General features: G+C 42.1%; 2 protein-coding genes and 1 non-coding gene across 3 annotated transcripts; all 3 read right to left on the bottom strand.

Annotated features, from left to right (window-relative positions):
- Positions 1-25,382: 25,382 nt before the first annotated feature.
- On the bottom strand, positions 25,383-25,880 carry LOC118904291 (60S ribosomal protein L12-like). The gene has a single exon (XM_036870188.1). It carries the CDS (start codon positions 25,878-25,880, stop codon positions 25,383-25,385), a length of 498 nt encoding a protein of 165 aa, XP_036726083.1.
- Positions 25,881-31,490: 5,610 nt separating this feature from the next.
- SHQ1 (SHQ1, H/ACA ribonucleoprotein assembly factor) lies at positions 31,491-121,685 on the bottom strand. Its single transcript, XM_036870720.1, is given in 13 exon segments — positions 31,491-32,213; positions 32,215-32,718; positions 68,827-68,947; positions 86,088-86,211; positions 88,604-88,657; positions 90,715-90,869; positions 101,235-101,362; positions 107,780-107,892; positions 114,127-114,287; positions 115,290-115,412; positions 117,090-117,154; positions 120,913-121,246; positions 121,584-121,685. Coding segments are annotated over 12 exon segments (1,731 nt in total). The 5' UTR covers positions 121,056-121,246; positions 121,584-121,685; the 3' UTR covers positions 31,491-32,173.
- On the bottom strand, positions 34,262-34,368 carry LOC118904625. The gene has a single exon (XR_005022073.1). It is a non-coding gene; the product is annotated as a U6 spliceosomal RNA (small nuclear RNA).
- Positions 121,686-121,896: the final 211 nt, after the last annotated feature.

Below are 121,896 nucleotides of genomic sequence, written 5' to 3' on the forward strand. Positions count from 1 at the left end.
CCCAGTGGCGAATGAATATTTCTTTTCCCTATATTTACCACCCCTGAGCATTCCTTGTTCAATTCTTTCAACAATTTTTTTTATTGAGCTCCCACTGTTTTCCAGCACTGTTGGAGATGTCTAGAACACAATCTCATTTCAGTCTGGCAGATTTATCTCTCAACCTTACTGTCAGAGAAATAGGACTGTCTGATAAGTGCAACAGGGCGGGAGACAGGGCTTCAGCCTCTGAGACTATGAAGGGCCCATTCTTTCTGCCCCTTGGCCAGGAATGTGCCAGTCCTAATGCCCCCTCCTTACTGCTCTTGGGTCCTCTGTGCCTTGGTCTGCTCTTCTGGTCCAAGCCTTCTCCATAATGCGTGGCAAGAGCTTATAACCCAGACATGAAGAGGGTTTCAATGCAAATACCTACTCTAGTGGATTATAACCTGGATCTCTGATTGAGAAGGATTCTGAGGCTATATTTAAGCTCAGTTGAAAGAGTGCTATGATTGATTAGTGATGTCTGCCACTGACATAGGAATGGCACATAGTGGCATGTGTACTTATAGATTCTGTTATTTACTCAAATTCCAGGCTTTGGCTGGCCTTAGGGCGGAACCTTGTGGATTCATGCACCATTTTCCTGTACTTCTGATTTCTTTTGCTCCTTTCTTCTTCCTTATACTCTCCCAGTTCACTTTTTCCTTCTTTTTTCTTTCTGCACTTCACACACATTTCTCATCTCTGTAAATCTTGTTTCCTACAGACCACACCCCCATTGTGTTAAGCTTGTGTTAAGTGTTGCACTCTCTCTTGTCCCTTGATCTTTCTTTCTCTGCCTCTCCGCTCCTACAGATCATTCACTCAGTTTCTCCTCTCTGTTACCAGAAGCTGTCAAAGGCAAATGGTGATTCACTCTTGCTGGACTGACCACAGGAGAGGGCTGTTTCCCTCAGGAAGCCCCATTGTTCAGCCAGGAGAGGCCTGACCTCTGATAGAGTCACCAGGAATCCACCCCCACAGGAAACAAAGCACATCATTTATGATGCCTTGTTCACATTACAGCATCCGCTGATTGCTTCACAAGCTCCTGGAGACTGGTAAAATGTCACTTGGAGAACAACTCCACACTGGCCGGGGGCCTGTGGATAGCACTGAAATAGCCTCAAGGGGTCAACAGTCTTTGGGTTTAGTATTACATTTCCCATAAACAGCCTCCCCTGACTGAGCTCTGACAATAGATCCGACATCGTGCAAAGGGTTTGCATGCATTATCTCAAGGAATCTTCCTGCTCATCTGGAAGCTGGTATCATCATTGCTCCATTCTATAGATAAGAAAACTGAGGCTCAGGGAGTCTAACTAACTTGCCCAAAAATCACTCTGCTAGGGAGCTGAGGAGCCTCCAACTGGTCTGTGCAGCTCCACATCATACGTTAGTCAATATAATACATTGCTCCTTGTGAGGGGGCCCAGGCGTCCCACCTACCCATCCTGTTCCACCAAAGAACAACGAAGACAGAATTGCCATTTTGGAGTTAAACCATATAGTCAGCCCACAGTGGATCCAATCAGCAAACTGCAAGGTGGTTTTAAAGAGATAGTCTGGCTCCCAGGTTTCTAAGAATGAAGACATTAGCATATTTAAAGAAAATAATTGTCCCTCTATAGGAGGCTGGGCTACTACCACTAGACACTGTCAAAAAGGGGACTTAAAGGATGCCCATCAAGCACCACCCAGGAGAGAGGTGGGTACACCAAGTCCGCTCTGTTAGGCTATGCATTCATTAAACTATCGTGTACAGAGCACCTGCTATGTGCCAGCCACTGTGCTGGGCACTGTCTCCGCACTCACGGAATCTACATCCTAGTCAGAGGGTGATGTACATGAACTAATGAAGTCTGAGCATTGGGGCCCTCACCTGCCTGGGCCCCTTCCAAGAGCCCTAACAGTGTGTTCATGTGGTCACACGTTTTTGTAAAATTTGTCGGTGTACGATCCTTCAGGGGCCATCAGTTAAGGCCACTGTCTCCACTTTTTTTTCCTCTCTGTATTTACAATAAGTATTCACTTCTGTGCTGACTTAATTTGGTTCCCCTGGACGCAGCCCCTGGGACAAGGATGGGAATACGGTTGGTTTATTTGGGAGGTGTATTGGCAGGCCTGTGGGGAAATGAGACCTGGAAGGGCACTCAGCCGACAAAGGCTGCATTATCAAGCCAGCTCCCACTGTGGGTATCTGGAGCTTAATCCCATGGAGGCCTTCGGGGAACAGAATGTTTTAAAATAGGAGATTTCTTATTATTTAGCTAAGGCAAGGCCAACAGATCAGGAGGTGATGGCCATTGAAAAGATAGCTTGTTACTCATAGTTCCCAAGAGGAGGGGGCACAGCACATGGGGAGCCACAGGGAGAAGCACAAGCGTTGGTCAGGAGGCGGAGGGACGGGGCACCATGAAGAGCCTTTATTGTGGTTTCTGCAGGAAGGAACAGGTGAGGCAGGGTAAGTATGCTTACCATTGGCTAACGTGACTAATTTCTGTGGGCTCTGGGCACAGGGCTGTTCCTAGTTGGCTGGTACCTGGCCCTGGAATGGTTAGGGAAAGGGGATGGTGACTTGGAGTGTGAGAGCCTGATAGACAAAGAAGGTGCTTGGATTGGTTGGTTTGCATTTGAAAGATACACAGCGCATTTTTTACTATCTCTAAGAATCTGCTAAACCTGGGAGGGAGTATTCCCCCAGGATCAGCAAGGCCCCAGAGGTCAAAACAACAGCAATACAGAAAATAAAGACATAGTTAATGCCCAGGGTAGATCACATACCTCAGAGCAGTCCCACCCTGGGGTGAGGGAGTCACTGGCTGAGGGCTGCTGGTGGGAATTATTTCCCCAGCACTCTTGGTGGCCAAGGGCACTTGGAGAAAGCTGGGGGTCCTGACACTGAGTGCCAGAGCCTGTGGGACATGGGCAGGGCACCAAGAGCTCTGCTCCCTGCACCAAATTCTACATTCACGGTTGTATATTCTTTTTTTTTTTTTTTTTTTTTTTTTTATTATCAAGAAGGCTTCCAACATTGTATGAGCTTCAGACTCTACAAAACTGGGTCTGCCCCTATGGAGAGACAATCAATACCTGATCGTTAGGGGCTGAATTGCGGCCCAACTCAAATTCGTATACTGAAGTCCTAACCCCCAACACCTCAGAATGTGACTATATTTGGAGAGAGGGCCTTTAAAGAGGTGACCAAGTTAAAATGAGGTCATTAGGGTGGGTTGTAATCCAGTACGGCTGGTGTTCTTATAAGAAGAGGAGATTAGGGCAGAGACACCCTGAGAGTGAAGACAGAGGGAGAAGACAGCCATCTGCAAGCCAAGCAGAGGCCTCAGAACACACCAACCTTGCTGACACCTTGACCTTGGACTTTTAGCCTCCAGAACTGTGAGGAAATAAATTTCTGTTGTTTAAGCCACCCAGCGCGTGGTACTTTGTTAGGGCAGCCCTAGCAAACCAATACACTGAGGAAGTTCCGACAGGCTGGTACCCTTCCACGTTGGTGTCCAAGAACGTCCCTGGCTGGGCCCAGCCTCCCTGTGCAGCTGTGGGATCATCTAATTTCCCATAGAGCAGGCCCCTGGCTGAGCGGGGGCTACGGCACTCCAGACGGTTCCTATTCCTTCTAGAAAGGGCAGTCATCCTCGGCTCCAACTGACTGTTCCCAGATCTTCTGGTTTCCCAAGAGGAGCCAGAAATCTGCATTCTATATGAAAACTCCCTATTTTTAAGAGTTGGTAATAAATTCAAACGTTCTTAAAGAAACACTCTTCAGGCCAAACAAAACAACGCTGCAAACAGGATTAGACTTGCGTTCATCATTTGCAGCCTCCAGCTGTATTTCTTCCCTACAGGGAGCTACCAGGTTCCCATCCGCCGGACATTTCTATTTCTTGTTGCCAGTGAATCACTTGGTGTTGACTTGGGAGCCAGATCAACCTGGGTTAAAAATCCCAGCTCCACTGCTTACTCCTGCAGGAGCTTGCACAGCTCACTTCTCCTCTCAAGCCTCGGTTTCCTCCTCTGGAAAGTGGGCATCACAAGGATTGATGAGCTGTGAAGGTCAGAGGATGGCCTTAAAGGGCCGAGGGTGCAGCAGGCAACCAGGAAATAACAGCACTTTACACAACCCTCATCCGTTGCTTTCCTGGCTGATGTCTGCCTCCCAGGAATGTTGCAGCAGGCAGTGTCTGAGCCCGTGTGGGACCTGTGATAGCTGACTCACAAGGTAAATATCTCCTGGTCGTGACCTTGTCAGGCTGCTGTCCTCTCCTGGGGGTGGCCTGACCTTGAGACATTCTCCTTTCCAATGTCTGCACGTTGGAATGAAGCACTGTTGGTTTGGCCTTAGAGGGTCCACAACGCTGAGGGTTAAAAGCTGGAGCTTTTTCCCTGAGCAAAATCACTCTTTAAAACACACACCCGGACACTCACTTCCCAGGCCCCGGATCACGATATCAGTGGGCTCCAGAAGGAGGTCGGCTCCAAAGCCATCCCTGGTTCTGCCATTGGATTCACTGCATCACACATGTTCGTTTTTAATTCCCATCCAGCCGTGTAAAGACAGGAAGGCACTGCCAAATATTGATCCCGGGAAATGAGACATTAATAAAGCTAATTCTGTCCACCCGGGCCCTGTTCCCACAGGCGGGCTAGAAAGGCAGGCAGAGCCAACATCTTCCTTTTTTTGTATTTTTCATCAATTAAAACCGACACTCGGCCCCGTGGATCAATCTGAGAACACAGGCAACAGTGCAGCTGCGATAGGCCAGGTTTCCTATGGATCTGGGGAATATTTTTGTGAGTGTTTTGTTTGTAGAAGGGAGATGGCATAGCCAGCACGTGGAAACAAGTGTCTCGATCCTAGCTTGATTATTTCCTTGCCGTGTGAGGACTTTGAGCAAGCTACTAACCTTTCTGAGCCTCAGTTTTCTTATCTGTGAAATGGGTAAACAGTAATACCTACCTCATGGAGAAGGTAAGAGGAATAAACAAGAGACTGTGAAATGCTTAGCCCAGAGCTGCCCTTAGCTGCTAAAACAATCATGTGCAGCTCTTTATGTGAACATGTATTTTCCAGACTATATGATTTTTATGGCACGTTCTCTGGTTTATCTCACAGAGTTCAGCAGATGTTTAAAAATTGAAAAAAAAAATTTTTGTTGTACCAACACATGCTATGACATGGACGAGCCTTGAAAACATTAAGCTAAGTGAAAGAAGCCAGTCACAAGAAAACATATTATATGATACTACACAAATGAAATGTCCAGGATAGGCAAATCCATAGAGACAGAAAGTAGACCAGTGATTTCCTAGGGATGGGGGGTTTAGGGGGAAACAGAGAATGACTGGTAATGGGTATGGTGTTTCTTTTCAGGGTAATGAAATGTTCTAAAATTGATTATGGTGATGGTTTCACAGCTCTATGAATACGCTAAAAACCATTGAATTGTACACATTAAATGGATGGATTGTATGTAATGTGAATTATTTTTCAATCAAGCTGTTAAAAATTATTTGTTAAATGAATGTATGATTTAATAATTGGATGATTCCATGTATGAATGAATTTTGTTTCCTTGGCTGTTTAATCATTCCAAAGCACTTCGACATTTATCTGTAATTCAACACACTTATCGGACATTTATTAAGTGCCAGATATGGTGCTAGGGGCTGGGGGTTCAAAGACAGAGGAGACATGGGATCCATCTTCTCAAAGACACACACTAGAGAAAGGGAAACAGATTGTAAATGCAGCTGCAAAAGATAACACTGACACATCACTTACAATGAGCCAGGCACTTATATTCTAATTATAAATATAAGTACAAATATGTGTTTTTTCATTTAATCTTCATAGCAACCCTTGAGGAAGGTACCAGCATTATTTGTAGTCTTTAGATGGGAACACAGATGCACAGAGAGGGTCAGTAACTTGCTTAAGGTCACTCAGCTAGTAAATGGTCAGCTGGGACTTGCAGCCCAGAAAGCCTGGCTCTATGCCCATGGCCTCGACTCCTGTGCTCCACTGCCCATGCAGGGTGACACTGTTCCAATGGTGAGGGTCCTAACCATGCCAGTGATGTGACAGCCAAGGGCACTGTCACATCCCCCCCCCTTGGGCTTGGGTTATCAGCCCTGCAAAATCTGTCTTTACACTTTCCCCCCGCACCCTCCTCTCTCTGCCTGGCCAGCATCTGGCCCTGACACACTCTGGAGACCGCAGGAAAGGATGCCCAGCCCTGTCTCTGGCAACAAGTACTGCCCCGTCACCTGTCTGTTTCTCTTCCTTTCCTGTGGCAGAGCAGAAGCACCACACTGCTTGTTATGGACTGAATGGTGTCCCCCCCGCAAATCCATCTGTTGATGTCCTAACCTCCAGTGTGACTGCATTGGGAGATAGGGACCTTATGGAGGTGATTCAGGTTCAATGAGGTCATAAGGATGGGGTCCTGATCTAATAGGACTGGTGTCCTTACAAGAGGAGGAAGAGACGCCACGGGAGTTGTGCACAGAGAAAAGGCCATGTGAGGACACAGCAAGAAGATGGCCGTCTACAAGCCAGGAAGAGAGGCCTCGCCAGAACAATGCTGCTGGCACCTTGATCATGCACTTCTGGCCTCCAGAACTGTGAGAAATAAATGTCTGTTGTTTAAGTCACCGAATCTGTGGCATTTGTTATGACAGTCCAAGCCGATTAATATACTTCTCTGCACCTGCTCCTCTCAGAGAGGAAGCGGCCTGGCCCTGGCTGGGAGGGGAGCGTGACATGGGACGGGATGTTCTGAAGTGCTGGCCCTTCTTGGAAGTCTCACCTGGCTATGGACACTGGGTTGAGTCTCATCAAACCACTGTTGTGCTGCAATCAGCTCATACCCTCCCGAGAGCTGACTCTAACATTTTTAGGAATTTTCCAAGCTGGTTATTAAAACACAGCCATAATTAAAAATTAAATTATATAAATTTCTATTAAATAAATTATATTAAAAATAAAGGTCATAAATACTCAAACCACCTCTTCCTAAGTATTTTACTATGTTTTACTATTATGTGTACTTCTGAGGTTATTTATATCTCCTGTATCTGTAAAGTGGGTATACCACATAAGGGCATACAACCACACAGCTCTTCTGAAACCCAGTTTCACTGACATCACATGAGTAGCTGAACGCAGGTCAAAGTAGGAGTCTTTACACCACAGACATTGGCCAACACTACACATCAGAGCTCAATCTATTGTTTTGTTGATTGTCTAGACTTAAGAGAATAGTGGTGAAAATGTCAACAATTAAGTGCATCCTATATACAGCTGTTACACTGTGAATAGAGCAAAAATCAAGGAACTAGTCTTCCAGTATTCAAACACTGTTATCCAATTCAGCAAAGAAGTCACTCATGCCATTGATGAATGCGTAACGTCCTGACATATGTCTTTGTTGTTTCACTTTCATCTTCCTCTTTAATATAAACAAAAATATCAACCAGTATTCACGTCAGAACCACATTCATTTGTCAGTTGTAACTGCTGGTTGGATACTGACAGGAGAGTTGGGCAAAAATGAACAAAAGCATTTTGTGAAAATTATTTGGCTATGTGGAATGTATAATATTCTATGTTTTATTATTTTAAATTATATCTTATACATCACTAATATCAGTAAACTTTATAATAAGCACATGGTATATATGCAAATACATATATACATGTGTATATATACATAGTACATATATATACATGTATACACATACATGTACTTCTTTTTGGAGAAGGATTTATTAAGCATTAAACATTCACCAACACGCTGCTGCATCAAATCCTCCCCACGTGAGGAGGTTGTGGTCCAGAGAGCAGAGCACCTGCTCCAAGTAACACACCCAGGTCTCCCGACCGCCCCACCCCTGCCCTGTTCTGCTGTTTCCACCGCATCACAGCACCACCTCCCGCCCTGTGGGGTTACAGAAGGACAACCCAGCAAGACAGGAAAAGTCCCTGGGGTTCCATCACTTATATTTGTTCCTGAAATCCTCTCTGTGCCATACCAATAGCTAAGCCATAAATCCTAAGAGGTGCATAACTTCATTACTCTTATTATGCTTAATTAAAATAACACTGAGCCTGGGCTAGTGATTAACTCTCTCTCCACCTCCCTCAGCCTCACATTAGGGAAATTTGCTTCTGAACCCACTGAACAAACACAGGCCAGGATTGTGTTTTTCCTCTGGGTATTTTAGTTATTTTTCACGATTATTTTCTTACCCCTTGAGGGTCTAATTCCTCGAGATGGACCTTACTTGGGAAAGTGGAAAGGAATGAAGGGCAGACAGACCTTGGTTGAAAAGTGGTTCTGAGACACCATTAAGGAGATGAAAAGGCTGGCCACATACTGGGGGGAAAAGTCATATTATATAATGTAAATGTGTAAATGTGTTCACAATGTATAAATGTACAAATGCATAAAAATAGTATATATAAAGCGTCGTTTAACCTCAGTAATAACACGACAAACAATCCAATTAAAAATAGGCAAACGATCTGAAGAAATACTTCACCAAAGAGGATACATTACTGGCCAATAAGCACATGAAAAATGATCAACGTTATTAGTCGTTTGGGAAACGAAAATGTAAGCCACGAGGAAGCAGTGCTGGACAGTCAATTCAATGCTGAAAGTTAAAAAGACTGACCACACTAAAGGGCGGTGAGGATGTCGGCCCGCTGGAACTCTCACATGCTGCTGGTGGGAACGCAAAGCGCTGCAAACACTCTGGAAAAGAGTTTAGCCATTTCTTCTAAAGTTAAACAGAGAGTGACGATACAATGCAACAAGTCCACTCCTAGGCACCTACCCAGGAGAAATGATAATAGATGTCCACACAAAGCTTGTACATGAATGTTCACAGTGGCTTTATCTCTAATAGACACAAACCAGAAACAATCCAAATGTCCACCAACAGGGAAACGGATAAAGAAATTATGGTCTACCCATATAATAGAACAGCCCCAGTACTGAAAAAGGAATGAACGGTTGTACACAGAGCAACATGGATGAATCTCCAATAATTATGCTGAGCCAAAGAGCCAGGCATAAATGAGTATTCGCTATACGATGCCACTGTATAACACGTTCTAGAAAAGGCAAAAGTATAAGGGCAGAAAACAAATTAGGGGTTACCAGGGGCTGAAGGATATTGACTGCAAAAGTAGCACAAGGGAATTGCTGGGGGTGATAGGGAGGTTCTGCATCTCGCTTGGGTGATAGTCACATGGGTGTATCCATTTCTCAACTGCACATTGAACGTGGATGCTCTGTATTATATGAAATTTATACCTCAACAAAATTCATTTTTAAAGTAGCTTTAGAAGTGTAACCTTGGGCAAGCTATTCTACTTTTCTGGGCCTTAGTTTCCTCATCTGTAAAATGATGATAATAACAGTTGTTATGTCATGAAAATTAAAGGAGAGAATATTGTAAACACTGAGAATATGGATGTGTACAATAAGCTTGGTTTGCTTGCCTTGTCGATTTTCATTAAACTATAAAAGGCCATGTAACACGTATTCATTCATTCATTCATTCATGCAACAAGTATTTATTAAGCACCTCCTACATTCCAGACCTTGCTCAAAGCAAATGAAACACACCAAAGATTCTTTCCTTCTTGAGATTTTAAATTCTGTTTGGGGAAGACAAATAATAAATAATAAAGATAATACAAAGAAATTATATATGTTATATACAATATTATATAGGTATGTTAGAAGATGACAAGCGCTATGGGGGGAAAAAAAAGAAAAAATAGAATAAGGCGACAGATAAGAGCATTCAGGGCTCACACAGATTGCAATTTGAAGTAAAATAGCCACGAGAGGTTTTAGTGACTAGATGATGTTTCAGCAAAAACTTGAAGGATGCATACTGATGAGAAAAAGGAAAGAACAGAGGCAGGAAGGAAGGGAGGGAGGAATCATTATTTCCCAATTCAATAAACTATCAGTTGCCTAAAGCTGAGTATTAATTCTACCAAGTGGTGGTGGAGGGAATCGCACTCTTTCTACCACATCAGTTGGAATGATTTTGCTGGAGTATAAACACTGAGGAAATGACAACTAAAGTGAGGAATGTTTACAAGTCACAGGAAGGCACACCGGCATGATGAATTCGAAACACCTAGACTGAAAAGTCATCACAGCCACCTATCAGCCACATGACTTCTGGCAGGTCACTCAACCTCTCGGAGCCTCAAGTTTCCTACCTGAGGGACGGTGATAAGGGTCCCCAAAAGCGCTGTGAGGGTTAAAGGAGATAACGGAGGAAGGTTCTAGCATAATTCCAGGTGCCCTTCTTGGCTGAGACCCACTTGGATGGGCGTGGCTGCCCCAGGGAGCAGGGCCCCCTCACTCTGCCCGCCACGGAACGACAATGACTAGTCTGCTCTCTGCAGCCCCAACACTGCTTCCCTGACTCGCCAATTAGCACGTGCAATTTCAACACTTCTCCAACGAGAAGATGTTAAAGTCACATTCAATAATTTATGGAAATGGATGCTGGTATTTCCCCCTCCCTTTTTTTTTTTTTTTAAAGAGTACTTTAAAGAGATCGCCCAATTTCTCACACTTGACACAGTCGATGAGCAATCTGCCCGATGGCTGAGTGGTGCCACCTTTGTCAGAGCTGGGCCTCCTGGGGAGACCCAGGAGAAAAGAGAGCTTTCTCAAACATTTTACTTGTAAGTGGAGTTCATTAGTTTAGATTCCTTTGCAATAAATTATTAGCCACTGCTTTCAATCTTAACAAAAATGGACGCTGCCATGATTAGAGTCTCCTATGTTTGTAGAAAGACCCTATAATAAACCTACACTTGATGATAACAACAGCAGATTGGTCCTCAACCAGATCGGTTATTTGTCCCCAGAGGGAAAGCCCCCCATCTGACAATCAAAATAGAAGCCTGGTTTTCTTGTGCTCAGAACATTAACACTGATCCACAGGCAAATCCAATCGTGGCACGTGTTGGCTTAAAACCCTCCATGCTTTCTCATCATGCTTAGGAGAAAGTTCTGTCAAAAAATAATGTTCAGAAAATAAAAACCCAACTCTTTTCTCCCCAGTTTCATTGAGATATAACTGACATATAACATCGTATGAATTTAAGGTGTACAACATAATGATTTGATATTTGTATATATTATGAAATGATCGCCGCAGTAAATCTAGTTAACATCTGTCACCTCACATAGCTACAACTTTTTTTTCTTGTGATGAGACTCTTTAAGACATACTCTCAGCAACCTTCAAATATACAACAGTACTGTCAACTGCAGTCACCATGCTGTACATTACATCCCCAGAACTTATTTTATAACTGGAAGCTTGTACCTTTTGACCCCCTATATCCATTTCGCCCACTCCCTACACCATCTGTGGCAACCACCAATCTATTTGCTGTATATTTTTGAGTTCCGGTTTTTTAGGTTCCACATATAAATGAGATCACATGGTGTTTGTCTTTGTCTGTCTGACTCATTTTACTTAGCATAATGCCCTAAAGGTTCATCCATGCTCTCACAAATGGCAGTATTTCCTTCTCCTTTATGACTGAACAATATTGCATTTATATGTACACCACATTTTCCTTATCCGTTCATCTGTCATTACACACTTAGGTTGTTTCCATGTCTTGGCTGCTGTGAATAATGCTTCAGTGAACATGGTGGTACAGATATCTCTTTGAGATACTGTTTTCTGAAAACCCAACTCTTATTGATATAGGATAAAAATGTGTCAGATGTTTATTTAACTCATTAATGAGAGAACCAGTGATATGGTAGAGCTGGTTCAAAAAGCATTTGATGACAGGGGTTTAAACAGTCCCTCAGGAAAGATGTATGGAAGTCAATTTTTATTTACTTGTTCCTTTTTTTTTTTTTGGCCACACTGCGTGACTTGCGGGATCTTAGTCCCCTGACCAGGGATCGAACCCGGGTCCACAGCAGTGAAAGTGTGGAGTTCTAACCACTAGACCACCAGGGAATTCCCTACTTGTTCATTTTTTTAAGTTAGAAACAAAACTGACTAAAGTCCTTCAGGGTAATAAAGCGAGAACCTTTGGGGTGGTCTTCTCTACCAGACAGAAAGCACTGACTTCTCTGCAGAAGGGCAGCTCTCTACAGATATACATGTAACTTCAGAGAAATCAGGCCCAAACGGTAAAGAGTAGAATCAAACAAAGGTACAAGCTCATAGAGAATTAAGTCATCCTTGGGTGGGCCGAGTAAATAATGCTCTGGTCTGACATCAAAAGAATCTATGGGCTTCCTTTTTGCCCTCTTTCTAAGTTTTGGATCCTTTTTCTCACAAGTTCTAAGTTTTCAACATGGCGGACAACACCAGCTCCTCCCCCGGCCCAGCCCACCCGTAATGCTGCCCTCCTGAGACAGCTTCCCCACCCTGGGCCGCCACGGCTGCTTCCTTGGTCTGGAAGCACAAACCTCCTTACTCCTCCCCTTTCCTACTCCTATGCTCAAGTCTTCAGCTGAAGTCTGTCCTCAAGGGAACTTTCCTAACCCCCCCGGACTAGGTCACACCCCCATGAACACCTAAGTCAGCCTTCGGTCGGCTTCCCTCTGGCACTTCTTACAACTCTGCTCAATGACCTCATGGTGCGGTTAGTTGTCCAAAGTCTGGCTCCCTGACTGGACTTTAACCCCCCTGAGAGCAGGGGTGGGTCTGTTTCACTCATCACCGGATACCTGGGGCCAAGCACACAGCCTGAAACGGGAGGATGGGGGAGGGCAGCATCTCTCCTTAGAACCCAGAGTCTCCACACCCGGGGGTCTTGTTGTGCCCAGATCTGGAGGAAATCCCAGCTGAGCCCTTCGTGTTCCAGGAAGCTCCCGTGAGGCCGGCTAACTGGTCATGGGGACACAGAGGCTGCACCCCCCTTGGCTGCAGCCGCCTTCACCCCTCACCCCCATTTTGCTTGGCTCTTGGAAAGTTTTCAAACAGATTTCAATTAGTTGTCAACACTCAAGGTTTAGAGTCCAGAATTTCCAGTTCCTCTTGGAAAATCGTTAGGCCCAAGAGGCCACACTTGGCAGGAGCTGAAGAGCAGCGATTTCCCATGGTCTCTTTGCTGACCGAGCTGGATTACCAGCTGCATCGACCATGGTGTAGGCACCCAGCCCATGTCACATGCATCTCCCTAGTACGAGGCATTTGAGTTTTCAAGCCTTGTGCTGAAGTCTCTATGAACCAATGAGGTCATCAGAAAGAGACACATTACTCTGGCTCCCATAAGTATATCCTGCCCAGCCCACTGCTGAGATTCTGTGATGTCCCCTCCCTCTACTTTCAGAACTCACCAGAAGGGAATCCCCACACATTCAGAAAAACTAAATCATCTGAGAAATTTAAATTAAAAAGTTGCTGAGAATCTTCCATCGTATTTCTCAGTTCCCCTTCCACAGAGAACCTCTCAAGAATGTCCCCTTAGCTTTAGCGGAAGAAAACGCTTTTCTCTTTTATTGATCTGCTCTGCCTTGTTTTATTAGCAGATGAGAACTCTGAAACCCACTCATGTTTCTTTTTGAGCTTTGGCTACCAGGAAACTCAAAGTTAAATTCTGAGCTTGCTTCCAGCTACATTCTTTAGTTTCTGGTTTTCTGGCAACTTGGACACTTTGCTTACTCTGCCCTACACCCTCACTTCCCTTTTGGAGAATTATTCCTCCTGCCCAGACCCCCATCCTTACTCAGAAGCAACCAGGATGTCAAGCGTGACCCCACCCCACTCTGGCCATAGCTGATGGGTCCAGGAATGGACTCCTGGCTCAAGCCAGCCCCTAAGTCCTTAGCTGAGGCATGCTGGAACTGAGAGATGCATTGCTCTTGAGACGCTGGATTGTAGAAGTCAAGTTCATATGACAAAGGAGCTGTTGGCTCCATGTGGATTGGGGTGTAGAGAGCGCAGAGAAAACCCAACATGGGGGTGGAGAACTCATCCTCCAGTGTTCAAGCCCAGATCTGTTTTTGCCCATAGCTTCTCTGAGACATTCCCACAGTCTTTTAAGAAATCTTCCCTTTTGTTAAAGCTACCTAGAGTTGGATTCCTAAACGTTTTAAAATGGTAAAGGAGGGGACTTCCCTGGCGGTCCAGCGGTTAAGACTTCGCCTTCCAATGCAGGGGGTGCGGGTTTGATCCCTGCTTGGGGAGCTAAGATCCCACATGCCTCATGGCCAAAAAACCAAAAAACATAAAACAGAAGTGGTATTGTAACAAATTCAATACAGACTTAAAAAAAAAAAGAAGAATGCAAAATAATAAAAAGAAAAGATTTAAAATGGTAACGGAGACTATGCCATTTGTCTGCTTCAAGCACCCAAAGTCCTTAAAATAAAAGTCGAACACTTTACCCAATAAGGCCCTGCACGATCTGGCCCCATCCAACCTCTACAAACCGCTCTCCTTCCTTCATTTTGCTCCAGCCACAACAGCTTTCTTGCTATTCCTCCAATTCTCCGAGCTCCCACCTACCTCGGGGCCTTTGCACGTGCTGCTCCCTCTGTATGGAAAGTTCTCCTCCCAGAGCTTCACGTGGCTGGTTCTTTCTTGTCACGTCACCTTGTCAGAGAGGCCTTTCCTGATCACCCAACATGTATTTGCCCTCCACCCCACTCCGCCCTTTCACTCCATCCTGTTTACTTTCTTCATGTCTCTGTCACTCTGAAATCATCTCATTTATTTGGTTGTTTACTTGGGCTTGGTACAAGTAACACTCAAATGCAAGCTCCACGAGGTCACTGCTGTTAAGACCAGCAACGAGCATGCTGGCTGGTACGCGGTAAGTGATCGGTACATAGTCATTGGATGAATACGTGTTCCTTGGAGCCCAAAGAGCCCTCCTTAATACAACAGACAACAACCCTCTCTCCTTACCCCTTTCCTTATGTGGTTCTTGAGTTCCTCAGTCATTTTACTGGTCTTTGTGTATCTCCACTGGTGGATTCCTCAGAGCCTTTCTGGAGTGGACAGAAAAAAATAAGAGAATTTACTTATTTGACAAATACTATGTGCCAGGTATGTTTCTAAGCACTTTACCAATATTAACTCATTTAACCCTCCTAACAACTATATGAGGATTGTAGCATTATTATCACCCCATGTTACAGATGAACAGACTGAGGCAACAGGGGTGGAGTCACTTTCCCAAGGAAAGCAGCCTATTGGGGGTAGAGCGGCGATTCATGCCCAAGGAGTCAGGCTTTGAGCCCACGTCTGTGACCTTTCGGCCACTCCCCTCCCAGGTGAAGGGGAGGAAGTGTCCTCACTCCTGGTAGGCGGTCATGAGTCCTTGGGACCCTTTCTCACTCTTATGTTTGGGCTCTTGAGCAAGACCCAGGAAAGCATGTACTCATCCCAGCACAAAGCCAGGGTGAAACACGTCTGATGAGAACTATGACAGATTGCAGCACGACACTGCAGGATGATTGAGGGCTTCGTCTAATCACACCAATTGGTATAAATTACTATGTTGGCCGCCCCGAGCGGCATCTGTGGGATTTACACCTCATTAGATCAGCAGTGCCAAATGAAGCAACAGGGTTGGGCCATCCCCTCCTCGGGAGCTGTGTCTGTGCTGGGCAGAAATCGTCAAGGGGAGCTGGAAAGTAGGATCATAACCCTCCAGGGAACGACGGCAACCGAGCTGGAGGAAACAGAAACTAAAGCAGTCACAATTTTGCGTCTGGGCGTTTCTGATTTGAATCAACTCTTTACACTTCTGCTAAACTCCTGCTTCAGCTCTGCTGCAGTTGGCAATTTAGCCTGAGAACAAGCAAAATTGCAGCCCCAGGTGGTCCGGGGAGAGTGCTGGAAAGCGCAGTGGGTTCTGAGGTTTGGGGATTCAGCCGAAGCAAGGAATCAGCTTTGTTGGGGGAGATGCCAAGGGTCAATTGAGCCTCCTCCAAGTTTCCACTGGCCACCACCCCCATTAAACAAACAATGTCAGAGAAAGTGGCACACACAGCTTCAAGATCACCCCAGCACTTCGCAAGCCCCACTCCAGAGCTTCGTGCCGTCACTCCAGGCGGCCACCTCCTGTTCCTGCCAGCCCTTCCGGAGGTCCAGAGGATAAAAACAGGAAGGCAGGAAGCCAGGAAACCTGGATTTCCTTATTGGCTTCCGAAGGTGGGGGGGGCGGGAAGGGAAAGAGGCAGAAAACGAAGAAAGTGTCCATCAGAGCCAGGAACAGAGCCCAGACTTGATTATAAAGTCGGGAGGCTTTATGTCATGCTGATGCTTTAGCGGCCATGGGCTTTTTCTCCAGACAATGTCACAGATGGGTGTCTATGTTCACACTGCAGTTGATGAATGGGCTTGGGGGGCATAGATAATCACTTGGGTCGATTAGATCCAGCAGAATACAAGTCTTGGACCCGGTGTCGGGTTCACGTAAAGGGCGCCCGGGTAGACGCTGGCTCCACCCCGCCCAGATGTCCTCTGCACACACGTGCACCCAGGGCAGCTCGTCAGGCGGGAGGGCTGTCCGCCGCCCCAGGAGCACGACCTGCGTGTGGGGAAAGCGGAGCAGCCCCCGGAAGCAGCCCTGCGTGATGGCCGATGAGGCACCGGGATGACTTCAGGGCAATGTTCTCTGCTGTTCCCCAGAGCTCCCCGGCGAGCCGGGGCTCTGGTTGTCCACAGTGATAACCACCTTGATACTTACCTGGATAATTCTGCCTCCCCCTTCCCTGCCTTACTTCCCTCCTCCCTGCTAGCGCTTCCTGGGATCCCCTCCCAGACAAAAGACTTGCACTGCAATATTGGTCTCCGGGTCTGCTTCCAGGAAAACCCAAACTAAGACAGTGTCTTTGTACAACTTATTAAGTGGCACCTGTCTGGGTAGATGTGGTCTCAGGGGCATAGGACTTGACAGGCAACCCTCTCTGGCCTGACGAAGCCCAACACCAGGGTACCGACCGGCAGGTGACATGCGGGCTAGACTTCAGCCCCCACCTGATTCCTCTGCTGGGCATCTTTGCCCGACACAGAGGCACCGCGGCATCCACCTCTTCTCTCTTCTCAGTTTCAGGGAAGGAACGATTTACTGGAAGGGACGCTCATCTTTTTTGAGGCATACCAGAAATTCCACCAACATACTTGAGAGCCAAGGAATTCCGGGCAGCAGCAGAGTATGAAAGAAACAGTGTGGGGTTTGAGTGTGACAGCTCTGAGTTCGAATCCCGCCGCTGCCACATCCTAGCTGTGTCACTTTGGGTTCAACATTTTAATACTCCGTAGCTTCCACTGCCTCAGTTGAGAAAGGACACATATTGCTTGAGGCATAAAGTTAGGAAGTAAGTCATGGGTGCAGTGCCTGGCAGTACTGGTCCCTCCTCATTCCTCCTGCGCCCCTCTCCCCAAATAGCCAGCGGGGCTCACCGAGTGGTCAGGGCCAGACTGGAACGCATGCGCATGCGTCTCCGAGGGCCCCTGATACTCAGAACCGGGTCAACCCCATGCTAGTGTTGAATGCTCCCGCTGTTAGTGCCAGGCTATAAAATGTTAATGAAAGGAGGCCACCGATCAGATCAGGTGATGGTGACAAAGCTCCCGTCCCATCTGTTCTTCCCCTCCCTCCTCTTCAGGCTAGCATGAAAACAACTCCACTACTCCTCTGCTGAGTGAAGTAATGCACACACACACCCCCCTCAGGAGACCCCACGCCAGGAGAGGGTACCCACCATCTCTCTGTATTTCTTGACTTTTGTGCTGTGAGTGTAAGGGCCATGGTTGTCACTGGATTTCTTAGCAGGTCCTCCTGGGTTTGGCACCGTCTAAGGTTTTCCTCACCTGGAGGTGCTGACTGACCATGAGTCCTGGGCCTCCTTACCTAAGCACAAACCTTGCCAAGCTTATTGTTTCACTCAAGGGAAAGAGCCAGGAGGACCTGCAGAAATAAGATTCTGGAAGCCTGGAGACCCTGACAGCACCTCCTCCAGGCTCCCCATCGACCCACCCCCAGCCAAGCAAGCCTGTTTTATCCATTAGGACACATGCATACACACACGCGCGTGGACACACACACACACACATACACACAGAGGCGCACACGCACACGCCACCTTCCAGGTCTCACAAACATGTCAGAGAAGAGGAAAAAATAAAAGGCATTGGCTTGAAACATTTAAAGAAAAATATGCAAAATCAGAATGAATAAATGTCTAATTCAATGTTTACAAACATTAGGTCCATTTTGTTCACCGTCAAGTTTAGTTTTCATAAAGACTGTATTACATACGAAGACAATCTGTGAGTTGGTTACCTTGCTTTGCAAGAACTCTTGATTATGCATGATGATAACTTAGAAAGCAGAGCCAATAGCAAATTAAATGAGTGGCTATTCATAGCCAAGTAAGTTCAAAAGCAAACCTCTAAAACTTCTTTAAAATATAGATAATATATAAAAATAAATATATCTACATATATACATATGATAGGAGTACATTATAATATATATGTGGTATATATAATATAGGTATTATATATAATATATATGTATAATATATATTATATATAATATGGGTATTATGTATAATATGTATGTATAATATATATTATATATAATATATATATATAATATATATTATATATAATATATATATATATACTTATGATGTGATTGCGATGTAATGTTTGATACAACATATAATGTACGGTGTGTGGTTCTAAAAGAGAAACCAGAGCCAATAAACATCTTTAAATAGCCTGCTATGAGGCAAAAGTCACAATTGTTACTTATTCTTGGGGAACTCTTTACTAGAGTATACCTCCCTCCTGAGGAAGCCCCTATTTTTTTCCCCTGGAGACCCTCAGTCACTGGTCATGAAAGATGCACACAAATAATTCCTGCCTTATTATTTCAACATAGGAAAATGGCCATTTTGCCCCTTAGAATTAACCAGCAACTATATATGCCTTCCTCTGCCTCTTGTCCTACAGATTTGCTGCCACACTTGTTACCTCCAGAGATTTCTAGAAGCTGGTTGCGTTCACAGGCAACTGAACCTCTTCTTTAAATCTCTGAAATCTTACTGCCTTTCCCCCACCCCTGCTCCACCCCAGGAGCCAGCGGGGTGCACCAGGCCTCCCAGGGCGGCCACCGCAAATGTGCAAGTATTCAGGCCCCCCGTCTTCTGTCCCTGATTCTCAGAGGCTGTGCCCTGTGAAACCTCTGAGACTAGAAAGCTGCGTACCCCCGACCCCCGCCCGGCCTCTGCCAACCTCTTCGGAGCAAAGGTGTGAGAAGGCTGTTAGCCACAGGTCATTAGCGGAGCCTGAGCTGACGTGGCACCGGGGCAATCCCCTCACAGTGGGCCTCCCTCAGCCTTTCGTTTTCATGCCGCTTCAAGGAGCAAATTGATTTCAAATACACACTTTAGAGCCTCTTGTTCGCCCCATCATCTCTCCAATTAAGGCAAAAGGCTCAGGGGCTCGTCTTCACTCCGAGGAAACCACGGGGAAGCCCTGGGCAGCTCTGGGTGCGGAGAGGTGCCAGCAGCGCTGACTGGAGACAGATGGGTGCTGGGCTTGTCGATGAATAATTCACACCCTGAGAGCCCTGCTGATACTTGGCGTTGAAGAAGGATTCTTTCTGAGCCCGGCCGCTGTGCAGATGGGTGAGGTCTTGCAGGCAGAGGCCCGGACAAGCCTGGGAGAAGGAAGAAAGAGGCGCGGCTGGAGCTGCATCCACTGACTGCTTCAGGACACGCATCAGGCATCTCCGGCAACTAACTCCCAAGCTGCTCTCCCAGGCAGGGCGGCCAGGGCTGAGTTCTTAACAACACTGCAGGCCACTAGATCTGGCTCCTGGAGGGCTGTTGAGTGAGCTGAGGGTGGATCTTCCCCCTCCTCCATGCAAAGCTTTGCTCCTGGATCCCCCTCGGCCCCCTGGTCCCAACCAGCCCTTGGGAAGCCACTGTTAGTCACATGTGACAGAACTGCAGACTCACAGAAAGAGAGAACTCAATTCAACAAACACGTATGGAGTGCCCGTGATGTGCCAGGCACCGTTCTGCTGCAGGAGATATGGCATAAACAAAATGACCAAAAACCAACTTCTCAGGGAGCTTAAATTCCACTGCATGGACTCTCTGGAAACCAGTATGATCCAGTCTCCTCTGGTGGAAGAAAAAGTAAAAGGGATTGAGTTCCAACTGTGGCCCTAACGATGTGCCGGGAACTTTATGTTTCTCATTTGATTCTCTCCCTCAAGATGAAATTATCACCCCTACTCTAGAGATGAAGAAATCGAGGCCCAAGGAAGTTTGGTAAGATGCTCAAGGTCATAGAGCTAATGGGCAGTAAATCCTGACCTGTCTTCAAAGCACGTGATGGGTGTCCTTCATGAAAGCTCCCCATTTCTCTAGCCCATATTATTAGTCTTCTTTTAAAGTAAAACCAAGCTTAGTTGCTAACGCCAATATTTAATATCTTTGTGCGCTTGGGCAAGAGACTTGGTTTTGTCATCTGTAAAATGGGACTAATGGCACCCATATCCCTGAGTTGTAGTAAGGATTAGAGGAGATCAGGCCAGTAAAGCCCTTTGTCCAGAGCCTGGCACTGGGTAAGTGTTCAATAAGTGTGAGCTGTCACTAATATTAGTAGTAGTATTTTCATATTTGATATGAACAATCTCATATAGGGAGAAAGTTATAAATTACACCTAGCAAATCACCCCTAATAAAAGAATAAAAACTAAGTCAGAGAGACTTTTATACTAAAAGTAAAAGCATACTGTCAGGCCTATAGAAGAACATGTGCTGGGGCACATTATGAATACAGCAGGTGTTCAATACACTGCGACCTTTTGACTCTGACTGTCACAGCTTTAGGACATAACTAAGAGAAATTCGAAATTGTTAGATGTGCATCTGACCACTCCATCCTAAAGACAGATCTGTGCTGGCCGTGATGACTGCAATGAACACTGCCCAGAATGGCTGTGAAGGGGCAGTGCCAGGCACGGTGCCTACCTGGGTGGCTCCTCTCACAATTCAGTAAGTGTCAGGGGCTCCATGCTTAGTACAGATATACCTCATTTTATTGTGATTTGCTTTACTGCCATGGGTCCACCCCTGTGGTGGGACCAGAGTGTAGTGTCAGCCCTTCAGACAGTCAGGGACAGAGCACCATTATTATAGAGTGGGACAGGAATGGTTTCCCTGGGAGGATGACAGACAGACCAAAAGACATGTCTACTATCGCCCAGGAGCTCAGGTGATTATGGGAAGATGCTTCGTATGACAAGCTTTTAAAAATGTTCAGAAAAGAAGATGGGAGAAGGACTCCAGAAAGGATTACAAAAGGGCCACAGCTTTTGGAAAGACGATCCTGAAGCAGAACTCCACCATTCCTAATCTCAGGAATGATCAGGTAGTTCTAAGTCACTCCCCATCCTAGGAAAACAAGTATGACCCTGGCTGGCCCCTGTGACAACTACCAATGGGTTTTTTTGTTTTGTTTTTTTTGAAAGCAGCCTCCATCCCCTTCCCCTTAATTGCCCTCCCAGACTGGCACACAGAAGCCTCACCCCTCTCACCCCAGTCTCCTTCAGACCCTCCCCCTAGGAGGGCCTGGAAAACCCCAGAAGCCCCGGGCCAGGCACCCAAAATGCTACTGTATAAGTACCCATAACCCAATTCTCCTAAACCAGGGGTCAGCAAACTTTTTCTGAAAAGGGCCAAATGGTAAAATAGTCTAGGCTTTGCGGGCCAAGAAGCAAATTCAAGGCTATTACACAGGGAAACATACAATGAGATGTAACATATGACAAGAGAAAAAAATTTCTACAAGTTCTTTTCAGTTATTAAAAAACATATATATATATTTTAAATTCTCAGTTTATGGGTCATACAGAAATAGGTGATGGGATGCATTTGGCCAGAGCGAGGTCTGGTTTGTGGACTCCTGCCCTAAACCGTCCAAGGGGGAAGGAGCCATAAGTGAGCAGAACTTATACTGAAGGGAAGAGGGTGCTCTAGGATCAAAATCACAGCCACAGAGGGGGAAGGAGGAAGAAAGGAAGGTTAACTGTAGGGGCAGAGAGTGAAAGAGAGAGTCAGGGAGGTTTGGAGGGGAAAGGTGACTCTGTTTGGGGGCGGGCAGAGACTATGATAAAAGAGTGATAGAGAACAAGAGAGTAAGAAACAGAGAGAGGAAGGGGGACGAATTTACAATATTTGCTGCGCCTTACAATGAAATTCACCAGGGACTATAATCAATTGCTTTCACTTATTGTGTGTACGGGGTTTTCTTTCTTTCTCTCTCTCTCCCTCCTTCCCCCGCCCCCCCGCCCCCAAGTCTGGGCCCACAGAGGCATGTAATTTCTATGGGTTGCTTTTCCAATCCGCTGGGGTGGCTAACTCGCCCCCCTCTCTGTCCCAGCCATCCGAGCAATCTGGTTCCCTCACCCATCACATCCCTCCACCTGGGACACGCTCTTCCCACCCCACCCTTCGTCTCCTTAACCCACTCCCGCGTATCCTTTCTTCCGCAGTGTTCCTTGACTCCCACTGAGTCCTCGGGTCCCGCTGCGCGGTGTCCTCCCCCGGGAAAGCCTGAGCGCCTCTCCGCTTCGTCGCTTTGAAATGGGCCCACCCCTGTTGAAAACCAGGCAACGGAGAAGAAAACACTTTGAAAACGGTAAAGCTCATATTGGCGTTTGGTTCCAAAGAGAGCCTACTTCTGATCGCCCCCTCTGTGCCTTCCGCTCCAGGTGGTACTTCCACGGGCCCCTCGAGCCAGGTCTCCACACACAGAGAAATAACGTTACTGGGAGGGGAATGAAATACGCTTGTGATTTAAGGATCTGCTTCAGGCCAAACAATGTAGTCGGCTTTGGGGGTGGGAGCGGGCGCTCTGACTTCTCTATTGCAGCCTCCCGGTGTTCCAGGTGATTATTTTTACATATCAGGAAATTCTGAGCGCGCCCACCCCCAATTAAAGACGCAGATGTCTGCCCTCCCCGGCAGCTCCCAGCCTGCTACCTTCTCGAGCTCGGCTCAGAGCTCCATCTGAACCTGCCTCCTATAATTCTTAACTAAAACAGCCCCCTTCGTCGACTGTAATTAAGCATATACTCAGCCGCGGCGAGCTTGGCATCTGCACCTGCCGCTGGGATCCCCTTTCTCCGGGCACCTGCGCTCCACCGCCCTCCTGCCCCGCCCCCGCCCTCACGCACGCGCAGTCGCGCAGCCCCGCCCGCACACCCCTCGCCCGCCTCCCGACGGCGCCGGAGGAACAGATGGAGCGATCATCCTCTTCATTCTGCCAGAAGGGCCCCGTTGCTCTGGGGGGAGTTCTGCGGTTGTAAGACACATAATTAGACACTTCAGTGGACAATGCGGCGGATTAGAGGGGGTGGGGCTCGCGTCACGGAGGACAGGCGTCCTCATTGATGTGCGGCCCTCACACCCGCGCCCAGCCCGGAGGGAGCAGGGGCCAAGCGAGCGCATCCCGGGTGGCGGACCGCCCGCCTGCTGCCGCGCTTTGAATTCCCGGCTCTCTTCAGCGACGTCTGACTTTTCCTTTTAAAACACCGTGCCAGGATGAGTTATGCGCAAAGGATGACAGGCATGTTGACGGCTCACCCACCTGTCAAGTCCCCAAGCTCCGCGGGTCAGTGGGTCCCGCAGCCTGCGCGGTAGACAGTGACGATCTCCACCGACAGCCCTCGTCCCCCAGGTGTGAAGGAGTCAAGAAAAGCCCTCTGGAGTGGACACACGCTGGGACACAGCCTCTCCTCCCACGAGGAGCCGGGTGACCTCGAGTGACTCAGGCCACCTCACCAGGCTCCGAGGACAGCATCTAAGGTTGTAAAGAGCCCGGGCTGCAGAGAGGTGAAGATCCGATTTGGAATCCAAGGCTTGACCCTTGCTGTCTGGGTGACATCGGGCAATCTACTCAGCCTGGAACCCTGGTCTCCTCTTCTGTAAAGCAATGGGGATAGTCTCTGCCCCTCAGGCACTGTGGGACTCAGTACGTTTGAGCTGAGCTCCTTTGTGAAATTAGAGGTTCACTTGGAAAACCAGAGTATGTCAAGGGGGTCCTGTGGGAAGCAGAAGCCAAGAGGGAATTACAAGTGCATCCTCTGTTAAGGATAAAGAGGAGAGGAAACAGGAGTAGGAGAGGACCTCAAGCAGAAAGAGGACTGATATATGTTAAAGAAAGGAGGCAAGGAAGATCTGGTGGAGAGCCCCACAGCGTCCTCAGCCTGAGAAAGTCTCAGAGCTGTGAAGGGGAGTCCCACGCTGGGTAGCAATGGCCCAGCACTAGCACCTGGGAACAGCCTGGGGAACATGTGGCCCCCGCATGAGCGCTGCGCTGGATCAGGAAGTGAAGCTGTGGCGGCCTGTAGCTGTCGGCTCGACACACTCCCCAGCAGGTTTTCCCTGGGCTGCGAGCTGAGCTGACACTCCTCTGCCTGTCCTGCTCCAGGGCTGGCCACCTGACTGAGAAAAAGCCAGCCAGCACATTTCATTGGCCAACCGTGAATGATTGAGCGTGTCCCTAAACTGATCCAATCAGAGTGAACCTGAAGACACGTGCTGCAGATGCTGGAACACAAATACTCTCTTTTTTGGATGGATGTTAAGAAGAAAGTAGGTAGCTGCAGGGGCTGCTGGCAGCCGCCTTGGGATGTGAGAGGTGTCCAAACTGGGATGAAGTCAACATTGAGGATGGTAGAGCAGACAAACCACAAGAAACAGGGCTTTGGTCACAAAGTCAGCAGCTGGGTTAAGCCTCTCCTGAAATCTACGCTATCACCGGACTTTCATCATGAACTAATAAACCCTCTTTACAATTTGAAGCAGCTGTCTCAGGTTTCCTGTTACTTCAAGAAAGACCTCTGATTTGACCAGCAATAAGGGAAACTGATGCTCTCTGATCTCAAAGAGTAAGCACAGGCATACAGTCAAGCCTAATGGAACTGGAATTGGTGAAAGGGTAGTGTAGGGATCCAAGGCTGCTCTTGGGTCCTCTTAACAGCTTCAAGTGTCTGCATCCTTCTCCACCCAGCCACTCTGTTTTCCATGACCAGCTGGTGTCTTCAACCCTCTCTGCTGTATCTTTTCTCCACTGCATAGATCCTTCTAAACTCTTATTTCTTTGCCTTCCTTTCTGAGTTTGCAAGACCAACTCCAGATCCCCTTCAATGCATCTCTCACCCTCAACATCTGCTGCCAAGGGCCTGATGCCCTCTGCATTTCCCAGTGCAGATTTCTGAGAGCATGAATTTTTTTTTTTTTTTGTCAAATACAATTTATTATTTTTCTTCGCAGTTCTTAACCAGCTGGGCATTCCACCACACCACTGTTGATTTCATCTATGATGTCATGAGGGTGACGGTCATCAACATTGCAGCCCAGAGACTGGGCAGTCCCCAGGATCTTTTTAATGGTTCCAGAGAGTTCTCTAGCTAAAGACCGATGCAGCATCTGTCGGGCAATGCTGACAATCTCATCAAAAGTGATGTTTCCACTGTGCTTAATGTTTTTCTGCTTCTTTCTGTCTCTTGGTGGTTCCTTGATGGCTTTGATGATCAGGGCAGAAGCAGAAGGTACCACCTCAGTCTGGGCCTGTCTGTTCTGAATGGTCAGTTTCACTGTAATCCTCAGAGCCTTCCAATCACCAGTTGCCTTGGTGATGTCATCACCAGTGTTTTTTGGAGATAGACCCAGGGGGCCAATCTTGGGGGCCAGGGCAGATGTCGCACTGACTTCCCTACCAGTGCACCTCAGGTACACGACTTTGATCTCGTTGGGGTGGAACTTAGGTGTCATGGTGGCGGCGGCTGGTGTCAGATGAACCCGGATTTGGGAGGACCGAAGAAAGTCGCACCTTGACCTCCTCCGAGCCGAAAGTCGAAATCGAACAGGAATCTTATTATTCCACTCTTTGCCTGTTTAGACATCCCCAGAGATTCTGATTCCACTGTCTTCAGAGAAGACTGGCTATCAGTATTTCTCTAAAGTTTCTCAGATGATCCAAGGGTGTTGCCAAAATCGAGAATCCCTGGTTTTAATAAAGCATTCTGGACTAGCAGATCCCACCTTGGGTCAAGTTCAAGCCCGATCCAGTCAGCTAAGAACAGAGCTACCTGGTCTCAACATACCCAGAGCTGCCCCCATCGGAGACAGGCCCTGTGGAGACAGGCCCCCCATGTGGAGACAGGTCCTGCTTGACATGCTTAGGACAAGACAAACCTAGCACAGAGCTTGGTACCATGCAGTGGCTCCACAGTGACGGATGTTATGAAAATCCTGTCTCTTCTCTAATTCAAGGGTATTCTTTCTATAAAATACACCAGGCTGCAGTAATGCAACTGAGGAAAAGTTGCCAAGGAAATACCTAGAGAATCTAGGTGCCCATGCTTGGCAAATACACTACACAGCAGGAAAATTCTGATTAATACAATTTACATTTGAGAGTAGTCTCTTCTATTTCAATAAGACTACATCAATGCGGCTTGGAAAAGCCTTATTTTTGGAGGTTATTCAATGACTTATGAAAATATTCATGACCTCTTGTTAAGAGAGAAAAATGGATTTACAATTTATGTAGTGCATGATTCTAATTTGTTTTTAATGTGGGTATATATCTGTATACAAATACACAGAAAAAAGACTGGAACTACAGATGCCAAACAGTTAACTGTGATTCTCAGGTGAGAGTTTTTCTTGTAGGTAAGTGTGTTGGATTTAGAGGACTATTATTCTGAAAGGTCCTTTTACATTTCTGATGATAACACGTTTGTATGGAAGCATGGTTTCAGTAGAATACGGCCTGTATACATCTATGAACAAAATTAAACACTGGCAGCCTTGTACTCCTCCCTACCCCCCACCCTCGTTTTCTTGTTTCTAATTTTAATTTTACAGAAGTCTGAATACCGAACTCTGGAACCCACTGCCCTAGGGGATAGCCTGGTAGGAATCTCTCTTCCCTGCTCCAATCCCTTCGGCTTTCCTTGGATTCCAGGCTCTTCCAGCAGGACCTGGCCCTGATTCAGTGGGAGTTCAGAGGAGGGAAATTATTTCCAGCCAGGGAGAATGAAGGGTGACCTCCTGGAGGAGGTGGCATTTGCACGGGGCAATCTGGGCAAACTCCCAGGGAGAAGAGAAAGCAGTGCACGAGCAAACAGGTGGAGGTGGGAAAACGCAGCATGTACGGAAACAAAGACAGTAAATACGGAACTCTGTGCTGTAGGTGAGGCTCCACGGGAGGCCCTGGGTTGCAGCAGGGCTCCTGTTTTCCGGGGGTCTCTGGACTGGTGGTCAAACTGCTGGAGCTTCAGGCTAGATGGACTATAGGCAGGGTTCTCCAGTCGCTCAGCTCCTCCTTCCCCTGAACGCTCACTCCAGCAAGGGGTGGGGAATGTCCCCCTGGAAAGAGCTTAAGAGACAATGGCCTACCACTTGGAATACCTAAAATACCAGAGGCAGAGCCTTCAGCACGTGGTCCCAGCTAGGACGGAGGCTCGCGTGGCCAAATCACTGCTTCCAGCATTTTCTGGGGGGAAGGGAAAGTGGATCCACGTAGCAAGATTCTTCTGGGAGGTACATCCTTTCGGTCTGTTTTTTTTCCAAGTGCTAAGGCATCTGCTCCCACATTCATCCTTTTCCTCCAGCTTATCTTTTCATGACTTTGGAGAGCAGTCTTCCTTATCTAGGAAACAAATGGCCTCTGCAGAGAGTTCAAAACAGCCGAGTCATTTATCTGTTTGACATGTGTTTCCCTGTTTGTTTTCTCCAGCCTTGAGACAAGAGTTGTGTCAACTGAGGATGGCTGAGCCCCAGTCACTGGAGAGGCGTGAATCAATTTCCAGCTGCATTTATCACTTGCTGCCTTAAATCAAGTCTAATCGATGCTTCCTTCATTTGGTATGGATTGAAACTATATATAACACACTTAGAAAATGGGCGGGAAACGGAGCAGCCGATCACGAACAAAAACTCCATCGGGGATCTAGATGGAACGATGTTAAGGAAAGATTTGCAATCTTTGATTTGCTTTCGTGGAGACGCCTGACCAAACAGTCACAGAGATTTGTGTTTTTGACTTCACTTTAACTTCACTCTATCAGACATGCAATGACATTACATGACAGATCATTTTATACAAGAGGATGTCTGCATCTTCCAAGATTTTATAATTAATATATTCTGAAGAGTTGGTATATTTTTAATACAGCGGCAACTCTAAAGCTGCCTAGAGTTTCCTTCCTATATTGTCTTTCATTCATTTCCATTTCTTTTAGACGTATCTTTTGTCACCATTGACTATATGGGTCAATTTCTAGTTACAAGATAGAAAATAAAAATCTTCTTATAACAAAATAGATATCCAGGAGTTCCCTCTGATTTAGAAGAATTTTATAAAGTCTTATGGCTGAGAAAACTTGATCCTTTCTCTCCTAGGCCCAATTCTTGGTAATAGAATTTGATCCATGCAACTCAAATGGATTTTTCACTAGCAGGTGTGAAAACCACCCCCCAGCTGTTCAACCAATTTAGAATGTGGTAGGAGTAGCCCTGTGTCATTTGTAAATTAATCCCGTGCCAGTGAAAGATGATATCAGTGTAGTCCCTGGCACCTAAAACCGATCATGCCCACAGCGAGGCCCTGTGTCGTTCTTCAAGGATAATGGAAGAGACAGAACATAGAAAACAGGTCAATGATAATGCCCTCCCAGAAGATGAGGCAGTGCTGTGATTCACTGATGTAATTAATATTTCTGTCTAATCTGCTGAACTGTGTAGACTTTTACCACGAGCACGCCTCGGAAGCGATTGACAGGGCTCTCATTTTCCAAGGGCTGGCTCCCCCAGCAACCTGTTGTCAGGTAGCTGAAAAGAGCCCCGTGCAGCTCTGGGAAGTGTGACAATAATAATAAACTCTTATGCTGGTTTAATACTTTGCAGTTGATAAAGTGTTTTGAACATGCAGTCTCATCATCCTGTAAGATAAGCAAAAAAAAGTCGGTGTATTCCCATTTCCAAGAGGAAGGGAGAGGTTCAGAGGTTGGCATACCTCCGAACTATGGCTCTGGGTCTCAATGCCTTGTCTCCTCAGCCCCAAGGCCCTGGTTCTTGCCACTGAGCTGCAGCCAGGCAGCTGCTGAGGTCTCCTCCCTGTGCTTTCCCTAACTTTTTATTTTTTCTTCCATCACCCAGGGTTCTTGGGAAATGCATATGGTTATAGGAAATCCCTCGAGTTGCCTGGCAGGTCATCTAGTTAAAAAAAATATTAAAGGCAGCACTTTTGGATGTGTTTTGGGTTACAGACAAGGTATAGTGTTCTTAACTCATCTTAAACAAAGACAGGGTAATGCGATATTACAAAGCTTTAACCCTCTGCGAACAAAGAAAGGGTAAAAGTAACGCGGCAGACACAGAATCTAAAATTAAGGCGCTCACTCACATTGTTTTTAAAACTCATGAGAGTCGTTCAGCGAGTTCCCCTGCTTTGAGGATGTCTGGGAAGGATCATGTTTGCCCATCCTTTGAGGAAGAGAAGAACAGATTTTTCTACCCAAGACAATTCTCACCGAAGTAGATCCTGTTTAGCTTTCTAAGTAAGGACAGAAGGTGATGGAAGGAGAAATTTCCACGGCTTTAAACTTTTAGACAAGAGTGGATTTGCTCAACTCGACGTCAGTAGAAGTAAATGAGGGGAATAACAGATAATGCATTTTCAAACTGGCCTCAGGTCATGTGCTACTGAGGAGAAATGCATTTTCAATGGTCACAGGGATTTTGAAGGTCTCTGGGGAGCCTGAGAAAAGTCTTGAACACATTCTAAAAAAGCTGTTACGGTGTTCAGGAGTTAACATGTGTGTCAAATAGCACAGTCACCCTAACTATCCTGTTAATACAAACTGGAATTTATAGTGGAAATACAAATACTTGCAACCTATACAGACCCAGAGTAAAAGGGATCATACCCTTTCCTGAAATAAAAATGCTACTGAGATTAATACATATCAGATTTCATTTCATTTCCTCCCTAAAGCAAATTGGTTTATTTCATTTGTTCATTCATTCAGCAAATATTTATGGAGCTCTGAGAATACGGGCACTGATGATTCAGTGGTAACAAGACACGACACAGACATCACTCCCTAGGAGCTTACACTCAAGTGGGAAAATTCACATTTAAATTATTAATGGAGGCTTACGTTTCCAATCAAGATGGAGTAATAGGGACCAGATCAATTTTCCCTCCTGACATAACCAAACAAGAAAAACAGAAATAATACATGAAACCATGGTTTTCAAGACACTGGACATCAAGCAATGAAAGACAGTGATCCCGAGGGATGGAAAACAAACCCCAGGAGCAGTACGAGGGCCTCGCCTACTGCCCTGGAAGAATGTCTAGGCTGCACAGGGAGGGGCGACACAGGCAGAACCCAATGGACTCCGGAGTTCAGGAGACAGAGCTGGGGGCTTGGGGAGTCCAAGGCAGCCTGAGTCTGCAAGACAGAGTACGGGAGAGGGGAGAGCTGCAGAGAACCCCAGATACCTGGAGAGGGTCGAGGACTCAGAGGACAGCCTATATATGAGACCAGGCAAGAAGCGCATGAAAGGATTAGAGGGACCAGTGCTCAGCACTCACACAGGTGTCTACTTCCATCAGCCGGACTGGAACACTCATAATCCCTGGGGCGTGGGAAAATCGTTCCTTAGGACGGGGAAATAGTTTGTCCTAGACGGAGCACTGTTCCAGACCTGCCTAACAAATTACAAAAGCAAGACCCACAAGGATCAAACTATTTCCAAGTAACTTAACTGCATCCCAAAACAAAGCTAAATAATATTTATAAGAAGACATATCCAGTACCCAACGAGGTAAAATTCACAATGTTTATCCAATCAGAGATTATCAGGCATGCAAGGATGACTCCTCTGGGGATTTGTATCTAGAATTTATAAAGAACCCTCCACACTCAAAAATAAGAAAAGCAACCCAGCTTAAAAAAATTGGCAAGAGATCTGAACAGACACCTCACCAAAGATATGTGGATGACAAATACGCATGTGAAAAGACGCTCAACATAACAAGTCTTAAAAACGCAAAATAAAACCAGGAGATACCACTTCACACCTATTAAAATGGTAAAAATGTTAAAAATGGACCACACCAAGTGATGACAAGAATGAGGAAGAAGCGGAGCTCTCACAGGCTGCTGGTGGGCGTGCTAAACGGTACAGCCACTTTGGAAAACAGTTTGGCGGTTTCTTCAACTGTTAAACATACACCTACCATACGGCTCTGTCATTCCACTCTTAGATATTTACCTAAGAGAAATAAGAGCATATGTCCATACAAAAACTTGCACACAAATGTTCATAACAGCTTTATTTGGAACAGCTGAAAGCTGGAAACAACCCAAATGTCCATTTAATGAAATACTACTCAGATATGGGAAAAAAAACACCCCAAAACCTCGATACATGCTACATCAACGTATCTCAAAATAATTATACTGAATGAAATAAGCCTGACAAAGAAGAGTACATGTTATACGATTCAATTTATATTAAATTCTAGGAAATGCAAACTAACGTACAGTGACGGAGAAGACGGAGGCTTGCCTGGGGAATGGGGGTAGGTGGCGTGCAGAGGCGGGGGTGGGAGAGCGGTGACGAAGGGGCAGCAGGACACTTGGAGATGGTGGGTAAGTACAGCATCTCAACTGCAGTACTGGTTTTATTCGGTGTATGTATCTGTCAACACTTATCACACTATCTGCTTAAGATGTTTGCGGCTTACTGTATGTCCTGCGTATCTCTGTAAAGCTATTCAAAATATTTTAGGGCTCTACCTTCTAGAGATTCTGGCAGAACTATTATTCTCATCTCCAAATATTAATTACACTTTGCTTTAAGAAAAACTTTAGAACTTTATTTTTAAAGGTGCAACAAGAAAACCGACTGGTGTCAACATTAGCTCACTGACAAACAATGTTGTATACACTAAGGAAAAGTACAAAGTGAAAATGAAGAATTCTCATTCGGTCAACAAAACCAGATCTGATGTAATTCTCAATAACGAATGAGACCGCTCAGAGTCAATTCTTGGGTGTCTGCCGGCTGTCTCTCTTCAGCACGCTGTCCAGCAGCAGAGCCCTTGGGCTCAGAAATCTGAACCGAAGTCTCCAGTTGTTCTCCAAGCTCCTGGATTAGAGGCTCAGATGCCCCAGGAGCCCGGGGAGAGGCGAGCGGCTGTCCCTGACCATCATCAGATCCTGGGAGGACCACGCTTCTGCACATCCCACCGTGGTCGGGAAGCAGGGCCGTGCTGCTTTCCTCAACAAAGGGACCGAGCCAGGAAGGCCCTGCCTCCGATTCACCACCTCTGGGCTCCTCGTGTTCCGAGGCTGAGTCCTCGGTCTCAGATGACGTGCTGCTCTCTGATTCCTCCGAATCGCTTGTCTCAGAGCTGGAGGAACGCGTCTGCTGCCCGGAAGTGCATCGGGCTCCTGCTTTCGATGCAGCTTCTTCCTCCTGGACCAAGAGTGCCGCTGCTTCCAGTTCCTGCAGTTCCAACCCCAGCTGGGCCTTGCTCGGGGATGCTTTCTTTAAGGCTTCCGCAAGAGCTGCCAACTTTCTGGACCTTGAAGACCATTTTAAGAAGAAATGTTAGGACTGTTCGTTAACTGGTCTGGGGATAACAGGGTCCACAGCTTATAGAGATAACAAAATAAAGTTGGATCCATACTTCATATGGCACACAGGATGAATCCCCAAACAGATCAATGATACGAATGGAAAAAAGGAACCAAGTATTACAAGGAAACGCAGGAGATTTCCCTCATGAGCCTAGAATGAGGAAGGCCTTTCTAACTAGGACTCAAAATCCAGAAGCCACAAAAGAAAGGCAAAGATTGATAAATTCAACTAATAAAAATCAACAAGTTCTGTAGGGCAAAAAGAAAAAAAAAATTACAAGAAAAGTCAAAAGGCTAATGCAAAATTGAGAAAAATATTTGCAATTCATATCACAAAACAAGGCCTAGTTCCCCTAACAGAGTTCTTAAAAATGCCCATAATAATCCATCAGGAAAATGGGCAAAAGACACAAGCAGACAATTCTCATACAAAGAAATACAAATGGCTCTTAAATATATGAAAAGATGTTCAACAACTTCAGTCAAATAAGAGAAATACAAATTAAAGTCACGCTGAGATATATTTTTCATTTATCAGATTGGCAAAAATCCAAACATTTGGTAACACTGCCAGCAAGGCTGTGGAGGAAAGGCGCTTTCATACACTGCTGGTGAGAGAGTTAACAGCTACAGTCCTGATGAAGGAGAACCCGGCAATACCTTTCAAAACTGAAAACGTACATACCCTTGACCCAAGCAAACCCGCATCTGGAAATTAAACACGTAGGCTACACGACACAGGCCCAAGGTACTATTTACTGTGGCATTGTTTCTAATATTCCAAAATAAGAAACACCCAAATGTCCATCAACGTGGCATATGGCTATGGCATATCCACACGAGGCAAAAGTCTACAGCTATGTAACGGATGAGGCTCTCCAGAGGCTAACCCAGATATATTGTTTAACAACAAAAGGCCTGCCATATGTATATGCTGCCTTCTATGTTAAACACACACAACAAAGAAAAGAAATAAAAACATATTTTATTTGCTTGTACACTTATCCATGAACTCTGGAGAGCTACAGAAAACACTAATATTTATGTGGAGGGGGGCACTGCAGGAGCTGGAAAGATGGAAGATGATGGTGAGAGGGAGACTTGTCACCGCATATTGGTTTTTATTTTTTATTTTTAAAATTTTCATTAGAGTATAGTTGATTTACAATGCTGTGTTAGTTTCTGCTGTACAGCACAGTGAATCAGTTATACATATATCCACTCTTTTTTAGATTCCTTTCCCATATAGGTCGTTAGAGAGTACTGAGTAGAGTTCCCTGTGCTATACAGTAGGTCCTTATTAGTTATCTGTTTTATATATGGTAGTGTGTATATGTCAATCCCAATCTCCCAATTTATCCCTCCCCCCGCTTCCCCCTTGTTAACCGTAACTTTGTTTTCTACATCTGTGACTCTATTTCTGTTTTGTAAATAAGTTCATTTGTACCCTTTTTTTAGATTCCACATATAAGCAATATCACACAATATAAAAATATGGAACACTTCACAAATTTGCGTGTCATCCTTGCACAGGGGCCATGCTAACCTTCTCTGTATTGTTCCAATTTTAGTATCTGTGCTGCTGAACCAAGCACTATTGTTCATCTTTAAACCTATGTGAATGGAATACCTATTCAAATTTTTTAACTAAAAAAGAAAAAAAAAAGCAGTATCAGAGAGCGACATGGAGTGCTTTTTATTTTTAGCAGAAAACCATATCATGCTATTTCAGAGGATATTTTTGCCACATTTATAACATTATATTATACTGAACAGATAAACTTTTTCATTAACTTGGATTCATTTTAGTAGTTCTGTTTCTGAAGCAACGTGTAAAGCATACTGCAGTTCTCCAAAAACGGTATCTTTGCTGTTCCATAGAGGAAAATCTGGTGTGACAAGTGAAAAAAAGTGGCAATGAGTGACATGTCTTCTGGGTTTCCCTAGCTCCAAAGATTAAATTAGTGGCTTGACACAAACTGGATGAGGTGAGTTCACAGGATAAGTTCATTCGTCAAAGCGAAGTCCATCCCATAATACTGGGGAAATGAGGCTTCATTTCAATAGAGCTAAAGTGATAGACGGGGACTTGGGGACTTTCATCTACGTGCCTGGATGTACCTGAGACCCCTTTGTCTCAAAATACTTAACGCAACAATGAGCTTCCGCGCCCCGCCCCCGGCCCTCCACAAGTGTAACCAGGACCCGAAGCTTCCACTGCAGTCAGTGTCCAAGGGAGGGTAGGACAAGGACAATGGCCGTCATGGATGCACAACTTTCTCTTAAATGAGGAAAACCCTATGTCTTGGTGCTGGAATTGCCAGAGCTTAGAAAAGGAAAGATGGTCCGGGGTAGAGAGGAAAACCTGGATGAGATCCACTAGAGTTGGTGAATGATTCCCAAAGGGCTATAACTCTGAGTGAACTCTGGTGGGTTTGAGACATCTTTAAAAACACAGTTATGAAGTAAGATGATTGCAATATAATCTACATCCATGTCCAAGACAGCTGTGGATGATGTCCACCATATATCTTGAAACCTTGGCTACCAGTGGCCACGGATCTGGTCAGAGCCAGTGGACCAGTTTAAAACCTCCTTCCTGTGAGGCCCTGCCAGCCTAAGGACTAGTTCCCTGCCATCTTTCTCACTGAAAAAGGTCCTCTCTGCGTAATGACACACAGCTTTAAGAGCTAAAGAGCCATGAACTTGGGAAAGAAGACAATGCCTCGCATTAAATTATCACATGCAAAATAAAAATCTGAAATAAAAGCCTTTACACTTCAGTAACCACACACCTCACATGTTTAAGAGCCATGATAAACACTTTCGACACTATATGAAGGACGACGCTCCGCAAACGTCTCACTGCACTTGCTCCTAACGACAACCCTATGAATCAGCTTCATTTCTATCCCCACGTGACAGATGGTGAAACAGAAGCTTGGAGAGGTTAAGAGACCAGCTGAAGTTCACCCCGCTGATGAGGGGCAGTCAGGACGGGAAGCCCAGGCCTCTGAGCTTCCGCACTCTCTCTTCTCCACCACAGGGCCTCCCAGGAATTCCCAGGCTCTGAAAAGCTTCCCTTCTTAAGCCCACATTCTTGATTCCTTCCCAACGTGATACCACTCAACACCTCAAAGGAGCAAGTTCTGACTTGCCTAAGGCCCAGAATTCTCCAGAGAAACTATGACTGGTTCCTTTAGCTCAGCAATCTTAAATGGAGTATACATCTAAGCTTTACCTACAGAGGTCATAGAATCCCAGGGGAAAAAATGTGAATTATTTTTGCGGATATTCGTGAATACAGTAGATATATCTACTCAAGTTAAAATTACTTGTATTTTTGTTATTGTCTACTATAAAAATATTACATCTATCACTTATAACTGCATAAATTTGGAATTTCAAAGCTCCCTACCTGTCATCTTGGCTCTTTTCAGAAAGCATCCCTCACAATGCTGGGACTAAAAAGTGTCAACTCTAACAGGCAGGAAAGTGGCAAGGATGAGGCACAGGACCCAAACAGAAATTCGTGCCTCTTACCAGCTGAGATGACTTTTTATTCTTCAGAGAAAAGTTTGTTTCTCACTTTTAGCACTATATTATGTTTAAAATGACCCATTTATATAATGTGTGTAAAAAATGGATTATATGTTTCTTTTTTTATTCCTTGCCACCCTGATTCATCTTTCTTCTTTTTTTTTTAAAATAAATTTATTTATTTATTTTATTTTTGGCTGCGTTGGGTCTTTGCTGCTGCACGCAGGCTTTCTCTAGTTGAGTGGAGCGGGGTCTACTCTTTGTTGCGGTGCGCGGGCTTCTCATTGCGGTGGCTTCTCTTGTTGCAGAGCACGGGCTCTAGGCACCCGGGTTTCAGTAGTTGTGGCGCACGGGCTTAGTTACTCCGCGGCATGTGGGATCTTCCCAGACCAGGGCTCGAACCCGTATCCCCTGCATTGGCAGGTGGATTCTTAACCACTGCGCCACCAGGGAAGCCCCTATATTTCTTATTATCCCACTTTTACTACCTCAAGCTGTCTAGTTTCCCAAATTGATATTAAACTTCTGATAGAAACTCTACAGAAGAAGCATTTTGACCTCTCTTCTTAAAGAATGCTGGGATAAAAAACTAATTAAAATGTTCAAAATATCATTGGTGTAGAATATGACCCAACAGCCTGAGTAATGAAAGTTGGGTTTGTTTCTATTCAATTATTTTACACAGATAACTTAGCAGTCACTGTTCACAGAAAAGGAAATTATTCCTCTGGAGAAAAAAATTAAGCCATGAAAGAGTAGCCTCTTTGTTCTTTCAAACACTGGCACAATTGGAGTTGGTTCTAACTCTGCCACTCCTTGTAAATTCTAGAATCTAACTCTGTAATGGCCTTTCCATTTCAGAAAACACCTCATTTAACGCAGTTAGTGGTTTTTCACTGTCACACTCAAAACAGACCAGGCTAGGTCATGTCAAAAAGCCTTGTCAAATGACATTATTAGTTAACCAGAACGCTTACAAAAACCAGGTACATGTGGATATACTCAATGAACACATACGCTGAGTTACTAGTTGTACTTATAGTATATATTTTGTATCTAAGTGAAGAACTCCTACCTGTTAAGATGTATTAATTACAGAGTGAAGAGATTCAGCATTTAAAAGACACATGATAGATCGTACTAATGTCATATTTTAATAGAATTATACTCAACACAGGTTTTTCTTAGAAAATTTTTGGAAATGTAATCCTGCCATGTAGCTTTAAAAAAAAAAAAAAACTCTTCCATTCTGTTTATAGATGTGAAATAATATCCTATCTGGAGGAATTTTTTTTAAATTAAAGACTGCCTTCTGACAAGTTACAGTAAATCCAACTGCCATGAAAGAGTAATAGTAACAGCTGAGGGTATATGCCTTTACTGTGGCTAAGCTGATATAAAATTTCCTCAATTATTTTATATTTGGTGACTGAATTTAGGGGGAAAAAAATAAAGGGAACTGTAGCCTTATGAAACAGCCAAAACAAAGTGCAAAAGGAGCCCTGAAATGCAGGAAAAAGAAAACTAGGTATAAATAGAAAGCATACATCCTGTTTCTTGCTGTAGAGTTTTGTCTCAAACTATCAATCAACTTTTCACCACTTCCTGCAATAGCAGGCCTACTATAAATCTTGTAGTAACTGACTAGGTTTCATTTCCTCTGCCAAAACCTGCTAACCTGCCAGGCATGACATACTGACACTAGAGCCAGCAACTGATAATGTAGGACAGGACTCCAGTGAGGCCACTCCAGACACATTTCATACTGGCTGATGGAATACGCTGACTTGGCCTTTTAATTTCAAAGCACAGACACACACACACACAAACACACACTCGGGTTCTTTCTGGGAACAAACAGTATATCAACTTTCTTTTCAAAAGGCAATGATGATAATGACATATGATCATAATTCTTCTCTATTGAAAAGAACCAGTTCCAAACTTCAAACTCCCCTGCCCAAAATACATTTATGCAACCTGATCTAAATACAAGGTAATGCATTAGCTTTAGGTAGAAGTTGCTAGTGAAACTCTACTCTGAAAAGTGCCTTGAAAGACAAACAGCAATTGATGCACAGATGAACACAGAACTGCCTGCCCTTACTCTCTAAGAGTAAAAAACATTTCCATCTCAGTCATTAACAGAAACAACTGATCTCTTTGAACAAGAAATTACCGATTCTGTATGTCATCTGACATACAGAAAATACTGCAAGATAAGAGTCATTCATGGAAGCAACCTAAGTGTCCATCGACAGATGAATGGATAAAGAAATTGTGGCACATGTATACAATGGAATATTACTCAGCCATATAAAGAAACGAAATTGAGTTATTTGTAGTGAGGTGGATAGACCTAGAGTCTGTCATAAAGAGTGAAGTAAGTCAGAAAGAAAATAACGTATGCTAACACATATATATGGAATCTAAAAAAAAAAAAAAAAAAAATGGTTCTGAACCTCAGGGCAGGACAGGAATAAAGACGCAGACGTAGAGAATGGACTTGAGGACACAGGGAGGGGGAATGGTAAGCTGGGACGAAGTGTGAGAGTAGCATTGACATATATACACTACCAAATGTAAAATAGATAGCTAGTGGGAAGCAGCTGTATAGCACAGGGAGATCAGCTCAGTGCTTTGTGAGCACCTAGAGGGATGGGATAGGGAGGGTGGGAGGGAGATGCAAGAGGGAGGAGATATGGGGATATATGTATATGTATAGCTGATTCACTTTGTTATAAAGCAGAAACTAACACACCATTGTAAAGCAATTATACTCCAATAAAGATGTTAAAAAAAAAAAGAGTCATTTATGCCATATTGAGTTTGGGCCAATGAAATAAGTTTTCATCCTATTTTCAACTTGACTTAATACCATTCTTCGGGGCTGGATTATGAAAAACAACACCTAGTCCATGGATCATTAGAATAATTTTCCGGAAACTCCCTGTATTAGTTTCCAGTGACTGTCATAACAAACTACCACAAACTCGGTGGCTTCAAACAGCAGAAATTTATCCTCTTACAGCTCTAGAGGCTAGAAGTCCAAAATCAAGGTATCAGCAGGGCTGCTTCCTTCTGAGGGCTCAGAGGGGAGAATCTGTTCCATGCCTTTCTCTTAGCTTCAGGTGTTGCCAGGAATCCTTGACTTATAGACACATCACTCTTAAACTCTGCTTCTGTCACCACCTGCCATTCTCTCTGTGTGTCTGTCTGTCTGTTTCTTCGCATGGTTGTCTTCCCTCTGGATGTGTCTCTGTGTCTCTTCTCCTCGTAAGAATACCAGTCATACTGGATTAAGGGTCCATCCTACACCAATATGACCCCATCTTAACAATAATTTATATCTACGACAACCCTATTTCCAGATGAAGTCACATTCTAGGGTTCTGAGAAGGATATGAATTGGAGCGGCACTATCCAACCCAGTGCAGCCTGTCTTCTAGCCCCCCCAATTCACGGCTGTCCCACATGCAATATACATTCACCCATCTCAACATCCCCAAGGTCTCAATCCATGCCAACATCAATTCTAGGTCCAAAATCTCATCTAAATCTCATCTCAGTCAGGTTTAGGTGAGACTCCGGGTATGCTCCATCCTGGGGTAAATTCCTCTCTGTCCACAGACCTGTGAAACTAAAAAACAAGTTATCTGTTGCAAAATACAATGGTTGGACAGGCGTAGAAAAGACATTCTCATTGCAGAAGGGAGAAAATGGAAAGGATATAGGGGTTACCATTGCAAAGCAAGTTCACAACGCACAGGTCAAATTCCATTAGTTTTTTTTTTTTTTTTAATATCTTTATTGGAGTATAATTACTTTACATTGTTGTGTTAGTTGCCGCTGTACAACAAAGTGAATCAACTATACGTATACATATATCCCCATATCTCCTCCCTCTTGCGTCTCCCTCTCACCCTCCCTAACCCACCCCTCTAGGTGGTCACAAAGCACCGAGCTGATCTCCCTGTGCTATGCGGCTGCTTCCCACCAGCTATCTATTTTACATTTGGTAGTGTACATATGTCCATGCCACTCTCTCATTTCGTCCCAGCTTCCCCTTCCCCCTCCCTGTGTCCTCGAGTCCATTTGCTTTGCACAAGAGCAGACTTCTAACCCCGATCCAGGCCCCTGTCAAGACCAGCTGGTCAGCGGCTCAGCACACACACCACCCCCTGCTGGGCACAACCACCTCTCGCATGTAGGGAATGGACGTAAAAGTCTGCTCAGGCTTGGACTTTCAAGAACTGCCCTAGGAAGCCTTGGATTCGAAAGCCAGACTGGACATCAGTGCTGACAAGCGTTCATCTACAGAAAATCAAAATTGGGGAAGGCCAATTTTCTTAATGCTTGCTTATGTTCTCTCAAAAACTACTTCAGTTCAACTACAGTGAAAAGCATTTGTCTATCGGAACATCCTTAAGTGACAGTCCCTAGCCTATCCAAGGAGAATTTTAAAATAGTTTTAATAAAGGTAATTGATATCGATGACACAGATTAGTTTCTCTCCTTAGTAAAGCCTTGCTACTTAAAGTGGCGTCCCTGGACCAGCAGCAGTATCGTGCCAGCACTTGTGAGAACTGCAAAAGCCCAGGGCCCGTCCCAGACCCCTGACTCAGAATCTGCAATTTCAACAAGCTCCCAGGGGACCTGGATGCTCAGTGAAGTCTGAGAAGCACTGCTTCAGACAGCCGTGACCGCGTCGGAGCGACGATTATGAGCACCTTACGCTTTACAGCTCTCAGCATCGCTGACTCAATCTGACCAAACAGCTGGCAGGCTGGGACTGGCATGAGGCTCTCCCCCGCTCCTGGGTCAGCTCTGAAGCTTCAGCCTGCAGCCACTCAGCAACCTTGGCTCCAGCTCAAAGGTGCGAGGAGCCCTTCTCTAATGGCCCTTTGGCTCAAGAGTTCTCTCCGTGGCCTTTCTTCTAGGCCCGCTTGATCCTGAGGCTCGTTCTCAGAAACATCTCATCTCCCAGCACCGATTCTACAAAGCTGGGATCAGCTGCTTTCTTGCACAAAATCTTCAACCTCTGCAGAGATCTCTCCCAAGGCCAGGCTCCAGAAGTCTGCTCCTCCCCAACTCCCTCTCCAGCCCCGTCAGACCCCACCCCGTGCCTGCCCTAGCCCCGCCCTGCCCTCCACCCATTGCTTCCTTACCTCGAGTATGGGCCTCTCCTACAAGTAACCTCTACCTCCAGGTCTCACTGAAACAACGCGGCAGACGCATTTCTCATTCATTCATTCATTCAATATCTACTGAAAGTACTATGTGCCCAAGCACTGAGCAAAACAGATAAGGACCCTCATGCTCATGGAGCTTATACTCTTGTTTAGGAAAAGATAGACAACGAACAGAAACTAAGTAAATACAGAGTGTGCTAGATGGTATAACTGCTATGGAAAAAACAGAGCTGAAAAGTGGCCCAGGAGTGCTAAGGACAGAGGGGATTCAATTTTTTACGTGTTTAGAGAAGACCTCACTGAAAGGTGACATAAGGGACCAAATACATTGAATAGCCTAAAGTGTGAGACCTGGCTTTATTCTTGCTTTTTACTTAGTCCATTTCTTCCTGGCTTGAACCTCCAGCCCACTGAACTTGGTACAATACTCACATCCAACCCCTACTCCCAGCCTGAAAGCCATGTCGATGTCAATTCCCACGTAGCTGTCTCTAATCTCCAGATCGTGTATCCATGCCTAGAAAACTGCTTCTCCTACCTTCCACTCACCTGAGCCTGACACCCAATCTGTGCTGTCCCACGTTCAAGGAAAATGACAACGGGCTATCTTATTTCTAAAAAGGAAGACCCAGAGGTTTAGTAAAAGCGGAGAAAAATTCTGGCCAAGCCAGAATTTTATAGTACTTCATACTATAAATATAAGCTAGATAAAATTACGTAAGGGCTCAAGAACGTATCTTTCTACAGCTAACTTTTCTCTGCTAAGAAGCTGTGAAAGATGCCACAGGAAGGCCTCCTGCTCAGCCACCAGGGACACAAGGGCACAGATTACAGCAGATCCACGCCCCTGGTACGGGTGGAGGATGGGGCAGTAAAGGCACAATTAATTCTGCTTTAAGGACTGAGCAAGCCACTCTGTTGAAGTCTGCACAAACGCAGGTTGGAGGGAACCTGATAGATAACTGAGCCCAGGGTTGTCTGGCAGAGCTTTACATAATGAGGGAAAGGTTTTAGATCTGTACTATCTAACATGGTAGCCACGAGCCACACGTGGCAACTGAGCACTTGAAATGTCCAGCGTGACCGAGGAATTGAATCCTAAATCTTATTTTATTTTAATTAACCTACACTAAAATAGCCTCACATGGCTATGAATACAAAATTCGACTACCAAGATCGAATCGAAAGCCCTAACTTTCTGTGACAAAGATGAGGCCTAGACAAAGCTAAGAGCACAGGGCTACCACAGCCTGGAGCACTGATATTCCACACAGGCACCAGACTGGAGGGTTCTGAACCGCTTTCATATGCGTGAGCCCGTGTGATCCTTTCCTCAGTCACGCGGGCTAAGCAGGTACGCGTGACTCTCTACACTTCACCAGTGCTCACAGGCCAACATGTGCCTGATGCCAGAGGGTAAATCTGGGGGATGGCCAGGGCTTCTAACACGCGACCTGCTGTGTGCTAGCTCCCACCGAAGCAGTGACACCATCTGGGTACTCAGAGGGCTTATTACCTACGTGAAACAAGATGCTGGAAGACCACACTAGACAGGAGAATCACTGAAGAATCTTTCCTGTGTTGGGGGATCCAATCCTTGGCAAAACATTTATGCAAATTAAGCCTTCTAGGATACTTGTATCAGGATGGGAACTAAAATTTATTCTCTATTTTAAGGTAGTGACCATGACTCTCAAAAATTAGTTTGTTGGACATCACTTACAAATTCTATGTTCACTTTAGCATCAAGACATACAGGCGAAAACTCTGCTATTATTAGAACTGAAGAGTTGCCAAGATGTCCAATCAGACCCAAATTACTATCTACGAAAATTACTGATTACTAAAAATAAGAATGAGAAAGTGGCTCCAAAATACCATTTGACTAAATACAGGAATACACAGTACAACTGAAACCCCCCAGTTCGATGGCTGTGAGTACCAAACCTGCTGGCTGAACAGCGTTTCGTGTTCCTACAAGAACTGGATGCAAAAGCCTAATTATGGTTAGATTCAAACGACGTGATCAAAAAGCTTCCCACGTGGGGCGAGAGACGTAAGGGCTTTTCTCCTTTCGTTCCTTGTGGGGGCATCCGGGTAAGTTTTTTCGTGGAGCCACCTCACTCCAAAGGGATGAATCCAGCCCCACCAGGAACACTTGACAAAAAAGGAGGCACGGCTGTCGGCGGGGAGCGCGGGGCTGGGCTTTGATCGCAGCTGCGGCTCCCACCTGCTTAAAAAGGCAGCCATGGCGATGCGGCACTTCCTCCCCTTGCTCACAAACACAAGAAATCGGCAGAGATAAGCTGACACAGAAAACATTACACAAATCGCTGACCCTGCTGCAGGCGGAGAAGAGCTGCCTCTGCTCGGCTTTGATTTTCTGGAGCCAAGCCCGGGGGGAGAGGCGGGTGGACTTTCTTCTTTTCCGGGGCTCCCATGGCAAGGTGCGTGCAGACGGAGCCCAGAGGAACACCACGTGCAGAAGAAAGGGAAAGAAAGAAATAAACAGAACAAGAACCCGGGCTAAACTGAGCCGTGGCGGAGAGCTGCCATCCGCAGCCAGGAGGAAAGATCACATCCCTAGTGAAAAGCAACTAGGGTTTTTCAGGATTTGTGAAATCGCACAGGGCCGGGAGCTCTGGCTGTGCTCTCGGTCGTGCTGCTGTTCCTGCTAAATGAAGCCAATAAGTATGTGCCTTAGGTCTTCCTGATGCATTTTCTACCCCTATTGTTTAGTGCGTGTCTGAAGAAGAGAACAAGAGCGTACCTCCCCGTGTCCGGGAATGGGGCTGGAAACAGAGCAAAGAACAACCAGCAGTTTTCTCCTTGACACACACGCAGACCATTCTCGACTTCGTAAGTGGCCTATTTGCTGCTTAAGGGTCATCCACAGTTTGCCTTTTTAAAAACAGGGCTTAAAATGAGCCACCCGGTTGACTGCTGTGCACCTCATCCGTCTGTGTTCAGCTTCGGAAGCTGAGCCCACTGTAACGTGGTCACTGCTGCCACCCACGTGCCACACTGATTGAGGGCCCGAGATCTGCAGGCCGTTTTTCTAGGCCGAGCAGCGCAGCAGTGCCCAAGCAAAGCCTGGATCCTGCTCTCATGGAGCCTGCAGTTTGAAAGGAAGAAAGGACAGGGTCCTCTGAGCCAGTCTCAGAGCCCGTATCCATGAGGCCAAGGTCACAAACTCTGCTGCCCTCACCAGTCAGGCAGATGGAGTCGCATGGAAGGGGCGGGGGTCTGTGCAGAATGGAGCACCCTTGTCCCGTACAGGGGAGACAGCTGGCCTCAGCTCCGGCCAGTTGTCACCAAGTGGGGACATGGGCTCAGCAACTGCCAGAACTTCTCCGTTAGTTCCAGAGCAGCTGTAAATCCAGACTTTGACATAAAATCTTCCAATTTTTGGGCTTCCCTGGTGGCGCAGTGGTTGGGAGTCTGCCTGCCAGTGCAGGGGACGCGGGTTCGAGCCCTGGTCTGGGAAGATCCCACATGCCGCGGAGCGACTCGGCCCGTGAGCCACAATTACTGAGCCTGCGCGTCTGGAGCCTGTGCCCCGCAACAAGAGAGGCCGCGACAGTGAGAGGCCCGCGCACCGCGATGAAGAGTGGCCCCCGCCCTGCGATGAAGAGTGGCCCCCGCTTGCCGCAACTGGAGAAAGCCCTCGCACAGAAAACGAAGACCCAACAAAGCCATACATACATACATACATACATACATACATACATAAAAAGAATGTAAGCAGACAAGAATAGCATTAAAAATAATAATAATAAAAAAAAAAAATTAAAAAAAAAAAATCTTCCAATTTTTAAGTGCTGACAACCAATTCAAAGTTTTAGAAAACTGAGAACCAATAGTGACCCAAGGGCCACCAGCTTGCAACTCTTACGTGCTGCAGACTTAGCTGCATCTCTGCAGTGCTCTAACATATTCTATACACCCCAGCACATTCCCGCTCCACCAGTGCAACCAGTTTACCACTACTCTCACTCCCAGCACAACTGTTTTAACTTCGGGGATTTGCCTCAAGTTGTGTCCCGCCCTTGCACACCTCCCTCCTTTCTCTCTGTGCCTGGTCAGACCCTACCCATCTTTAGTTCCCAGGTCAAGCCCCGTGCCCCACTCAGCCCTGCAGACCATGCCAAGTTCCCTCTTCTCTTAATCAATACCTTTTATTTTATTTTATTTATTTAATTTATTTTTGGCTGCATTGGGTCTTAGTTGTGGCACGTGGGCTCTCTAGTTGTGGCGTGCAGGCTTAGTTGCCCCGTGGCATGTGGAATCTTAGTTCCCTGACTAGGGATCGAACCCATGTCCCCTGCACTGGAAGGCGGATTCTCAACCACTGGAGCACCAGGGAAGTCCCTGAATCAATATCTTTCTTACGGTTGTATCACCGGTGTATCACTGGCAATGAGGCGGATTCTCTCCGTAATCCACTAATTCTGCCATTTGCATATGTTTTCTCCCCAGCAAGACTAAAGGCTCATGAATAGAAACCACACTGGAACTTCGTCAACAGAGACAGAGCATGCAGTGTTAACAGAGAGGGTGGGTTAATGTTCTGGAAGACGACAGGGGACTGACTGACCACAGCAAGGTGGTTAGGAGCTCAGGTTCTGACAAGCAGGCCTGGGTTTCTTCATCTCTTTGAGCCTCAGTTTCCATACCTGTAACCTGGGGCCATAATAAAATGGGGACATAACCCAAATCATATAAAACCTATGAGATTAAGAGACATGATGAATATAAAGCACTTAGCACAATGCCTGGTATGCAGTAAGCTATTATTATTATCTTGGACCAATTGCCTGATTCAGCCAATGGCATTGTTAAGCAAGCAATGCATCAATGGAGGAACTTTGTTGTTTGCAAACCATTAATTGACTACTTAGTCTGTGCTAACATGCTCTAAGCATACTGCATGTGTCAGCTCATCTAATTTGCCTAATTCTACCAATTTTGTGGATAGCTGAGGCACAGAAAGTTTAAATGACTTGTCCAAGGCCATTCAGATCTGAAGCCAGCCAACTGGCCCAACTGGCTCCCAAACCTTAACCATGATAATCGATGGCCCCTCTACATTTCTAATGGCAAGGGACAACTTTCCGACCTCAACCTTTTCAAATCAAAAACAGGATTTGGCTTTGTGGACCATGGCTTAAGATGACAGAATAATCAGGGCTTCATTTGGACCAGACTATATCTCAGAAGTCCCAAGAAGAAGCAGGAGTTTGCTTCTCTGTCAATTTGACCAAGGGCTGTCTGTTCAATAAAATGAAAATGATGAAGAAAAGAGAAAAAGGCCCAGGAAGTACCATAAAATTACAGCTATCATTATGGAAGGCAAAAACTGTGACACAGATTAATACTAACAGAAAAGGCATTTTGCAGATCACAGAAAACACTGGAGAGGGAATAAGAACAATGTTTCTAGCCTCCAACATCCACACAGAAGACAAGAAAGAGGCAAATGTATCTTGCTTATCTTTCAGACGGTGAAGAAGGAAAGTGATGAAACTGCAGACAGTGAACTCAAAACCCATGAACTGTGCGCATTAGGAGATGAAGTGGTGTCCCCAGGAGCTGGCATGGGTTCACAGAAATGGATGCCATCCCTTGGACTGGCCTCAGTCTGGGAGCCCTGGGCAAAGATTGTGCCTGGGTTTTAGGAAGGCATATGACAGTCTCCTGTGGCTTCTTTATGGGTGAAATACAGAACATGGGGTGTATGGGTATAAAGCTGACTGGACTCACATTTGACCTTGCAGGTAAGATTAATTTCAACCTGAAGGAAGGGACCTAGTGGAAGAGTAAAAAGTTTTGAAGCCAGACTTCTTCATTCAACGTGTATTCACTGTCTTAGGTGAAAACATAAAACATTCATTCTAATTCCTTAAGGGCAGAAGCCTTACTAATTCCTCTTCAGTTCCCGGGTCCCTCATCTTGTGCTTCGCATACAGAAGAAGCTCCAAAAATGATTACTTATTGGATTTCAGGAGTCAAGTTTACAAAGAGTGTTACAAAAGTAAAAAGATTAGGAAAAGAGAGGAAATAGCTGGGATGATAGATTCTAGTTCCAAAAAGGTTAAAGCAGGTGCATGGGACAAAACCAAATTCAACAGGGTAAAAACCAGGGAACAGATACAAAGTTCTCAATAGCTGATACATGAGAAATTATAATTGTAAATAATTAAACAACGTCTGAGATAAATTATAATTAATTCAACAACGTCTGAGACAAAAATCTTAAGGGTTTTGGTTAATGGTAAACTAGGAATAAGGAGTGTGTTGAGGTTTCCAACTATAAGTAGATGAGCTCCCAGACCACGTTAATACAGGAATGGTGATAAAAAAAGAGAGCGACAGTTCCTTTCTAACTTCTGGCCAAACCTGGAGGATTATATTTAACCTGGAGGATACTTTAAAAGGGTACTGACCCCAAAAAGGAGAGGGGAGGCACTGACAAAGTACAATTTGCCTTTTAAAAAGAGATCAGGAAGGGGGATGTCCCTGGTGGTCCAGTGGGTAAGACTCCGCACTCCCAATGCAGGGGGCCTGGGTTCAATCCCTGGTCGGGGAACTAGATTCCGCATACATGCCGCAACTAAGAGTTCGCATGCCGCAACTAAGACCCAGTGCAGCCAAAATAAATAAATAATCAATAACTAAGTAAATATTAAAAAAAGAGAGAGAGAGAGACCAGGAAGGGCAAAGAATTAGAAATTTGGGACTTGTAAGAATCATTTAAAGGCAGAAGAGGCTGATCGAGAAGACTTAGAAGGAATGCAATAGCAATCCCCTAGACAGATTAAAAACAGGTATTTGAAGAGAGAAAGGAATTATTCCATATGGGTCCAGAATTAAAACTAATGAGAAAAAAGTAGATTTCAGTCCAATTCAAAGGAGAACTTTCAAACAATCTAAGGTGCTTCAGAGTAGAACCAGTCCCCTCCTCCATCAGTCAGTCTCCAGACATGCCAAGTGCCTCATGCCAAGGACTAGAAATCACATAGTGTCGACAGTGCACAGGGAACCGACCCACAAAATAAAGGCTGGCAAAGGAGGAGATTTTGCCAGACATCTCAACTCTATGACTGACTGGATTACAATGATCATCACCAAGACAAGTGACGCCAGCGTTAGCTTCAAGCCTTATAATGGAGAGATGACTTTGTTGGTGTCATTAGAGAAAGCTTCAGGCAAAATGTAACATGTCTGGTAGAGAAAATGGAATGTACAAAGGCAATGAAGGGCTGACGCTCTTGGCAAATTTAGGAAATGCTGAGTGTATCTGGAAGGAGAGAGGGAGGGTGCCCAATCAGCAGGAGTGAGGGAAGAAGCAGAAAAGATGAGGAAGAGGACCCACAGGGTCTTGAACCCAGCTCAGGCATTCATGTAGGCTCTTATCCTTGGCAAGGGGCAATTGTGGAGAACTGCTGAGCAGGACAGCCATGACCAAAATGGCATTTCAGGATGACAGGATTGGTATCGTTGTTGGAAAAAAACAAGATAGGGAGTGAGACTCTGGGGGCAAGGAAAACACAGGGGACACTCTGGCAGGAAATGAGAAAATATAGGCCTGAATTAAAGGAAAGGCAGTGACACCAAAAAGAGGAATTTAAGTGAAAGAAGATATATAGGACAAATTAAAAAGACCTGCTGGATTGATCAAGTGTGGAGTGGGGTGTCAGAGACAGACACACTTGAATCAGGGAACCCAGACAGGACAACATACCTAATAATAAGACCAGAAACCCCCAAAACATCTAAACTGGTTCCCAAATTACTGATCCATCACAGCTTTATATCAAATGTTCAGTATACAAAAAAATATAAGATTTTGTAGTTATCTTTGAATCTGAAACCAGTCATCGAAAGTTTATTGAAACAATGTTCACAAAAATTAACTCCTCCAAGGACAGAAAGAAAATATGCCAGGCAAATATTAAGCAAAAGAAAGCTGGGATCTCCATATTAGTATCAGACAAAATAGATTGTAAGGCAAAAAGGCATTATCAGTGATAAAAGAAGACTACTACATAATAAACACTGCAGTTCTCCAGGGAGCTATAACTGGGAGACAAAATGTTAGTTATTGTAAACTAATAGCACCAAATAACATGCCTCAAATCATAAAGTAAAAACTGACCACAGGTCGACAGGAAGAAATTGACAAGTTCACTAATATAATAAGAGACTTTCACACACCTTTCAATCCAGAAATTGATAGATTAAACAGACAAAATAAATCACTAAGGATATAAAAACTTAAACAGCCCAACTGACAAGTTTCAACAACAGACAGACATACAAATTAGCAGCTAACAATCAGAGCATAAACCTTACTTTCAAGCTTCAAAGTTTAAGAAAATGATCATGCTAGGCATAAAATTAATCTCAACAAATTAAATTCTCCGACAGAAATGCAATGAAGTTAGAAATCAGTAACAAAGACATTACATAAAAACCCCATACACTTGGAGAAACACACTTCTAAATATTTCATGAGTAAAATCAGAAAATTTTGGAATGGAATAATAATGAAAATTCAGTATATTTCACAACCTTGAAGATGCATACAAAGCAGGTATTTGGAGGAAAGGTTATAGACTTAAAGGAACAAAGGTCCAGAGTTAATCAGTTAAGCATCTACATAAGAAGTCAGAAAAAACAGCATAACAAATTTCCCAAAACAGAAGGAATAAAATGACATAGATAAAAGCAAAAAGTAATGAAATAGAAGACAAAAAGAGAGGATTCAAGAGAGTAAAATATTGGTTCTTTGATAAACTAATCAAATATACTCTCTTGCAAGATTGATCAAAAAAAGAAGAAACAAAAACAAGAAAGCACAAATACACAGGAACGTAAAGTAAGAAAATTATAGATGCTGTAGAGAAGAAAACAGATAAGAGGAAATAAGAACAACTTTAGAAAGTTTTGAAAATTTAGATGAAAGGGACAAACTTCTAAAAAAATATAATCTATTAAAACTGACTCAAGGAGAAACAGAGAACTAGAATACTTGTATAGCAATTGGAAAATCTGAATGAATAGTTAAAAAATTTCAAAAAGAAAAAAGTCAAGATGGCTTCTGGGGTGAACTTTACTGAAAATTCACGGATGAGATTGTTTCCATCTTACATAAGCTATTTCAGAGAACAGAAAAGGCAACAACCCCCAATACACTTTATCAGGCTGGCATAACCTTGATAACAAATGTAGATAAAGATAGTACGAGAATGGAAAATCACAGGCCAACTTCCTTCCCTTCCCTTCCCTCTCCCTTCCCTCCCTGTCTTTCTCTCTTGGTCTTCTGTTTCTCTCTCTTGCACATGCAATACACACACACACACACACACACAGAGTTAGCAAACCAAATTGAGCATCATTATTTAAATAATGCATCATAATGAAGATAGGTTTATCCCACGAGTGCAAGGGCTAATTTAAGTTAGAAATTTTATAAATGCCATTAATTACACTAAAAAGTTAAAGGAGAAAACACTTAAGGTCATCTCAAAAGATGAGGAAAATATGCAATAAAATTTGATGACCATTTGGGATTGAAACTCTTGGCAAACTACAAATAACGTGAACCTTTCTTAACTTGATACACGCTATCTACAAAAGCCTGCAGCAAACATCACATTTAATGGTGAATTGTTGAAAGCTTTTTCTAAAAAATAAAGAGTAAGATAGGGAAGTACGTTACCACCATATCTATTCAGTATTTTACTAGAGGATCTAGTCAGTACAATATGATGAAGAAGAATAACAAAAAAGAAAAAAGAAAGGAAAGATATGAAGATTGGAAAAGAAGAATCCTAACTGTTATTATTTGCACTGCTATTATTGCCTATATTGAAAACTGGGGAGAACCTGTACATAAGTTAATAATAGAGTTTAGCAAGGTAGCTGTATACAGAAATCAATATAAAAAAGTGAATCACATTTCTATATACTTTAAACAAGGAGTCTGAAAATAAAAAATTGTTTAAATACCATTTACAATAGCAACTCAAAAAATAAAGCAATAAATCTAGCAAAAGACGTATAAAGTTTTTATGGAGCATATTATAAAATTTTATTAAAAGACATTAAAGAAAACTTAGAGAGTCACACCATGTTATCGCAAAGAGACTAAATGTTTTAGTCTCCCCAAAAACTGATTAATAGATTCAAAGCAATTCCAATCAAAGCGTTATTCATGGAACTTGACAAGCTGATTCTAAGATACAAAGCTGCAGTAATTAAGAAAGTATGGTATTGGCACATGATAGACAAGTAAATCGGTGAAACTGAAGAGACAACCTAGAAACAGATCCATGTGTATATGTAAACGATGTATGACAGAGTGAGCACTGCAGAATGCATGGGGAAAGGATGGACTATTTAATAAATGAAGCCGGGATAAGGTTATCCATATGGGAAAAAAATGAAAATGGATCCCCTATCTCATAAAATACACAGAAATCAGTTCCAGGTGGACTAAAGACTTAGATGCTAAACCCAAAAGAATAAAAATTTTAGAAGACACTATATGAGAATATCTTTATGACAAGCAAATCAAAAAACTTTCTTAAACAAGAAACAAAAAGCATACCCATAAAGGAACATATCGATAAATTCTACAACATTAAAATTAAAAACTTCTGTTTATATAGACACTACAAGGAGACTGGAAGATAAACTACAAACTGGGGAGAAATGTTTGCAACATATTTAATCAATAAAGGACTAGTATCTAGAATACCAGGGAAACCTAAAAATCAAAAAGAAAAAGAGAGCCCTAATAAAAAGTAGGCAACACAACAGACAGACATTCACAGAAGAAGGGACATGAATGGCTCACAAATACATGAAAGGATACTTAGCTTCATTAGTTACCAAGAACATGAAAATGAAAATTACAAAAGAAACTCTTTCACACCCATGGAGAGTGCCAAATTTTAAAATCTGAACAATACAAGTGTTGGCGTGAAGGCTGAGCCAGTGAAATTCTCATTGGTGGGAGTATAAGTTGAAATAAATTGGTACAGCCACTTTGGAAAACACTTTGGCATTACCAAGTAAAGTCTAACTGGCCTCCAACCATCCCCTAAATCCCAGCAATTCCATTCCTGGGTATAGGGCTTACTCAAAAAGTTGCACAAGTGCACCATGAAGCATGAACAAAGATGTTCAGAGCAGGATTTTCCTAATAACCCAAAATGGGAACCATTCATCAACAATCCAGTCTACATTACAATACATAAACAAACTACAGTCGATTCAGATAGCAGGAAAATAAACTACACCTCTGTGCATCACCATGGTTAAATCCTCCCCAAAAGAAAAAGCATTATGTGAAAAATGCAAGTAACAGAAGAACACATACAGTGTGATTCCATTTACATACAGTTCAGAAGCAAGTAAAACTAAAACTAAACTTGGGATAAATACACAGATGGCAAAACCACAAGGAAAACCAAGGTAATGATTAATACAAAATTCAGGATGGTGGTTACCAGAGGGAGGAGGGAAATATGATTGGGACTGGTCTCATGCGGTACCTCTAGGAAACTGGTAATGCTCTATTTCTTAAGATTGGTGGTAAGTACATGCATGTTCACTTTATTATTCTTTAAACTGTACACATATTTTATATTATTTTAGTATTTTATATTTCATAAGAAAATATTTTAAGAAAATAACCAAACTCTATACACATACAAAAAAAGGCAAATAAGAGGTAACCTTCAGTAGATAACTGAACCCAACAGTTCTATTTAAAAAAAAAAAGGGACTTTCCTGGTGGCGCAGTGGTTAAGAATCCGCCTGCCAATGTAGGGGACACAGGTTTGAGCCCTGGTCTGGGAAGATGCCACATGCCACGGAGCAACTAAGCCCGTGCACCACAACTACTGAGCCTGCGCTCTAGAGCCCGTGAGCCACAACTACTGAGCCCGCGTGCTACAACTACTGAAACCCGCGCGCCGAGAGCCCGTGCTCCGCAACAAGAGAAGCCACCGCAATGAGAAGCCCGCTCACCGCAACAAAGGGTAGCCCCCGCTCGCCGCAACTAGAGAAAGCCTGTGTGCAGCAACAAAGACCCAATGCAGCCAAAACTTAATTAATTTTAAAAAAATGCACAGAGGCAAAGAAAGAAAACTAGCCATTACCCAGAATTATGAACTATAGTGCAGATCACCACAAAAGAGGCTAAGTTCTGTGAACAGAAGAATTTCTCTAACAAAAGCCAACTGCCTGAGAATTATTCTTCCCAAATGAGGTCTCATCACTTGTTCAGCTGCGCAAGCCACAGACTCAGGCACTGTCCTCCCTGATGGCTTCTCCCTCTCTCCCTAAATCCATTTTAGTCCCTAAATCCTACTTCCCTGGTCAGGTTACACTCATCCCTCACAAGGAGCTTTCTAGCTGGTGTAACATGCAATTCACACTACTACCCCAGTGATCTTCTCCCATCGTGTGCCTAAGATCCTTCTCCAGCTTCCCACTGTTCTCAAGATCAAGATTAAAAATTCTTAACATTATGCAGAAGCTACTGTACAGTCTGGGCATTGCCTGAATCACCAGCCGCACCTTGATCCATCCACACGCACATATACCTTTTATGTTTCAGACACCCTGGCTGAACATCCGATGTTCTTTCAATTTCTTGAACACATACAAAATTCCCTCCTGCCACACGACCTCTGCAAGTAGTGGGCCTACTACATTCTGTGAAATCCATCACCTCTCTTAAGTTAACTCCTGCTTGTACTTTGGTACTCAAAGCAAGTATTTCCCCAAGGAAAGCTTCCCCGGTCATTACCTGCCCCCTCCTCGTATCCCCCCCACCAGACCAGGCTGGCTATAATGTGCTTTCACAGGAGCATGAATCTTTTTTCTTGGAGCACTTTCCAAGGTTTTGCTTTTACTTTTTGTGTATGCGATTATTTGACTAACATCTCTCTTCCCTTAGACCATAAATTCCATGGGGCGTGGGAGCATGTCTGGTTTTTGCTTACCACTGGAGGCTCAGAACCTTAGCACGGAATGCTGCCCATAGTAAGAACTCATAAATATCTGTTGAATGAACAGATGGTTGGGAGAACAGATACTCTAGCCTAAAGCAGTCACAACTTACAAACCACCATCACCGCCACTTGGTAACAAGACCCCCAAAGATGTGAAACAGAGTAGGTGTGTGGCTTCACCTCTCACTCCCAAGCCTCAAGGCGAGAGCCCATCTTCGACTGGCAGGTGACCTTTGAAAAAGTATGATCAATGGAAACATGATGGAAGATCTGTGTAAGCTTGTGTTTAAAAACAAAAACAAAAATGTTTTCCCATAAACCTGGAGCAAGACTGGATCTTTCTGATAAAAAGGTAACATAAACCTAGTACGTACCTCCTGAACATTCTCGATTTGAAATTTCCATCTGAAATCATGGGTTACGATAACGCTTCTGAAGCATAAGTATGTATAGTACAGATGTGTTCAGAATAAAACCTTCACAACTTCTTGAGTTTTGAAAGCTTGTATTTTATTAATCCAGTATTTAGTCAAGTGGAGACCCTTTCCCAATAGTTCTATTCATTCAGATGGCTTTAGCTTACCCAGCTGAAGTGAAATCCTTTAACTGTTTTATCTGTTAAAACAGGTATACAGGACGTGTGCTGACAACTGTAATTTTAAACATCAAGTTAGAAATGAAGTGAATTTCTTTCAGTAAGAACTAAACCCTTATTTTCTTGAAGCTTTAGGATATTCTAAGGATAGAAAATCTAAACTGGCTGGCGAGCTTACTTGGAACGGCCAAGGTTACTTAATACTAGATGTGAGATGGTGTTTTATTCTTTGCTCAAAGTGTCTTTGAGTTCTAAGAAGGTATCAAAAATGAGATCGCCGAAGAACAACTTTGGGTGTGTATGCGGCTTGAGGTTACAGGGCAAGAAAGAGCCTGAAGAAAACAAGATCATCAGAACAGACATCACTTTTCACATTTCACTGTCATTTAAGGCACACCACATAATTATAAATCTGTGATGTAAAGTGGTATTTCATCCATCACAAGGCTAACAGCAGTTCACCTACACAAAGGACAAGTATGCCATGATATCAGAGTATATTCTGCCACTTGATGTATTGTAAAACTGAGAACACATACACAGGAGACGTCTAATGGTCTGGTGTCTTTTTTCTGCTCTACAATTTTATATTGAATAAATAATAAAATGGTGCACCCAGCAAAGAGAGAAACTCCACATTTGAAGATAATGTCAAATTACTACTTGACTTAAATGCTAAGTTCATATTTGGGAAAGCTCAAGCAAGTACTGATAGATTATCTATTTACTATGTCTATTTCATTTCATTCAGGACATAAGGGCTTTCTTTTTTCATTCGTTTACTGATTTAGTGGGCCTTAAGTGCAGATCACCACACTTTTTACTTCATTCAGTTCTGTAATATTCTCTTACACGTAACGAAAAAAAAAAACAAGCACTGATATCACCCTTGTAATTTCCTAAAATGCCCATCAGGGAAAAAATAAAATACATGTTCACTGTAAACACACCCAAAAAGTAAGTATAAAATAGAAAAGCCACCCGTAAATCCACAAGCCAGAGATAACTTTTATCAACATTAATGTGCTTCCTTCTAGGGTTTTTGTTCTGTGAATACATATTTCTTTTTTTTTTTTTTTAAAGTAACATCACTTTAGAATGAACAGCCATGTTGGCCAGCCTTTTATTTTTTATTTTATTTTTTAAAATTATTTATTTATTTATTTTATTCATTTATTTTTGGCTGCATTGGGCCTTCGTTGCTGCGCACCGGCTTCTCTACTTGTGGCGAGCGAGGGCTACTCTTCATTGCGGTGCGCAGGCTTCTCATTGTGGTGGCTTCTCTTGTTGCGGAACACAGGCTCTAGGCAGGCGGCCTTCAGTAGTTGTGGCGCACGGGCTGAGTTGCTCCGCAGCATGTGGGATCTTCCCAGACCAGGGCTCGAACCCATGTCCCCTGAATTGGCAGGTGGATTCTTAACCACTGTGCCACCAGGGAAGCCCAATACATATTTCTTAATGTGATTAAGCCATCTCAGCATATACAGCTCTATACATGTGGTGTTTGCCATTTAACTTTCCAGTTATGATTTTTCATGATAGTGTAGTATCTTTAACCTCCCCAGACAGTGGGTTCCTTGATGTGGAAATTCTGACCTTGATCTAACCTCCAGCACTGAGTACAACGCCGGTCATAGTAGATATTCAATAAATTTTGGATTCAATCAGACTCTGAATTCATTTAAACAAATGAACCACAAAGAAAAGAAATATTTATAATTATAAATAATTGAGTTTAATAATTAAATAATTATCATTAATACATTATTAATAATTAATAAGCAATTACACCTATAAATATTTCAGATAAACAAGGTGTGATCTAAGACACTATTACATATAGGTATCTCCCTTTTGGAACGAGAATTAAATTGAATGGCTATCCATGACACATCCTTCAGTTACACAGTAGATCGCCTGTCTGTCTCCTGCTCGGGTGTGTAATTTGGAGATGACCTGGGGAATGTCCTGGAATGGAAGGCCAGAGTACCTTCCTCCTCCTCAACTGGCTCATGTTCTCTGTCTCGGGACTTGGGGACGGCATGTAGCTGCTGGTCCCCTGATGGTCAATTCTTGCGCCTGACTCCTCAGGGAGGTTGCAGGGCAGTCCCCACACCAACCTCTGGGCCAGTATTGCTCAACAGTAAGCAGGGGACATGCAAGTGACCTAAACATCCATCCACCCAACCATCCGAACCTCCACACACAGCTCTCTCTCCTACACCTCCAGCCCATTTTGACTTTCTCAAACCTGAGTAGATAAGCACCCGCAAAAAGTTCTGTTTCCTTTGACATCCATCTGGACACATAACATCTGTGTAGGTAAGTGCATGTATCCTTATCTTGTGATTAGGACAAGAAGAACAGGACATACACTGAAGGTTCCAGAGACAGGGGTTTAGTATCGTGTAAAGAGAGGATAAAACTGCTACTTTTCATTGAAGTTTTTTACTGAATTAGAAAGAAAATTTTCAGTTCCATGAGCATTTACTTATAAGTGACCGGCATTCTGCTAGGTGCCAGGGTACCAAGTTGAATAAGTCCTTTGCCCTTTAGGACATTCACAGTCCAGATTTCTTTGGCTCTTTTTCTTTGGATCAGTAATTAACCATGAAATCACAAAATCACTCCTCATGGAATCATAACATCTTGAGACTGAACCTCTATTATACCCCACTCCCAAACCTATATGAGCATCCATTTCAAATTTCATTCTTTTTTTCTCATAAGGATAGTCGGCTTTTTGTTCTTTCACGTTTTAAGTTAACACATAAGAAACCCAAAAGCAAAAGACAAGGTGTCTGGGCACAAGAAATACATGCTATCATCATGACAAAGGCTCTGCATTCCCGAGTTAGGCTTCTTTCTCTCCACTCATCAAACAGAACATAAAACTGAAGCAGGAAGGGACCATTTTACATCTGGCACAAATCTCAAGCTCTGGAAGTTGAGTTTCTATGTCTTCAACTAAGTTGGCAGAGGCTGACTGGAGTCCCTGAACCCCAACTCCAGTCTCTTAGGCGAGACAACCCCTCCCAGGCCATAATTCAGGCTTTGAGAATAAATGTACTAAGTGCTTCCCTTTGGAAATAAAGATGGTTATTCCTCTAAACTTTGGATCAAGTAGCCCATCATTAAAAAAGTTTGGGACCCACAAAACATGACTTTTGCCACTGATCCATACATTAAATATTAGTGAAGCTTAAGATTCTTCTTAATCAATAAACACAGATTATAGTCTTCCTGCACTCTAGAAAGACTGTTTTACGCACTCCATGGCCTTAAGTGAAGCTCACTTTAGAGGCCACTATAATAGAAGATTTGGAGAATAAACGTCTAAATCAAAATCACAATTTTACAATATTAGAAAACTATCCAGAAAAAAAAAAAAAAGGAAAGAAAACTATCCAGGAAAAAGAGGTAAGACAAACATATAATAAAAATAGAAAACAGTGCCTCATGAAAATACTAATTTATCATTTTAACAAAAGCAGAAGCTTCTATGAGGGAAAAACAACATAATAAGTATCTAAGAGTTGACATTTTCTTTAGTTTAAACCTTCCAAAAGGCCACACTAAGTAAAAACATCTAAAAATGGATCAGAAATTTGCTGAAATCGGGCTTCCCTGGTGACGCTGTGGTTAAGAATCCACCTGCCAATGCAGGGGACACGGGTTCGAGCCCTGGTCCGGGAAGATCCCACATGCCACGGAGCAACTAAGCCCGTGCGCCACAAGTACTGAGCCTGCGCTCTAGAGCCCGCGAGCCACAACTACTGAGCCCGTGTGCCACAACTACTGAAGCCTGCGCGCCGAAAGCCCATGCTCCGCAACAAGAGAAGCCACTGCAATGAGAAGCCCGCGCACTGCAACGAAGAGTAGCCCCCGCTCGCCGCAACTAGAGAAAGCCCGCACGCAGCAATGAAGACCCAATGCAGCCAAAAATAAATAAATAAAAATTTTTAAAAATTGCTGAAATCTATACACTCAAAATACACTCTGTCAAATTCCTCCAATGCTCTGTTAATATCTATATTTTGAAAGATAAAAACTATCCTTGGAAAGCTATTTAAACTGAGAAAGCAAATAATCAATGATAAAATTATCTACAATTAACATCATACATCACTTACAATCTACGAATATACCTCAAGGAGGCCCTTTTCCCACCCATGGCACAACAGTACTCTCTAAAGCTCTACTTATAATTTTCCCAGCTTCTATTTATTCAGGAAAAGTAGTCAGAGCAGGAAATGGGACCAGTCAAATGATCACAATCAATCTCATCACCTTCATAACATGCTGTGAATGTAATTAATCTTCTATTTGTTTAGGGGACTTCACACCCCTTACATTAAGGCAGCAACTCCCGGCTGGCTTCAGTTGAGATAATTATGTTATAACAAGGATTGGGTTTCAGTCATATTTGGCAGAAGAAAAAGGAAATTGTACTTGAAGTTGTCAGTTTTTTTTAAAAAGCTTTCTTGTGACTCCATTCAGAGGACGCTCTTGACAAAGCTCTCCTTAAACAGAGCACTTTCTAAGTAAGATAACCACACATATGCCACATTAATCAATGTAAGCCTCTTCTCTGAGTGAGACGTGAAGAGCATCCGGGCGCAAGGAAAATTCTATCTGAAGCAGAGAAGACGGGTTCACAAAGCCTGGCTACATCAATTCCCACCTGAACTCACTTGATCGTGCCAGTCTCCTCCACCGAGAATCCTCCCAAGACCTGTGACGTGCAGAAGTACCTTAGAACAGGGAGGTGAAGGAAAATACCAATTTGCTCACATAGTAGCTAATCACACTCTGTGAAAAGCCAGGGCTCCAGCAAGCCAAAACCAAGGATTTAAGAAGCCTGGAGCCAAGTATCTGGAAACAAAACGAGTGAGGACAGAGACAAAAACCAAACACAGCCACCCAGCCGTAGTCCTTGAATGGCCTGACACATACAAGCCTCCCTGTACAGATAAATGCCCTCGCTTCCCAGTCTGGGAGCTGCCCAGTCACCCCTGCAAGTCTGTATCTTTTTTATAAGAACTTGTATTCACACTTTCTCCTCTAATGTCTACCACCTTTAGGAAATTAATACGAAAATATAAAGCCTTGCTCACTTTATTTGTACAAACCTTCTCTATTTTTATTAATATAACAACATCACAATGACCACAGTACAGGTAGAAGTAAAAATGATAAATGAATTATGCTTCCAAATTTCTAAACATTCTCCCATCTGCCAAACCTATTTTTTTCAAGGTCTAGATTAGAATGTTTGTATGCAGTAAGCCCCTCAGGCATCTTAATATATCTCAATAATATTTCATTGCCTTTCAATAGCATTTAAGCTCTTGGAAAAACAAAATGTGCAAGAAATGGAGCTTTACTGATTTGAGTTCCAGTTCTTGGTAAAAAACGAAACAAAGTGTGGTATCCTAAAATAGGAAAAGGACATTAGGTAAAAACTAGGAAAAGCTAAATGAATCTATGGATTTGAGCTAATAATAATGTATCAATAACGTTTCATTAATTGTAACAAATTACCATACCAATGTAAGAAGTTAATAATAGGGGAAACTAAATGTGGCATATCTGGGAACTCTCTGTACCACCTTCACAATTTTTCTGTAAATCTACAACTATTCTAAAATTTAAAAGGTCACCTTAAAAATAAAAACAAGGATAGATATTACACATTAAAAACAAACAAACAAACAACAAGTAAAACAACAACAAAAAGCTCCACAAAACCTGAACATTCAGATAAAGAATTCTTTGGCTAGTTTTCTCAATGTGTACAGTTACGTGGAGCATTCATATCTTTACAAAGGTTTATTTTGTCCTGAAATCTTTAGGAACATTCGTAATCTCATGATTTATTGGCATTCTCGTTAGAGAAGTCTAATGAAGAGCAGCAGTCCCCAGTGGGCATTGCTGAACTACCGGTGATAAGGTGAAGAACCATTAAGTAAATCCTTTCTATATGAAGCCGCACTGAAGGGCTACGGTGAATGGATATCGGCATGTATTAATCTTTTCTTATGGAGATAAACCCCACTCCCGTCCAGGACGAATTTGTGGATTTAATTAAAAATAAACAGTAAAACTGAGGAGCAACCTGACAGGCCCGAATAAGCACCTTACCAAGAATGATTTCAATTCAAGGGAGGTTTAACTTGCTTGAAATTCTGCACAATTGTTTCTTGAAATTTCTACATGCTAATCATTAGCAGCTAATGTAACCCTTAATGTTGTACCATTTGTCAGAGAAGTAACTTCCCCTGTAGAAGTGAAACCACCTAGAGTGCCTGATGATCATCTGGTATGCCTGAATTGAACAGTCCTCTGAAATCAGCCTCAGCACTATATTTTATTATTAGTATCAGTGACACAGGCAGTGGTAGGTGTCAGGGCTCGCCCTTAGCTATGGCTCAGAATGGTGTCATGGAATTCCAGCAGCATCCTCTTAAGGGGTCCACATGCCCCACAGGCACCCTGCTCTGAGAAAGGCCACTCACTGGTGACAAAGTGGGCCCTGGGACCATGTGTGTACCACTTTAGGGGGCACCCCCACTCCACGCCCTCTGTGACCAAGGCAACTAGACCAGGAAAAAACACGGACCCATGCTGGGCCAACCACATTCTCCCTCCCTTGGAATCATAAACAAGGGACTCTAGTCCATCTCTACTGAAACTAGGCACATGGAAACTCAGCGCTGTAGAAGAGCCATTCTCCTCCGCGTGCATCAAAGGGAGAAGAGCAGCAGGGACTTGCAGAAATAAGCAACTCGAGGGACCACATGTCACCAGAAAGTAAGCCAACTCCACACTTCATGCCTTGAGCTCATGGGGCCCAGCTGTACTCAGCACCTGGGTCTCAGAAGATAACCTGTAGCCTCCTAATAAAGTCCCCATTTTTACTATAAAAGTCCGATTGGGTTTCTCATATGTAACCAAGTGATTTTTTTTTTTTAATTTATTTTTGGCTGCGTCGGGTCTTTGTTGCTGCGCGTGGGCTTTCTCTAGTTGCAGCGAGAGGGAGCTACTCTTCGTTGTGGTGCACGGGTTTCTTATTGTGGTGGCTTCTCTTGCCGCGGAGCACGGGCTCTAGGTGCGCGGGCTTCAGTAGTTGTGGCACGTGGGTTCAGTAGTTGTGGCTCACGGGCTCCAGAGCACAGGCTCAGTAGCTGTGGCGCACGGGCTTAGTTGCTCCGCGGCATGTGGGATCCTCCTGGACCAGGGCTCAAATCCATGTCCCCTGCATTGGCAGGCGGACTCTTAACCACTGTGCCACCAGGGAAGCCCACCAAGTGATTTCTAAGTCAAAAATACCACGACAGTCTCCAGCACACCGAAGGGAGAAATAAGCGTTTCAGATCTGGCCCTGTTACTAAAACATCATGACCTCAGGCTAACTGCAGACTCTCTTATTTAATAATAAAGGGAAACTAAAGGACAGATAAAACTGTGATCCAAATGCTAAAACGCCTCACGTCCATTCTTGCCCTTCTAAGCCACTGGAGCTACAACCAGGAAATGTGTTCTCCACGTTGCTTACATGTTTGACTTGTCTACTCCTCTGCATGATGCTATTTTCCCAGCCTGGAATGCATCCACTCCTGATTATTATTATACTCATATGTGTAACAGTACTGTACAACCAGATACCATTTTTTATGTTTTGCTATTAATTCATATCCCTTCTTTGTCCAACTCTTCTCTATACATCTTTTCCAGCTGTGATCCAAATGTTCCCGACTCTTTCTTTATGGATACTCCTTAGAGACCTCCAATCAACATTTCTAAAACTGAACTCCTCGTCTTCCCTCCCTCACTTCTCTTCCAACCTACCCCCTCCAGTATGATTTAATTTCAGCAAATGCACCTCCGACGACCCAGTTAACTGGCCCAAGTCAAAATCCAGACCTCATCTTTGACTGCCCCCCTTCTCACTCTCCCCTGAGATCCAATCCATATTCAGTCCTGTCTCATCTACCCATTAAACCTGACCACTAGTCTCCTTCCCCACTCTCACTGCTCTGGCTCAGGCTACAGCTGCCTTTTGCCTGGATCACTCACCTCCTAACTAGCCTTTCAGCCTTGAGTCTGAGCTCTGCCCTCACCCCAATTCATTCCCCACAATGTAACCTGATGGATCTTCCCAGAATCTAAATCTCACTGTGTCGCTCACACAGACACTCCATCGCTTAAACTCTTCAGCTGCTCCACACTCTCCCAGGACAAACCTCAAACATCTTCATGTGGCCAAGGATCTACAAGAACTCTCCAGCCTCATTTCTTTCCTCTCATTTCTGTACCAAGATCCAACCGTTCTGAGCTTTCAAGCTCTTTAAAAGGGCCACATTCCTCTGTCCCTGTTGTCTGAAATGCCCTCCACCCCTGCTTCCCCATCTGCATCCAACCACCCCTTCCTGACCTTTCGGCTCTCAGCTTCAACTCTTCCTTCTGGAAGTGGTTTCCTATACCCCAGGACTAGGCATATGGCCTCCTAGGTGCTCGTATAGCACCCATACTTCCCCACTGTAGCTGCTGCTATCAGGCTACGGCATAACATTTTCCTTCTATCTACGTTCCCCACTAGAAGATCTGCTTCAAGGTGTTGTGTCCCTTGTTCACCGGAGTATCCCCACCACCTATCTCAGTACCTGGCATAGAGTAGGGCTCAATAATTAGTGGTTGAAAAAATAAAATAATTCCGTTTCTACATTCAGTGCTGATGTTTTTACCTCTGCGTATGAGTGACCCCCACTCCCACGGCTTTTGACAGATAAACCAGGAACAAGAGAAAGCCAAAAGGAAGAGATCTACACTGTTCTCAGGAACATAACCTTATCCCCTACCAAAGCACATACACAGAGGAAGCAAAGCAGTATGAAGCAACGATAAGGTCCTAAGTTTTCTAAAATTTTAAGATTTCAGTGCAGAAATGGCTCGGGTTTGTTCACAACTGAGGAAACTGAGGTCCAGAATTTATCAAATAAAACAAAACTATTAGGTGATGGAGTTGTTTCCCTCTACAAACTTTGCACATTAGTGTCCAAAGGGTTGCAAAGTAACATTGCATTTTGGGGGGACGGGGGGAAGAATGCGAAAAAGCAGTGAAAAAACAAATGCACGGAGAGTATTAATCACAGTAAACCATCTATCAGTTCAATGTAAAAAGGTTCAGTGTTTCAAAGACATACATTTTCTTTTTCCCCCATAAGTACCTACCTTAAAAAACTACACTAGAGAACACAAAGATACAGAACCTTCATGACAAGCTCAGACTTGTACTAAGGTTAGCTGGGATTTTAGATCTTAATTTCTTTTAAAAAAAAATTGACAACCAAAAATTTTCCACGCAGAAAAACAAAATAACACCATATTCTATCGCGTGTCATTTCAAATTACACCATGCATTAAAACCATAAAGTATCAAGTTTTCTTCAGTGGGCGTGCACTTCTTGTATAATGAGGAACCAATTATTTTTTAAAAATACTATGCTATGGATATTATGCTATAAAGGAAAATGATTTATAGGGTACTATTATAAGTATTAAACACGTTACAGGACTTCCCTGGTGGCGCAGTGGTTAAGAATCTGCCTGCCAACGCAGGGGACACGGGTTCGAGCCCTGGTCCGGGAAGATCCCACGTGCCGCGGAGCAACTAAGGCCGTGCGCCACAATTACTGGGCCTGCGCTATAGAGCCCGCGAGCCACGACTACTGAAGCCCGCGCGCCTAGAGCCCGTGCTCCGCAACAAGAGAAGCCACCGCAATGAGAAGCCCGCGCACCGCAACGAAGAGTAGCCCCTGCTCGCCGCAACTAGAGAAAGCCCGCATGCAGCAACAAAGACCCAACACAGCCAAAAATAAATAAATAAATAAATAAACACGTTACAAAATGATATGTGCAGTATTATTTACACTGGTTTAAAAATGCACTGGAGGGCTTCCCTGGTGGCGCAGTGGTTAAGAATCTGCCTGCCAATGCAAGGGACACGGGTTCGAGCCCTGGTCTGGGAAGATCCCACATGCCACGGAGCAACTAAGCCCGTGAGCCACAACTACTGAGCCTGCACGTCTGGAGCCTGTGCTCCGCAACAAGAGAGGCCACGACAGAGAGAGGCCCGCGCACCGCAATGAAGAGTGGCCCCCGCTCGCTGCAACTGGAGAAAGCCCTCACACAGAAACGAAGACCCAACACAGCCAAAAATAAATATAAATAAATAAATTAATTAAAGAAACGTTTAAAAAAAATGCACTGGAAAATAGAGAAAATACTAAAATACTAACACTGGGTGCATTAGATGAAGTGATGGAGTGACTTGCTAAGGTCTTACGGTCCATGAGACGCAGGACTGGAACATATTTTACAGGACAAGCTTTTCCACCCCAGCTTAAACCAAAGGGTGTAAAACGCTAAACTTTCAGTAGGTCAGAACTACCAATGCTACTGGTGAGTGCAGCCCACCGGAAAAGAAATGAGGGGAAGGGTGAAGTCTTTCACTGAATGTAGCTAAAAATGTCAATAAAAATAAGTTAGAGCTAATTTACAGTTTGGTTCAAAAAGAAAAAAATGAAATGCTCCTTCAACTGGCTCTACTAGATACCATTCAATTCAACTAAAATTTACTGTGCTCACAAGGGACTGTAATGGGCCCAGATAGGTGCTCATTCACATGGACTTTAAAATTTTAGAGGGAGAAAGAGGTATGCCCAATGTGAGGCAGACAGGACATGTGCCTAAGTGATCTCTAAACCAAGTGCTATGGGAATATCCCGGAGGAAGACAGATAAATCCTTAATCCCTCTTCCTATAGGAAAAGCGCTCTACAGGGAGGGCTCCCCGCACACCGCCTCCCCCCGCCCCCCATACCATGGGCAAAGACAATGGCTTGTCTAGGTGGTATATCTGGAAAAACATGAAATCTGGAGCCAGAAGACCTGAGACTATCACAGACCTATCTCTTATAAGCTATATGACCTCAAGCAAACCACTCTGCATGCTGCCACCCAGGTCGTATTTGCTGCAGGGGCCACCACACTCGAAACTTCCAATGAAGCTTACAGCGAAGGCTGGCAGGAAGCGTTCCTTTACAGAAAAATAATGTGCAGAGTCCATAACTCAAAAATGCAGGAGCTTCAGTTTTTAAGCTCTGCAAATGTGCTCTACAAGACACATATCACAAGGAAAACTAATTACGAAGCACTAAAGCAAAACTTACCACAGTTGTTGCCCTAACTTCATTAATTCAGTATAAGAATGACTTTGCTACCCATATTCCAGTAAGTTTTTGCCAAAGTAAATGTCTGACTGTAAAAATGGAATGCTAGTCAGAATTTAGCACTTGCCTGGTATTTCAAATAAAATTTCACATAGTCGTTATTATTATAATCAAAAACATCAAAGAGAGACTAAGAAAAATGCAGAACTATTTTAATACATAAAAATAAGGTGCTAGGGCTTCCCTGGTGGCGCAGTGGTTGAGAATCCGCCTGCCAATGCAGGGGACGCGGGTTCGAGCCCTGGTCTGGGAAGATCCCACATGCCGCGGAGCAACTAGGCCCGTGAGCCACAATTGCTGAGCCTGCGCGTCTGGAGCCTGTGCTCCGCAACAAGAGAGGCCGTGACAGTGAGAGGCCCGCGCACCGCGATGAAGAGTGGCCCCTGCTCGCCGCAACTAGAGAGAGCCCTTGCACAGAAACGAAGACCCAATACAGCCATAAATAAATAAATAAACCCCCCCCCAAAAAAAAAATAAGGTGCTAGATTTCACTGATAAACTGTATGGGAAAGAAATAAAATAGAAGGTGAAAAGTAAGGAAGAAATTAATTATGGAAATTATGGACATTCACCACAGTATTATTAATTCAGAGCCAAGAAAGTTCACAGTAAAGATGATACTGGAAAGTTCAATTATGCTGTGCTTGAAAAATTAAGAATAAAATTAGAAAATTTAATTAAAATTAGGTTCTCTTACTTCAAGGGGGAGGGGAAAACAGCTGGGCTAGACTAGAGTTAAAACTTAACACCCAAAGTGAAAATGACACTGCTTATTTAGGGATAGGAAAGTTACAGTCTAATTGGTAAAGATGAAAAATTTTTTTCCAAAGTAATTTGAAGAGTTCCTGCTGGTTTCTCTCTTCTACCTTGCTCGCAATACATTAACATCTTTTTAAAAATTACTATTATCATAACAATGACTAGAAACCTAAGAATGTCGTTTCATTTCCTGCAACTTAAAACCTAGGGAAAAAAAATTTTTTACGTGAAAAAAAGTCCTATTAATCCCCACATCAACTTGAGGGCGTATACCCTTCTAGTTCAATGAAATACGATCTTCTCTCTAGTCAATAAAGAATGCCACAAAGAGAGCAAGGAGGCACTCACAGAAATGGGATCCTAGCACAAACGTCGATGCTCATTACATGCTTATAAAATCCTCACCCTGAAAGAAAAAAGAAAAACCTAAACCCTCACAAATAGGCTATTTCAATTTAATTTTATTATGAAAACAACAGGAAATGGCAGCAGGGTACTCGATAAGCTCAATTAGCAGGAGGATCAAATGAAGTGATGACATACCATCATGACCTCAGGGGTTAAAGATGCAAGTTTCCATCTGGTGAAATCTAGATTTCCAACTCGAATGCTGACACCACCTGCTGTATGTTATTGGCGATATCTTGAGCAGTCCCTAAGCACTTTGCTTACAACAGGTAGAGCCTCAAGTTTTTTTCTTATTTCACTCTGCAATATAATTGCTTCCCCATGAACAGAAATCAAAAATAAATTCTATATAATGGTTCACTCAAAACAGGCATTAAATGCCATCCTAAAGCATTTACCAATCACACTAACAGTAAAAATATCATGATCATTTTTCTTCTAAGTCACAAATGATGTTGTGCCATCTTTTTCTATAGCACCTAAGAATTATTCCAATCAAAGGCTCTCTTTGTATGTTCTCCATTAACAGTCTCTTGCTACTAAAATGGATATTTTGGGCACATCTGATAAGAATCAGGTCTATAGAACACCCTTCACAGATGAAAATTCACTGCATTTTTAAACTTGATATGCTTCCTTGAGTGAGGCAATGGCAAACAATTAAAAAATTTTTTACATACCAAGTTCAAGGAGGCCATTTGTAAATGTTCAGACCCTTAGATGCATTTTATTAGGCTCTGAAGACTTTCGTTCTTCTACTCTGAATAAAGGATTCCGTAAGCCAGTGATTAACCAAAGAGGGCACAGCTCTCGTTGTGATTAGATTTGATTAGGTTTGTATCCTGTGATGTTTACACATATGCCTGCACACACACTCACATTCACACCCCACTGTAATTAAACCACAGACACAGGTTCAGATAGACCCGTCTTGAGGTTTCACTGAGGACAGTCAATAGCATAACAATGAAGAGTCACAACTGTCGGTTTTAACGCATATTTTCCAGGCGGTACCAATTTTTTTCTAGGAAAATTAACCTTTTTGTCATCTGCACCTCCTCCCTAAGCAACTTCACCAAGTTCCCTGTGCTGACCCAGGACTTCTCAAGTGTTTGGCAGCTGTACAGGTTTGTCCCTGATTAAAACTTATCCTCCAGGTTATTTCATTTTCTTCCTCCCGGGTAAGTAGGTGTTCCGGAAATGGGAACATGTAAAATTCATAACTGAAAACTTACTTGGCTTTCTGAATCCACACACAGTAGTCTGAGATGTAGAGATCGTTTAGAATGTAAGCTGGGTCATTTTCCTGAAAAATTTTGTGAATGTCCAGTAGACACTTTAAAACTGCACTTTTACCTGAAGGAAATTGAAAAAAAATCAAATCATCCTCAAGGAAAAACATCTGATTTTTTTTTTAACTGAGAAATTCACACACTGAGGGGTAATATATTTATGGCAGCTCAGAGTTTTAATCATTTTTTGAATATTTTTCACATTCTTTTATTGCAAGAAATCGTATCAGTACTATTAAGTCCAAACCTTTTTATTCCTTTCCTTAAGAATTACGAAAAAATCTTTATACTCTATTGTTATAGCTGATTAATTCTGGTTACCTTAAAAATAACATAAAACATGAGTAGGTACATTAAATGACAGGGAGAGAAGTTTCCTAAGTAAATGAGTATTTAAATGCATCATAACTTTAATTAGATAATGTTCTTCTAATTCAAGCTTTCAAAATACCATGGAAAATTATATTTTAGTTTTCAAATGTCTCTATTTCTTACATCAACATTTTTTGTCAAGGAATTATCTAGTATGAACTTAAATTTTTTCACCTTGAAGAACTGAAGAAAACTCAGACTGAAAACTAAAATATCATAGCCCTACTTCAAAAACAAGCTGACAAAATCACTTGGAAAAAAAGCCATCAAATACTGAAGTCTTGTTCAACCTAATTACTTCCTCCTGGTTGTTAAATGAACCTAATTTTAATCCAAACCCAAGCCTACAAAAGGAATCGCACAACTCAACAACAATTCCCTAGGTGCTCCAAACTTCAAGACAGTCCCTGAAATTTATTAACCATAAGGCAAATTACTAAATCTACAATAGTACCACTTCCTTAGATCTGTGAAATACGGCATTTTCAGTTTCACTGTTTTATTCTTATCGTTATAGTCCTAAAACGTGAAAATACTGTATATTGATTTCGTGAAGACACTGGATGTGCTTTCATCGACATTTCCCACTTGACTTTTAGATATGATAAAAGGATCATGAGCTACCTAATGACATCGCAAGATGCCAAAATTGCTGCCACTAAATTTTTAACACAATTAACACTAGAAAGTGAGCTTCATAAGAGCAGGGACTTCTGTTTTATTTAGTCATTAATCCCCAATACCTAGAACAGAACCTTGTAGCAGTACATTTTTAATTTAAGTATTTTAAGGATGAATGAATGAATGACACAGTAATCACCTGCTTAAACCCTCACAATGTCTTCCATCCCCTAGCCTCACACATCAAGCCCTGACGATTTTTCTCTGCAAATGCCTCTTGTAGCTGCCCTTTCCCCACCACTCCCCGACCACCCATCCTCACTCCTGCCAAGGTTATAAATTCTTCCGCGTCCCTCGGACTCTCTCCCGCCGAGCCCCCTGACATGCATTTTGATGCACTGCTTTCATCAAGGGCCCTCCCTGCGCTTGCTTTCAAGGCTCTGTGGACTTGTCCGTGGCCCATTGCTCAACTGCTTCCCCACACCTGGAAGGCCTTTTCCTCTCTGTTGCACCTAGCGGGATCCTAGCCTGCCTTCACGGTCCAGCTCAAGTCTTCATCCGGCAGGAAGCCCAGACTGACTACCCTAATCGTCAGAGCTCTTACTAAACCCTGCAAAGGAGAGAAGTGGAAAGGAAACTTGGCTGATTCTCCTCATAACCTCCTTTGCTCACTTCACAGAAGGAGAAACTGAGGCTCAAGGACTGTTAAGATACAGTGCCATTGAGTGGAGGGCCCAGGATCCAAATTCTGAATTTACTGGCTCCAGAAGCTACCCGCTATGCTACCCATGTGTTCTTGGGCCATTCGGTCTACATCACGTTTTTATTATTTGAGTTAAGCAGGTAGTAAGTTCAAAACAGGGGCCATGTTTTTTCAAAAATTTTCACTATGTGGCTTCCTCATACGCAGAGGGGAGGAATGTCAATAAACGCTCCATTGCTCAATGGGTTAAAAGAAATACTTAGAAGGCCTAAAACTACACTTGGTTAAGTCAAGGTCTTTGTGTCTTATCAAAGTGGCCCAGGGCAACTACATCTAATGATGAGTGGGGATCCCCCCAACCCCCCCAGGCCTAGAAGGCAGAGTCTGATGACAGGAGGAGAGAATACAATCAAAACTCACAAAATGATGAAACCAAGTTAGCCGTGTTATCCAAACAGAAAAGAATCAAGGGAGAACTAACTAAACTGTGAGAATTTTTGGAACAGTTTAAATTGCAACAGAGAAAAAATATCAGGGCAAGCATATGCCCATTTCTTACTTTCTCTCTCTCTCACTTGTTTGTGGGGAGGGGGACGGGCGGATTTATGACAACTACTAACTTAAAGTTTTAAAAGTCAGCCATAGGTCTTTACCCAAAAAATAAACTATTCACTTGAAGCTTGTATAAGCTCCTCTACAGCGCGATGCCCCTGAATACTGCCTCTCGAGGACATGCCTTACTAACAGAAGCGCGTTAATAGAAAATGCAGGACTTGGAGCTGGGCCTCACAGCAAATAATTCAGTAAGTGAAGAAAAGGGGTAGGTATGCCAGCTTGGAGGGCGGTGTGAAAAGGAGCAGAGTGGGACTTAAAACAGGGTAGGCTGGGGGCACAACAGAAAAAGACCATTTAGGTGTAGCAGATGGTTCCAGGAGAAGAACAAAGGGAGTACACGGGCGAGCTTGGGAGAAGCCAGGCTGTGACAAAGAGGAGGAGATGAACGCAATCAGGCAGGACCGCGGGGACAACACCTAAAGGCAGGTGTGCGCAGCAGCGACAGAAGACCCTACACGCCAGAGAGTTTTCTGAAAAGGAGTGTGGAATTAAGGTCACATATTTAATGAGAACCCATTGCAACCGTTACCTAATGAAATTAGAGGAGCTCTTTTCTTTTGACACTTGCTAGATGGGATGCTGCCCGATTCATGAATCACTGAATAAAGCCAATTAAATCTTCAAATTAAAAAAAAAATTTCCTAGTTTCGTTTTGCAGACATGCCTAAAGTGAGGTTGTCCCTTGCTAAGGGCCACAGGCAAGTTGAAATATTCCAGTTATCACAAAATAACAACAACAATAATAATAGCAACACCCAAAGTAATCAATTTTTAAAATTTAAAGTGAAGCTGCATTGTACTTACATGTTTTGATCCCTATTTTCTTAAAACAAACAAAAAAAAAGACAAATACACATGGAAAAAACTCTTAAACATAAATACCCCCAAATGATATTAATAGTATTCGTCTCTATAGTCACTGAACAAATGCGTGAGCACCTAATGTGTGCCAGGCATTGTTTCACACATGGGATTACAGTTATTCTTCTTTAGACTTTCCCCTATTTTCAAAATTCTCCACAATAAACATTTATTTATTTAACAGAAAGTCAGACATTCCTGACTACATAGCTAACCCTTGAAACACTGACAAAGAATGTTAAAATTTTTAAATTCCTATTTCAATCTTCTTTACCTTGTATTTTTGCACAACTGAGAAGCAATATTTAGATCAGGTGATTCTAGAAAATCACATGCGAGGCAGTTTTGAAAGAGAAAGTTACACATTCTTCAAAAGCTTGTGTTTTCATTCTCAAACTATTTTCACAGTGTGCTATGTGACAAATAAGGTAAAAGAACACTAGGCTCCCGGCAGCTGACACTCTAGAACAAAAAGTACATTAAAACCATCCTGCCCCCAACATTGTGTACTGTTACCCCAAGGCCATACTTGACCTCGTGTGTTCCCACTAAATCACCTTAGATGATTACAGCATCAATAGATGATTACATTACAGCCAAGAAGCTCAGGAAGCATGCAGCTTTTTTTTTTTTTTTTTAACATCTCTCTTGCACTGACTGCTCCTTCTCTCAGGTTGCCAACCACTTATCCAACAGCTATCAGCAAAGGAAAGAGCTGGCCCTCCTCCAGGCTGTCACACAGCCAGTGGTTAGAAGGGGACTCAGTGTACCTGCCTCCTGTGGGGCTTTATCCAGTCATGGGCTCATCACACATCCTATGCGCCTAAAAAACTGCTCAGGCCTAAATCCGAGAGAATCATTTCTGCTCAAAGGCACTGCAGGAAAGTGACCGGTTTTTGCCAGCTCACTGCCTGGTCCAGAGCAGGAAAAAGCAGGTACCTTGCACAGTAACCATGGTAACTATTTTCACCACAGAGATGCAATAACAGGCCTCTCCAAAGAGTTAGGGATTCTCTATGCTCAATCTCGTCCTCATTGAAGCCAACCCTATCCATGGAGCAAAGACTTCTGACACCAAGATCTCTCCAAGAGAGTCTAAAACCAGTGAAGGCAGTTTAAAACTAGTAACCTGGTATATAAATGACAAGTGCCATGAATGTTTTACCTTAGGGAAAATGACTGTCTAATGACAACAGAGAAACATAATAACAACATAAAAAAAAAAAAAAAGGATTATAGTAACAAGCAGGTAGGCAGTAAACAGCATTTAACACAGTCTCTGGCTACACATTCTCCAGCTTTTCTTTAAAGGGAACGTAAACTAAGAACAATGTGCTTTCCTGTTCTGGACAGATGCGGCATCTCAGGTTAATATATCTTAAACCAGAGACAAGATTGAGCTGTTCTAAATTAGAATCCACTGGCTATTTGAAATCTTCCTATTAGCCGACGAGGTTTGGCCATAATCGCTCACTAACAGACCAGCTCATGGTTGAAGGCTCTTAAGAAATGGCTCCCATCTCTAGGAGATTAAAAGGATAGTGGATGTTTTCACTGGCTAAAAGCCAGCATAGAAAAAAAATAATATAAACTGCTAACTCTATATAGCAAGAGCTGAATTTCTTTTCAACTCTTGGTACATTATAGCAATGATATGGCTGTGGTTTTCAGGGTATCTATTTCTGTCCTTGAAAGTTTGAGCCATACAAGACAAGAAGCCAAAAAGAGTAAAGGAAAAAGAGGTGGTTATTCAAAACACCTGGAGGAAAGCACTGCTTGGTCTTCATTTGTAAAATCATCTCAAAATGAAAGCCAACAGGGCTATCATCCTAAAATGCGTAACTTAGTAGATATCTGGCTAGAATTCTGGGATTTTTGATGACACCACATTATCAGAAGGGATAATTCATGAATTATTCTTAACATTATTTTCAGAGATCATTTGACCATAAAAAGAGATGACAGAAGAACTCTGTCAAATTAATCCAAGTTAAGAGAATCGAAGTGTGGTAATTTGCTTCAATATCGGGCCCTGTTAGGAAGTAGCATAAAGTCCAGTCCCTAACAATTAACACAAACATGCGTTAAATTTAACTTTATGAAAGCTTCTCAGTCTGTTTAGTATTTTTATCCTCAACTTCCTCAGATGCCATTTAAGCTCTTACATTTTGGGGCTGTAATAAGAAACAAATACTAGAAGCCATGATAGTTGTTATTTTGAGCACAAATTCACAGCCCTAAATAAATTTTTAGATTCTTTTTTGTTATTAAAATTACATATACTATCTGTATAGCCACAAACAAAATCAATACGAAGCAAACATACACTTTGTAAGTGTTCCCTCTGCCTGGAATGCACAACCCTCAACCCAAACCTAACTTACCATCAAGTCTCAAAATGAGCATATACTTCCTTAGGAACTGGCTTCCCACTCGCCCGAACCCCAACCCCGACCCAAGCCAGTATGAGTTGTTTCATAACACCTGCCACGCTGTCCCTTACCGTAGTTAATAGCTACCCAATTCTGCTGCACCAAGTACTCTCCATACACTGCATCATTTAACCCTACTAAGGTTGGTGACCTCTTGCTCATTTCATACATGAGGAAACTGAGACTCAATGTAATGAAAGAGTTTCCAAGATCACAGCTGGGAAGCAACCGTCAGGATGAAAGTAGGTACATCTGACTCCCAGCCACTGCGTAATATATAGTGTCACTATTTATCACATTGTGTGGCAACCTCCTTGACAGGAAAGAACACGGCTTCTCATCTGTCTTCCCGGGTCTAGAACAATGTCTGGCAAACTGTAGGATCCTGTTCAGTAAAGGCTGGCTGTTAATGTAGCCTGGCGCACACAGACCCTAAGTTTAAAAGCACCTGGTCAAATTGCTCAGTTAACACGTACTAGTTGTAACACCTTTGTGATCTGTACACTTAAGCCATGATGTCGTGACAGATGTGGGCTATACAATGGGTTTGCCTCCCCTTTTTATTTCTATTCCCTGACAAGAAAAGGATGTAGCTGTGCCAACTTTCTTCTATCACCACACCATCAGAAGTTCAAATAATGAATTTAACCCAAGGCTGCTTTTTGCCTTTTCTGCTCTAACAATCCCTGCCAGATTTGCTGGTTTGAAAGGACAGCTTGGACAACCACTCTATCCTCCTCCTTAAGTCATCTGTCAAAGCAGTGGTTGTGTCAGTTTAGAAATACATGGTCGGATGTCATCAAAATTACGTAATGGCAGCATGACTAATTTTTCTTCAGACAGTTAAGAGTGAGGCATCCAAGTTCAAGGTAGAACATTAAAAAAAAAAAAATCCCATCTATACAGTAAGTATAAAAGTAGAAAGGTTAAGAAGTTGAACATGCATGGAAAAAAGCTCTTGGAACAGTTGCAATGTAGACCTGAATTTTTTTTTAAAAAAAAATCCATAAGCATCTAAAACTTCTTAATTCTGTGGATAAAATTTTATTTCAACTATTCCACCTTATGAATACAGCATGTATCTCAATGCCTGGTAGCTCAATTTAAAATAAATTCTTTGCATTGCTGCTTTAATTAAGACTATTATACTTCATTTTCCCAGGAGCTATTACTTAATATGAAAAATTCTGACTTTTTTTTTTGGAATTAGCTTAGTTTCCAATTGGGAAAACTAAGACCGTACATGCAGTCAGAGAGAAGAAACATACAGGAAGAAAGACAACTGGATTCCTTAAATGGCTCATAAAGGGGAAAAACAAACCCAGTCCGACCAGACTCAGGAGTCCCTTTTGGTGATGGGAAATACTGACCAGGTCAAGGTAAAAGGAAAAAAACCAAAGCCTTTCGACACCCTCACTGTATCACAGTTGAGAATGTCTGCTGATGGCTGAATGGTTTACATACTGGGAGAACTGAGTTACGCTTCTTTACATTTTAATCAGTGTACAGGAAATAGAATCTAGTAAAGACGATTACATATCTCTATCTACATGTAAGTTTAATTTATATTAAAAAGTTACATGAAAACTTTGATTATGAAATTAAGGTCTTAGAATTCTAGTCCCAAAATTCTAAAAGGCTAAGGAAAGATCATTAAAAAGCTACACATAAATAATCTTGCGCAGTTCTTAGTTAATTTCTTTACAAAGTAAAAATAACAATTATAACTCTTGTACTGTGGACAGTTGTACAGCCCAGAATCTGCTTGCCCTTGGTGTCATTTCTTAGCTGTCTGGTACTTAATCTGAATCTGTTTCCATGTCTGTAAATGGAGAGGGGAAATTCTTCAGAACTGCTGTGGGAATTCAGTGAGACAAGGACACGTAAGCACTTTACAGATGACAAGGGAAGGAGGACATCAGGTCATATGGGATCAAGGGCCCCGGGACTCCCTTGACTAGCTCCTACCCTCCTACCTGCAAAGCACGTGCCCACATACTCCTTCTTCCTCCGCACCACTGCTGGCACCCCAGTCCAGACCCAGTACCTGTCCCCAAACTACTCGGCTTCAGCTGAGAATGGCGGTCTCCTCCATTTTCCACACCTCGAATCTCACCCCCCGCAATGACTCTACCCTTGGCGTTCCTGCCAGATCAATCTGACTCCATGGGCCTGTCACAGACCCCAACACCAAACTCTGCAGTGGTCCCTCACTGAATAAGACCTAGTCTCCTCAGAGAAAGACAAATCCTGTATGGTATCACTTATATGTGACATCTAAACAATACAACAAACTAGTGAATACAACAAAAAAAAGACACACACTGACAGACAGAGAGAACAAACTAGTGATTACCAGTGGGGAGAGGGAAGGGGGAGGGGCAAGATAGGGGTAGGGGAGCAAGAAGTACAAACTATTAGGTATCAAATAAGCTACAAGGATATATTGTACAACATGGGGAATATGGCCAATATTTTGTAATAACTGTAAATGGAACGTAACCTTTAAAAATTATAAAAAAAAAAAAAAAATCAGACCCAGTCTCCTTAGGAAGCACTGCAGGCTCTCCACCGTGCTCCCCAACACACCACTCCCACCTCTTCCTTCAACTCCCCTCACAGCCCAGGCCTCCAGACAAAGCAGAATATTTGTCATTTCTTAACGTGTAACTCTTTTCTTTTCCTCTCCCTGACTTTCTTTACTTTCTGCTTTCTCAGGAAACACCTTCCTCCACTTCTTTTCTAAATCCTACACATTCTTGAAGTAATAAGGGCCGTGCACCTCACGCATCACGCTGTTTGCTTCTGCCCTGTCTAGCCCCTCCCCTCCCCCCGTATCAAAAGCACCCTTTGGAGTCCGAGTGAGGTATGGTACTGGAATCCTGGGACTCGTCCCCTCCACCCGGACCAGGCTAAGCTGAGGAGGGGAGCAATACAAAAGCAAGTAGAAAGAGAGGTAAGGGATCTGGGTTTTGTTCTGTTTTGCTTTTTTAAGGTTCCTGGTCATAGTCACTTAAGAAAATGCAGGACCTCTACCTCCTTCCCCACCTCATCTTGGAACCCACACCAGGGTGAGACTGGGTCTCAAGCTGCGATGGAAGGAGCAGAGACCCGGTACAAGGCCTCACTGCAGCTGGAAATGGGCAGGACCAAGAGGGTGTGAGAAATCAGGCTGGCACTTAGCTTGCTTTAGAGTTGAAATCATAAACTGATGGCCCACACAGGCTGACCTGGGTGCCCAGACATGCCATGGCTCTTAGAGTATCACATTAAATCTTCACATCATTGTTCACATTCAAACTTTTGAGCAATTTTATATTAAAGATCATGACTTTCTACTTCTTTTTAAGTCCCTAAAGGTGGCAACTCTACATATCCACATGGTAACAACAGGCTACTGATGGAGCATGTATGTCTCCAGTTCACACAGGCCTCACTGCTCCCATGTTTCTTCAACTCTGCCACCCTCATTCATTCGCCTGCTTGGCCAAGTAGGCATCTCTGTTTCTCCTAATGTTGAAGGACCTAACAGGAACGAACTAGCTCAGGTCTGTCTCATCCTGTGGGGAGGACAGAACAGCTGACAGGATCCCCTTCAGTACTGGCTACTATCTGGAATGGAAGGCAGCCAAAGGCTTTGGCTCACTTGGAGAGGCTCCCCTCCAATCCCGTACACAGCTGACCCTTGAACAACGAAGGGATTAATCCGCATGGAACTTATAGGCAGCCTCTGTATCTGCAGTTCCACCCCATCCACAGATTCAACCAACCACGGACAGTGTAGCACTACAGTATTTCCTACTGAAAAAAATCCACCTAGGAGTGGACCTGCCCACGATCAAACCCACGTTGTTCGAGGGTCAACTTCATGTATACCTATAGCAAGGGGAGGCACATTTTTTCCCTAAAGAGCCAGAGGGTAAATATTTTGCCCTTGCAGGCCACATAATCTGTTGCAACTACTCAACTCTGCCATTGTATCACAAAAGCAGCCATAAACAATACCCAAGTGAAGGAGGGTGACTGTTCTCCAATAAAGCTTTATTTATGGGCACCAAAATTTGAAGTTCATATAATTTAAATGTGTCATGAAATACTATTTTCCTTTTGATTTTTTTTCAACATTTGAAGATGTAAAAAGCATTTATAACTCACAAGCCATACAGCATGGATTTGGCCCGTGGGTGGTAGTTAAGGTATTTTCTTTTTTTTTTTAAGGTATTTTCTTAAGGGATTTTTCTCCTTTGTATATTACAAATACTTATATTTTGTATACTATCTTTTGTCTTATCATTCCTGTTACACAATAAACTCAAGAGCCAAGGTCAAGTCATATATAGTCTCATAACTCTTTGCTGATTCTCTTTTTTTTTTGCTGATTCTCTTTTAATGCCTTGCACTGAGAAGGGATTTGACTTGTTTCTGTTGAATAAGTATCTGCTTGCTTGTTATTTTTCAGTATTAATTCCTATTTAAAGAAACCCTAACTCGCAAAAATAGGATTCTTCCATGATTTCCATTTAATATATAAAGTATTATTCAACTTACTTCATCTAGGTCTCAGTATCACCATGCAACAAGACTTTCAGTCATTAGGGTAAATAAAATATTTTCTCTTTGTTCTCCCAAATTTGTCTTAAATACATACATTTTCCTGCCTTTATCCGCTTACTTAAAGAAAGTAAACTTACAGTTACTTCCTTAAAAATTCAGATCAATAAAAAAAAAATCTCTAAACTGACTTTAGATTTATTAAAAGAGGCACTAACCATAGCAGTTTTTTTAAAAGCCATAATATCAAACCATGTAACTAACCTTCTGGGGGTTCTTTAACACCGCTCAGCTCAGAAACTGCAGAAATTAACAAAAAATCTTATATAAATAGTACAGGAAATAAATGTAGATTTAAATTGGATATGTGTATATATATATATATAGATATATATATCTATATATATCTATACACACACACACACATATATGTAAATATTTAAGAGATCAGCAGTGGATTTTGAGCCATCACCCACCCGTAAGATACTTTAAGTGATTTTTTTGGAGCAGAATAACCATAAGATCTTAATCATTTGTGGCAATTAAAAGGCATTTGTAAACCATACAGGAAATGCTGCCCCCTAGGGAGTATTTTAAGGGAACAAAGAATGTTTTATACAAATGTAACCCAGCGATTATGACGTGAGCAATCTAAAAAAATTTCAGCGATTAACAATATTTAATGATTAACAGGATCCTTAGAGGAAACAAGTGTCTATGGAGTTGATCGGAATTTGATTTTCCTCCCTTTAATGTTTATGCACATACACAGCATCCTTCCATACAAAAGTGTATGTATAACCCCACAAATGCTCTGAGGGTAAATAATACAGATAGCTACCAAGAAGATGCCAATTTAAGACTGGGAACCCAAATTTAGGCTCTGATGAAGAGGTGCGAGTAAAAGAAATTTGCTTTGCCTGGTGGAAGAAACCCAGGAGAGTGAGGCTGAAGACTGGCACATGGGGACCTCCCAGCAGAGTCCTACTCTTTCCCACACACGTTCCAGCTGCAGCTCCCACGCTTCAGGGCTCCAAAGCCCCTCCTTTCTTAGGTTAGCTGGTATGCAAGTAAGCAGTCAGCAAAAGCAGGTACCAAAAGTACTTCAATATTTGATCTGAATTCCACGCTACTGAAATTTCCTGAAAGCACTACGGTTGTTCCATTCTTTGAGACATTTTAATTGTGATGGGGAATTGACTAGGAAACGAAAAGTTCAACCACAATTTAGAATGAAGAAGAAAACAGAAAGAATTATCATCTCCTGGCTGGGGAGCAGGGAAGTAAGTGATCATATTAGGGAAGCAGAGAAATCAATTCTGGAGACCAGCTGACTCAGGTAGGAAAGGAACTGTCAACTAGTTTTAGAGGCTGTAGAGCAAATCTCAGGGTCAGAGAGCCTATCAACTCCCAAGTTGCACTGATGAAATCATGCTCCTCTATGAACTGCCTCGTGCCCCGCACTCACAATATTTAGAACACTCTCCTACCCTCCTATGTCCAATACTACCCATCCTTCAAGTCCCAATTCAAATCTCATGTCCCAAATGAAGCTTTCTCTGATCCCCAATGAAATGTCAGCTCTCCCTGTTTTGAACTACTTAGCTGGCATTTCGTGTAAGGTGCTTACCACTGCCTACCCTGTATTTTACATTTGTGATGGACATCTTAGCTCCTCTACTCACGCAGGTGCTTCCAAATACAGTACATGAATCTAATTCAGCTTTCTGCTGCTCTTCATATGTACAGGGCGCTTTGTACATAATAAATAGCTTTTTAGTAGGTACTGACAAAATACCTACTGAATGAATAAATAGATGGACACATCAACCAATGTACAAGTACTTCAGAGCAACAGGAAATTGAGGAGGAGCCGATAATCAGAAGTCAAATAAGGCAGAAGCTCCCCTCTGTAGGAGGTTACATGTCTTATGTGACTTAAAGCTCAGCCAAATTTCCTGGCTTTATGTTTTCTCCCACTGTATTTCTGCTTTGAGCTACTTATTACGAATGTAATTTTTTTTTTTAAACCTGGTAGCTGTGTTATTCCAGGGCCCCCATTAGAATTTTAAGTTCTCTGAGTGCAAGTTGCATCCTTCCTGCTCACTCCTGGATCTTCAGACCCAGCTCAGCACCTTGACATAGCAAGTGCTCAACAAACACTTGTTGAATAAACCTCAAAATCATTTTACATAATGCACTTAAGGAGGAAAAACTAAAAGGTCTAATGGTTCCTTAAAATGTCCATAATAGAGAAGCCACAAAAATTAAATACAGATAAATGTCAACACCGAAAACTCCTAGTGATTTCATCTTCTAGGTTTCAAGTTAGAGTAATCTTTACAATGCAATAAAAAAGCAGCATTTGGACTTTGGACTAAATAGAATTCAAACACTAAAAACAAACTCATCTTCCAGGTTGCTTGAGGACTCAGAGCTCACACAACATACTGGCCACAGCTCAGTTTCTTGAACAATCATTTTCCTTCAAGGAAAAGATGAGCCCCCAAGTCCTGTGCTGTGGTTCTTTTCTTTCACGTTAATTGTGTTATTACAACTATCTACAGAAGAGGTTAGTAAAGCAGTCATTTCTGAAAAATTGATTATTGAGCCCAGTGAGACTAATATGTAAGGGCTATTAATTATATGAAGTAATGCCAGCTTTTACTCGGTAACGATAACTAATTTCCAGAAGCCTGTTTCTTAGGTTAGAGTCTGCCCTGCAGCCACTAGGCATCAGACCCCAAATGTTCATGGAAAGGCAGGTTTCTGGTTAGCCCTAAAAACAAAACAGAACCAGAAATAATAATATCTTCAAATGTGTATTTTCATTAGCCAAAAAAATTAATACAACTGTCTGAACAAAACGTATAATGTTTTCTACAAAATGGTGAGTAAATTTAAAACACAGATGTATAGGGGTTAAGAGTCCAGACTTAAATAAACAAACAAACAAACAAACTTCTTATAAAGGAAGATCACAACATGTACAAAGAGAGACCACAGGACGGTGAACCCCCAAGTACTCATCACCCAGCTTCAGCAAGTACCAACTCGTGGCCAGCCTTGCTTCCTCCACACCCTGCCCACTTTCCCCCGACCCACTGTGGATTATTGTGAAGTGAATCCCGGCTTCATATAATTTCCTTTACTATAACTATTTCAACACTTCAAAGGGCACAGACTTTGAGTCAGACAGACCAGGCGTCCAGTGCAGGCTCCGCCAACTCCTAGCTGGGTAACCCTGGGCAAGTGGAGTGAACTTCCTTGAGCTTGTCTTCTATCTGCAAAATGGAGACAGAAATCCCGACTTCTCAGGAAGACAGTGTGGATGAAATGAGGAACTGAGCCTAGCGCTGGCACACAGGAAGGAGTCAACAGGGCGCTGCGGCTACAACGCCTACTGTGCTAGCACGTTAAGGCAGGACTCTCTCTGACTCACTTCCAATAAGGCTCACAAAGGACAAAAGAGATATCGAGTGTTCCCATATAGTAACAAGAGATGCTAAAACCCTCTGTGCTAAGCTTGTAGAGACACTAACCAAAAACTGATTTATGACCCCTTAGAACAATATTCACCTCCGGGAATTTAAGTGTAAAGAGGTCCAGAAAGTCTCTTCGGATAAGGTCGCTGGAGTGCTATGGGGTTTCTACCACCACTCACGAGGGAGAGGAGAAGGTACTTTCCTACCACCTTAAACCCCCAAGAGAAAGGGGGTTTTAGGGGGGGAACCCTGGAGAACGTAACCTACCTGGCCCGGAAGCTGTGGGGATATAAGGCCTGGCGTCTGACCCGAGCCTCATCACAGGCCCCCAGGCAGAAGCAGGAAGGAGCAGCCCGCGGCCGAGTGGAGGGCAGCTCTGGAAGCAAGCAGCGCTCTGCAGCTGGGCAAGGGGCCCCTCCCCACTGCTGGCTTCCCAACCTGACGCAGGCCCGAGCTGGGGAAGGCAAGATGTATTTTTTTAATCAAGTTCAAAGGAAACACTTTGAGTACTGAAATCAGACTCCTCTTATAATCTACAGCAATAGAAAAAGTTACAGAATATTTATCATATATTATAGGATATACGTGTGTGATGTGATATTTATAGGATATATATTCCATCCAGAAACAATCAAAGACTCCACAGAATGAGCTCAAAGGGGGAACAGGGAGAAAAAATTAAGTTTTTCCCCTTTTACCCCTTGAAGTTTAGCCCTTTCAATCTAACAGTTACATTACACGTTCAATAGCGGCACAAGAGTATGAAAGAAGAGTAAAGAATCCCTTTAGAAAGCTGAATGAAACGTAGACAGGAGTACAAACGGTAAGTTGTATAAACAATGTATAATCAAATACTAAACTATGTCACTTCTAAAGAGAATAAAATTTCTTAAGACATATTAGAAAAGCTGTTCTCTTTTGATTCCTTTTGTTCGTTGATTTTTCAGTGAGTAACAGCACCTAAGTGATGCTTCCATGAAGGAGTCTTCCTACTCTTCCCCAAAGAATGGAACAAGAAGGAGGAAGTGAAAATTGCTAAAGAGACAGGAACAGATAGAAAAAATGGGGATGATCATGTGCCCCAAGATTATCAATTCAGGGAGAGCAATTCCACATGCAAGGCCCTACGTTAAGCACTAAAATAACACTCACAGGGACAAAGTAGGTTTTCTGGCCTTGCAGGAATTTGAGCGAGACATACAGTAACAGTGAGAGATAAATGTACAGTCTTCCGGGATGGGGAAGGTACAGCAGAGAATGTAAAATTGAAAATAGCCAAAGGCCCAGTAAAGAATCTTTGCAAAGGCCTCTGTGAAGTCAGGTAAAACAAATTCATGGCTGTTTAAAAACTTAGCTCTTAGTCAATCTTCTGTAGATTCTGACACCAGCCTTCCTTCATTGGTTCTGGAAGCGTGTTTCACTTAAGATTGGTATTTCTTCTGGGGCAAGACTTATTTATTACTTTCAACTATGGAAGCACTATACTGACCTTTATAATAAAAGTGTGATCACTCTTTTGAATTATAAGTAGGCATGAACTCATTCTTGGAAAACATTAAATGCCAAACCAGAGCTACCTGCACTTAAACTGTAAGGTGTCTAAACAACTGAGACTCTTCCATGGCATTAAAGGCATCCCAGTGTCACCCACCTGTATGAACAAAGGTTTCAATTCTCATCCAGAACTTGTCATCCCCTTAGCTTATGGTGTGAACTCTAGACAATCCAGCTCTCTGTTTCAGCACTAACGAGCCACAACCTAAATTAGCCACAGAACATACTGTGCGTGATTTATAGAGGGTTGGTATTCATTTTCAGCGTGCTACCTCAGGTTTTCTGTTGCTATTACAACACAGCTGATAAGCCTATTTTTTGTAAGACAGATAATGATGGAAAGTTAAGTCTAAATTTTCAATTCCGACCTACTAAAACTGTGAGTAATTGACTACAGTGTAAGTCAAGGCAATCAAATTTATTTTTGGTTATGAATCACAGAACTGCTTAGTTTTCAAATAAAAATCCAGAGAACTAGATTATTTCCCAGAATGAAAAGTAACAAGTAAGAGGGTGTGTGTGCACGCGTGTGTGTGCACACACATGCACATAGGGGGGTTTTGCCAGTTTTCCATCTCGAAGCCACGATATAACACGATAATCACCAACTGCATTCCCACTGTTTAAATCTATGAATAATGCGTGGATAATCTAGCATGACTTAAACAAGAAATTAATTGTGATGTAACTCAAGTTCAACAATCAGTCATTTACAGTAGATTAATTTTTCAAGGTAATTTTTGCAGTTCAAAAAATATCTTGGACAGAAGGCAAGAAGAAAGAACACGCAAAAAAAAAAAAAGCAGTTTGTTTCCCACTGTTAAAGAAGACAGATTCCTCAAAGGTAGCAGCTCTGCTGTCCTATAATCAACAATCCTTTAAAACAAAATATGGCCAGTCTGAACCAACAGGATGAATAAAAAAGTATCTTTCATTTAACTATGATTCACTTTTACAATTATTATCTACTTTGAAAGAATCTACTTCAAACATGACTTTTTCCCCCAGAGCAAGAGGACTGTAGGTTACACAGAAGTCAAAGAAAAACCTAGATAAACCTCTAGGAGGGACAAAACATAAGAGATGTGATTCTTCCCGTTGAGCCAATGAAGTCACCTAGATATAAAGGAAAGAACTTCTTCCTTTCTTTCTCCTTCTTATCCTCAAGTCTGAAAACTAAACCCCCAGAAGCATTTTTATCTAAGGACAAAGAAATGATAAGACTCCCGGAGGAAAAATATAAGAAACGACCACAAAGTACAGCAAGTGACTTTTGAATAAATGTGCCAGAATCAAGACATACAAATGGATGTTGCCTCTTCAAAGTCATTACCTTGGAAACTATATACTTAATCCAATGATGCTGTTATAGGCACTTTGGAATTTGTTTCAGAGCTTAGAATTTGCCAGATCCTTAAAAATAGCAAATATTCGTCTTTTCGGGTTTGATATAGCAATAGTCAAAAGTCCTCAGAGTAGCTGTGCTTTCTTTGCAAAGCCTTTCCTGATCTCCCAAGTCCAGGTTCCACGCCCCCTCCTATGATCACTGTCTTTCCCTCAGCAGAGATCTTTTCACTCAATGTTGGAACTGCTTACTTACTTACCATCTGTCACCCTGGCAAAACCGTAAACTTCATAGGAGCAGGGAACTTATTTATTATTATACTCACAATACTAGAATAATGCCTAGAAAATTACAGGCACCTGAATGCCACAGAAATACTGCACGTTACAATCTACTATAACACAAGATGGTTTGGAAAACTGTCTCTATTTACCCTCCCCACTCCTCTCTGAAAAGAGTACCATACTTCTCTGTGTGATTATACACCTATATGGAGGGACTATTACTTTATATAAAACCTGGGAGGTAAAAGTGGTTGGATCGGATGATTTTCATTACTTCTTTTTGTATGGGAAAAAAAAAAAGCAAAAATCATGGTTATACCCTCACAGACTAAAAGTGTTTAACTTTTCACTCTCAAATTTGCAAGCATAATAACATCTTACCTAGTTGCAACATCTTTATAGTGTCTCTGTAGGCTTGCATCACCAGCTTGAAATGGCGGTAAAGTGGATAGCACAAAACTCTTCTTCCAAAAGACACCAGGATTTCATGAACATTAGTCCAAGTCTGTGAAGTATCATTTAAATGAGTAATCGTTTCCATATTACACAAAACAAAAGCACACAATGAAATGTAAAACTATTCTCAATTAAAAACTAAGTTTGGATCAACATGAAGCCAAGTGGAAGACAAATACAAAGCCGTGAAGTGAGACTCTTTCTGTGAACCTTACAATAAAATTTTTATCTCAGTCTTTGTAATTTCTCATACTTTATCAACGTATCACAAATGCTCCTTAGAAATCACATACGTAGCAGGAAAGTTTTAAAAAGTCTTTTAAGAATTACCAATATGAATGTAAAACACATGGCACTAACAAAATACAGATGCACATAAAAGACATTTCTAAATGATATATGTTTCATGTTTTTGTCCTTTAGGACCATTCGAGATAATGCAGATGAAAAATATAGAACTCTTTAGTGAAGTGTGTTCTCAGTTCCCCCTTCCCCCTCTTCTGATTTTTTGTTTTTTGGGTTTTTTTGCTTTGGGCATGAGTAATACATGGTATTTACTTCAGTAATTTGCTTTCACTTTTCAAAGAGAAAACTACTCATTTCTGGAAAAAGGGCTTTATCCTGGATGGTACTGGTTAATGGTAATGATACCATTAACAATGCAAAACTTATCAGAAACACTAAACAAAGGCAATTTTCTACAAAATTGTTTTTTAATTGGGTTTTGATTTTAAATGTATTAAAAATGTAACCCATATATAAAAATTAAAAAATTAAAAGTAAGGGAGTATACATCATTTCCATGTATATTCATCCTTAACAAATGAGTGATCTGATTATGAATACTGAGTACCCAACAGAGGATACTTTATATCTAAAAAGGAATGATGAATTTCTAAAAACTTCTGGCAAAAAACTAAACACTTATAAAAGTTTGACAGAGCTAGTTACATGTCTGGCAATTCTAAGTTATCTCAAAAACAATAAAAATGTCAAAATAAAATCATAAATAGGTGAATCTCTTCATGCAGACTTTTATAACTAGACTATGAAATTATCTAGTCACCAACTACTTTGTTTTCAATATTGGAATAATCAATGCAATTATTACAAAAGCCAGTTTCTCCATTATATGCTGATTATGGAAATATGTAGAACTCAAGGGAAGTCCGGAGAACAGCACTTCTCCATCTTAAATATGCATATGAACTCCTGGAGATCTTGCTAAAGATTCTAACTCAGAGGGTCTGGAATGGGATTCTGACTCTCCATCAGGCTCCCAGCAGAGGACACTGGTCAAGCTGTTGGTTCATGGACATTCATGAATAGCAAGATTCTTTGCTGAAGTTAAGTGTTTCAGTTCCTGTTTACATGTTATCTATTATTTGAATAAAGTGATGCCATGAAACAACTTTGATCTTCCAACTTAAAATGTACAATGTCTAGGATCCAAACTGGAAAAAAAACAGAAACAAAACTAGTTGCCTTAATAGATGATGCAATGATCAACTGTTTAAATAAACACTGTTTTAAAGCTTCTGATCTGATGGACAACAGTGTGCTCAAAACTAGTAAATTTATTTATTTAATTTTTTAAAATATTTATTTATTTATTTTGGCTGCACCGGGTCTTAGTTGCAGCATGCAGACTCTTAGCTGCGGCATGCGGACTTCTTAGTTGCGGCATGCAAACTCTTAGTTGCAGCATGCATGAAGGATCTAGTTCCCCGACCAGGGATTGAACCCAGGCCCCCTGCATTGGGAGCACGGAGTCTTACCCACTGAAACACCAGGGAAGTCCCAAAACTACTAAATTTAAAGATACCATTCTTTTCTATATTTGGTGAGCCCTACACAACTATTTTCTACAAAATAGATATAAAAGCAATTATTACTATACTATAAGAGTTATCAGATCTAAACATACTAACTGTAGGACCTAGGATAAGTTATTTAAGGTATATGATCTAAGTTTCTTCATCTGTAAAATACCAATAATTCTATCTCACAGACTTCAACAGAAAGGAATAGGTGAAGTAATATACATAAAAGGCTTATTAGCACAGCCCCTGGTGGTAAGTGACACTTAATAGTAGTATCACCTAGGTTTTCTGCCCATCTTTGAGCTCTCAGCCCCAATATATGCCGACTTACATACACGCCTCAAACTCAACCCAACATCTTCCCGCAACGGACAGTATACCCATTCCTTCTCCAAACTTCCAAGACACCCTACACCTGGCCTTATTAGTGTACTATGATTAGAGTAAAAGTAACAAATAAAATCAGTTTTATTAAAAAGATGGAAAAAAACTTTGTACAATAAAGCTACCACTTTTAAAAAGTCAAGGAATTGCTTGAATTACCCCAAATGAGCTAATAACAACAAAAAAATAACTCTGAACAAACAAAATCTAAATAACTGCAACTGACAATCATACCTCAAACCAGCAGAGTGTTGGACTCAGTTTTCTGATATTCCATGCGGATTCAACCTTTATTTGTTTTGAAGAAAAGGATAGTGTCACATTAGAGGTAAAGTCATCTAAAACTAAAGCAAATATATCCACTTATTCAACTAGTACATAAATAGTATTGACATATGTAAAACCTAAGAAGCATCTATGACTGCAGGAAAATAATGGCTTTACTGATGTCAAGGAGATCAAAGGCAAGTTTCCGTCTACTTTCCTTGGAAATTTATAAAGTAAAGCTGTTGCACTGATAAGAGTACCAGAACACAAGAGCACATAAGCAAGGGCTTTGAAACTAAAGCAAAGCGATGCATGCTCAATTTCTGTCCTTCTCAACTAGGTTACCTGCCTCCCAAATATTCTATAAATCATCTACCAAAAGACTCAAAGATAATGTTGAAGTGCTCTTTCTGGCACTTAGAAAGCTGCTCAAGAATTTGGCCTTTCAGAGAAGGCCTGTGAGAATAAGTGCATTCTAGAGAAGATCCTGAAGTTGCAAGACTTCATGATTTCAAATACGTGAATCCAAGAATCAAATCAAAAATGTGAAGTTATATCGAGCATAACTAAACACCCTCACTCATCTTCTCAAGCAGTATGAAGCACTTTTTTGTCAACGAAAACATTTTCGCTGATTATCGTATTCTAAAAAGATGAGCGGAAACAAAACCCATTTTCAGTTATAGTATGCCTTCGTTACACTCATTAATATTCATTTTGGAGACAAATGCAAATCTCAAAAGTCACCTTTGAAATTTTCAGAATCCCAGCAGCAAAATGTTTGGCCCATATCAAATCCTTATCCTAACACTATGCTCATGCTATGATGGTGAGTGAGAAAAGCAGGTTAAATAATAGTATATACATTATAACCCAATGTAAATACACGTACACAACTAAAGAAGCCTAGGAGAGAAACACCACCTCGTAAGGGTGGCTACCTCCGATGGCTGAGATGACAGGAAATTTTAACTATTTTCTTCCTGTGTGTATTTTTCTTCACAATGATATGAATTATTTGTGTAATTTAAAAAGAGGGAGGGGGAGGGGCATGATGGGGTAGGAGATTAACAGGTACAAACTACTATGTATAAAATAAATACAAAAAGATAGTGTACAGCACAGGGAAATATAGCCAATATTTTATAACTTTAAATGGAGTAAAATGTATAAAAATACTGAATCACTATGCTGTAAACCTGAAATACTGTAAATCAACTTTTACTCCAATTAAAAAAAAATTGTTTAATAAAATAAATAAATGAAAAACAGGGAAGCATATGCACAGCTCAAAAATAATCCCTTGAGCAAAGACTACTATAAACAGATGCAGGGACATATTAACTGGAAAGTTTTTTTTGTTTTGTTTTGTTTTGTTTTGTTTTCCAGCCTTGTTTTAAATGTATGCAATCAGTGACATAGGTGAGAAAGAAGTTTAGCTCTTCATTTACAAAATCAAGTGTGGTTTAAGAAGAGATACAATACAGTCTATATTTTTTTAAAAAGATCATTTAAGAAACAACATACTTTACAAAAGGATTTACTTTTATAATAGGATTTCACCGAATACCAAAAAGATACAATCCAGGTTTTAAAAATCTGATTTACATACAATTTGTCAGAAGTACACACACTATTTAAACTGAGGAACACCTGCAGATAAATGCTCACATTCCTTTCTTTATAAAATACTATACCTTACATCTATTAACGGACAGCTCAGAGAAAGACTAGAAATGGGTATAGTAAAGTTTACCCCTTGCCAATGTCAAGTGTCATGTAGCAACAGCCCTCTCATTTGGTCAGTTCATCTCCTAAAAGAGATGAGAGCTCAGGATATCCCTTTTCTCTACCCTCAGCTTTACTTCCATACTCTGCTATTTGGCAGAGACTGAAGCCAAGAGAGAAGAAAAAAAGACCAAATAAAAACATTATTGGTACCCATCACCAACACACCTGTGCACCTCCGCCCAGAGCGTCACTAAGTAACTAATCACGACTGGTCTCACTCATGACATTAATACAGTTTACTCCATACAACAGTCTATGGCAACCTGCACAGACACACGTGCACTTACATGCTTCTCTCCTTCGGTGACACGAATTTCATAGCAATATGCCAGAAGGATATCAATCAAACTGTAGTACACTTGACGACAGGCTCTCTTGTCCAGCAGGTAAGATTTATTGACAAATTTTCGCAGCTGATATTTCTCTTCTTCAGAAAAAGACACTAGAATAAAATGCATTTAAAAATTAGCTCCATTACGTGCTGTAAAACCCCCATTGCACAAGATTCGTCAAAACTGTAACTTGGATTACAGAAGCTGCAATAAAAAGTTATTTAACTCTGGACATAGAAACAACTTTTTAACTAGATGTCACAGTTTTATTAAGAGCTATGTATTTGCTTAAATCCTAGTAGGGCTAAAAAAAAGAAAAAAATGTCTAAACAATATCTATTCCTTATTTCCGAACCCACCCCCCCAGCCACTGATCTTTTCCCGCTACACTGTTCTCTACTCAAGACATCTAAATGACAGAGTTATTGACTTTCAGATAATTACATTTTGACAACAGAAAACATATAATAGCTAAATGAAACACTCTGTAAATATTCATTATCTACTGTGAAAGTTCTATACAAAGAAACGGAAATATGCCCACGTATTAGTCAATTTTAAGGGCATAGTATTTTTTTAATATTATTTACACAGAGAAACAAAGTTTTATTACATAAACATGCAAATGTGACCATACCGCACATATCAGACTTGTGGGAAGAGGAAGTTTCCTCTTCTCCCTTTGCTTGGCACTCTCTTTCCATCCTTATCAACCGCCTCTCCCATGTTAAAAAAATCTAGTATATATCACTTCCTATTTTTCTTTACAACCAGACACACAAATGTGTATACAAGCGAGTTGATACCTTCCCCCACACGCAGAGAATTCGATTTTTTTTTTTTCCATCTAGCCTATCTCACTCAACAATACCGCTAGGAAATCCCCCCCAAGTCACTTGGTACTTAGCTAATTTTGTAAAGGAGCAGAATACTCCATGGTGTAGCATGCTCTATCCAACCACTCCCCCTACTGATGGGCACTCACTCTGCTCCCAGCTTTATGCCACTGCTAATAATGCTGCAGTAAATGTTATATCATATGTCACTGGATACTGGAGGCTTTATTTCCATAAAACATATTCCCAAGAGTAGATTTACTGGGTCAAAAAGTTTATCTGTTTTTAAGAGATACTTTATTTAAGGGCTACAACTCTCCTTCTAATAGTCATGGATAGAGGTTCCCTTCCCTACACATATCTCTTGCCCGCTCCCAGCAATAAATGCTTTTTTAAAAATCATTTCCAGGGGACTTCCCTGGTGGTCCGGTGGTTAAGAATCCGCCTTCCAGGGCTTCCCTGGTGGCGCAGTGGTTGAGAGTCTGCCTGCCGGTGCAGGGGACGCGGGTTCGAGCCCTGGTCTGGGAGGATCCCACATGCCGCGGAGCGACTCGGCCCGTGAGCCACAATTACTGAGCCTGCGCGTCTGGAGCCTGTGCTCCGCAACAAGAGAGGCCGCGACAGTGAGAGGCCTGCGCACCGCGATGAAGAGTGGCCCCCGCTTGCCACAACTAGAGAAAGCCCTCGCACAGAAACGAAGACCCAACAAAGCCATACATACATACATAAAAAGAATGTAAGCAGACAAGAATAGCATTAAAAATAATAATAATAAATTAATTAATTAATTAATTTAAAAAAAAAAAAAAAGAATCCGCCTTCCAATGCAGGGGATGCGGGTTCAATCCCTGGTCGGGGAACTAAGATCCCTCATGCCGCGGGGCAACTAAGCTCGCGGGCCACAACTACTGAGCTCGCGCGCCTCAACCAGAGAGCCTGCGTGCTGCAAACTACCGAGCCCATGTGCTCTGGAGCCCGCGTACCACAGCTAGAGAGAAGTCCATGTGCTGCAACGAAGAGACCACGCGCCACAACAAAAGATCCCACGTGCCTCAATGAAGATCCTGCATGCCACAACTAAGACCTGATGCAGCCAAATAAATAAAAATCAAAAGAAATAAAAAAAATCAAAATCATTTCCAGTTTAACGGATGTGAAGTGACTGTGGTAAGAAAAATTCTAAAATGACCCCCAATGAGTCACATCATTTGAGTGTGGGCAGGACCTGCAACTTGCTTCTATTTTAAAAAATATGCCAACGGTGTTATAATTACTATGATTATGCTACATTATCAGCAGACTGGAGCCAGAGACTCGCCTGCTGATTTTAAAGAACTAAGATGCCATGTTGTGAGGGGGCCACATGGCAGGGAGCTGTGGGTTCCTCTAAGATCTGAGAGTGACCCCGGCTGAAAGTCGGCAAGAACATGGGGGCCCTCAGTTCTACAGCCGCAGGAATCAAATTCTGCCCACCATCATGTGAGCCTGGAAAAGGACCCTGAACTCCAAAAAGGATCATGGTTGCCAACACCTATTTTTGAAAAAAAGAAAATGAAAAGATGGCAACAGTTGTTTATATCCTTCCAAGACCCTGAGCAGAGGACCCAGCTAAGCCATGCCTGACTCCTGACACGTGGAAACTGAGTCAAATTAGAACTGTGTTTCTGATTTGTGGTAACGTGTCATGCAGCAAGAGGAAACTAATACAGTGACATATCATTGTTACTTCAGTTAGTATTTCTCTAACTGCTAAACTTTGAACATTATTTCATAGGTTTGTTGGCAATTTGGATTTGCTCTCTTGTAAATTACCCATGAGAAATGTCTTGCCCAGTTTTTTCTGGATGGCTTGTCAAATATTTAAGAAGTCGTCTATTATGGATATGAACCCCAGTCATCTCTCCAAATCTACGGCATCTCTACTGACTTTGTTTAGGGGATCTTCTGCCATTGAATTATTTATGTTTGTGTGTAGTCCAGTATATCTATCTTTTTTTTTTTTCACCAGACTATGAATTTATAGCCTTTGATAAGGTTTCCCCAATCCCTGAATTGTACATGGAGTCTCTCAGCTTTTAAGATTCACTTGTTTTCTCTTTTAAATTTAAGTCTTTAAAACGAAACTGAGTTATTTGTAGTGAGGTGGATGGACCTAGAGTCTGTCATACAGAGTGAAGTAAGTCAGAAAGAGAAAAACAAACACCGTATGCTAACGCATACATATGGAATCTAAAAAAAAAAAAAAAATGGTACTGATGAACCTAGTTGCAGGGCAGGAATAAAGACGTAGACATACAGAATGGACTTGAGGACACAGGGTAGGAGGGGGAAGCTGGGGCGAAGTGAGAGTAGCATCGACATATATACACTACCGAATGTAAAATAGTTAGCTAGCGGGAAGCAGCAGCACAGCACAGGGAGATCAGCTCGGTGCTTAGGATGACCTAGAGGGGTGGGATAGGGAGGGTGGGAGGGAGGCTCAAGAGGGAGGAGATATGGGGACATATGTATGCATACGGCTGATTCACTTTGGTGTACAACAGAAACTAACAAAGTATTGTGAAGCAATTATACTCCAATAAAGATCTATTAAAAATAAATCAATAAAATAAAAGAAAATTTAAGTCTTTAATCCATCTGAAAGTTATTTTTTCAAGTTTTAAGGTTTTCGTTAATTTCAGATGACGAGTTAATTGTGCCAGCACAGTCTGTTCAGTAATCCATCTTTTCCACGGTATTGAACCACTGATTTTATCAAATAAATCTGCTGCTTTTCTTGCTAAAAACTACTTCCAAGCACTTTTGGGTTTTGTCACCTGCAAATATAATATTTTTCCCCATTCCCAATAAATTACTGACAGAAGAGTGAGAAGCTATTTCTTTTTATGTATCAGTCACCTTACCAAATGTTGGCTACCCAGACCAAAAAACTAAGATATTTAATAAATGCTAATGATTAAAAAAAAACACCTTTATGTCTATATTGGGAAGGCAAGCAAGTCTAAGACTGTAGTTCCTTCCAAGTTGCCTTTAATGTCTACAATTTACGTAAGTTATCATAAAATATATATCTTCTCAAGTTAACAAAACATGAGCATTATCAGTTCCTCATTATTATACGTAGGAAGTAAAATATGTCTTGTCTTAGAGCAAGATTTACAGAGAGAGTAACAGCTAATCACATTAGATGGGCTGAGTTCCTAGTTAGTATGAGTAAAATACAGCCTACTACTTTCTTACAACAATTTTTAAAGAAACTTAAGCATCTAGATATATTGTCACCACTAAATCAGAGCGTTATCGATCTCTTCCCTGGCAAAGTAATCCTTAATTTTCCCTCCATGTCCTATCAGACAACCACTTTCAAATTCACTTGAAAAGCTGCTCAACCCAGTCACGAGGAGCATTCGGCTTCTAGTACCAGTGCATATCAGAGCACTGCCAAAAGAACTCTGAAGCCTTTTTCTCCAGGTTTTAGAACTGTCCATTACATGCAGGTCAGGACAGGCTAAACTGCTGTATCAGACAGACCCAAAATACGGTGGTTTCAGTAAGACAGAAGTTTTTCTCTCATGCTACTAATCGGAGTGAATGACCCAGGATGGGTGGGCACCAGAGTCTCCACCATATGACTTCCAGTTATGGTCCAAGATGCTGTTCCAGGTTTTAAAATTTTCCAGCCAATGGGAAAGCAGAAGAGGAGGACAAACACCTTCTTTCTAAAGACTTGATCCGGAAAGTGCACACAGCAAGCACGGCCACTCACTTCCCATCCTCGAAGACTTAGTCTCATGACCACACCCAGGCGCAAGGAAGGAAAGGAAACTCGGCCGCTAGCCAAGTGGGCATGAGCCCAGCTCTAACTCAGGAAGCCTCTTTTTAGAAGGGTTAAAAAAAGACACGTGTCTCTGACACCTTCTCAGAGACCCAAAATTATTAAACTGCCTTTTTTAATATTCCCAAAGCACTCTCTTGATACCTAGTCAAGTCCCAGTCCCTTTCTGTCTCTGCTCAACAAAAGATTGCCCTTCTGTTCACCACAACTGGGCAAAAGCCAGAAGGAAAAGAATATGATTGATTACTCCCACATAATGGTCCCTTTTCACCTATCATTTTCCAAACTCACTTTTATACTCTCTTAGGAGCCTTAAGTTTAACATGGCTTCTTTTTGCTGTAAGGCTCCCTTCCAGCACTTTTTAGCAGCCTGTCCTCTGGGGGAAAAAAATCTTAAATACACTTACTAGAAATTATGAGAAACAATATTCCTTTACTCACTAAAATACACTTAGTGCCAAAAAAAAAAAAAAACCAACAAGGTTTTGACATAAAATATGTATTTTTTTCAACCATGTTAAAAACCCTATGTTTAAAAAAAAGTTTTAAATATTTCTACAAGCATTGCTTACATAAACAACAAATAACTATGAGAATGTATTTATTTAATTTGCTGGCCAGCAATATAAAGAAATGTGTACATTTTTAAACCTAATGCAGGCGAGTGTCAAGTGAAGCATTCTTTAAAGATTGACATTCAAAAAAGAAATTCATGTGACAGATCAACTGGGTGTTGAGTGTCCCATTACGGGGCTCGTATGAAGATTTCTCAATTTAAAGAGAAGCTCTCGGTTCACTTAAAGTGGTCTGATGTAAGGAAACTGTAAGAAGGAACATTTCTTCACTACATGAAGAACGTATTATTTCACAAAGTATTTGAAGACCCCTAGAAGGGCTGAGACGGTATTCCCTTAGGTACAGTTTTGGAGACGTTCATTAGTTTAGCTAATAAGAAAGTGCCAGGTGTCCGTGACCATAGTATCTCACTAGAGAAAAAGCCTTTAGATCCTAGTTGGTTAATAAAGACTTCTGCTTCCATGGAAGTCTGAATCACACGGTAAGCGTGCCCAGAACCGCTGAACGACACATCAACTCATCCACATGTTTACTCCTTACTCTTTGGTCATCACACCTGTTCAATGATTTGTAAAGGATGACCTGGGAACTGTGGGTTCTGATGTTACATGACCCACAGGTAAGTGCTTCCACATCTCACGGGTCACTTCCCACAACCGTACACAAAAGGAAGGCCGACTTGAATGTACTCTTCTGAATTCTTGTATGCTGGGCGCCCCTAACTTTCCTTTAAAACACCACCACTGGGACCACCCTGGTGGTGCAGTGGTTAAGAATCCACCTGCCAATGTAGGGGACACGGGTTCGATCCCTGGTCCGGGAAGGTCCCACATGCCGCGGAGCAACTAAGCCCACACGCCTAGAGCCTGGGCTCCACAACAAGAGAAGCCACTGCAATGAGAAGCCTGCACACCACAACAAAGAGTAGCCCCCGCTCGCCGCAACTAGAGAAAGCCCGCGTGCAGCAACGAAGACTCAACGCAGCCAAAAAAAAATAAGTAAAATTAAAAATATATATATATATAAATAAAATAAAATTTTAAAATTAAAAAAAATAAAACACCACCACCTTTTTCTGAGTGGTTTTGAGTTCCATTTTGGCCTAAGTACTTCATTAATAATACACAGAAGTATTTAAATTCTGAAATTCAAAGAAACCAGAGATCATAAATAACAATAACAACAGCCTGGGAAATCACTAGAGAAACCAAAAGTCTGAGCTCCCCCAAGCCTTTTTTATTAGAGCTGTAAATAATATCACCCAAAGGGGATCTTGGGGAGGTTTGCACACAGTCAGGTCTAACCAAGCAGCAACGCTAGAAATAACTACAGACACGGTGCCAGCAATACTTGGATGATTGCCACCACAAGTAACATTTGTCAAGCATTCGTATGACTTAGCTACACAACAAAGCAACTTTGCTATATATTGATAGTTCACAACATTTCAGTTAATTATACCTCTATACATAATCTACAGTCAAACAAAAGCCAGCTTAAAGCTCAGTTCATTTGGGGAAGAAACTGGTGCCCTAACACTGAAGCAAAGGGCCCAGGACCAACTCCCAACATGAAAAGCCCCATCAAAACATTTGAGGACTACCCAGGGGCTCCCATCAAAGTGGAAAGTGACCTTGTCACTTCACTTCGAACATCACCTCGTTTTGTTACTTTTAAGTCTTCTCTTCTGCCTAATTCCCCTCCCAAACATCCCTGTCTTCCATGGGTCAACAATTAAATCATCCATGAGCTGGCTCCTCTCAGAGGAATGCAAATGCATTACGTTGTCCACTTTCTGGAAACAGATCAAGGGAATCAGAAGAAAATGTGCTGCATTCAAACCCTTGGCCCACATGGGCAGCTCCACAGTGCTGCAGCTTTCAGGGCTGATGCTGACAGCTCTGCAAACACCGGTGCCAAACAGGATGTCCCTGGTAGGAAGTTCATTGACTATAAATGTTATGTGGTGTCATAACAAGCAATCGTGTGCCAAGATTCTTGGGCTGAGATTAACCACTGAGAGACAACATGGGAAATGCGGGAAGTCCATCCTCGTGAAACCAGAGCTCAGTGGGAGTACAGCATTTAACACTTCCATTTACAAGCCTTTGGGGAGGAAGATCCAGATCATTACAAAATTGAAGATGGCAATGAAAGTCTCCGTGTTGTAACTCAGGGCGACGATGAAAACGACAAGAGTCATAACCTTGTCTTTGGCAAGGCAAAGACGGGGGGCAAAGTTCACCACCTAAGGCTTATCTGGAAATCAAGACAATCCAGCTTAATATTTTATGAGGAGGAACCAAAGGTGCACCCCTCACCTGCACCATTATATATGCCTGGCAACGTGCCACTGCAGTGACAGAGAGGAAGGCCTGGGAGGCAAAGAAGAAAAAAGAGGAAGAGGAGGGAGGGAAAAACTACAGCAGCATCACGCGGCTTGAGTGAGCTGAGAACTTTAAGGTTTATTTTTTGGTTTATTTCTTTTTTCTCCTATTCGAGCCTGGTTCGACACACTTCAATTCATGCCTCCAATTCTGGGTGTCTCAAATATTTGAACAAGAGAAAGAAACTGAAAGAGGAATCATGTTAATGAAGTTCCCCTTAAAGCTGTGTAAATGTATAAAAATTATGATTTCAAAAGGAAGCCAGTCAATTCCTGGCTCTCCTGCCACTGATTTACTCTATGATGACAATTTCCAACACTTACAGTATGCTAAGGTTTTTTTTTTTTTTGTTGTTTTTTTTTTTTTGTTTTTTTTTTTTTGTTTTTTTTTTTTTTTTGTATGCTAAGGATTTTAAGTATATTGTCTAGTTCAATCCTCATGACAACTCTATGAGGTAGGTACAGGATTTCCACAGCAACCCAGAGAGGTTGCAAAGTCACACAGCCAGCCTGTGGAGGAGCAAGGCATTAAACCCAGAAACCCATATTTACCTTCTATGCATAACCTGATACTTGGCACATTTACAAGAGGTACTTTCTGTACAACACAGAATGCAAGTTGTTCTACCTTTATCACATGCCCTTGCTGTTTTTAAAGGTGATTCTTAGAATGAATCACCATAATAGCTAGCAGAATATGAGTGTGCCTGAAGCACCAGTCTGGACATATGCCACAGGTCAGATAAAGGGTCAGGAAGGCCAATGGTTAAAGGCATCGACTGGCTTAACCTTCTGTTAAAATTACACATAGAGAACTAACTCAAAGCACGGCTGACACAGAAAACAGGACCTAGAACAAGCTGCAACTGATCAAAGCAGAGCAAGTTAAAAGTTAAATCAAAGGTAATGCCCGTCTCTTGATTTTTAGGGCAACTAGCGCACCCTTGTGGACAGAAAATTTAACTACACAACCACCAATTCCTCCCCAGACCATTTCAGTAAAATACTGAACCCAAACTGGGGAAAATGATTCACTAGAGAGCACTGATGATTTAAGTTTGAGCAAACTTTCTGAGCAGATCCATATGGCATATACAGTTAACTATCTAAATTGTGTTAACAATCTCGTACCTGAAAATTTGCCTACATGATATGGGAGGTCTCTGAAAGATTATTAAACTCAAATCAAATATAAAACAAAGGATTTGTCAAAAACAATGTAAACAAGAGTCATTATTTATAAATGAGTTTCCATTGTGCAATATAGAGTCCATTCCAAAAAATTACAGTGGCAATTTTTCAACCTGGTAGAGATCACCTAAACTCTAATGAAACCTAATTACAAAAATATTTACTGCAATATTTATTTATTCTACAAATATTTATTGAGTACCTATTACATAACAGGTTCTTTCTAGGCTCTAGAAATAGAGCAAATAGCAGGCTATTGCATTGCTATGCAGAGGATCAAAATATTGTGCTGCAACAGCTACTTCAGAATGAGTGGTCAAAGAAGACCACTGCAGAACCCTGTAAACAACCCGAATGCCCACCAGTGGTAAACAGACCACATGGCCACTAATCGTGACACAAATATACAACAGAACACTAGGCAGGCATTAAAAGCCTCAGGTAGGACTGTAAGTGCTGATGGAAGACGTACAACATACACTACAGACTGGAGAAAGCAGTGAGAAGACAGTGTATATGAATCTATGTGTATACATTTCTTAAAGCAAATATTTAGATGTCAGGATATGCATTAAAAATACCCCAAATTGTTTATAGTGATTACTTTCAAGAAGAGGAATTTGGAGTGGGGAAATTCTATATTCCATTTAATGTATTTGTGTGTGTGTTTGTGTGTGTGTGTGTATTCCTTTCATTTAAACACTAAATTTGGGGGGGGGGGTAAAATTGTTCATTCTCAAATACTGCATAGAATACTTTTAAAATTTTAATACATATACTTTTTATTATATAATTTTCAAGTATACAACGTTAAAATTCAGCATTTGTATATACTACAAAGTGATTTGTATATACAAATACTGATGTGTATATACAAATTCAGCATTTCTATATACCACCACACCACAAGTCTAGGTGTAGTATTTTTAATATATAATTAAAAGCTTAATCAGTGTAACAGAAAACACTGACCTATTATTCTTGACCTATTTGAAATCGTTTTAATTCTAATTTACAGACTTAACACACCAACCTCCCACTTAGAGAAGGTGTTAATAAAATGCCCATCTAAGAAATGACTCTGTGTATAACATTTGGTTTAATATTAAATATGGCACAGCAGTCTCTTGTGGCTCATAAAACCCCCCAGCTCAGCCTTCACTGGTAAAAACTGGCTCACCTGCTCTCTGTAAGGTACAGAAAGGAAGATAATTAGTTCTGCTTCCACATGAAACCACATGTGAAAAAACTAGGAAGAACTTATCAGATTCATTCAACAGACAAAGGGATTGAAAACTGGGTCTCTTTTCACCATTTCTAATACTCAAATGCCCTTGCCACAGAGGAATAGTCAGATCTCTCAAGCAGATTATTCAACAACTACAAATATCCTGTTAGTGTCCCTAAATTTGATAAAAATACTAAAAATTTAAAAAAATTTTTAAAAACCCCAATGATTCAAAAGTAAAACATATTCCAAAAGAATTTTCCAAGACAAATAAATGTAATTATTGAGTGGCATTTCCCAGTCTGGGATGAAGATCCATTTCCAAAATTAGCAAATCAAAATAATACCTTCACTCTATGAGGCAATTATAATTGTGTGCTTAGGAAAGGCAGTAAACAAATGACCTAATTTTGAGTTTCTTACCTAACGCAGCAAGATTTTCTTGTTCCTGACTCTTTCCCAAAGAAGCCATCATTTTTGAATACAGATCAATCCACCAAGGACTATACTCCAAAACCTGTTTAACTGCCTCATCTTCAAAAAAGTCAGCTCTGGAAAAAAAAAAAATATGAAGGGGCTTATTACACAGAATTAGGCTGGTGTTCACTTTTTAAAATTTTACCTTAACTCATCACATCTGCACTAGAAATATAGACTAAAAGTACATTTCAAGGAAAGACTGAGCACTGCTATTACTTTCGTTGTGGTTACTAATGGTCATAAATTAAAAGTAAGCACTGGACTAAAGGGATATTTGACATCTGTGATCTCTCTAGACAGAAAGTACAGAGAAGACCAGTCCCCTTCTGAAGTCCCATGCCCTGTACCACAGCCATGTGGGATGAAGTGAATCTGAACACACAATGGACTGAAGCCTAGGGCTTGTGCGAGGTTTGCAAATATCACAGATTTTTGTAAGGTTATAGTTAAAGGAAAGCATCTTTTAACTCTACCAACAAAAAATAAATAAACACATGAGAAGATTTGGATACTACATATCCACAGATGTCACACACACACACACACACACACCCCTTATTTTTTAGCATGTGCACTCATGTTTCCTTCCATGATGCAATCTATTTTATTTAGCTATGCTAATCTTAATAGTTCCTTAATTTAAAACTATTGCAAAAGATAAAAGCAACCTTTGTAGAGAACAGAAAATTAATTTTCCCGCACTTTACTTTCTCAGTTTTAACTAGAAAAATAACCGCTACATTCAAAATATACTCTTGGAGGACAGTTATTCAGAAACTATACGGTCTTGCACTCAAAGTCGGAAACTGATATTCTTGGGAAAAGAATGACAAAAAGTGTAACTCATGGTGGAAAATTCATTTATATTTCAGGTAATTAGAACCTCAAGACACTGGCTGTTTTGGTAAATTGGATTTCCTAGCTCACAGTTTTGTGACCTTAAATATTTTTTCTTTCAACTGAGATATTGAAATTTTTTTTTAATTTATTTATTTTATTTATTTTTGGCTGCGTTGGGTCTTCGTTGCTGCGCACAGGCTTTCTCTAGTTGTGGCGAGCAGGGCCTACTCTGTTGCGGTGCGTGGGCTTCTCACTGCAGTGGCTTCTCTTGTTGTGGAGCACGGGCTCTAGGCACACGGGCTTCAGTAGTTGTGACTCGCGGGCTCTAGAGCGCAGGCTCAGCAGTTGTGGCGCACGGGCTTAGCTGCTCCGCGGCATGTGGGATTTTCCTGGACCAGGGCTCAAACCTGTGTCCCCTGCATTGGCAGGCGGATTCTTAACCACTGTGCCACCAGGGAAGTCCCTGAAATATTTTTAAAATTAGAACGATCACAGATAACTTACTGAGTTCTTTGGACGTGCCAAGCACTGCACTAAGTGCTCTTCATCAATTATTTCCTGGAATCCTCACACGACCCCCATAGGCAAGGGGTGCTATTAATACTCCCCTTTTAAATGAGTGGAAACTGAGGGTCGGAAAAATTGTATATCATGGTTAAGGTCAAAGAACCAGTAAGAAGTGTGGCCACAATTTGGATCCACTGAAGTCTCAGTCTGAAACCCAAGCTATTAACTAATACAAACATTCCATTTTTATGACTGAGGACATAAGGCACATATTGGACAAAACTGAGCAGCAATTATCTTGAAATAGTAATTCTCAATATCACTTCCCGTCAGGATCAGGCTGCTGCCCAGGACTCTGGCCTCGACAATTCGGTGGACCGCAGTGCCCTCTGCTAACATGGGATGTTAGCAGACACGACTGGACAGGGAATGGCTTCTGCTTTGGGATGGGCTGTTTGTGTCCTTGCAGGACATACAAACAGAGACCTGTCCAACAGGCGGTCAGACATGCAAATCTGATGCTCAAGAGAGACACCTAGGAGTCCTGAGCATTCAGACAGTTACTGAGGCCAAAGAAGAGGACAGAACGCCCAGGGAGAAAGAAGTGGCACAGTGAGAGGAAAGGGCGTCGAAAGCTGGAGTACCAAGGACATTTAAGTCAAGGGTAGAAGAAGAAGAGCCCATCTGAAAAGACGCTGTTTTCTCCCCAGGAGAAAAATAATGGGGAAAATTGCTTCTGTAGAACAGTATCTCTGCCACCTTCATGCCCTGCCCCGCAAAAAAATTTCAAAGTGTTTTGAGTAAAATCTCACTAATACAGTCCCTCATCTAAATTGGGATGGTTTATTCTTTATGATGCCCAAGATCTGAAGTCAACTGATGTTCTACTTTCCCGAATAAATTATTTTCAACTTTTTAAATGCCATTAATTCAACGAGCATTCACTGAGGGCCCTCTATATGCGGGGTCGGGCAGACGAAGATCAGTAAGACTCACCCCCTGCCCTTCAGGGCATCACAATTTAACGGGAACCACAGACACAAACCCAGAGTGTTACAAAACCATGCAGTAAAAACAAGATGAGCTATAACACACGAGCAGCTCCTATGCCAACTTGGAAGGAAGGGTGCCGGGGGTGACAACTGAGCCCAGCCTTAAAGGGTAAGTCAAAGTTTTTCAGGGAAAGTGGGATGGGGTGGGGAAATAGCCAGCAAAGGGAAACCAGGAGTAAAAAGTGTGTGAGAAGCGGTGTAGTACAGGCGGGGAGATGCAAACATCCGTCACCGCCATAGTATGAAACGTGGGCAGGGGGTGGCAAAAGAGATGCTACAGAGGCAGGTGGCGTCCAGATCACAGAGAACTTTCTATACATGCTAAGGAGTTAGGAGCTTATGCTGTAGGCAAAGGAGAACCCAGTAAGGGTTTAAGCAGATTTTCACTCTCAGTACCTAAGACATCATGCTGGTAGTCTTATGGTTGATGGATCTGCAGAAGTGCAGGCTGGAATGAGAGATGCCAGCTGGGCGTTAGGGGACAGCGGCAACAAGCCAGACACAGACGAGGGCCAGGAAGAGATGGAGTGAAGGACAGAGCAAGGAGATAAACGGTACAATTTCAGGACTGATTGAAAGGGTGGGATAAGAATGAAGTCAAAGATGAACCCCAGGTATCTAACCTGGGTGACTGAGATGAAAAAAAGGGCATTCCACCAAGCAGAAAATTCAGGAAGACTTTACAGGTAACATGATGAGTTCGATTTTTGAATATGTTGAAACAAAGGAGTCAGTGAGATGCCCAGTCGCTCTCTAAACCCTTAACCTGGCTTTTCTTCATAGCACTTATCACAGTCCAAATACTATCCACTTCCCCACTAGAGTGTAAGCCGCATGAGGGCAGCTACCTTGTATTCACCACACTCTCCTTGCTGTCCGCAACACTGCCTGGCACGGAAGTCATTCAAACAAATATTTGTTGAACAAAAAAGTACATACGTGAAGGGATGAATAAGTGACATGTTTATCCCAGGGCTTTTTCCTAAGGTTACTGTTTTGAATAAAGAGCCACCTTGGAAGCAGATGATCCTCTTCTCAGCCTTCCAATTACTACTTGTCATTTTGAGATTTCCTCAGTAAATCCAGAACCCGGATCAGTCTATCATCTTCTTTAACAAATGTACAGCACTGTACATTACAATTTTACTTAACACCCCGGATTAGGAGGTACCAACTACTATGTATGAAGTAAACAGGCTACAAAGATATACTGTACAGCACAGGGAATATAACCGATATTTTTAATAACTTTAAATGGAGTATAATCTATAACAATTTTGAATCACTACGTTGTACACCTGAAACAAATATAATATTGTAAATCAACTATACCTCAATAAAAAAATAAACAAACAAATAAATAAAGAAGGCCTTCTCTTGTTCCAAAGAAAAGGCACCCCAAATGCTATACGATCATTTTTGTCCCTTTTCTTATCTCATAAGATATTTTGAATGTTGACTAAATTCTTTTACTTTCTCCCAAAGAAGGAAATAAATGAGATTTTATGAACTGGTTGAAGTAAAAAATATGCCAACAATTAAAAAACACTTTGCCTGGGAAGGAAAAAAAAACACCACTCTCAGCAAGAGAAATATGAAAACTTAGCTATAATAAGCAAAAGGGAAAGGACTATGAAGGAATGTTTCAAGATGCCTTCAACATATTTTACTGTAAAAATAATACGCAAAAGGAATCATAAATGGTAAGAAATGGATAGTAAAAAAAAATAATTGTTTATGGGTCATCTATATGCCCAGCATTCTGCTGGGCTGCAAAACATAGGGGGCAAAAAAAATCACACACTGGTACCCAGACTTTACAACAGAGGATTTTAAAAACAATAATAATCTGAAGTCATTTATATATGCCTTTGAAATGTGTAAATTTTTGTATATAGTCAATTTACCTTTCTGCTTTAGGATGAAATTAAAATTAGTTTTCCTTAAGCTCCTAAAAAATCCGACAACATGAAGAGACATCATGACTTGTGAGGACAAGTCAAACAACTTGAAAATGTCATATATTATGCTAATGTAATATATTATATGTTATGTATTACACAGGCATATATATGTATTATGTATTACCCATTTACGTATATTGATATAAATGTTTAATACAATACATGCAATGTATTGTCTGCATGGTAGATAAGAATTTAAAATAAACTTTTTCTTCCACTGTACTAACCATTAAGAACAACAAAAAAAGCACTGAGCTAAAAAAATTTAATTGAAAATTTAAAAGAATTTTGCTTGCACTTCATTTAATATAATACATTTGGGTGGTCAGTCAGCTAATATAAATAATGAGTAACGCAAAAGTGACAATTAGCCAAAGTCTTATTCCTACCAGAAAAGTAACAAAGAACCTTTACCTCCAGACACCCATTCTCCAACTTGCCCGTGACTAAATTTAAGCCACTCGTGTAAAAAAAACTCTTCCTGGAGAGATGCGAAGAACATTTCATGCATACTATTAAAGAAAATGTGGTTTTCTGGATAAAGAACCAGAAGATGGAGAAAAATAAGGGCTGCTTCTAATATCCCACTGCTAAGTATAAATTCCAATTTCTTAATTCTCTCAGGCCATATCGCTATACTTCGAGTTTTAGAAGAGAAGAGATATGCAGTTCTGTTAATTAAGCTCCCTCCCACTCGAAATTTCTGTCTTGTAAAAGCTCAATCTGTTTTCATGCTTGCCCGGGAAACTTGCTGACAATGAAATTTTTCTGCTTTAAATATTCAGCATGATTTTAAATGCGTTTCTTCAAATTATTCTTCAGTGGACCTTTAAAATCACAATTGGAGAGATAAAGGTAATTAGAAATGGCAATGTAAATGGAGTTGAATCTCCCAGATGTCCTCCAAAATATAACCCACCCTGCTCTTACTGAGCTTCCCTCGGGACGTCGAAGAGTTCCCCCATTCATCACTACACATCACTCAGCCCATGTGCACATCACAGGATATATTTCTGCCATTCCAATTAGTCTCCCACTGTGTCACAGGAGACAGAATGTTAATCACAAGAGCAGCAGCAGTTAAACTGAAATAGTGTATATGAAAAGGAAATACAAAATGACAAAGGGAAAGGCTCTTCAAGTCCTGGCCGAGCCACTTAGTAGTGGTGTGACCTTGGATGAGTCCCTTAACCTCCTTTCCTCAGCTGTTGTGAAAACTGAATTAAATAATCACACGAGAGCACTTGACAAGCTGAGAGCACTATACAAGTATAAGGGAATACGATGATGATAGCTGCATATATAACAGTTCAAAAATCGTGGGCCCAGAGCTTGGGAAGAATAATAATTGAGGTCTACATCAAAACACGACTCACATCCTAGGAAAGCCACCGAGTACCCACAGAGGCCCGGGGACAACCACTTCCTTGAAAGAAGTGCTGCTCTCGTGGCCGATGAGAGACATCACAATCTTTCCGAGGCAAGTGATTATCTACTTACCCATTAATTATATTCGTTCCTTAGACAAATATAAGCCTGATAGAGACACATGACGGCTCAAGACACAATTAATGCAGGTGGGAAATACAGCAAAACTTAAAAATAGGTTTTATTTATATCCTACCCTAATGAACAGTTATTTGTTAATTTGAAACAGATCCTCGATTACAGGTGCCAGTGGATGAAAGTGTTGGGAAAACCCTGGATCAGCCAAGAAACGTGGGACATGTAGATTCAAATTCTTAAAAGAAATTGAAACATGTTTTCAATTATATATACCATTAATCACAACAAAGAGTCTTCTGAAAAGAATGGTACATATTCTCATGAATGCAATGTTCTATTTTTAAGTTTGGCGAGGAAAAAACTCAAAGTACATCAAAAGACTTCTCTGGTGCTGGAATGAGGTAATGAAAAACAGTATCTTACAAAGATCACAGAGGTATAACAGTTGTAGGTTAATTCAAATGTCAACTAAGGTTGTGAGCCATCACTAAATTCTAGAGTCCAAAAAAAGCACATACCTAACAGTTAAAAAGATACTCAAAAAATTTTTAAATACTCAACGTCAAGTAAATTATTCAATCCTCAAAAAAAAAAAAAAAAAACAACCCTCAATACTCACAGGTAATGATCTGGATCAAACTTAGCCAGCTCAGCAGCCAGGCGCTTCTGCCTTCGTTCGGCTGCAGGGGTGAAATCTGGATCCTTAAGATCGATAACATCACTCAATTCATCCTAAGAACACCCGGAAAAGAAAGAATAATTGCTATCTCCTATTTTAGCCGTGAAAAATCTCATTTTGGACAAAATGCCCAATCACAGGAAGAATCTAATTGATCGGTAAGCCGTGATACCACCTGTGACATTGAGATTCGAATCCAGCAAATGTTTGTTAGACACCTACTACTTGCCAGGCCCTGTTAGAAGCTTTCACATCAATTATTTCATTTAATCCTTAAAACAAACAAACTGGTTAACACAGATTAAGGCTATAAAAGTTTAACATGAAAAACAGAATAATCCTCTGCAAGCAAACAGGAACATTTAATTCTGCATTCATTCCCCCATTTACTCCCAGAGATTTGAAAGTTATGAAAGGCAAGTTGAAATAAATTTCTAGACCCAAGACAGAGCTCCTGCTGCCAGGGGTGCCACAGTCAGCAAACCAAAACTTGCTAACTTCCGTGTCCCTGTAAATACTCGCCTTGAACAGAAATGCAGGCTATCCAGTCGAGCCCCCCAAGGCCAAGCCAACTCTGGGCTCTGTCCTTATTTCCTTGTCCCTTCTCACCCCTAACGAGAACTGTTAAGGGCAATTTTGATAGATATGACTTTCCATTTGAAAATTTACAAATCCAATCCCAAGTAATATTCAACCTTACTGTAATCATCTTCACCTGGATGAATACATACTGCTATATGGCATGTTTCCTAAGCCCAACCCTACAGAAAACAGGTGTATTAGTAAAACCACCTACAATACCACATGGTCTTTTTTCTTTTGATCAGAATTATGAAGGAAAGAAACTTTGTACAATGCAAATACTCCTAAAGCTCTATCTTCTTTTCTTTCTTCAGTCTGCCCATTCCTACTACCGACCGCAAGGGATAAGTAGGCAAACCGGAAGCAGCTTGAAGACTATGAGCTGAAAAGAAGTCAAGGGAAATAACTTGGTAGACAGTTGTGAACGCAAACCATTAGAACAGACTTGTAAATTGAATGGTAGGTTAGTGCCTAATACCCAGGCTTAAAGTTGACAGCTATAGCACAGCAAAATCACTACAATGAAACCAGCTACACAGAATCGGCCAGGGAGACTAGGATACAGAACTCCGCACACAATCGTAATTTCTGCACTTAAAAAAAAAATCTCTCACCCCATCACAATCCACTGAGCTCAAGTAACATCAACAACATTTAATACAAGCACATTCTAGTACAACGAAGAGGCCCAGGGAACTTTTTGGAAGTCACATCCAGAACATCTTAATACTTTTTAAGTACAAACATTCTGGGCAAAAATCAGATCACTGGCTGTCCCCAAACTTAGAAAAGTTTGCATTCCAAAAGTGCTTTTACAATTTACTTTTGGAAGACTCGGAATGTATTTTCCTATAGACATACTATGATAAATAACAGAGATTCTCGGGGCAGCCCGCAAGTTTATTCAATGCAAAATAAACTGTAAATAGAGCACTCACAACACAAAGTGTACAAGCGTGCAGCAAGGCTTCCATGGGAAGACGCTCTCAGAGCTCTGGTTTCACCCATCAGAAGCATCTCTCCCCTGAGCAGGACCACCTGGACGCTTCCTCGCTTCTCTGCCTCCTCACCTGCCCGGCATCGGCCCCTCAGCCACAGAGCCAGGCGGGGGGTGATGCGGGCCTTGCGGGAGCCGAGGACTCCCCTCCGCTGGACGAGCACTCGGAGCCGCTTCCTGCCCGGGGGGCCCCAAGTCCCTCTCCCCAGCAGCCTACAGTCCCCGGGTTTGTTTCCTCCTTCGAGCCCCAAGGAGTTCCCTGCCTCCTGCCCACCACGACACACACACGTCTGAACACAGCCTGATGAGGCAGAAGAACTGTGACTCTGGAGTTAGACAAAGTGAATCTAAAAGCCAGGTCCAGTCTAATTGTGCAGCCTCTCTGAGCCTCAGCATCCTCACTGTGAACAAACTACACACGCCTCCGTCACAAGGCTGGGACTACTTTCCTCCTGCTGCCGTAACAAACTGCCACAAATGTGGCTTAACACAACACAAACGTACAGGTCTAGAGGTCACAAGTCCAAGGTCAGTCTCACTGTGCTAAAACGAAGGCGAAGGCAGGGCTGGTGCCTTTTCGGACGTTCCGCGGGACCGTGTGTTTTTCTGCCCTTTCCACCTTAGAGGCCGGCTGTCCTCACTCCTGGCCTGGGAGCCCCCCCTCACAAGGCTCCTTCTCCCTCGGCTTCCGTCATCATGCGCTTGCTTCTCTGTTTTCACTTTGACTCTCTTGCCTCCCTCTTGTAAAGACGCTGTGCTTAGATAGGGCCCACCTGGATAATCCAGGATAATCGTCCCATCGCAAGATCCTCAGCCTCATCGCGTGTGCGCAGTCCCTTTCGCCATGTAATTAGTACGTGGGGGTCAGTACGTGGACATCAGGGGTGGGGGTGGGGGACAGCATTCTGTCTCCCATAGGCTGTTAGAAGGGTTAAATGAAGTAGTATGAGCAAGGCGTTAAGTACGGCGTGTGATCATTCAAGAACGTCAGTTTCTTTCTCTCTGACTCCCTGCTCCACTGCTCTTCCCGGTGGCTCAGGGGCTGACTTCCTATTGAGAGCACACACTCTCCCTCCTCTTCAGCTTCCTCACTTGCAAGTAGTAAGAAAAAAAAAATCGGGGAGCCGGGGAGGATTATAATGTCCTGCTTCATCATTTCACCTGGACCAGATACAAGGTCAACAACGGGGTATAATCTTACAGGCTCACATTTCAGAGGATAACAGGACCAAAGCAACCCCAGGCATTTCAGAACCCTAACTGCACCAAGAAAAAACCCAGACTCTTACCATGGCTCAAAGCTCTGCAGAATCTAGCTGTTGTCTTGTACTTCAACCTCATCTCCTACCTTCCCCCTCCGGCTCAAATACACAGGAGCCACACACCAGACTTCTTGCCATTTCCGGAACACTGAGTCTCTGCGTTTACAGCACCCTTCTCGTCATTCAGGACTCAGTGCAAATGTCGCCTCCTCCAAGAGGCCTTCTCGGGGCCTCCTGGCCAAAACAGCACCACCTCGCCCCGGCTCTCACATCACCCCCTTCTCCTTCACTTGTATCTGAAATTATCTTGTTGATTTGCACTTTATACAATTACTATCTGTCTCTCCACTAGAATCTTCCATGAGGGCAGAGATCTGGTCTATCTTCTTGCTTACTGTACCCCCAGCACCGTGCCTGGTGTTCAGTTTCAAATTGCTCATTCAGCAAACAGCGGGTGAGGGTCTGCTCTGGGCTAGATGCTGCTCTGGGTGCTGGAGACCTGGAAATAAACATACAGACAAGGCCCCTGCTCCCGTGGGAGTGAGAATTCAACAGCCAGAAGAGGATTCTCCCCCTCCCCACCAGCCTCCAGACTCAGGGCGTCCACACGGCTGCGCAGCTCGTGCCCCGCAGAACATGAACGTCCACAGCAGTGCAGGCCCCGCCCAGGCCTGTCCTTCGCACGATCATCCACAGCGGCCCTGTGCCCACTGGACCCTCAAGAGAAACTGGAACAAACTAAAAAGTGAAGTTAGCTTGGGGTAGTGAAGTCAGTCAACCAAAGGGAAGGAAGAAAAGAGGATGAGAAACGACACACTACAGCAGGGTGAAAGTGATTCTCTTTCTGTTTTGAAAGCATTGCTAAGGTCACTGCTAGGAGAGCTATTTAAAGACCGGAGACTCTAGGATTGTTGCTGCTGGCAGCCACTGTCACCAGGAGCCTGCTGTGAAGCCCTGACTTGGAGTGGCCAGGGCAGCTTTCCAAAGGCGCCCTGTGGCTGGCAGCAACTTCAGAAAAGAGACAGAGAGAGAGAGAGAGAGAGCGCACGCACACGTGTCTGTATGGGGAGGGGGGTGACAGAGAATTTGTTTCAGCACACATATTTTTATTTCCGTCTCAGTATCAGTATAAAATACAGACAATCACAAGCCAACCCTGTGTAAATGGCTGGTGGGAAAAAAAATATGAAGGACTATACCTTCTCCCCCAATAAAGGGTTAAATTATTCAATTCAGAGAAGATAGCTGGGTATTGGAAATATGGGTGATGTTTTACTTTCTTTGTTATATTGTACTTTCATAATGAATACGTATCACTTTTATCATCAGAGAAAAATGAAGCTTTATTTCATTTAAAGGGGTGGTGGTGGAAAGAGACTAAAAATACTAGTAAAATATGAGTAGTCAGCAAAACTTTATGGATATTTTCTCATCCAAAGGCAGCACAAGAGAAACTATAAACTTGTGAGAAAACATTTTCTCACTATTTGAGAAAACAGTGGTTTCTTAAACACATCATTTTAAAATAGATGTTCTCAAAGCTCTTATTTATGCAATAATGGTCTCAGTTTCCTCTGGCTGGTTTACTAGCAGAAAAAGGTCTTGGGTGGGGGAATAAACTAGGAGTTTGGGATTAACATATACACACTACTATATATAATAGATAACCAACAAGGACCTACTGTATAGCACAGGGAACTATACTCAATATTTTGTAATAACCTATAAGGGAAAAAAATCTGAAAAAGAATATATATATATACATATATATATATATATATATATTTTTTTTTTTTTTTTCTCTCTCTCATTCCCTTATAGCTTTAGACGGGTAATCCCAAAATAGACTGACCACAAACTACTCTCGGCCAAACAATTAAGATCCATTTGCTGTAGTTTCTGCTGTAGAAAAAACTGACTCTATTCTTACTACCTCAGAGATGACCTGGGAATGTGATTAGGGAGAGAGAATACAGAGAAACCGTAACTCAGCAGAAAAACATAAGGTTCTGAACGAAGTATCTCATCAGCAATATTTGCTCTTAAGTAACTCCCAGTTTTGTTCCCTTTAAGGAGTCTTGAGAGCATTTTACATTTCTCAAGGGCAGAGGTCTTTCTAGCATCCTATTCTTTTTGTCAAAGAGCTTTCACAATGTAGCATCTCCTTAAATTTTCTAAATGGCCTTATAAAGTAGGTGAGCAAATTTATCCCTATTTTACAAAGAGGAGACGAAACTTATTTGTGGTCAAATAACTGGCCTGCATCCGAAATCTAAACAGAGGTACAAGTGGGACTAAAACATAGGTCCTTTAACTTTCCTTAGCAGACTCAAATACGTCTTACTATCATAAACCACATGCTAAGCAGGTTTAACATCCTCTACCCAGACAGGGATGAAGTTAAAATAAAAAACTGTTTGCCACCATTTCTTTCATTTAAAAAAAATTAAGACCCCATTATGTTGTTTTCTATAATACCACATAAATAGAAAATAATCCAGACTCTCCATTCCATTCACGAAGTAGAATTTACTACATTGTTTGAGGAACAGAAATAGTAATGTCATTCCTTTTTAGCCTAACTCACAAATGATCAGATTTTAACAAGAGATTACATTCAACCCCCATCAATAGTAAATAAACAAAAGTGCCTACTGTATATCAAGAACTAAACAATTTCATCAAAAGCCACAAACCCATTCTCACCAGGAATATTCTGTCTCATTTACATATAAAACAGAAGAGACATCAAGCCACAAGTATACGATTTTCATTTTTTAGAGGTATAAAACATAAAGCTGGGCTTCCCTGGTGGCGCAGTGGTTGAGAATCTGCCTGCCAATGCAGGGGACATGGGTTCGAGCCCTGATCTGGGAAGATCCCACATGCCGCGGAGCAACTAGGCCCATGAGCCACAATTACTGAGCCTGCGCGTCTGGAGCCTGTGCTCCGCAACAAGAGAGGCCGCCATAATGAGAGGCCCGCGCACCGCGATGAAGAGTGGCCCCCGCTTGCCACAACCAGAGAAAGCCCTTGCGCAGAAACGAAGACCCAACACAGCCATAAATAAATAAATAAACCCAAAGTTAAAAAAAAAAAAAAAAAAAAAAAAAAAACATAAAGCTTTTCAGGAAGTATGATGAGAGAGGGGTTCTGTTCTGTACTTTGGAAACTTCATGTCTACAATAACAAATGAAGTGGAAAAAAAAACAGAGACCAGGAAGCCTTCCATGTGTAAGCGCAGTGAGACTGGGCAGCACAGCCAGTGCAACGGAAGGGAGTGAACGTCCGTCTAACGACTACGTACAAGGAGCTGTGGTTTGTGCTCTAAATACGTCACCTCCTACAATCTTCATAAAAAACCTCCAGGTATGAGCAGAACTGAAATTAAAATACACAAATGGTAAAACCCTTGGTATATACCGAAGTCTTTTAGAAAAACATACCTGTAACCGCTGAAACACTCCTGAGCGTAAGTTTCCAAACCCATAGCGGCACTCCGGATTCAAAGTACTTTCTGGTACCTCTTCATAGGGGGACTGTTCAATTTCCCAATCAAACTCTTCATCGTCATCTTCTACTCCTTCCTCAGAAACCTCAGAAGCACCTAAATGTGTGAAATACTAATTTGTTAAAGCATTGGATTTCCTAGGTACAACTTGGGGAAGAAAAAGTATAGGAAAAAAATGCCTGCCCATGTACCCCAAAAGACATGTATAAGGATATGAATAGCCCCGCTATTCCTTTTTTTTTCTTTAATTGAAATACAGTTAATGTACCATACTAGGTTCATTTCAGGTGTACTACATAATGATTTGACACTGGCAAACATTACGAAATGATCACCATCTGTCTCCTTACAAAGTTATTACACCACTATTGACCATATTCCTTACACTGTATATTACATCACCGTGGCTTGCTTATTATGTCACTGGAGGTTTGTACGTCTTAATCCCCTTTACCTATTTCGCCCACTCCTAGTCTCACTATTCTTATTAGCGAAAAAAAAAAAAAAAAAATGGAGCCAACCCAAAGTTCCATCAGTAGTAGGATGCATAAATAATAAATGCAATGAAAGTAAAACAGATCTCAGCCATATGTGGATAAATCTCACAAAAATGTTATGTGAAAGAAGCCAGACAGCAAACAACGCCTACTGTATGAATTACATATGCAATTCAAAAGCAGGCGACACTGAGGGTAGTGGTTACCTTGGAGAGTAAGGAGGGTGAAATAACCAGGGTAGGATTCCAGGATGTGGGAAATGTTCCATTTCTTGACCTAGGCAGTGTTCACTTTATATTTACTACACTGAATTGTAAGCTTCTGATTTTAGCTCAAGAGGCCAATATTTTGCCAAACACAGAGATGCTATTTCAATTCGTCCCAAAACATGACTGACCTACAGGTTCAAAAGAGTTGTTTATGTCTTTAAATTATGTGTCAGCAAATGAACTATTTTCACATGGTGTCACATGACCTCCTTATCTTGTCACCTGAAGTATTTTCCCCAATTTCCTGTTTGCTATATCCCTTTCCCCCTAGAAACACACAGCATTCCAAATATTCGTTTACCTGTATTTCCTCCCAAAGGCAATAAACATACCTATTTCTTCCACAAGTGGTTTTGCAGTCCTGGATTTTCTTGGTGCCAGTAGAGCAGTTAACATGTTCAGCCCTTCAAAATGCTGGCCAGGAGTTTCTTTGGGCAATCGAATGGTAAAAATTCCTTAAAGATAAATTTGTTTTATGCTTAGCTAGATTTAAAAATTCAAAGACTTCACAAATACAGTTAAGAAACAGGTATCTTGGTAAACTGTAATTCTATTACATAGAGTTCCAAAATTACGCCCTTATTATATAGTTAGTGAAAAAGGCTCAAACAAGATTTTTCAGAACCACTGATTCAGCTGTCACCTCTATGAGAAATTAATCTGTTAAAGCCACAGAATGCTTAAATCCTACCCAATATCACCTTCACCTATTTATAATATTAAAGGTTCAAGTCAAAAACACAATGGCCTGAGAAGGCAATAGCTTAGGGTTAGCCGTAGCTACTCATAAGATTTATTTCTGGACTTGGGGGGAAAATCAGGATATTTAATCCAATGAAGAATAGCAGCAGTTTCAAATATACACGAAATCTTAAATAAGGCAATGACGGCTTGATAAAGTTCTTGATATCTCAAGAGATATATCCCTAAAGTCTGTCTAACGCAGACCCAAATTCCATCTGTGTACTCCTTTTCTTTCCTTGACTGGGTTTATCAGCTTCATCTAGGCTTGCCTATGAATGGATTACATTATTCACAACTCTTACATTTTAAAACAGTTTACCTCTTTCAGTGCACTTAACCCATATTCTAATGTATAAGCTACAACTAAACCCAAATATTTCCACATATACAACCTTCTTAAACCCCCATGTACTTTCAAGATTTAATAACTTTGCTTCCGTATGCAACTTACTGCAATTAAAAGCAGATTTACTACCTAGAAAGGCAGTTTCATTATACTTTATTACCACATTAGTTATATTGTGCTATGGGTTAGAACTTTGTCATTTAACTCTTTCATCCCATCTTTCCTCCCTCACCCTAGTTCACTGAGGTCAATAAATAGTCACTGAATAAATCACACAACAGTACACAAGTTTATTCTTACTCCAGATCCAGTGACAAAGGAAAATCCAGTGGTTTCTACAGAAGGAAAATAAATGGTTTCAAGACGAGTTGAAATGAAGGGCTTATCAATTAGGAGTAGAAAATTCAATCAGCCCTTAAATGCCCCCTATGGACAGTTTCTCTCTCACCTACATGTAATTAAATTTTAAGATTGAAAATTGCACAAGAAAAAAGAATATATATATGAATACATATATATATATAAATATGAATATATATATATACTGAATCACTTTGCTGTACACCTGAAACTAACACAATACTGTAAATCAATTACACTTCAATAAAAAAATAAATTTTTTAAATTTTTAAAAAGAAAAAGAAAGAAAACTGTACAAGAAACATTCGACTCACAACTTACAAAAATCATCCACATCTTTTCTAATCGGTCACCTCCCACAATCTAACTTTAACTTTTAAACACTTACTAAATGGAGGGAGAAGTAGGAAATAAAACTTCTAGAAAGCAAAGCCAGAGTATATAACTAATTGAACTTTACTTTAAAGAATATTGTGAAGAACTTTAAAGGACTGAGGAAATTGTAATTGTTAAAAATCCATGAATAACAGGCATTGGACATTAAGAAACAATAAAAAGTGACAGGGGCAGATTGCACTTGCCATACACCTAAAGGTCCCCATAGTACATGAGATTATTATTTAACTACTCCAACAGGAAGAATCCAAAGAAAAAAAACTAACCAAAGTTACAAAGGCAATACCTTTATCTGCAGCATAGGATCCCTGCTCGCTTCCATTTTCTACAATTCTTCCAGGAAGGGTTAATCTGCAGATTTAATAAAAGGTCTCATGAAGTCCTTAAGTTACAAAGCATCATAAGGGACCATCCGTGACAGTAAACATCAACCACCGAAATCAACAATTTTAAAAGGATAATCCTAGCATTTAAATTTTACAAACTAAATAACTTATATTTCTTCTCTAGCTAAGAAGAAATCTGAGATGACTCATCTTTCTGTTTGAATAGGCGCTCGTCACTGATAAAACACTTAAAAAGAAAAGCCACAACAAATATTAGCTATCATTACTGTTATAGTTTTTTCCCTTCTGAGTGAGAGTTATTTATATATCTGGTGCCTGATACAGCATTGGTTCAATAAAACTAATATACTAATTAGCTTCCAAAAAAAAAAAAAGAATCAAGAAATGAGAAAGAATAAAGAACCAACAAAACCAACTGTTTATATTGGGCAAATTACTACTTTTAAGTAGTAAAAAAAAAAAGGCAGAAAGCAAAAGTGTTTTTCTCATATCTCATTAATTCTATATGGGGATTTCCCCCTCTTTCCTACTAAAGGACATGAACTGATTTCCCTGTTTGCAGTTTCACCCTGGGTCAGTCAGTCTTCCACTGAGGCCCCAAAAGAATTCTTCTAAAACAGAAATTTGATTGTCACTTTTCTATTAAAAAAGCTTCTATGGCTGCCTTGATACTGACTAGATAATTTAAACTCACCAGTACTACATATGAGGCCAGCTCCATTCCACTCCAAACTTAAAATATGAACCTCCTTTCCTCCCACACTCCCCTCCTCCATGCTACCTATTCTAACATCATCACCATCATCATCATCATCAAACTTGGCAGACCCCAAAAGGTCTGGGGGTTTCCACCCTACCTACCTTTGATCCCAATGTTTTCTGAAGCTACAACACATTTTCCAAACAAAAATCTCTTCTAAACTCAGCCTAAAGATTCAGTTACGAATACATTAGTTTGTTATCATGGATACAAACACTAACTTTACTCTCAGAATCTGAATTAAGTCCATTTGTGGACTTAAGTCCAAGTTGTGCCATTTACTAGCTCTGTAACTTTCTTAGTACAAGTTCATTAACTTCAAGGCTCATATTCATCATTTATAAAAAGGGAAAAATAACAGAATCTATCCTAGGGTTACTGTGAGCAAGAAAGGATAATGCAAAAAGCTTAGTGGCTAGTACAGTAGGCAAGCATTCAGAAAATGTAAACTATTATTATCATCTCCCTTTTCCTAAACTCTTTGTAACTATAGAGTTAAATTCGTAATGCATGATGGTGAAATCATATTTGCTCACAGATCTGCCTTCCCCGCTAGACTCTCAATTCCTCAAGGAGAGAGGTGAGGTTTTATCCATCTCTGATATACTGTAGCAAACTGTATTTCCAAAGATGGCCCATCGCACATCACTCCTCCCAACAGTGCCATCTATGTCCCCTCCCCTTAAAAGTGAGTGGGCTTCTGGAACTGTTTTAACCAATATAATACAGCAGAAGTGACACTGTGATTTCTGAGGTTAGGTTATAAAAGATGACATGGATTCTGCCTTGCTCCCTGGAATATTTGCTCTTAAAACCTTCAGGTATCATGGAAGTGGTGCAACTCCCTGAAGGAATCACAAACTAGACCATGAAAACAGACCACACAGGGAGGTCCTGAGACCACACGAGAAGAGATTCCCTCCTCCACCCACCCTATCAGTCCCCAGTTGCTTCAGCCCTTCCTGTCCCAGGTCTAGCCACCATGTGATTACAACTAAATTAAAGACCTCAAGCCAGAACAGCTCAGCCAAGCCCTTACCAAATTCCTAAGGCACAAAAACCAGGAGAGGGAGTTAAATGATTGCTGTTCTACACCATTAGGTTTGACTGGTTATGTGGCAGCAGATAACTGCAACAGTAAGATGCTCTTAATAAATAATAATACCTACCATTTATTAAACACATAATTACCAGGCACAGTAATAAGGATCATATATGTATTATCTCAATCCTCACATCAACTCTTTAAGGTCACTAATATTAGTCCCATTTTACAGATTAGGAAACTGAGACTAAATAACTTGCCAAAAGTCACAGAACTTTAAGTGTGCTCAGATCCACAACTCCCGAGCCTCTGCTACCCGAGGAATGGATGAATTTGTATTAAAACTACTCTTTAAATTGCTTCACACATGTCCTCTTACTTTGTCTTCATCAAAACTCCCAAACTTAAGCAAGTGGCTTTTATTTTGAAATTTTTATTGTACTGTATTTATTTTACAATCCTATCTCATTTAATCTTTTCTCTGAGCCTCTGCGTTCTCATCTCTAACATGGCTAAATAACAGAACCTACTTTGTAGGACTGTCCTAAAATCAAGTGAGATAATTTACATAAAGCACTAACCTGAAGTAAAAAGTCAATAAATGTTTGCTAACACCATCATCATCTTCTACCCATTCTTCGTGTTCTGGCTTAAATGTCACCTCTTCAGAAAGGCTTTCCCTGGCCACTTTGTATAAACCCAGGCTCCTTTTTATTCTCTATCAGTGCACTTTATTTTCCTTCAGAGAAATTACCACAATTTGTAGTTATATGTTTACTTGTTTGTTTATTGTTTTTCTCTCCCCACTAGAATGAAAACTTCGTAAGACACCACCACATCTCCAATACCAAAAACAGAGTCTGGAATATACTATGAGCTCGATAAATCAAGCGAAAGAACGAAAGAGTGAAGAAGTAGGGAAATGCAATATATTCAAATAGGTGGATTAAGTTAAGGCCTAATAGATACCTGAGCAAAACTGGTTCAGACCCAGTGAAGGAACCAGCTCGACTCAAGAGCAATGTCTGTGCTGGGAAAGTATTTAGTTGGGCAGGAAAGTTAGGCTGGAATGAGAAAGATGAGGAGAATGGATTTTCCCTCGGCGGAAAGGAGAGAACAAGGTATTGACAATGTTAAGTAAGAATAACCTGGCTGTGTCCTCTCTAAAATGGGGCTAATAATAATGCCTATCTCCATGGATCGCTGTCCAGGTAAAATGAGACAATGCACACAAGTACTTAACCCGCCACTTAACACGCACTGCTTGCCCGCCACACGAAAGGGGAGGAGAAGGGGTTAGCTGTTACCACTGCTGTTACGGTTCTTCAAGGAGAAAAATGCAAACAGACAAGTGCTGAAAGTCCCTCCCTGAGGCTTAGGGGACGACAATCACGATGAAGGGGCAAAACCAAACAGAGAAGCAGACAACGAGGAGGTGGGAGAACGAGACGACTTTGGCGTCGGCGGGGCCAAAGGCGGCGAAAATTTCAGGGAATAGGGAGCGGTCAGCCAAGAGGTCGGGGAACAGAACGTGGACTGAGAAAAGTCAAATGGACGGGTCAGCTGGGAAGTCAGCGCGAGCCGTCCCGGGGCAAGGACGACTAACGCAGAGCGAAAAGAAAACAGAAAAAGGGACAAGAACTAGGGCAACAGGACAGAAAATGGAAAGGCGATATGGTCCCAAACTCCACGTTTTACAGTGGCTCCGGAATCTCTTCCAGGCGGGGATGTAAGGTTTAAGAAGGGATGAGCTTCTGCAGCATCCAGAGCGCACGCCTGGAAGAGTTCGCTTCCTCAGCACGTGCTGCAGGGATCTCGGGAAAACGTAGTCGTGATGCTGAGAAGCGCTCTCTTGTTCTTTCATCCTCCCTCGATAAGCAGTTACTTAATGAGTGAATAAATGTATAAATGAATCCCCAAAACACGCTTTTCCCGGAGCCAGGCACCCGGAACTCGCCTGAGAAAGTACGGCTTGGCGTAGAACTTGAAGTCGACCCCCTCGAAGTAGACGTCGAACTCGGAGACCCGGGAGTAGGGCACGCGGATGGCGACAGTCAGGAAGTCGGGGTCCTGGCTAAGGTCGAACGCCGGGGTCAGCATCACCACGCAGGACTCTGGTGCCCAAGTCGGTCACCCTCGCAGCAGTCGCAGTCCTGCCACTCAAACTCTCCAAGAAGTCCCCACGCTCCGGTACCCCTTCTGTTAGGCACGGCGCTTCCGGCTCGAGGCGGAAATGCTCGTGCGTGAGAAAGGAAGTCCCGCCCCACGGCGATCTCCGTGGAGACGGGACGCTGTTAGTGGGGAGGTGGAGAAAGAACACAGTGAATGAGCCTTTGGGCGCAGAAATTGAACCCAGGGCATAACTTGGAAGAACCTGGGCTAGAGTCCGCCTTAGACCCACCAAGCCTCTTTGGAGTTTCTTAGAGATGATTTGAACATTGGCTTTGCAGGCAGAGAGACCCGCGTTTGAATCCCTTCTCTCCAATTCGCAGCTGTAAGACCTTGGGAAAGTTACAAAACCTCTCTGTACTTCAGATACCTCTTCTATAAAATGAGGCTAGAACATAGACTCGTAGAGATGATGTGAGTACAGCATGAAATTATGCATGTAAAGCTCTAACAACATACCTGGCAAGCTGTCAGTGTTCGGTGTGTTGGAGCCGTCACCGCAGTAGCCACAGAAGCATCGTTACTGTGGTTTTCCTTAGTTCTCACCTGCTTTGTCAACAATTCCCCTTTCTCCCTCTCCCTCTCCGTCTTTCTCTACCGATTTCTATCTCCTCCTTCTCCCCCTACACGTCCCTCTCCCTGTATCTTTTTCTCTCCTCTTCCTAGTTCCTATTTAAACAGAATTTTCTCGTTTAGAGAGCGCCCATCCCACTTAGCTCGTTTAATCTACACCACGAACTCCGAAGAACACGACTCACAGAGATTAAGCAAT

The sequence above is a fragment of the Balaenoptera musculus genome, chromosome 11 (genome assembly GCF_009873245.2).
Source record: "Balaenoptera musculus isolate JJ_BM4_2016_0621 chromosome 11, mBalMus1.pri.v3, whole genome shotgun sequence".
NCBI classification, from domain to species: Eukaryota; Metazoa; Chordata; class Mammalia; order Artiodactyla; family Balaenopteridae; genus Balaenoptera; species Balaenoptera musculus.

What these genes read in the sequence shown, in the direction of transcription:
- LOC118904291 (XM_036870188.1), bottom strand. Translation starts at nt 25,880, where the DNA reads ATGACACCTAAGTTCCACCCCAACGAGATCAAAGTCGTGTACCTGAGG.